This window comes from Equus asinus, chromosome 8, assembly GCF_041296235.1.
Source record: "Equus asinus isolate D_3611 breed Donkey chromosome 8, EquAss-T2T_v2, whole genome shotgun sequence".
Classification (NCBI taxonomy): domain Eukaryota; kingdom Metazoa; phylum Chordata; class Mammalia; order Perissodactyla; family Equidae; genus Equus; species Equus asinus.
The window spans coordinates 38,072,663-38,215,526 of NC_091797.1; the positions used below are offsets into that span (position 1 = coordinate 38,072,663).

At 40.6% G+C, this 142,864-nt stretch overlaps 6 protein-coding genes, 1 long non-coding RNA gene and 1 pseudogene across 21 annotated transcripts in view; 1 reads left to right on the forward strand and 7 right to left on the reverse strand.

The window, feature by feature from the left end:
- Positions 1-9,057: 9,057 nt before the first annotated feature.
- LOC106823136 (zinc finger protein 397-like) lies at positions 9,058-15,760 on the reverse strand (annotated as a pseudogene).
- A 2,396-nt stretch (positions 15,761-18,156) lies between these two features.
- On the reverse strand, positions 18,157-26,589 carry LOC106823154 (zinc finger and SCAN domain-containing protein 23-like). 7 transcript variants are annotated; one of them, XR_011505138.1, is made up of 5 exons: positions 26,223-26,589; positions 24,776-25,256; positions 24,364-24,507; positions 21,235-21,404; positions 18,413-19,488 (listed from the first exon to the last, which is right to left on the reverse strand). XR_011505138.1 is itself a non-coding variant. In XM_070515443.1 (4 exons), the coding sequence occupies exons 2-3, from the start codon at positions 25,175-25,177 to the stop codon at positions 24,367-24,369; spliced, it is 543 nt and encodes a 180-aa protein (XP_070371544.1). In that variant the 5' UTR covers positions 25,178-25,256; positions 26,223-26,433; the 3' UTR covers positions 18,157-19,488; positions 24,364-24,366. The 7 variants fall into 7 exon arrangements, 6 of the variants coding, with proteins under 6 accessions (XP_070371544.1, XP_070371545.1, XP_044632130.1 ...); XM_070515443.1 differs by lacking the exon at positions 21,235-21,404 and having other exon boundaries at positions 18,157-19,488; positions 26,223-26,433; XM_070515444.1 differs by lacking the exon at positions 21,235-21,404 and having other exon boundaries at positions 19,090-19,488; positions 24,776-25,253; positions 26,223-26,350.
- A 9,605-nt stretch (positions 26,590-36,194) lies between these two features.
- Positions 36,195-53,721, reverse strand: LOC139045870 (zinc finger protein with KRAB and SCAN domains 8-like). Of its 3 annotated transcripts, none has more exons than XR_011505137.1 (6): positions 53,104-53,595; positions 52,739-52,899; positions 51,739-51,883; positions 50,419-50,567; positions 44,823-44,936; positions 36,195-36,635 (listed from the first exon to the last, which is right to left on the reverse strand). XR_011505137.1 is itself a non-coding variant. In XM_070515440.1 (6 exons), exon 4 carries the CDS (start codon positions 47,565-47,567, stop codon positions 46,743-46,745), a length of 825 nt encoding a protein of 274 aa, XP_070371541.1. In that variant the 5' UTR covers positions 47,568-47,625; positions 50,419-50,567; positions 51,739-51,883; positions 52,704-53,721; the 3' UTR covers positions 36,195-36,635; positions 44,823-44,936; positions 46,531-46,742. The 3 variants fall into 3 exon arrangements, 2 of the variants coding, with proteins under 2 accessions (XP_070371541.1, XP_070371542.1); XM_070515440.1 differs by adding an exon at positions 46,531-47,625 and having other exon boundaries at positions 52,704-53,721; XM_070515441.1 differs by lacking the exons at positions 36,195-36,635; positions 51,739-51,883; positions 52,739-52,899; positions 53,104-53,595 and adding exons at positions 43,332-43,735; positions 46,531-47,625 and having other exon boundaries at positions 50,419-50,557.
- Positions 53,722-56,245: 2,524 nt separating this feature from the next.
- Positions 56,246-73,250, reverse strand: ZKSCAN8 (zinc finger with KRAB and SCAN domains 8). Its single transcript, XM_044776197.2, has 6 exons — positions 73,065-73,250; positions 66,341-66,853; positions 65,266-65,407; positions 63,376-63,464; positions 62,940-63,063; positions 56,246-62,268 (listed from the first exon to the last, which is right to left on the reverse strand). Exons 2-6 carry the CDS (start codon positions 66,755-66,757, stop codon positions 61,307-61,309), a joined length of 1,734 nt encoding a protein of 577 aa, XP_044632132.2. The 5' UTR covers positions 66,758-66,853; positions 73,065-73,250; the 3' UTR covers positions 56,246-61,306.
- Positions 73,251-73,355: 105 nt separating this feature from the next.
- On the forward strand, positions 73,356-103,155 carry LOC106823155 (uncharacterized). 3 transcript variants are annotated; one of them, XR_011505139.1, is made up of 5 exons: positions 82,143-82,268; positions 98,428-98,627; positions 99,310-99,514; positions 100,625-100,743; positions 102,533-103,155. It is a non-coding gene; the product is annotated as an uncharacterized lncRNA (long non-coding RNA). The 3 variants fall into 3 exon arrangements; XR_001396071.3 differs by lacking the exons at positions 98,428-98,627; positions 99,310-99,514 and adding an exon at positions 73,356-73,619 and having other exon boundaries at positions 80,863-82,268; XR_011505140.1 differs by lacking the exons at positions 98,428-98,627; positions 99,310-99,514 and adding an exon at positions 96,715-96,774 and having other exon boundaries at positions 82,136-82,268.
- LOC106823152 (zinc finger and SCAN domain-containing protein 16) lies at positions 86,014-97,171 on the reverse strand. Of its 4 annotated transcripts, none has more exons than XM_014828665.3 (4): positions 97,067-97,171; positions 96,021-96,439; positions 94,909-95,047; positions 86,014-88,683 (listed from the first exon to the last, which is right to left on the reverse strand). In XM_014828665.3, the coding sequence occupies exons 2-4, from the start codon at positions 96,405-96,407 to the stop codon at positions 88,163-88,165; spliced, it is 1,047 nt and encodes a 348-aa protein (XP_014684151.1). In that variant the 5' UTR covers positions 96,408-96,439; positions 97,067-97,171; the 3' UTR covers positions 86,014-88,162. The 4 variants fall into 4 exon arrangements, with proteins under 4 accessions (XP_014684151.1, XP_070371540.1, XP_070371537.1 ...); XM_070515437.1 differs by lacking the exon at positions 86,014-88,683 and adding an exon at positions 94,302-94,491; XM_070515439.1 differs by lacking the exon at positions 97,067-97,171 and having other exon boundaries at positions 87,939-88,741; positions 96,021-96,552.
- LOC106823146 (zinc finger and SCAN domain-containing protein 31-like) lies at positions 102,572-114,243 on the reverse strand. 2 transcript variants are annotated; one of them, XM_070515432.1, is made up of 4 exons: positions 113,930-114,243; positions 111,057-111,516; positions 110,778-110,925; positions 102,572-103,500 (listed from the first exon to the last, which is right to left on the reverse strand). In XM_070515432.1, exons 2-4 carry the CDS (start codon positions 111,453-111,455, stop codon positions 102,572-102,574), a joined length of 1,476 nt encoding a protein of 491 aa, XP_070371533.1. In that variant the 5' UTR covers positions 111,456-111,516; positions 113,930-114,243. The 2 variants fall into 2 exon arrangements, with proteins under 2 accessions (XP_070371533.1, XP_044632116.1); XM_044776181.2 differs by lacking the exon at positions 113,930-114,243 and adding an exon at positions 113,490-113,628.
- A 20,480-nt stretch (positions 114,244-134,723) lies between these two features.
- Positions 134,724-142,864, reverse strand: part of ZNF165 (zinc finger protein 165) — an 8,523-nt gene continuing 382 nt past the window's right edge. The window contains exons 2-4 of the mRNA XM_014828656.3: positions 138,588-139,071; positions 138,159-138,297; positions 134,724-136,488 (exon numbers count right to left, since the gene is read on the reverse strand). Coding sequence (XP_014684142.1) covers positions 135,578-136,488; positions 138,159-138,297; positions 138,588-138,998 — 1,461 coding nt within the window. The 5' untranslated portion in view covers positions 138,999-139,071 and the 3' untranslated portion in view covers positions 134,724-135,577. The remainder of the gene's footprint in view (positions 136,489-138,158; positions 138,298-138,587; positions 139,072-142,864) is intronic.

A 142,864-nucleotide genomic window follows, 5' to 3' on the forward strand; every position in this document is an offset into this window, starting at 1 on the left:
AACTCTATTCTTTTCTTTTGTCCACTTATTTAAATACTGCAGGGGTAAGGTGTACATAATTTATTCAAAGGAATAGAGAAAACTTTTAAGAAAACTTCCAATCTTGCAAAACTTTTGACAGCCAATTTGTTTGAATCTACATTAACCAGAATAAAAATAATTTATTAGTAGATGTGTTCCTAGCAAAGGTGGCAGAGCAGTCTTGAAAACTGAATATCGTAATTGCAAGCTTCTGAAAAGTGTGTTTTGACTGAAACAACGTGCCGGGTTAAATATAAAGAGCACTATGAAATTTGCGGAAAGGAGGCTTTTAGGAGACGATTGCAAGGCATTAAAGCAGAGCAGAGAAATGAGGGAAGATATCATACATCGCCATGAACATGAAGATTTAGGTGACTATTTTCTTGAAGGATGTTACTGATTAAGTTCAAATTAAATAAGGATAAAAGGGCCAGCCCGGTGGCGCAGCGGTTAAGTGCGCACGTTCTGCTTCTGGGCGGCCCGGAGTCAGCTAGTTCGGATCCCGGGTGCGGACATTGGCACTGCTTGGCACACCATGCTGTGGGAGGCGTCCCACAGACGGACTAGAGGAGAGGAGGATGGGCCGTGAGGATGGGCACGGGTGTTAGCTCAGGGTCAGTCTTCCTCAGCCAAAAAAGGAGGATTGCCAGCAGTTAGTTCAGGGCTAATCTTCCTCAAAAATAAATAAATAAATAGGGATAAAATTCGTATTTAACATTGATCCTTAGAAGGAAAATTATCTTGCTCACCGTGTAAGCAAAACTCTGCCCTACCAACATTGTGCAATGGAATTATGTACCTGATTCTTTATTTTAAGACCACTGTAAGAAAATTAACACACTGATGAAAATAAAATAGGATAAATCAAAGAAATCTGAAGAAGCTATTTTTTCCCCTACTAGACATCCCCAGTAAATAAGCAGTGAATGTATTTTAAAATTCTCTCTCTCTTACATATTGAAGTCTTTATGGATAAAATGGTATAATGCCTGGATTTTGCTTTAAAATACAGGACGAAAAAGGTTGGGATACATATAAAATGAGATTGGTAAAAATATTGCTAATTCTTGCAGTTGGGTGATGGATACATGAGGCTACATCATATCAATTTCTTTACTTTTTGTACGTTTAAAGATTTCCATAATAAAAAGTTACAAAATGTCTAACTTATCTTCATTGCATAAATATGCCAGAGGTTATGGTCAAGGATAGTATAAGGAGGTAAGCAAAGACATATGTAATAATCCTGCTGACAAGAAAAGCTGAGGGAGGGGTTTAATACCCTATTTGCAGGAAATTTCTTATCGATAACCTAAAGGCATGAGATAGAACTACGAAACTGGGAAACATCGCGGTCCATGGGTTCACAGCTGCGTGGGAAGTGCCCACCCGCCCAATGGCCCCAAGCCTTTACCACTTGACCGAGAACTTGAACACTCCTCGTCAGCGACGTCCGCACACTCGAAGCTTTAACTTTATTCCCCGGAAAGCGCAGACGGTGGAGCACAGGTTGGAGACGGGGGCGGAGGTGGAGGGGGGGCCGCGGGGCGGAGGGTAGCTCTCTGTAGGTTTACATAATTCCTGGTTTCTGTTTTCTAAAATCTTTCACAGCCGGGTAGTAATAATAACGGCAGACACCTACATAGCGCGGACTCTGCCGAGCTCTCTCCAAAGCGCTTTACACGCACGATTCGTGGCACCTCAGACCGGCGCTTGTAAGGTGGGCGCTCTCACCTTTCCTCCAGCCCAGGCGCACACCTCAAAGAGCGGCCGAGCTGTGGTTTAAAAGGGATAATCTGCGTCCACGGTCCATGCTCTTAACTACCACGCAGCATTTCAAACGCGGAAATTTCCGAGTATTTTTCCCTAAAGTTCAATGGAGACGCAATCGAGTTTGATTGAGTGGTTTGTTTTAGGCTTGAGGGGGAAGGTGGAGGGCGAAACCTGTGGTGTCGAAAGACTTAAAACGAAAGAGAGCTCCGCGAAGACCAGAAGCCACTCTTAGGACCCAATTTTCCAAACACCAACCCAAAAGCCATGAAACAAAATCTGCTCGGTGCGCAGGTGAAGGCCTCTCTCGATTTTTCTGGTGGCTGTCAAAGGACATTACTCTGGGCTTCGGTTCTCTGGATGGGGAAGCGGTGGTTGTACCCAGCTCTATAAAGCGCTAGCCGGTGTCGCTCTTCTTCCCCTGGTCACAATCTCTGCGTCCATTCAAATGAGCTGCCTAGAGCTGAACCTTTCTCACCTGAAGGAGAATCTTAGCGAATGTTTCAAAACTGCCCCTGTTTGCAGCCGCTAGGGAGCTGGGGACCAGGTCCGCTCCACCCTTTCCTAGAGAATTATGTGTCCCCAGACGCACGGAAAAGAAAGTCCAGGAGGATAACTGGTGAAATGTTGGGGATTTCGGCGGTGCAGACATGACTGACGCCTTTCTCGACCCCGCTGAGATGCGCACTTGGGTTTCTGAGACGGTCAGTCTATGGTGTGAGATCCCAGGAAAGCTGCCCAATCCTCCCTTTTGCTGCATACGCTTCCTATTCTTTCTGTAGGTAAACTGTTAATAGAGGAACTTAGAATTTCGAAACATTCAAATCCAGGTTTTGGGAGGTGAGGGTGTGGGGTGGGAGACATTAGGGTGGACAGTGACCAGGCAGAGGTTCCAACATTTTCCCATGTTAAGATCTGGATCCTAGGAGGGCCATAATTTTCACCCACCCAAGTACCTTTCTGACATTCTCAAGACCACACTAGACAATTGGCTCTCCTCTTCTGTTTCTGGGAGACCAGATATAGGAAAAATCTGGTGGAGAGCTAGTGGCTGCCATGTTGTCTTACCCTGGAATGCAAACTAGCCAGATGCAGGAGGAGCTTCCTAGAAATTGGTCCAGTGTTGGAACATTCCCTGGGTGTTGATTGGACCTTGAGATTAAGACCCCCATCTCTCTGCCAAGGGAGGCCAGCTTGGTAGTTGCAGGAATTGCTTTTCCAGACTTGCTAATGAATCAAAGCTCACTTGCTGTTTTGCCTTTTGTTCTTTATTTTTGAAAAAGTTGTTTTCTATTTTAAAAGAAATTACATTCCTAAAATTCTACCTTTAACATTACTTTTTCTTTGCTGAGGAAGATTTGCCCTGTGCTAACATTGTGCCAATCCTCCTCCATTTTTTTGCATGTGGGACATGTCCACAGTGCAGCTGGTGAGTGGAGTACGTCCGCACCCCGATTCAAATTGCTGCCAAAGGGGAGCGCGTGGAACTTTAACCACTCAGCCCCAGGGCCAGACCCTAACATTACTTTTAAGAGAGTACAAACCCTCATATCTCTAAAGTTAAAGAATAGAATCCCAAGATATCCTCTTTCCATTTTCTGGAAGTGATAGTTGTCCTTGTTGAGGGACTTCGGATTATAAGATTTTACTGACTTGTGGGTCAGGCTGTGCCTTATCAAGGGCTTGTGTAGGTTTATAACCCAGTGCTGAAGGCTAGAGACCAGCATTTCTAATGAGATAAAAATACCTTATATGAAATTACATTAGGGGCTGTCTGAGTGGCTGAGTGGTTAGGTTCACGCTCTGCTTTGGTGGCCCAGGGTTTTGCTGGTTCAAATCCTGGGCATGGACATGGCGCTGCTCATCAGGCCATGCTGGGGCAGTGTCCCACATGCCTCAGCTGGAGGGATCCACAACTAAAGATACAGAACTATGTACCGGGGAGCTTTAGGAGAAACAGGAAAAATCTTGGCAAAAAAAAAAAAGAAATTACATTAAACTGACGCTGCTCCATTCATTTTATTTAGTGTTTGAAGACAATTCTCAGAGAAATGTCTGCTTCCCAATGAATTATGGGAAAAACAGGCCAAACACTCTCTTTCTCCTTCCCCAGAGGATGCTTCAGTGACTGATCTTCAGACATTTTACACTATTTTTGTCTTTCCCAATTTTATTCAAAATGTTCTTCTTCCTTTGGGGCTTGCATTCAGGTCTTTCAGACTGTGGATGGCAATTCCTCTTTAAAGGCAGAAACTAACTTACCTTTTCCTCACTTCCAGAGTTCTGACAAAGCAATTGCTCAGTTGTAGATATTCTTAAGTGTTAATTTCTCCTAACTGGCTTGAAATAAGCAGGTGATTAAACAAGAACACAAGCTGGTCCATCAAAGAAAAGTGACCTGACCATCCAAGTTGCATTAGAGGTTAATGATTCTCTCAATTAACATTACCCACTCTTAACATCATATTCAACAGTGAAAAGCTGAAAACTTTTACTTTAAGATCAGGAATAAGACAAGGATGTCTACTCTTGCCACTTTTATTCAACATGGTATTAAAACTCCTAGCCAGAGCAACTAGGCAAGAAAAAGAAATAATAGGCATCCAAATTGGAAAAGAAGAAGTAAAACTGTCACTATAGGCAGATGACATGATATTGTATATAGACAACCCTAAAGACTCCACCAAAAAACTGTCAGAACTAATAAACAAATTTTGTAAAGTTGCAGGATACAAAATCAATATACAAACCAGTTGCATTTCTCTGCACTAATGACCGATTATCACAAAGAGAAATTAACAATCCCGTTTACAATTGAATCAAAAAGATCAAAATACCTAGGAATAAATCTGCCCAAGGAGGTGAAGGACCTATACACTGAAAATGAAAAGACACTGATGAAACTGAAAAGACACAAATAAATGGAAAGATATTCTGTGCTTGTGGATTGTAAGAATTAATATTGTTAAAATGTCCATACTACCCAGAGCAATCTACAGATTGAATGCAATTCCTATCAAATTCCAATAGCATTTTTCAAAGAAATAGAACAAACAACCCCAAAATTTGTATGGACCACAAAAGACCTCAAATAGCCAAAGCAATCTTGACAAAGAAGAATGAAGCTGGAGGCATCATGCTTCCTGATTTCAATCTGTATTACAAAGCTATAGTAATCAAAACAGTATGGCATAAAAACAGACATATATTAATAGACAGAAGTTCCCAAATAAACCCATGCATATATGGTCAATTAATTTACGACAAAGGAGCCAAGAATATACATTGGGGAAAAGACAGTCTCTTCAGTAAATGGTGTTGGGAAAACTGGACAGCCACATGCAAAAGAATGATACTGGACCACTATCTTACACCATATACAAAAATTAACTCAAAATGGATTAAAGACTTGAATGTAAGACCTGAAACCATAAAACTCCTAGAAGAAAACATGGGGGTAAGCTCCGTAACATTGGTCTTGGCAATGATTTTTCGGATTTGATACCAAAAGCAAAGGCAACAAAAGCAAAAAATAAACAAGTGGGACTACATCAAACTACAAAGCTTCTGCACAGTAAAGGAAACTCAACAAAATGAAAAGGCAACCTACCAAATGAGAGAAAATATTTTCAAATCACATATCTGATTACAAGTTAATATTCAAAATACATAAAGCACTCATACAACTCAATAGCAAATAAAACCCAATCTGATTAAAAACTAGGCAGAGGATCTGAATACACATTTTTCCAAAGACAACATACAGATGGCCAATAGGTACATAAAAAGTTGCTCAACATCACTAATCATTGGGGAAATGAAATTAAAACCACAATGAGATATCACCTCACACCTGTTTGAATGGCTATTATTAAAAAGACAAGAAATAACAAGTGTTGACTAGGATGTGGAAAAAAGGGAATCCTTGTGCCCTGTTGGCGGGAATGTAAATTGGTGCAGCCACTATGGAAAACAGTATGGAGGTTTCTTAAAAAAGTAAAAACAGAACTACCATATGATCCAGCAATTCCACTTCTGGGTATTTATCCAAAGAGAATGAAAACATTAACTTGAAAAGATGTCTTCACCCCCATGGTCATTGCAGCATTATTTACAACAGCCAAGACCTGGAAGCAACCTAAATGTCCATTGATGGCTGAATGGATAAAGAAAATTTATATATATATACACACACACAATGAAATATCATTCTGCCATAAAAAAGAAGGAAATCTTGCCATTTGCAACAACACTGATGGACCTTGAGGGCATTATGCTGTGAAATAGGTCAACCAGAGAAAGACAAATACTGTATGATCTCACTTAAATGTGGACTCTAAAACAACAACAAACTGAACTCAGATACAGAGAACAGATTGGCAGTTGCGAGATAGGGGGATATATAGATATATTGAGATATATTGACATATTATATTAGCTTCAGGTGTACAACATGATATGGTATTTGTATATACTGCAAAATGATCACAATAAATCCAGTTAGTACCATCACCACATACAGTTATAAATTTTTTTCTTTTGATGAGAACATTTAAGATCTACTCTCTTAGCAACTCTCAAATATACCATACAGTATTATTAACTGTAGTCACCATGCTGTACATTACATCCTCATGACTTATTTTACAACTGGAAGTTTGTACTTTTTGACCACTTCACCCACTTGGCTCTCTCTTGGAAAGAAGAAATCTGAAGAGAAAAATCTTTCTTAAATGTGAACCACTCTCTGGGTTTGTTTTTGTTGGAGGTATTGCTTTTATTTTCAACCTTCACTTAGAAAAATTTGTAAGAAAAGTATTATGAACACATATACCTTTCACCCAGATTCACCTATTATTAATGCTTGCCAGTTTTGTTTTCTCCTCCACATATATTTTACTACTGCTACTATTATTTGCAAAACCGCTAAACCACTTGAAAGTGTGTTGCAGTACCATGATCCTTCACCCCTAAATATTTCAGCACATATCTTCCAAACACAAGGACATCCTTTTTGTGACCACAGTACAGTTATTGACTCAGGAAATTGAGCACTGATGCAATACTATTAATTGAATGTATAGACCATGCTTAAATTATGCCAATTGTCCCAATAATGTCCTTTATATAAATCTTACTCCAATCTAGGATCCAACCTAGGCTCACACATTGAATTTAGTTGTATTTCTTTGATCTCCTTTAATCTAAAATAATTCCTCACTCTTTGTTTGCTTTTCATAATGTTGCTATTTTTGAGGAGCATAGGCCAGTTGTTCTATTGAACTACTCCCCACCCCCCTCCCCAAATCTGGGTTTGTCTGAGGTTTCCTCATGATTAGATTCAGGTTCTGTATTTTTGCCAGGAATACCACAGAAGTGATGGTGTGTCCTTCTCAGTGAAGCAATCCTATCAGGAGCCATATGATATCAATGTTCGTTCCACAACTAGTTATGTTGTTTGATTACCTGGTTAGGGTGTTGTCTACCAGATTTCTCCACAGCAAAGGTATCATTTACCCTGGGTTATGTTTTGAAGTTAGACCTATAGTTCTTAGGCAGGATGGTCAGGAAGTACTTAATCACCAGCAGCTCCAGGATCAGCTCCTTGATGCGTGTCTCTGGCCTCAGCCACTGATAATTCAGAGCTGCTCAAGGCCCAGGAATCTCCTCTCCTTCATGCAATATTTATAGAGCAACTAACACATGTCAGGTACTGACTGAAGAGCTGAGATATATCAGTACATAAAATCAAGATTCCTGCTCTTGACCATTCTTAGCTAAAGTAGCAGGGCTCCCTCTGCTGGGTCTCATCAGTGACTCTCCTGGGGCATAAGACTAACAGGTAACATAGAGAAAACTAACAAAGACAGACTTTGTAAAGGATCAAACCCAGTTTACCTTCCCACATAGTTTTATAATGTTTGTATTACTGTCCAGGATTATTCTCAAATCATGGTTAACAAAAAATGATGTATTTCTTGGAGAGAAATGTGTAGAGTGTAGGTGGGTTGAAATCCAATTCAAAATAACAGCTTTTATCAAGCAAGGACAATGATACTAAGTAAAGAGATACATTCAAAATCATTATACGCAAATCAAAATGGATCCCTAAAAACATGTACAAGTAACCCACAGGAAGGCAGGAAAAAGAAATCAGAGAAGCAAAACACAGAGAACAAACAAATAAAAGATAGACTTAAGCCTTAAAATACCAATAATTACTTTAAATGGAAATTGTCTAACTGCACCAATTAAAAGACAAAGATTGGCAGTGTGAACTAAAAAACATCACTCAAGTATATGCTGTCTACAAGAAACTTCAAATTTAACGATATAAGTAGATTGAAAGTATAAGGATGGAAAAAGATACATCATGCAAACATCAGTCACAGGAAAGGAGGAGCAGGGTCTATTCTTTCGCTGGCTGTCTAGATTTAAGAAAGTGCTGAAGAAAATGTTAATAAGGAAGATTAAACTTAAAAGTGTGTCACATCTATAGCTGTTACATCGTGGATAGGACAAAAAAGTGAGGAAATATTCTTCTAGTATTTGAAAACTATTATCAGCTTTAGCAAAGATGTCCCTCACGTCATTGACCGAGGACACAGGTAGTGCTGAAGCTGAAAGAGCTTTCAGTTGTGTAAATATAATTTGTAGGTGAAAATGCTAGAATGAAAGGATTGGTTTTCCCTCCTCCCTTTCGTTCTTCTTCGTCAGCTCAAGGAGCTGTGTTCACAATGAGAAACGTAAGCCCTGGGCTTTAGCTATGATGGCCCCACTAGATTCTGAGCTACTGGAGGCCAAAACCTCTATGCCCTCCTCATTACTTAGAATATAACCCACCCTTTATTTTATCAGGAAATGCTAATTATGGGGTGGGGATCAGAAAGCTTCTGCAGGCCACCCACTTGTGGTTAGAGGCTTGGTTAAGCAGGGAGGGAAACAGAGACAACTCACCTCACACATTCTAAGCTCTTAGATATTCCACTGTCCTCGACTGGTTCTCAGAGAAGTAATTTCAACATCAGGCCATGCTAAAGCTAGTTAGAAATCAAAACATTCTGCAAAAAACAAAACACAAAAACTTGAATTCAGTAGAAAAATATATTTTTTTACAGCTGCCCTTGTGTACTTTGTCATTGCATTAACCGACACTTCATTGCCTTTAATAAAGCTAATTACAGGCAAATTCCTTGTTGATGTTTATTTTTCTAAATCTGAAACTTTTCCAGCATTTATGACCTTTATAAAAACTTTTCAATGTGGCATCTCTGATGTCCTTTAAATAATGAAGTTCAAGAAACATTTTATCCAGTAAAAACAAAATCTTGGGTTTTACTTGAAGTTATCACCAAACACCTGGGCAAGGTGTCCAGTTGTAGTAGATTCTCTGGTGCTTAATCAGGGCTGAGCTTCCATTGCACGCTCCACCCCATCCACCCTACTGCCAGGGCTTAGCACAATGTGGCCTTTCTGATGTTGGATCAGTGTGGCTCTCTGCCTATAGGCCCTCCCACACTCTTCAGAGTGATGGGGTTTTTCCTCAGAGTGGTCTCTCTTATGCTTTTTGAGATCTGACTTCCGGCTGAAGGCTCATCCACATTCAGAACGCTGAAAAGCTTTTTCTCCTGTGTGGATTCTGAGATGGTGACTAAGACCTGTCCTTTGACTGAAGGCTTCACAGCACTTGTCACATTTATAGGGCTTCTCCCCGGTGTGACTTCTCTGATGTATGATAAGGGTTGAGCTCATGCTAAAGGTTTTTCCACACTCGGCACATTCATAGGGCTTTTCCCCGAGTGGATTCTGTGATGTATTATGAGTTCTGAGCTCCGGATAAAGGCTCGTCCACATACAGGACATTCAGAAGTTTTCTCTCCAGTGTGGATTCTCTGGTGTTGGTTAAGTCCTGCATACTGACTGAATGCTTTTCCACACACTTTACATTCATATGGTTTTTCTTCACTGTGAATTCGCTGATGCTCAAGAAGATGTGAACGCTGCCTAAAGGCCTTCCCACATTCATTGCACTCATAAGGTTTCTCTTTGTTGTGGAATCACTGATGTTCAACGAGGTCTGAGTTGTGGTGGAAGGCTTTCCCACAGTCCAGACATTCAAAAGGTTTCCCTCCAGTGTGGAGACTTTGATGCTTTGTAAGAACTGACCTCGGACTAAAACATCGGCCAGATTTACTACATTGATGGGGCTTTTCTCCAGTGTGGATTTTCAGATGTTGGAAGAGGCCTGCCTTCTTTTTTTTTTTTTTTAAAGATTTTATTTTTTCCTTTTTCTCCCCAAAGCCCCCCAGTACATAGTTGTATATTCTTCATTGTGGGTCCTTCTAGTTGTGGCATGTGGGACGCTGCCTCAGCGTGGTTTGATGAACAGTGCCATGTCTGCGCCCAGGATTCGAACCAACGAAACATGGGGCCGCCTGGACGCCTGCCTTCTGACTGAAGCATTTGCTACACTCTTTACATTGATAGGGCTTTTCCTTGCTGTGAAGCCCCTGATGCTGGGTAAGTTCTGCATGTCTGATAAAGGCCTTTCCACATTCTGTGTGTGAGTACAGTTTCTCCCCAGTGTGGATCCTCCTATGCATCTGAAGGCCTCTGACACACATGAAGGTCTTCCTACATTCATCACATTTCTATCTTTTCTCACCTGTGGCATCCCCATCTTGCATTTCTAAACTTCCAGTAGGCCCACCATCTCCTCTGTATTTGGTGGGCTGAGACATAGTTTCATGATGTCCATCAGACCCCTCCCTACGTGGTTCTGTTTCTTCACAAAGTTCCTGCTTTGTGTCTAATGTCATGTTCTCAGTCCTCACACCACCATCTGAAAGAACAGACCATACAATTTGAGCGGAAAATACAACTCAAAAATAATTTAAAAGACAGCTGGAAAGGCTAATTTTTATTTTAGGGTAATTTTAAGAGAGGATAGTATATCTTCTCTTTATTTAGTGTTAGGGGTTCAGAGAAATGTCAGTTAAGGTAGAAGGAATGGTAGTAACAGAGGTGTGGAACTGAGAAAGAATAAAGCATGGCGAGTTATCAATAGAGTACTAAAGTTGACAGGATGTCACTTCTGCGATTACATAATATTCTAAGTTCCATCTCACTAGTGGACTCTCTACGGACACCTTCCTTGCTGGCTTGCTGACTGTGATGAAGAAAGCCACAGAATGAAGCCTATGTGGCAAGGAACCAAAGGTGGCCTCTGGCTAGCATCCAGCAAAGAACTGAGGCCCTCTGTCTAACACCTTGTAAAGAACTGAGTCCTGCTAACATCCATATGAGCCTGGAAGTGAATCCTTCCCCAGTTACAACTCAGATGAGACCCCAGCCCTGGAGCTTTGATTGCAACCTTGTGAGAGACCCTGAAGTAGAGGGCTCCGCTAAGCCAACCCAGACTCCTGATCCACAGAAACTATGAGATAATAAATGTGTGTGGTTTTCAGCCACTAATTTTGTGATAATTTGTTAAGCAGCAATTGATAACGCATATACCACTAGTACAACAATACAAAGCTTCTTAACTGTATAAACTACTACAATTAAAAAGAGAAGATGAGGGAAAGCAAACCACACATTGAAAAGCTTCAATATGAACTCATGTTTTTTAGGAAAAAAATGTACATCTAGCTCTGCCAATGAAATGTCCTAGAAGCAGTGTTACCCTAGTGATAAAAAACACCCCTAGCACCCAGACTTTATTCTTCATTAAAAGGAACCAAGGTTCAGAAATGCTTGATACCAGATCTGGGGTATAAGGAAGGTACAAGGGGAGCCCAGAACAATTTATTTTGTTCAAAAAGAAAGCATTGCCTAAAACAAATATAATGTTATGTTGATTATACCTCGCTAAAAATAATTAATTTTTAAAAAAGAGAAAACATTCAAAATTAAAAGGGTCATGGCAATCAAGAGATATGAGTAACACTGAAGACATCCACACAAGCCAAAGATGTGCCAATCTGAGCATTCAAAAGAGTAATAACGGTGGTGGTTTGAGACACATCGATTCAACGAAAATTCCTAAAAAGTTAATGATACTACACAAAGTCCTAAAATCTCATGACGCCATTTGAGGTGCCTATTAAATCACTGTTTGAATTTGAAAATTGCTAAATAAAGGGGAAAAAGTGAGCATCACTCATGACTGCCTAGTAGGAAGTGACCAAATAGACATATCTGATGAGGGAAAGCTTCATGATAAAGAATACCAGTTAATAACATACAAGGAATGACAATTATAAAATCATTCTGCAGCCCTTAATAAAATGGTTGACCCATATAAGGATTATCAAATATTTTGTATTTTATTGATAGGAAACTGGCCATTCACAAAGTACCAAAGTGATACCATATAGTTAGTTACAAGGAGAAAAAACAGCCGTTCAATTGAGGGATCCCACTGTTACCATTCTAAGCCGGTGATTTCATAGTGGGTCAGCCAGTATTAACGTCTCCTATTACCTAATATTAATTCTAGCCAAAAATGTTTAACTTGAATCCTTCAAGCCTTTAGATCTAAATTCCAGTTTATAGGAAATACAGGGTATATGGGCAGCAAAGTAAATGATACAATGAGGAAGCAACCAGAAAACTCCAGAGGATGGGAAACTGGCCTGGGCTGGTCAAAACGTCTGGGCTATGGGGAAAAATGGGTGAGGAGGACTGTTCTAAAGTAAAAAAGAATTAAGAGGCATAACAACCAGACGTAGAATGTGGGCCTAGAGTCTATCCTGGTTTGGACAAATCAGCTTTAAAGACATATTGGGAAAAATGGGCCAATTTGAATTTGGATTGAGTTTAGATAACATTAAAATGTATTGATGGGGAATAGGAAAGATTATCAACAGAACAAAACAGGTTATAAAACAGCATATAGAGCATGAACTCTTTTTGGTAAAAGGTGTGTATACACGTACATATACGTATATAAATACATATGCACATAAAAAAGATATACATAAATAAAATAAAAAGTCATCAGTCGTAATCTCTGGGTGATAGAATATCATGCTTTATCTTCTTATTTTGTGACTGTATCTTCTAACTTCCTACAATGCATATATAATTCTTTGGTAATAATAAAAGGTAACTTTAAAAAAAAATCAATACAATTTTACAGTATTAATATTCTACAGGGTCTACTGAAGAATGTATGCATCAAAATACTTAAGAATAGGGACCGGCCCTGTGTCCGAGTGGTTAAGTTCACGTGCTCCGCTTCGGCGGCCCAGGGTTTCCCTGGTTCGGATCCTGCGTGCGGACATGGCACCACTCATTAGGCCATCCTGAGGCGGCGTCCCACATGCCACAACTACAAGGACCCACAACTAAAATATGTAACTATGTACTGGAGGAATTGGGGAGAAAAAAAAACACTTGAAAATAATATTTGCTACTAAACTATATGCAGAAAATTCAGCTATGGATATTTAAAACTGACCATACTACTGATGCTATGCTGAGATGACTTATCACCTTTTAATCATTATTAGCTAGAATGTTACCTTTGTCATGACCTTTAATAACCCTCATCACAAGAAATTAACATGTCAAACTCCACAAAAAAACCAACTCAAAGTTCATTTCAGTCCAAATTCCCTAGAGAAATTCTTGCCTCACCTCTTTCCTCTCATGGTTGGGGCTCAGGTCCTTTGCTCTTGAGCTGGATCACTCAGAGTTAAACCCAGGTGTATGAAGATTCTTCATCTAGTGTCTGAAGGGTCATTGTTTGCAAAAGGCTTTTCTGTTCCAGAGCACAAGCTGAAACCTGGAGACAAGCAGAACTCAATAAGCCTGTAAGGATATCATGAATTTAACAGGGACTAAACCTCAGGGAGAAGTCCACAAGAAATATCCCCCAAGACTAGGAAGAAGTAGAGAGAAACCAGAGCCTCATTTACTTGCTGGGGCACTTAGAAGCAGCAAGAAAGGTAAGCAAAACAAAGTTTGATCAGATCTTGTTTCTGTCACTTCACTTACTAGCCATGTTTCCTTGACCAAGTTACACAACCTGTCTGAACTTAGTTTCCATGTGTGATAATGACCTACTTCTTAGTTGCTGTAAATGTTGAGTGACCTGTAAAACAAGGAGCACAATGCTCATGGAATGCCTTCAGTAACTTTTTTTTTTTAAAGATTGGCACCTGAGCTAACATCTGTTGCCAATCCTTTTTTTCTTCTTCTTCTCCCCAAAGCCCCGCTATATACATAGTTGTATATTACAGTTGTAGGTTCTTCCAGACCTGCCATGTGGGATGCCACCTCAGCATGGCCTGATGAGCGGTGCATAGGTCCGTGCCCAAGATCCGAAACAGTGGAACTCTGGGCCACCAGAGTGGAGAGTGAGAACTTAACCAAGTGGCCACGGGCCCGGCCCCTGCCTTCAGTATCTTTACTCACCATCCCTGAATCTACTGGTTCCCACCCCTCCCCTCCTTAGAGCGCTAGCTTAGCAAGAAGCTCTGTTCCCTGCTGAATGCTGGGCTTTCCCATTGTTCTCTGAGCCTCCACACTTCAGAAAGCTTTACTTTCAGCTTTCCCACAACCATATCAGACTACTCTCCTACATGTACATTTCTCTTTCTTTCCAGATCCTCCAGCATGGTCACTGCCTCCTCCCCACTCTCTGGATGATGCTCCTGCACCCAGGCCTGGAGCTCCTCAGGCAAGATGGACAGGAACTGCTCCAGCACCAGCAACTCCAGGATCTGCTCCTTGGTCTGTGTCTCTGGCCTAAGCCATTGATGGCAGAGGTCCCGGAGCCTGCTCAGGGCCAGACGGGGTCCAGGGGAATCCTGGTAGCAGAACTGTCTGAACTGCTTCCTGAAGATCTCCCAGCCAGGGAGCTGGTTCTCTGGAAAGCTGAGACCCTGATTCCTGGGGTGGTCATCCTCCAACTTCACCTTCCCCATCACAGGCCCCTGCTGACCCCATGGGGCTTTGAACAGCAGGCTGGCAGGCTTTCTTGTGTCCACAGCCATCCGACCTGGCTTCTGCTAGAGTTTCAACTGGAGGCTTCTGAGGGCACCCTGGGGAATAAGAATTAAGGGATAAGAGGATAAATGGGAAATACCGTGCAGAACCCACACAAGAAAGAAGACCTGTAACTAGTGTAACCAATTTTATTCATTCATTTAATCCACGGATACTTACTAGAGACCTACCTTGTAGAAACTGTTCTAAGTGTTTGAAATACATTAGTCAACAAAGCAAAGATCCCTGCCATCATGGAGCGTCCATTCCAGATGGGGTAATCAATAAACACAATAAATATAAAAAGTATCTAGTATGTTAGATGGTGGTAAGTAAAAATACCTTATGGAGTTGGGGAGGGGGAATACAAGCTTAATGGAAGGGTTTAAGCTTCCCTGACTTGGGTTTAATGGAAGACTCCGCCAAATGCGACATTAAGTACGGGTATGTGGTAGCTAGCCTAAAGCAAAGCTTTCAAGACTTATCTGTTGGCACAGAGTTTTCCCATACTTGAATACATACGACCCAATTTGGGGGAGATAAAAAAGTCACGAATCACAGTCCGTAGAGCATTCACCTGTTTTCATGTTAATTTGGCAAAACTGAGAGAGAAATCCCATTCAGAGTCACACAGCGCCAGCGGCCCGGGTTCCGTCCGAGCTTCGGAAGGAGGGCTCCCAACCCGGGTAAACGGTCCCGTCTGGTGGCCTTGCAGCCGGCCCTTCCCAAGCATCCGAGAGAGACGCCTGCCCCCAGGCACGCAGACCCGTGCCACTCAGGATGCCGAGCGTCCCCCAGCCTGACCCGGGGCCGGTGCTGGCTCCCCGACGCGGCTCAGCACGTCACGAGCTTCGCAGGACCCCGACTCCCGGACTGCGAAAGTCGAAGCCGAGACCTGGGCGAGAAAGACCCACGGGGGCGCAGACCAGCGGCCGCAGGAACCAGCCGCTCAGGCGCACGCCCAGCTTCCGGCGCCTCCCGGAGACCACGCCCCCGAGCGCGCGGCCGCGCCCCGCCTCCGCCCACATGCCCGGCGCCTGCGGGTAACCCTGCCGGCAGTTACGCTGCGATTTAAATTCGAGCAGTTTGGAACGAAAGGCCATGGAAGCAGCAACCGAGCTGATGGATAAGCTAAAGTCGGTTCCTGGATCTCTGCAGTTAACAAAAAGGTCTCGGACTCTCGCGTCTTGCAAACTCGGCAGGATCTCTTAACTGAAAATCTAGTGGAAGAATTCTTGATAACAAAGACAAAAACGGATTGCTCTTTTCCATAAGGGGCGCTCCCGTGAGGCAGGCCGTTCGCGGTCAGCATCACTAACCTGTTTGTCTCTTCTCTGCCCTTTTCCTGGGCGCTGTCGTCTCCTCTGCCCTGCGTCCGGAACCCTCTCCCTTTAAGGAAGGAACACTATAGCTAGACTTTGGGATGTCGTCAGTGTAACTTCTCTCAGATTGTTTGCTTGTAATGTTTCAAATAGTGCAAGAAAGGCTTGTTTTCCCCTCCCCTCTTTAACCCTTTCCACCATAAGTTTAGAGGGCTTTAACGAGAGAAGGTAGGTCTTCAGGTTTCTATTTCCTTTGTTTATTGAGCCCAATGCTTCCACTATATTCTAAGCTTTAAGTGTCAGAAGCAAGGATCTTGTATACTCTCTGGTAAATTATTGTAAAATTTTTTTTCTTTTTACAATTGGAAGTGTGTTTTCATATGTTTGTTTAACCTCTCAGACCTCTCTTTTCTCTAGGTCCCACCTAATGAAATTCCATTATTTAGCCTGGAGAATGCTAACCAGCTAATTAACAAATGGCAGAGATAAAGGCATTTCCTGTATTAGATATTGCCGCAATAACGCTGTGTAACAAACCACAGTAAATTTCATGGGCTTCCAAGTATTTTTTCTCTTGCTCACAGATCTGCTGCTGATCTAGGATGGATCAGGATAGGCTGGGTAGTCTGTGGTAAGGCTTCAGGTAGACAGGGCTTGACTCTGGGCTACAAGGTAGGCTCTTTTCTGCCCTGCTTGTGTTCTGAGCACCAAGATAAAGCCACAGCATCAACTTAGGGCAAACTTCTCTTGGTGGAGCACAAGATCCAAGGTGTATCAGTCAAGGTTTGATCAGAGAAGCAGAACCACTAGGCGATAAATATGGTAAAGGGTTTATTACAGGGATTTGGCCTTACACTACTCCGGGAGTTGGTTAAACAGTCTGTGAGGCTCTTTTCATGTGTGTGGTCCTGGAGTCTGAAGTCAACAGAGTAGGCAGTCAGGAGGGGAAGATGGATGTGAAGTGGGAGAAACAAGGACAAGCTGCAAGCTAGAAGACATATCAGTCTCTCATCACCTCCAGTTCTCCAACTTTGATAGTGGGGGTGTCTGCCAGGAAAATTTTGGGCTCTTCATGGAACTAAACAAGTGCCTGGCCCAGGAATCAGAGAAACTGAAGCTGGAAGATGCGGCAGATGAAGCAGTAGATCGACAGTGTGAGCTGTAACGATGCTTCATGTCGTGCACTGACCTCCTGAGCCTAAAGGAATACGGCAACTGCTTCGTTTCTGCCTTCCAAATCTCCAATGTCTCTTGTGACCCACACTAATAGAGAGCTATGCAAGGAAAAGAATTCGTGGGAATATAGTTCTGGCTTAGCTAAGATGACACAATATAAATCTAAGCACATTTAAGGCCTTTGCTTATTTCACTAACATTCCATTGGCCAAAGCAAGGTCCATGCCCACTCCCACATCAACCAACCGGGAACTATACTCTTCCCACAGTGGAAGCAAGGAAATGAATATTTGCTGCCCAGTAATCCAAACTATCATTTCCTTTCCTCTTTAGCTAATGAAAAGCAGATATTATTCTGAAGCACAAGGCTAGTTTTAGGAGGATTCATAGGTGTGTCAGCCAAATTCTCTTGTCCAGCATTGAGACCTGTAGGAAGCTATGAGGGGAGGAAGCAGTTCCTGGAACCCGGAGATAAGATATGGCTACTTGACAGCCTTAGGCGAGGAATACAGCCAACCTAAAGCAACCTCGGAGGGAGGCAGCTAGAGGAAGACCTGCCTTGACCTCACTCTCTTCCCACTCTCCAATTTCCTGGACCTCCTGTTGGCTGTGGGTCTGTTTCTATGGGGGCTGGTAGTGGTGGAAGGGAAGCGGATAAAAACTTTTAGACACTGGGTCTGAGGTGCCAGCAGGACATCCTAGTGGACATTTCCACCAGAGATGATACAATAACTGATACAATACCAAAATCCTATTTATCCTTAAAGTCCCACAAATGCCCACCTTCTTTATATACTTTCCCAATTCTCCCAGGCAGAATTGTTTCTTGATTTGTGTTCATCTGTCTTTCTTAATAGATTATAAATTCATCAAGTTTGAATCCATGTTTTATTTACATTTTGTATATACCCTTAAAATGCATGACATATGAATGCAATAACCATTCTTTAAACACATAATATCTTCAGAAATGTGTACTAGCCAAGTCACTATGGAGAGAGCTCTAAGGTTAGGAAAGCCCACAAAGGTCAAATTATCGACATTTATAATATGTTTTTACTATTTTTAAACCAAATCAAGAAATATCCGATTTTTTAAATTTCCTTTTTTTTTTTTACATTTTTTTTACAAACAGCCTATCAAAAAGGTCAAGGATGACTTCCCCTTGTTTCTATTTAGTTTTCTCTGCCATTAAATAAAACGCTCTTCTAAAGTAGTCATTCTTGAGATAAGCAAATTCAAATGTCTCTAGGGCGCAGATAGATAATGAAGCTGGAGGGTGGAGACTGGAATGAACTGGAGAGCGCATCTACAGAGGTCTGGCCCAGTGACACCAGATCTTAATTTTTCAAAATAATATGGAAATCCAGATTTTTACATAAAGTGTCTACATTTTTTAAGTTGGCAACTAATTCAATTCTTAAAAACAATGAATGAGCTACACAAAAGTCTGCCAAATGTATCTGATCCTTAGGATGCCAGTTTTCATCTCTGGCATAGTTCCCACTTTCAGAAAAGCTCAGCGTATCAACACACCTCTTGGGAGAATTCATCCAGTTGGTTGAAAATTCCTCAAATGTACAAGTATTCTGTGAAAGTCTATATTTTAAATTTCAAGCTACCTAACTTCAGGGAGATTTAATGTTCTATCCACTTTTCTCTTATTTTTGTCATAGATGTTTCTTGACTGTTCCCTCTGGCCTATAGACTTCAACCGCACCAGTACTTCTTACCTGAGCCTTGAAACAAGGCAAAACAAAATAAGTGCTTTGACGGCAGTAGAGGTGAACAATTAGCACCTCCAGAGTTTTCATGGTTGATATTTATTTGTACTATTCCCATAAAAATATGAATATAGTGAAATACCCAACTTTTATAAACTTTCTAATTTCTCAAGTCCTCCTAATAGTGAAAAGCATATTTTATTCAAAGTCAAAAGAGAAGACAACAGTAAAGTTTCTTAGACTGTCTAGTCCAAAGACTGAAAAGATAAACGAAAACATAATGAGGACACAAGCATCCAGATGACTACTGTGGTCAGTGAGGGAGCTGAGCTTGAAGTCTCTAGGGGTTTTTAGCATGAGAAAGGCAGAAGGGTGAAGCATTACAGATGTACCTGATGTCTCTTTAGTCTCACTATCAATATGTGATCAAGTCCACCTGGAGCGCTGGATGGTCAAAGGTATTTCTGGGTTTTTTTTCCCTAGAGGTAAACAGGAGGAGAGATGTTTATCACTGAGATTTCAAAAGAAAAAGAGGACATATGAATAAAGAGTAGCGTTGAGGATAACAATATACATGATAACTTTCCTAAAAACTATGCTTCTTCCATAAGTTGACAGCGTGAGCAGCAAGGCCTAAAATTTCATGTTCTGCCCTGACATCTTTGAGCCTCACAGGGACCCAAAGGCTCAACCATGAGTTCCTCTGCTCTTGTCAGATATGCCTCCCACCCAGCGGGAAACGACCCTCACCTGGCTAGCTCCCCATCAGCTGGACTAGCTGCACTCCTGGCCCTCAACCTTACAGGTCTGACCTCCTTGCCTGCCCAGGAAATTATTCAAACAAACCAATTACATCCTCCTGAGGAAACTAGGGATCACCTCATCCTCTCATTACTAAAAAGCCTGAATCTCAAAACCCCTATTTATTCACTGTGCTCCTGAGTGGCCCTATGTGGTGTGCTGTCCTCCTCCCCTGGCTGTGAGTATAAGTGACTAATAAACTGTTGTCAATCCCATGTGTCCAGTGTTGAGTGTCATGTGTTCGGCCATCCTCAGAATCCTAGGGTAGGACTCCCTCCCTCACCAATAGGGTGAAAGGGAGGTGAACAAACAGCAAGCTGCGTCACTGAGCAGTCATTATTAAACTTAACTTACCAGCTTACCCCTCATATAATTTTTAAAATAGCATCACTTTTCCCACTCATTCTGATAAGTTCTCCTTTGCGTAGTATGCACAGTAATAGTCTCAGTGGGCCTCTGTTCAAAATCTGAGAGAAACTGTATCATCTGGATATTCAGGGTTTTTGACGACAGTCATTTCAAAAAGCAAAAGTGTGAAGGACCACAAAGGAGAAGGATCAAAAGAAAGGAGAAGAAATAGCAGCATCTACAGCTGAGTCAGGCCAATACGTGAGCAGTTTGCTCCACTGACAATGGACTGGAAGCTCCAGTTCCCAGCTCCTTTCAATCTGATGTTTGAGATCACTCTCCTAGTTTGACAACCTAGAATAACAATGGGAACGGAGATGCCACATCCCTGATTTCTTGAATTTGCTACACAGTGATAGGGTCTGTATTCAGCATAGCTTTCTAAAGAGTTCAGTAGGGCCTGATTTATGATTAACGGCCTTACAATTAGAATAGAGACACAGACTCCTGCCCTCTGTGGATTATCTGATGACGAACAAGGCTTGACCACTGAATGAAGGCTCGTCCACATTCCTCACACTGATGGGGCTTCTCCCCAGTGTGGATCCTCAGGTGCTGAGTAAGCCTGGTGCTCCCTCAGAAAGCTTTCCCTCATTCCTTACATGTATAGGGTTTCTCTCTAGTGTGACTTCTCTGATGTTCCATGAGTCCTGACCTCTGACTGAAGGCCCTCTCACACTGATTACATTTGAAGGGTTTCTCTCCAGTGTGGATTCTCAGATGTCCAATAAGGTGAGAACTTTGACTAAAGGATTTACCACACTCTTTACACCCATAGGGCCTCTTACCAGTATGGATCCTCTGATGAAGAACCAGGCCTGTGTTTTGACTGAAGGCTTTCCCACATTCATTATACTGATAATGTTTATTTTATTATGAATTTCTTGGTGTGAAAGAAGGGCTGCTTTATAACTGACAGCTTTTCCACACTGATTACATTTATAAGGTTTCTCCCCAGTGTGAATTGTCCAGTGCCCGATAAGCCCTGAGCTCTGAGCAAAGGCCTTCCCACACACCTTACATTTGTGTTGTTTTCCTCTTGTAGGGTTGACCTTTTGCTGTTCTGATTTACTCTCATATTGAAAAGTTTCTCCACACCTTGTATACTGGGACACATCCAAGGAATTCCTTTCTGCAGAAATCTGCTTTGGAGCCAACCCACCAGCCATGTTCCTGGTCTCACCTCCTGTGAGAGAGCATGACATTATTTAAATGTCACATGTCCCACATGAGGTCTTGATGACAGATTAGTAATAATAATTAATAACATTACTGAATGCTTTACTAATATCAGGGGTTGTGCTAAATAATTAAGAACTATCACCCTAATGGTTTTTGCCTATGAGTCATAGAGAACAAAAATAAATAAATAAAAGGATTTTGGGCCCCCGCCCAGATCTAAAAACTCAGAATGGCAGGAAAGAAATGAAAACTTCCCAGGAGTCTTCAAGGGTTCCCAATTAACATATCTTCCAGTATTCATCCCTTGTGTAGTCCATTCCCCTCCCACAGAGTATCTAGGCTGGCCTATGACTTTCTTTATCGAACAGAATGTGTTGGAAGTGATGCTGTGTCAGTTCAAGGACTAAGACTTTTAAAAGGTGCTTTTGTGCTTTTAAGATCCCTGAGTTATCCTGTAAGACGTCTGGTTACCCTGCTAGAAAGATTATAGAGAGAGTGAGAGAATGAGAACCGGATGCCCATCCATCTCAGAGTCTCACTAAGCCTAGTTTTCCAGCCCTCTCTTGCTAAGGTATGAAACATGTGAGTAAAGCATCTTGAGCATCATAGGCCAGGCAAGCCCCCAGATAGCTACAGCTCAAACTGATATCATGTGCAGCAGCAGAACCACCCTGCTTATTCTAGTCAACCCACAGAACTGTGAGAGATAATATAATGGTTGTTCCTTTCAGCCACTAAGTTTTGGGGTAGTTTGTTACAATAGAAATAGAGAGATAAAACACCAAGTGATCAGCCAGATTTTGGTGATGCTCATAGCAACACTATGAGCTGGGTAACAGATATGGAACCTGGAAGTTAGAAATTAAATAACTGGCCTGTGATCACATGGCTAGTAGGTGGTAAAGCCTGGCCTGGAACCCATCTATTTGAATCCAAAGCCTGTCCTCTTTATTTTTACTACAAAAGATATAGATACTCATGGTAAGAATTTCAACAGTACAAAAGGTATAAAAGCAAAAAAGTCCAAATTCATCTTTCTCCATCACCCTGTATCCTCCTTTTCCTTTCCCAGAGGTAATCGCTGTAGCTTTGTTGCCCATGTAATGAATCTCCTGCTTCAATCCAGTGGCTGTCAACCTCTGACTGTATTTATTAGGAATTTTTTTCTCCCAATATTTTCACACAAGTGATAAAAGATTTTTAACATAAAGACACCCACTGAAGCATTGTTTATAATAAAAAACATACTGGAAACAGCCTAAATGTACATCAGTAGGAGACTAGTTAATTAATTACAATATACGGATACAACAGAAAACTAAACACCTATCAAAAAGAATGAAGTAACTCTATTGATAAGAATAATATTATTTAGGGGCCAGCCCGGTGGCGCAGCGGTTAAGTTCGCACGTTCCGATTCTCGGTGGCCCGGGGTTTGTTCGTTCAGATCTCAGGTGTGGACATGGCGCCACTTGACAAGCCATGCTGAGGTAGGCATCCCATGTATAAACTAGAGGAAGATGGGCATGAATGTTAGCTCAGGGCCAGTCTTCCTCTGGAAAAAGAGGAGGGTTGGCAGTGGTTAGCTCAGGGCTAATCTCCCTCAAAGAAAAAAAGAAGAATATTATTTCTTCATTTTGTATGTAGGCCACAAACACCCACTGCAACTGAACGAAGGAACTAAGACTGTGGTACCCAGTGATTTAACTAGAATTTAAGTTGCATGAGGGTAGAGACTTTGACTATCTTGTTCACCACTGTATTCCCAGTGCTTAGATTACTACTGGACACATAGTTGATGCTCAATAAATATTTGTTGCATGAATGAATAATGTCCTGAATATTATCATTAAGTAAGAAAAGCAAAATGCAAAGTGTATGTATAGTATGTGTGGTAAAATGTACCAAGGATTTGTTTTAATCACATATAGTAAGACAGGCAGACATGGAAATGACTATCAAGAAGAAGTTTTTTATATTCACAGATACCTAAGAACAGGAGGCATGACATGCCATGAAGGGCCATGTGAGAAAGCATCAAGGCCCATCAGGAGGCAGAAGGGCAAGAGGGGAGAGCATAGTCTAGAGCCTTTATTGGAGTTTTCCCAGGAAGGGAAGAGCAAGACAAGGTAGGTATGCTGAGTAAGCTTAGGATTGGATAGTTTGAATAATTCTGTCAGGCTCTGGGCTATAGAGATGGTCCCTAGCTGTCCAGTACCTGGCCCTAGGGTGATTGAGGGCAGGGGGAATACTGGCATGGTGTGTGAGAGTTTGATAAAGGAGATGGTTAGGGGAGTGGGCTCTGGACTGGTTGGTTTGTATATGAAAGGTGTACTCCCAGGGGAGCCCTTTGCTATCTCTAGGAGTTAGCTAGCCCTGGGAAGCGCAGTCTCTCCAGGATCAAGGTTCCAAATGCCAGAGCATCAAGAATATAGAAAACAAGAAAATATGGTCAATACAGTATGATACCATTTGCCCTAAAAAGGGAAGAGGGACTTGAGTATGCACAGAAAAGTTCTAGAAATATATATTAGAGAATGTTTACAGTGGTTAACTCAGGAATGGCACTTTTATTTTCATTTTAAAACTTTCTATACTACTTGAATTTTTAAATGTAAGCTACCATTATTGTCCCATAATAATAGTACTTTTAATAACTAGTTAAAAAAATATAATACCAGGGCCCATTGCAGTAAATCCATGGTAGATCTGGGCACCCGTATTTTTAAAACAGCTCCCTGTGACTTTTCAGTCAGAGTTGTTAAACCACTATCATAACAGAATTTAAAAAAATATCAGAAATCCCAATTCAAAATTAAGTCAACTCTGGATATGCTCACTTTGTAAATAACCTTTTGGTGTTAAATTTAGTCTGCTATCCCCAGATAGCACTTTTCTCGCCAGAAATACTGCTTTCTAGCAGACACTGCAGACTCTGTTTCCGAAAGACCACAAGGACTCACGTGTTAAGGCCCATCATTCTCTTGCAGAGGACTATGCTTCCAAGGATCACACTTTAGTTGGACAGTCAGTGACTGATCGGCAAGGCTTACAGGTCCTATTGCCTTCCACAGCACTTCTTGTTTGTAGTGTGCATTGGCTTGTACCTAAGGACATACAAGTAGAGCTGGGTTTATGAAAGGATCAGAAATATGGCACGAGCTAAAACGTCAAAAGAAAATTTCCTATGGGCACAGGAAGCAGAATGACAAAATCAACTCACAAAAGAAATAAGCAGCATAGCTTCAAAGAGAAAACAGAAAGACAATACTTCAGCTTAACAAATAATGGTCATAAAATCCTCCTGCTTACACTTTCTTTGCTGGCAGACCCTTGGTGCTCTCATAAATGAACAATGGATTACCCTTTTCCCACCTGTTGTCCTTTATCTCCATGTACTGTCTCCAGATTCTCCAGCACAGTCACCACATCCTCTCCGCTCCGGTGATGATATCCCCACACCCTGGCCTGGAGCTCCGTGGGCAGGATGATCAGGAGCTGCTCCTCGGTGTGCATCTCAGGCTGTAGCCACTTTTGGCAGAGCTTCTGAAGCTGGTTCAGAGCCTCTCGAGGTCCAGGGGCCTCCTGGTAACAGAACTTTCTGAAGCGCTGGTGGACAAGTTCCTGATAAGGGTCCACATTCCCTGGAAGTCCAGTCTTATGTTCCCAAGCATGGTCGTCCTCTTCCTCCACTCTCACTATACTCAGACCCTCCTCCTCCTCTGGAGTGTGGACTACAGGAGTCAAGGTTGCATCGTCTCTCAACTTGGTGGACATCTTGCATTCACTGGCTGAGGATAGGATTCACTTGTCTTATATCCCAGGAGTCTTGAAGAATCTTAGGATCAGAGCACTCCTGTGGGAGGAGAACCCACTATTGAAACAGCAAAATAACGGGAGCAGTCAAGAACCTGTATTACCGGTAATGAAGACTCACCACCATGGTGATAATATTCCTAAGTAGTGTAGTAGCAATGTGGTAACATCCACAGCAAGTAAGGATCATTGAGAAAGTGGACTTGGCTGCCAATATATAGAAAATGCCACATAAATAGCAGCATTAGAACTTCCGTTGCTGTGGAAAATAAGGCCACACCCTCAGGATTTAAAAACTTTTGAGTTTTTAATAACTGCATTACAGGAAGAAAGAAGAGAAAAGCACATGAGCCAGAGGCTGGGGGCCACCATAGCCCACTTTCCAAGGCTTTCTTTTACGTATATGCATAACCTAGCACCCCTTCATAGAACTCCTTCAGCAGGACAGGATGGGTTTTGGGGCACGCCAGTAGAGAAAAAGAAGGCTTCATGATCCTTAGCAAGGTAAGGGAAGGCAGATCTTGTCACCTTAGTAAACTTACTATGATAACATACACATCAGCAGTCATAGAATTCTCCAGTGAAACCTTTATGACTTTTAAAGGAATCATACTATTTATCCAGGGGGTAATACGCTAAAGATCCATAAAGTGGTCATTGTGTTCATTCAGGGAGTAAAGTATTAAGCACCTGTCATTTGAGACATTTCCCGCCCCCCCCCCAATTGTTGTGTAGTGCTGTCGTGACAGGAAAGAACTAGAATTGTGAAGCAAAATCCGAGTCTAGTTTATTTTATACTATGACAAAATAACAGTGATAAATCCAAAACGAAGAGAGGGCCAAATCATCACTGCAGCTCGTTATCAATCATTGCGTGCACGTGTTGGGGGGAGGATAGGATACCCAAGCCGCAGAGACCCTTCCCTCCCCACCCCAACTCTGCCGGGACAGACAACACAGATGGCGCGTTACGCAGCCTGCCTGGGAAGAAGCCCGAACCGCTCACCCGGAGCTCTGGGGATGGCTGGTGTTCCCTGAAGACGACCTCTGGTGGTAATAACAAAGTGAAAAGCTGAAGCCACCATGGCCTGGAGTCAAGCACGAGCCCACGACGCGCAGAGCCAAAGACCCCTGGACCCTGAGTTACTTCCTGTGTCCGCCTAGGAATCCGGAGGCTCGGTCCTCTCTATGATCCTCGGTACTACGGCCCCGGCTCTGCTTTCCCCTCTAGGTGCATCCAGGGCGGGCAGAGCACCTCGCGCTGTGGCGTTTGGTTCTTTATTCCTCTCTCTGCCTCTACGTTCCCTTGAGGAACTCTGAGCCTCTCCGTAAAGTTGAATTCACCCCCCAGCTTGCTAAGACTCACTGTGCTCTAGGCATTAGTTCTGAGCCCTTTGTGTAGTGTATTTATTGTTGATGAGTGGAACCTCTTTTTACATTCTAGATATGAGCTCTTTGTTATATGAACACCGAATATGATGGGTGTTCCCTTTTCACTCTCTTAATGATGTCTTTTGCTGTAGTAGCTTTTTTTTTTTTTTTACTAGTAGACCTAATTTTTTAAGAGCAGTTTTAGGCTTACCAAAAAAAGTGGAAAAAACTCCCACAGGTTGTAATTGGAATCAGAATCACAGTGTCTTTCAACAAACTGGTACAATTCATCTAAATTATCAAATTTGTGGGCATAGAGTTGTTTGTAATATTCCTTTATTATCCTTTTAATGTCTATGGAGTCCATAGTGATGGCCCTCTTTGATTTCTGATACTAGTGAAATAGGTAAAGAGTTAGCCATTGATGATTAGGTAGCTAGGAACTAAAGGTTTTTTTCCTTTTTGCAATTACTGATTACAGCTTTTAGCTGTTTAACCCATCCATTGTTAACTGTGCTGTTTAGGCACTATACTGTCTGACTCCCGCTGGGTTCCTATAGATAAGATCTCTGGCACCTGGGTCATCATGGTAATAGGTGTTTGAGCTGTTTCTCAGGAATCACAACCCCTTTATCCACTCCAGGCTGGTTGAAACCGCCAACTCATCAAGTGGGTCCATGCAAATGTCCCACAGGCAACCTTTTGACCTCAAGAAGTTAAAAACTCTACCCACAGATCATGCTTACATGCCATTTTGGGAGCCTTTGTCCTTTGAAGTGGCATGGCGTCTGACTATGCTTGGGCACTTCATCAATTACCTCACCTCTCCTCACCTCCAATCACCTATCTCCACGTTTCAGACCACCTTGCCTCCCAATCCCATAAATATCCCTGAGTCCCTATTTTTGGGGAAGGAGATTTGAGACTCACACTCCCGCTTCCCCATATGGCTGCCTTGTGATTAAACTCTCTGTCTCTCTGCAATCCTGTCATCTCAGTGTTTGGCTTTCTGGGGGTGAGGCAAAAACAACCTGGCACTGTAACTCTAGTAATTTGTGTCTTCTCTTTTTTTTCCTAGTTAACCTGGCTCGAGGTTTATGAATTTTACTGATCTTTTCAAAGAACCAGCTTTTGGTGTCATTGAGTTTATTGGATTCTTGTTTTCAATTTTATTGCCTTCTGCTCTAATTTTTATTAGTTCTGTTCTTTTGCTTACTTTGGATTTCATTTGCTTTTCGTTTGCTAGTTTCCTAAGGTGGAAGCTTACATTATTGATTTGAGATCTTTTTCTTTTCTTACGTATTCATTCAATGCTATGAATTTCCCTCTAAGCAATGTTTTTGCTGCATCGTACAAATTTTGATGTTTTCATTTAATTCAAATCATTTAAAAATTTCTTGAGATTTCCTTGATCCTTGTGTTATTTAGAAGTATGTTGTTTAATCTCTAAGTATTTTGGGAGTTTCCAGCTATCTTTCTGTTACTAATTTCTGGTTTAAATCCATTGTGGTCTGGAAGCATATTTAGTATGATTTCTATTTTAAATTTGTTAAGGCCTGTTAATTTGTTATGGCCTAGAATGTGGTTTATCTTGGTGAATGTTCCATAGGAGCTTTAGAGATATGTGTATTCTGCTGTTGTTGGATGAAATATTCAATAGATATCAACTACAACCAGCGGATTGATGGTGTTATTGAGTTCAACTATGTCTTTACTGGTTTTCTGCCAGCTGGACTGTCAATTACTGATACAGGGATGTTAAGGTCTCCAACTCCAGTAGTGGGTTATCTATTTCTCCTTGCAGTTCTATCAGTTTTTGCCTCATGTTTTTTGACACTCTCGTTAGGTGCATACGCATCAAAGATTGTTATGTGTTCTTGGAGATCTGACTTCCTTATCATTATGTAAAGCCCCTCTTTATACCTGACAGTTTTTCTTGCTCTGAAGCTGACTTTGCCTGAAATTCATTAGTTACTCCAGCTTTCTTTTGATGAATGTTAGCATGAAACATCTTTCTATATCTCCTTCCTTTTAATCTATGTCTTTAAAGAGGGCTTCTTGCAGAGAACATACAGTTCAGTCTTGTTTTTGTTTGTTTGTTTTAATTCATTCTAACAGTCTCTGTCTTTTAATTGGTATATTTAGACCACTGATGTTTAAAGTGATTATTGATACAACTGGATTAATGCCTACCATATTTTCGTTACTATTTTCTATTCATGGCTCTTGTTGTTTGTTTGTATTTTTATCTTCCACTCTTTTTCTTTCTTTTGTGGTTTTAATTGAGCATTTTATATGATTACATTCCTCCTCTCTTAGCATATTAATTATGTTTTTTCTTTTTTCAGGTTTCACAGTTCTTGGACATTCTGTTCTATCCTTTTCATTCTTTTTTTCACCTTGCATTTCAGTTTTGGAAGTTTCTGTTGACATTTCTTGAAGCTCATTGGTTCTATCTTTGGCCTTGTCCAGTCTACCGATGAGCCCATGAAAAGCATTCTTCATTTCTGTCAAAGTGTTTTTGATTTCTATCATTTCCTTTTCATTATTTCTTAGAGTTTCCATCTCTCTGCTTACATTACCAGTCTGTTCTCGCATGTTGTCCACTTTTCCCATTAGAGCCCTTAGCATATTAACTATAGTTGTTTTAAAGTCCCAGTCTGCTAACTCCAACATCTCTGCCATATCTGAGTCTGGTTTTGATTATTGCTCTGCCTCTTCTAACTGTGGCTTTTGTCTTTTAATATGCCTTGTAATTTTCTTTTTTGAAAGCCAGATATACTATACTGGGTACGAGGAACTGAGGTAAATAAGCCTTTAGTGTGGGGTTTTATGTTTTTGTAGGTTAGAATTAGGCTGTGTTTATTATTTGCTGTAGCTGTAGGTGTCAGAGGCTAAAATTTGCTCTGGTGTCCTTGTTTCTGTCTTACCCTTTTGTTTTTGAGTTTCCTTATAGACTTCTTAAATAGCCCTAAGATGTGTAATTCTTCCAGTTATGTTCCCCTCTTGTTATAGAGGATCCCTGTTGATGTGGTGGTAAGGTATGGGGAGAGAAGTGTTCTACAGTCCTATGTCTTGGTTTCAGTCTTTCAGTGAGCCCGTAGCCTTGGACTGTGACCTTCACAAGTTCTTAGTTTTTATTCTTCTTTCCCTCCTTAGGTGAGAGAGGAAGTCTAGAGAAGGCTGGACTTGGTATTTCCATTCCCCCACATGAAAGGATAAGAGGGGACTAGAATTGAGTGTTCCCTTCCCCTTTGTGAAATGAATAGATTTTAATCTTTCTTATTGAGATATAATTCATTTGCCATAAAATTCACCCTTTTAAAGTGTAATAGTCAGTGTTTTTTTTGTATCTTTAGAAATTTGTACTATCATCACCATTGTCTAATTCTAGAACATTTTATCAGCCCCAAATAAAGAATAAAACACCATTAGCAGTCACTTCCCATTCCCCTAGTCCTTGCAAACCACTAATCCATTTTCTGTCTCAATGGATTTGCCTATTTTGGACATTTCATAAAAATGGAATCATACACTGTATGGCCTTTTTTGTCTGGCTTCTTTCACTTAAAATGTTTTCAAGGTCCATCCATGTTATAGCAAATATAAATACTCCATTCCTTTTTATGGCTGAATAATATTCCATTGTAAGATTATATCACATTTTATTTATTCTTTCATCCATTGATGGAAATTTGGATTGTTTCCACATTTTGGCTATTGTGAATAGTAGTGCTATGACTGTTTATGTACAAGTTTTTATTTGAATGCCTGTTTTCAACTTTTTTTATATACACAGGAGCGGAATTGCTGGATTTTATGGCAACTCTATGTTTACCTTTTTGAGGAACTGCCAAACTGTTTTCCAAAGTGGCTATGCCATTTTGTATTCCCACCAGCAAAGTAGGAGGGCTCCAAATTCTCCATATCCTTGTTAACGCTTGTTACTTTCTGATTTTTTGATTATAGCCATCTTAGTGTCTTTGACATGGTATCTCATGGTTTTGATTTGCATTTTCCTAATGTAAAATGATGCTGAACATCTTTTCTTGCACTTATTGTCCATTTGTTTATCTTCTTGGAAGAAATGTCTACTCAAATCCTTTGCCCATTTTTTAAAAATTTTATCTTTTTCTCCCCAAAGCCCCCTGGTACATAGTTGTGTATTTCTAGTTGTGGGTCCTTCCAGTTGTGGCATGTGGAATGCCACCTCAGCATGGCTTGATGAACGGTGCCATGTCCGCGCCCAGGATTCGAACCGGTGAAACCCTAGGCTGCAGGAGCGGAGCACACAAACAACCACTTGGCCACGGGGACGGCCCCTGCCCATTTTTAAATTGGGTTGTTTGTCTTTTTGTTGTTGAGTTGCTATTCTGGATGCTAGACTGTTATCAGATATATGATTTGCACTATTTTCTCCCATTCCATGGGAGAAAATTTCACTTTGTTGATGGTGTTCTTTGAAGCACAAAAGTTTTTAATTTGGATGAAGTTCAATTTCTCTATGTTTAATTTGGTTTCTTGAGCTTCTAATATTATCTAAGAAATCATTGCCCACTCCAAGGTCACAAATATTTACACCCGTTTTCTCCCAAATGTTTTAAAATTCAACTCTTACCCTTAGGTCTTTGATCCACTTTGAGTTAGTTTTTTCCTATGGTGTTAGGTAGGGGTCCAAATTCATTCTTTTGCATATAGCTACCCAGTTGTCCCAGGACCATTTCTTTAAAAGACTACCTTCCCCCATTGAATTATCTTGACACCTTGTCAAAAAACGATTGACTGTCGGGGCTGGCCTTGTGGCGCAGCGGTTAAGTTAGCACATTCTGCTTCGGTGGCTTGGGGTTTGCCAGTTTGGATCCTGAGTGCAGACCTACGGCCACCTGTCAAGCCATGCTGTGGCAGGTGTCCCACATATAAAGTAGAGGAAGATAGGCACGGATGTCAGCTCAGGGCCAGTCTTCCTCAGCAAAAAGAGGAGGACTGGCGGCAGATGTTAGCTCAGGGCTAATCTTCCTAAAAAATAAATAAGTAAAAAACAATTGACTATAAATGCATAAGTTAATTTCTAGACATTCATTTCTATTTCACTGAGCCACGTGTTTATCTTTATGCCAGCACTACAGTTGTGATTACTGAAGCCTTGTAGTGTTAAAAAAGCATATTCAATGATGCTTGTTAAAGGTGGTAAGGCAGACTGTATTCCGGACCACTGCAATGGGATTTTACAGTGGTGGAGGAAGATTGGGCTCAACTCGGAATAGCAAGGGCAAGTGAGAATTTATAGCCAGGAAGCAGGGTGGGGGCCAGTGGAGGGAAAATTACTAAGAGGAAACAGAGAGAAGGAGGGTTCTGGCTAAACTGACCTATCAGGATTCTTGCTGAAGACAGGCCAGGGTGATCACACATCACTTGGGAGATGATGAAGGATGAGAAACGTGATCAGGTGTTGAGAGTGATCAGACATTGAGGGTGGGAGGTTCTGGTTACACTGACTTTGCAGAGTTCTTGCTAAAGCTAGATTTGTCAAGCAAGTGCACAGATGTGCCTACGAGAATGTTCAGGAGGCTGACTAAAATTTGCCCAAGCAAAGAATCTTTTTCAGTAGTAAGTTTTGAAATCAAGAAGTGTGATTCCTCTGACTTTTTTCTTATTTTTCAAGATTGCTATGGCTAATCTTGGTCTCTTACATTTCCATATGAAATTTTAGGATCAGTTTTTCAATTTTTGGGGAAGAAAAAGGCAGCTGGAATTTTGAAGGAGATTGAACTGAACCTTTACATCAATTTGGGAATATTGCAATCTTAACAATATTAAATCTTGCAATCCATTCACATGAGATGTGTTACCATTTATTTAGGCATTCCCCAATGTCTCTTAGCAATGTTTTGTCCTTTCTAGTTGTAAGGGTAAATATGAACCTAAAAATAAAATATTTAATATTCCCCACTGCAAAAAAGAGATCCACCCCCCCTTAGAGCATTTTATTTAGAAAACTTGTACAATTGTAAAATCTTTCTCTATCTCTTAGAGGGATGTAAATCATTTTTTTAAAGCTAAATAAGACTCTCCTACTTTAACACCCAGGAATGTTTTTCTTAATGGCCTGGGCTCCACCTCTTTGAAATGTAAACATTAGGAAGACAGCACCCCTATCTCATTTCCCTTTCCAAACCCTCACCCTTCCCCACTTGGTGGTAGTTAACTAGATGCCTGGCTCCACATTATAAGTACTTGCTTGTTATAAACATGAGAAGTTTTCTTTTTCATTTGGATAAAGGCAATTAGCTAACACAGATGACCACTCAATTGTCGAATAAAGGCTTGTCAAATAAAGACAAGCCTGGAGCGTGGAATCTTCCAGGGAACCATCAGACAGGTCAAATAATGACAATTTGGGAATGGTGCTTTGAAGGCACTCCAACACTGTTGTGTCCCTCCAGTGGCTGCAGGGTTGCTGGTTTTCATCATGATTGCAGGCTGTAGGTTTTCAGGCTACTGTGGAGCTGAGTGCGGAGAGCGAGGAATGGAAATAGCACAAGTTAAAACACCACACAGCTCACTATTCTTACTGAGATTTAGTCATTTTTTTCTTGAATAAACATGCGCTGGATTACTGTAAGCTTTTTCTTAATTTCCACAGTTCACAAAAAGTTGATTCTGACATTTTGCCAGTATTCTTGTTGGTTTTATGAAGATTTTCAGAGGTACTAACTCCACCATTTCCACTGATATCACTCACATGATTTGGAAAAATGAAGACTCAAATTATGCATGTCAGGAATGAAGAAGAGGAATCAGTACTAATTCTACACATATTGAAAAGATAATACATGGATATTATGAAAACTAGCATGGCAATAAATTTGACAACTTAGGTTAAATGGAAAAATTCTTTGAAAGACAAAAACTACCAAGGCTCCTTCAAGAAGAAATAAATTACTTTTGTAAAAAATTAAAGTAATAAAGAGTAAAAATCAAGGAAATAGGAAACAAAAAATAGACAACACAAAAAAGTGAACACTAGTTCTTTAAGAAGATCTATAAAGTGGATAAAGTTGCAAATAGAATTAAGGTTGCTAATCAGCTGACCTTAATAGAGGTAGATTATCTTGTATTATTTGTATGAGCCCAGTATAATCACAAGGGTCCTTAACAGTGGAAGAGGGAGGCCAAAGATGTTGGATATGATGTGAGGACTCAACCTGATGCTGGCTTGAAGATGGAGACATGGGGCAAGAGCCAAGGAATATATGTGACCCCTAGAAGCTGTAAAAGGCCAGGAAATAAATTCTCCCCGTGAGCTCCACAAAAGGCATGCAACCACGCTGACAGCTCGATTTCAGCCCTGTGAGACTCATTTTGGATTTTTGACTCCCAGAACTGTAAGACAACAAATTTGTGTTCTTTTAAGCTTCTAAGTTCATGATAATCCGTTACCGCAGCAAAAGGAAACTAACATAGCTAAGTATTCCTCAATACTGAGGTAGACTCCTTCTGAGTACTTTACCCAATGCTTTGTGAATTAGAGCATTTTTCAGTCTTGTTGGCAGGATCAGGTACTATTCTCAGTCTTGTGTAATGCTGTGTACTGTTTCCTTTAATTCTTTTGGGTGGTTCTTTCTCTGAGCCAGGGTAGTTTCTTCATGTGATGCCCTGATACTTACTCCTGAAGACTGGAGAGGGACTCTAGTCTCTGGGGTTCTCCGTACAGCACTTTCTATCATTCTGCCCTGTGAACTATAGCCACCTTGGTCTTTTCAGACTCTCAACTGTATCCTCATCTCAGACAATCTGCCAGTTCCACCTAGGTTCCCTCTCCCTGTGTAACAGTCAAAATCCCCTCATGGCAGTAAGCTGGGGCAATTACAGTATTCATTTCACTTGTTTCCTGCTTTCAGGGATTGCTATCCTACATCGCTTGATTTCTAATGTCTTAAAAATGGTTATTCATTAATTTTGTCCAGGTTTTTAGCTTTTTTATGGTGGGAGAGAAAATTCAGTCTTTGTTACTCCATCTTTATCAGAAGTACAATTCAATATATTTTCTAGTTTCCATTGTGATTTCTTTGAGCCTGGATTATTTAGAAGGTCATTCATTGACCAGGTCTAGGAAGGGGGCAGATCTTATGGTAAACTATTACAGGTCCCTTTTCAGCCTGAACTGATACCAACCCATGAACAGAACTCCTCAAACAGTCATTCAACAAGCATGTTGGAGGGTCTTCTCTGTGTCAGTCACTATTCTATATGTTAGAGACACAAAGGTAAACAAAGTAAATATGGTCTGTTGTTCAATATACCACAAGTTCACTAGGCCTACTCACATTTCTCTCTTTTCTTTTTTTTACAAACGGACAGAAAATTCTGTGAAATGGCTTACCAAACGTAGATATTTATTTGCAGCCTTTCCCAGATCTACTAACACTATAAAAAGTAAAAGCAAGTAAATCTCACAGAAGTGGTATACTTGTTGGGTCCCAGGAATCAATGTGAAAATTATTCTTAGAAAAAACTACTTTAATTAGCATCATGAATTCCAAACAAAAACCAATAAATGTAATAAATAATGTTTGGATTATCCAAGGTTTGATTAGTTATAAAGGCTTCCCCCTACTCTCTACCTTCACTACAGAAAATGAAAAACCGTGCCAAAGAGAGTTAAACGTCCATAGAGATCTGGATCTGTTTTAATTCAACTTTGCCCAGGAAGTGACAAGACAAAGTCTCTTTCTAATAAAATGTGTCCTTAGTTCCATAAAATAATACCAGTTAAAGGGATTATATGCAATTGGGTTTTTTCTTAATGGTGATGCTTGATATTGAAAAAGTCCTATACTACCTCTACCACATATCTGACTATTGAGGTTCATTTTGTTGTGTATCCTCTGATGTTTGGTAAGAGAGTTGTTCATCAAAAGGTTTTCCCACACGTGTCCCAGTCATAAGACTTCTCTCATAAGACTCTCTGATGTTTGATAAGATCTGAACTTTGACTGAAAGCTTCCCCACAGTGGTCACACATACACAGTTTTGTTCCAGTGTGGATTTTCTGATGTATAAGATTGAGCATTTAGAGAAGGCCTTCCTATGTTTTTACATTTGTGGGGTTTCTTTCCAGTGTGGGTTTTTTGGTAATTACTAAGTGCTGGCTTCCAAATGAAGGTCTTCCCCGAATCACCACATTCACAATGGTACTTTTCAGCATGGGTTCTTTGGTTGGTGACCAGAGTTGAAACACAACGAACCCTTTACTATACTCTTCACATCCTTGGGTCTTCTTCAGTGCAGATTCTCTAATGTTTAACAAAGCTATCACAGAACTTCAATGCTTTGCCACATTCATGATAAGGCTCCTGTCCAAAATGAATTTGCTTATGTTTAATGAGACTTGAGCTCACATACAGTCTTCTGATACTGAAGATATCCACAAGGATTCTCTGATGTCTGACAAGATCATTCCAGTACCTGAAGATTTTGCCACATTCTTTACTCTCACGGGAGTCTTCTCCAGGATGGCTCCTCTGTTGTTTAATGGGACTTAGGTATACACTGAAGGTCTTTCCAGGCTCGATACTCATTGGGCTTTCTTCCAGGTTAGATATGCTGGTGTTTATTTAGGGCTGCTGGTGGGTCAGGGTTTGTTTTATAAGGGAGGGATATTTTTGGAACAATGACTTTTCCACTCACTTTACATTGGGGGGCTGCTGCTTTTATTACAGTTGAAATTGAAAATCATGTGCAAGCTGAATGAAGTATTTCCCACTCCCAGAGCATTGACAGGACTGAACTTCAGGGCGAATTTTCCCAGGTGTCTTAGGTCTCTCCCTCAGAGTGATACTCTCCTTGGCTTGAGGCAATATAGGTTGTGCTTCATCAAAGCAGCTCCTCCCTCACTCGGGCAAACTATTCAGAAGCCCGTGGACTTGTCCAGTGTGGAGCCCCTGAGGAATGTTCCCATTTAGTCCTTAAGGCATCATCCTCTGTGCTGGACTTCTGGAAAACTCTGCTTTGACATGGACTCCTTGTTTAAGGTCTGAATCACCATCTGAAAGAACAAGTTGATTATGCAATTAGCATCTTCTCCCCAGGGGCAGAAAGAGGGAGTCCAAGTATGAGAATAGCCTACAGAAACTACCTAAAACACAGTTTTTTATATATAAAAGTTCTAAGAAAGAATATATACTTGCTTTTCATTAATTTCTGCTCTTATCTTTAGCATTTTCTTCCTTCTGCTTTTTTGGGTTTATTTTCCTGTTCTTAGTTTTATGTTCTTAAAATTAACATTTAGAGCATCATTTTTTTCCAGCTTTGCTTCTTTTCTAAACATAGTCTATACTTTTAAATGAAATAACTTACCTACGGAGCCTGAAAAAGTACCTGGAACAGAATAGGTCTCAAAAAATAGAAGCTACTACTATTATTAGTATTATCACTAATGTGCAGCAGGAGAAGTAAAAGAGGAGGAAGGCACTGAGGAGGAGACTTGATATTTCTTTAAGATCTCCTGTGAGTGTAACAACACATAAAACAGCAGATTAAATAAGAGGGTCATCACATCAACAAGGCATTTTACTATCTATTTGGAGAAATTATAAAAATCTCAAAGCTAGAAGGGATATCAGAGAATATCTGGCCTGTTTCTCTTGTTTTTAAGGATGTAGAAACAGGCCCAGCTAGGTGGCATTGACCTAGGTAACATGGATACTTAGAGGTAAAGACAGGTTGAGACCAAGGACTCTTGAATCATACCTTTAAAGTTTCTATCAGCATAATACACTGGCTCTTAAAGCCTACTGTGGTGCATAAACAACCTTCGGATTACAACTTTCATAATACAGCACAGTGGTTAAGAGAACAGGTTGTTGTGTTAGACTTCTGGTTTCAATTCCTGATTCTAACATTTCCTAGCTGTGTGATCTTGGGCAAGTTATTTAATGTCTCTGCTCCTCAATTTCTTCAGCTGTAAAATGGGAGTATAGTAGTATGTATCTCATATCATTATTTTTTATTGAGAAAAAAATATATATATAAGGCACTCATAAAAAGCCCTGGCATAGAAAGCATTCCATAAATATTGGCTATCATGGTAGATACACTATATCAATGGTAGATTATACTAATTTTTTTAGTCATTCACTGTATTTTTTGGTAAGAATTATTTTTCCCCACCCTATAGATGATAGTAAGCTTGGTCATTTGACTTGTGTTGGCTAATGAAATGTAAGTGGAAATGCCATATGCTCCTCTCCAGTAGATGCTTTAAAAGTCATCATGTGTTACTACCATTGTTTTTCTTTTACCATAACAGGAGCATATTCAAGGTAGGCATACTCCTCTAGCCTGTATCCTAGAATGGAAAGAATGTGCTGTTGAGCTGAAACTGATCCATAACTGACATGCAACATAAACAAGAATAAATCTCGTACTGTAAGCCACTGAGAGTTTGGGTGGGGGGAGGGGGCTGTTGTTTACATAATAAAAAGCTAGTTGATCGTAATTAGCCTAAAATGACTTCTACAATCTCACACCATTTCAGTGCACTAGGGGCTGCAGAGAATCCATAAGGAATCATACATAATCCCTGCAATCAAAGAACTTGTAATCAAATAAGCAGGATGAGAGGCAAACAAATACAAAGCAAAATGTCAGGTAAGTGTCCTAAGAAAGAAACAACGTGCTATGGGAGGTGGAAGAAGGGAAAAATTGGAAGTGGTAATGGGGAACAGAAGTATATTTGTACATTTGTTTAGCAGATATCAAATGGAGCTCAACCTAAGACTTTTTAATAAATTAGGGAGTCACCAAGTGAGACTTGTTCTAAACATCTTTCAGTCTAATGTGGTCTCTTTTAAGCTTTTTGATAAAGAATTTTGGAATCCCAAGTCAGCACCCAAACTGATTGAGAAGATCCAATGTTTCTCTCCTGAGGAATAATTGCTTTACTTACATTCCTCTACTATTCGTGCCCATGCTAGAGTGGGTTGGCCTTATGTCTGGACAAGAATAAAGTTCAGCTACCTATTCATCCATCCACCTCCTAAATCATTACAAAAAGGACCAAAGGTGGCTACATAGAATAGGTGATCATAGGTTCCTGTCAGAGAATTCAGTCAAGAATCTCAACCCAATACTTACCTAATGCTTGCTTAAGGCATTTGAAATTTGAGAGAAGCTACTTGATAATCATTTAACTTTCTATACATTTAGATTCTCTAAGTCTAACCCTTTTATAATTAAGCATGATTATCATATAAAGCAAAACCCTGAATACTGTCTTAGCCACATGCAGAAATGCTTCACTGAGTTAGAAACTTCATGGGAGAGTGAACTAAAACTACACTCAACAGCATGGAATGATCTCACAAACATAATGTTGAAAGAAATAAGCCAGGTACCAAAGAGTACAATGTGTATGAAGTTCAAAAACAGGCAAAACTCATCCATGGTATTTAGGAGTCATAACAATGGTGGCCTTTGGAGAAGTAAGAATGGGACGGAGCATAGGGATAAAAGGAGTGTTCTAGAATGCTGGGAATATTCTTTCTTGAGCTGGGTATGGGTTACTCAGGCATGTTCACTTAGTTTAAACTCAAAACTGCTTATAATTTCTGCACTCACAAATACTTATGATTTGTGCACTTTTTATAATTTAATAATAAACTACACAAAAAAGATTTTATGAAATTGTTTCAAGGGTTCACTATGATCCATTTTAAGTGTTTCTCTATTTAAAACTATAGTTGAAGATAATGTACTATTATTCAATATCCTTTACACAGGCACTCAAGCAACATATTTACTTGCATTTAGTTCCAGGAAAAAGGTCATCTTTGCAGTCAAATATAACTGCTTTCTTTTGTTAGGCAAATGAAAAACAGTATAAACCAACATATTTTCCATTCTGTCTTAATGGCCAGAAAACTTCAACTTCAGTACTCAACTATTAATTAATTTATCTCAGAGAAGAGAGAAATTTACCATCTGTAGTAGGTTGAATAGTGACCCCTCAAAAAGGAATGTCTACGTCCTAATCCTCAGAACATGTGAATGTGACCTTATTTGAGAAAAGGGTCCCTGCAGATGTAATTAATGATCTCAAGATGAGATCATCTTGGATTATCCAGGTGGGCCTTAAATCCAACAACAAGTGTCCTTTTAAGTGATAGAAGAGAAGACAGAAAGAGGAAAGTGAAGGCCCACATGAAGACAGTTTTAAGTGATATAACTACAAGATAAGGAATTTCTGGAAGCTCAAAGAAGTCAGAAAGGGTTCTCCCCTGCAGTCTTTGGAGGGAATGTGGCCCTCCTAACACCTTGATTTTGGATTTCTGGCCTTCATAACTGTGCAAGAATAAATTTCTCTTATTTCATGCCAGCAAGTTTGTAGTAATTTGTTATGGCAGCCCCAAGAACCTAATAGATATAATCTATTATATACTAAAAGATAATATAATCTATTAGATTATATCTATCTAAGTAGATATAATTTGGATCTGTTTTTATTCCCAAGTGTCCCATTTTCATTGTGAAAGTATGTGTTCCCTAAATCCTTTTTGGAACTGAATATAGTATAAATCTTAAATAAACAAAAATAAATGTTATGCTTAAGATATACTCAAAAATGAATAATCTATTTAGAAAATCACATAAGTACACAGTAACAAGAGTACCAATTGAGTCCCTGAATTCTGAAAAGAGCTTACACAGAATTAAAGCTGTATGGAAAAATACCACAAGATTGCTTGAAAGAATCTAGTATCATAGGCTGAAAGAACAGCAGACACAAAGACACACTGAGAAAACTATTATGTACTGGAGATAGAAGCAAAGGAACTAAACTGTGAGAAGCTTGAAAAACTCCATTAATACACATCACAAAACCCATTGGTTAAATGAGTTAATCCTGTTTATTCATGGATTCCATATTTGTGAACTCATGTACTTGCTAACATTACTTGTTACCCCTAATTGACACTTGTGGCACTTTTGCAGTCATTCCTGGGTATGCACAGAGTGGCAAAAATTTGAGTTGCTGCTGTTTCTAGCTGAGATCAAACAAGATGACACTCTACCTTTGTTTCAATTCTCATACTGCAAACAAGTGTCCTTTTTGTGGCCTAATTAGTGCTGCATTTTTTGTAGGTGATTTTGCTGTTTAAAATCCCCCCAAGCATAGTGCTGAAGTGCTGTCTAGTTTTCCTAAGCATAAGAAGGCTGTGATGTGCCTTCCAGAGAAAATACATGTGCTAGATAAGCTTCATTCATACATGAATTATACTGCTGTTGCCTGAGTTCAATAGTAATAAATCAATAATACAGTAAATCCAGAAAAAGGAAGAGGAAATTTAATGATCTGTACAGGAGGCTGCTCCAGAAAGTGCTACAGTAACATCTATAGTGTTTGATGAAGAGATGGAAAATAGGGAAAAGCAGCTAAACTTGTGTATTTATGAGATGACAACCGATACAAAAAAAAAAAGCATAGCAGAGAGCACTGCTGTGAGCCTGAAAGCTAAAGAAATTTACCATCTTGTTAACCAGGGTCAGGAAATGATAAACCCTTCTCAGCTAGTGCTGGCTAGCTAGCTCACACACTGATAGAGTTTGGAAAATGTTAAATTTGCAGGCAAGGCAGGTTCTACCACCAGGAGGCTGTGGTAGAATTTTTAAAATACCTGTTCAGTGTTATACAAGAAATGGGTTATACTGAAGAGCTGGTTTTCAATGTTGATAAGATTGGCTTGTTTTATAAAGACCTTGGCAAATGAACCTACGCAATGCAATACCATTTCAATTGACAAAAATGTGACCAGACGCTCATAGGAATCTAACCCTGTATTTCCTCAAGGAGTTCAGTATTCATTAATTCAGTGTTTGTGGCAACTTTATAGAACACAACTACTGTGAAAAATGAAAATCAACTGTATATTACCAAAACCAGATCCAGGAGAAGGGTGAAGTAACAAATGGGAAAATGATTTCTTTTGAGCCAATGGGACTGGCAGCCCTCAGAACCTACTTCTCCTCCACTGAAAGTACACACCGAGAAGTAAATGGTCAGCATAGAGTTGGAATCTCTAAGTCTGAAAAACATTGGAGATATGGGAGAATGCTCATCTCAAGATGGGTCAGTGGAGAGGGGAACCTACAGCTGAGGTAACAGCATTTCTTCCAGACAAATATTCCAGCTACCATCACTTCTTTTTATTATGACACTGGAGGTCATCTAGTAAAATAAGGCAAGAAAAAAAAAAGACGTAAGGATTGGAAAGTAAGAAATAAAACATTATTTGCAAATGTTATGTATAAAAACCAAAAGAATCCACATATAAAATTATTAGAATGCTGGATAAAAACTCAATATATAAAAATCAATTGAAAGTCTCTGTTAACAGAAAGAGGAATTGAAAAAAAAAAGGTGCCACTAACAATTGCATGGAAAAAGTATCAGATGTCTAGGAATAAATCTAACAAAGGTCTTCAAGGCCTCTGCAAAAAAAAAACAATAAAATATTATTGGGAAAAACTAAGACCCTAAAGAAATGTTCATGGATTGGAAGACTCATGTATATATATTGAGTCTCCCGAGATTAGTCTATAGATTCAATACAGTCCCAATCAAAATCCCAACAGATTTTTTGGGGAGGGAGTGGATAGCTGATTCTAAAATTTATACGTAAATGCAAAGGGTCAAGAACATCCAAGACACTTGTGAAGTAGGATAAGATGGTATCAAGAGCTAAGCTGAGCTGGAGAGAGTTGAGCTGCCAGGTGTTGCAGTGGTCAGTTAACATAGGCAAAAATGAGAGTAACAGCCAAGTCTTTTTAAAAAATTTTTATTTTTCTGAGAGGAAGATTGGCCCTGAGCTAACATCTGTTGCCAATCTTTCTCTTTTTGCTTGAGGAAGACTGCCACTGAGCTACCATCTGTGCCAATCTTCCTCTATTTTATGTGGAATTCCGCCACAGTGTGGCTTGACGAGAAGTCTTTAAACATTTACTGCAATAGCCTTATCAAGAAGCTCAACAGGAGAAAGTGCTGGCTCCTGCTGTGTTCCATTCTTATCCATGGAACATGCCAGGCGAGGGTCAAGTGAATCAGCACAAATGTGGGGACTGTTGCATTGCCAAGCGAGCAGCACACAAAAGGCTGCAGTCATTTAATGGACCCAGGAGGCAGGGGGAGGAAGAGGGGAAAAGGCTAAGAGTGGAAAAGTACTGAGTACTAAGTTAGAGTAGAGAAAACTGTCTTCAAGGTTCTCCCACCCCAATAAGGGGGTCTTGGCAGAGTTGCTTGGGCAAGGCCCCTAATAAACAGGCCTCCAAATGGAGGTGCCTGGGCTAGGAATGCAGATATGCCTGAGAGTATAACTGGCCAGGCAGTCTGAGTCCTTGACTGCAACTCCCTTCAGAGACTGCATGCTTTGGCTGTGCCTCAGGTCTAGTGCGGGAGGCTAGCTTTCCCCCATGAGGGATAAAGCCTCTGCAATTACCTGTGGTCAGGTCTGAAAAATCACACACAGAAATTTAGAGCTGGACTCCTCAGGTAGGATGATTTGTTCCACTGGCTATCTAAACATAATGTAAAGGTACAATAATTAGGAAAATGTGGTACTGATGCAGGGATAGCCAAATAAACCAATGGAACATAATAGAGAAACTAGAAACAAATCTATGCACATGTGGACAATTAATATACGACAAATTAGCATTGCAGAACAGTGGCGAAAGAGAGTCTTACCTACAAATGATGTAGGATAAACTGGATATCCACATGGGAAAAGGCACAAAAACCAATTTCAAATGCATTATAGATATAAATGGAAAAGCAAAATTACAGAACTTTTTAAGACCAAACAGAAAGTATTTGGGGGCTGGCCTGGTGGTGCAGCGGTTAAGTGCGCATGTTTTGCTTTGGGAGCCTGGGGTTCGCCAGTTCAGATCCCGGGTGCGGACACGGCATCACTTGGCAAGCCATGCTGTGGCAGGCGTCCCACATATAAAGTAGAGGAAGATGGGCACGGATGTTAGCTCAGGGTCAGTCTTCCCCAGCAAAAAGAGGAGGATTGGCAGCAGATGTTAGCTCAGGGCTAATCTTCCTCAAAGAAAAAAGTATCTTCATGATCTTAAGGCAGAGAAAGAAATCTTCAAAGACAAACAAAACAAAAACACACACGAAAGAAAAAGATTAACAAACTGGACTATATTAAACTTAAAAATTAATGCTCATTAAAAGACACCATTAAGAGAATAAAAAGGCAAGCCATAGAGTTGGAGAGGATATTTGCATTCTCTGTGTAAAGAGCTCATATTGAGAACATGTACATAATTCCTGCAACATGTATAAGAATCAAATAGGAACTTTCCATAAAGAGCACCAAACCACCAGTAAGCACACAGGAAGCTAGCCTACTCTTTGTTCAAGAGATGTTACCTCATCTCTCAAGGACACCAGGTGCATAAACAACACTAAGAAGTGGCCTGGGTAAGAAAGTGGCCAGGGCCTTGCAGTGCTGGCACACCCAGCAAGATGTGTAGGAGTGCAACTGGTCCAAGGAGGACTGTCTCTCCCAACAATGGTATACTGAGTTACAATGTGAAATGCATTTCCTAGTGCATAAAGTGGTTGAAAAACATTAGCCTAGAGAAGATGTTTCATACTTCCTAGAATAGAAATCCAGGCATTTCATGGTCTGGCCCCTGGCTCTCTCTGTTTCATCTGTCACTACTTCCATAATGCATTCAATAAACAGTCAGTGAAAACTTCCTTCTTTTCCCCCCAGATGCACTGTGCTTTTTAACATACTATTCCCACTGTACCTTCCTTCATTCTTTTTCATATGGCAGCAGAACTCATTCTTTCTCCAGGATTTCATCCTTCTCCAAAGGCTTTCCAACACTCTTGTGAGTAGTTATTACACCTTGAGTGCAAAGCACTTTGTGCAAACCCAGTGGCTTTATCACTGTAATTGTTGTTTTCTTTCTACTCCCTTCTCCCTGTCGCCAAATAGACTGTAAGCCCCTGTAGAGCAGAGTGCTTTTTTCCTTTATCTTTGTATTCCTAACATCAGGCACAAGATCCAGCCTAAAACAGATAATCATTAACACCTTAATTTGAGCTCACAAGGAATAACATGTTACATGTATCCTGATCTTATAACACTAAATTCTTCAGTAAAAGGGATTTCTTTTGCCAGACCATCTGCTCCTTCAAAGTCTTCAGAATACTCACCAGTTACTGCTTAAGATTCAACTGTGCTGGTTTGGGGTGGCATATGGCATCTCTTCAGTGCTGATCCCAGAAGGGTGTTCTCCACCCAGAAGACTCTGTTTGCAAACCTCCATCCTAAGAAAAAACCAAGACAGCTGAGGCCAAAGAAGTAAAAACTGAAAACACTGGTGATAACAACAAAGACACAGGATGACAGGGAACTCTCTCCAGGGCAGAGTAAGGAGAAACCACAGTGTCCTTCAATTGCCAAACGCAGGAAGAAGCAGGGCAAAGAAATTCACACTTTCAACCCAGTATAGTAAAGACAACTTCCTGGTGCTTTGCTGAGGCCCTTCACTTCTGCCTCTAAGTATGTGCCTTAGTTTCTCCAATATGCCCCATGCCCTAAGTGAGGTTCTATCCACACAGTTTGAGCTCCAGAACCATGTCCTTCTCTGCCTTCAGCCCCCATGTCCAGGCCTAGAGTTACTCGCGCAGGGTGGTAAGCACTACTTCAGTACCAGAGACTTCATAATGTGCTCTTTCACATGCATCTGTGACCTCAGTGCTTGATGGCACAAGTGGGCTCAGAGCTTCATGGAATCCCGTGTGTCTTGCAGCTGACTTGCCTGATTTGCTGATGAGAATCCATGGAAACTGTGCATCTCTTTGCAATAGAGTCCTACTCTGAGGAGTGAACACTATTTTACCTTCTCAGAGACTATTCCCTTCTACCTGTCCACAGCATGGACCAAAGCAATCTGCAATTTCTATCAATTTGGTGTTCGTCTTGACCCTCACAAGATTAAGTTTCAAGGATCAAAAGAATTTCAGACCTGTTACCCAGGAGTGAGAAATCCCTATTAATATAGTAAAATAATAAAAAAGTAATTTTAAAGTCTAAATCTTTTTCCTGAGTTTCATATGTACATATACAGGGTTTGTGTTTTAGGCCTAGGGATTCGGGCTAGGAAGTTAGGGTATAGTCTGGTGAATAGTTCTCCTGGGATTTCCACCAACGTAGGAAAGACATTTTCCAAATTGAATCAACTTTCTACCACCTCCCGAATCTGAGCTCTCCTGATTGATATCAGTTATCAAGTTTCACACAGTCACTCAGGTCCTTGAAAGTCATCCTAAAACCAATGCCAACTGCAACTCAACAGTAGTTCCCTAAGCTTGTCCTATTCTCATACGTCTCAGTCTTTCTTTGCATATGCCACATTACACTCTGAGAAACACTAAATGCAAAGGGTAGGAGGACCTGACTCTAAGAGGTTTTTCGTTATTTTGTTTTGGTTCAGGAAGCTCAGTTAAGGTCAGGGTTTATTGGATCAGTAAGTCAAAAGGCTAGGGCTTTGTTAACTAAGCAAGAATAATCTTGAAGAACAACCTACTGGGATTGCTACCTAAAAAGAGATAGTCTACCTTCTGCCAGGAGGTCACTAACCCAGCTAGACAACCCTGAGAGCATAATGGGATATCAAAGGCAAAGAAAGGAAAACCAATAGGTTAGTATGTCCAGATTCAATGAGGATATGTTGTCCCTGTCTCACCAACATTACTTCCAATTTCAAAATTTAATGTCTCACTTGTAATACTGGTAGCAACAACAATAACAATAACAGGTTCATACATAAAAATAAAAACCATGCTTGAAATACTGAAGTTTGCTCTTACTAAACCAAAACAAACTACATTATGGCATATGGTTTTTAAATGGCTTTACCTTATGAGTTGTAAACTGCATTCTCAGAAGTAGATGTGATTTTAGAGCTTTAGTTGGTCATTATTATGATGGAGTCATTTTTCACTGACTTCTCACTTCTTTAATATTTCAAGGGACCAAGCGTCAATTAAAACATTAACTTTAACCATACCCTTCTTTTGGTGGTAACTTCTGATACAAAAAAAGTCCTTTGAATATCTTCACCACATAAATCACTTTTGACACTTCCCTTTGGTATGTATTTTCTGGTGTTTGGCAAGATTAGAGCTCCCACGGAAAGCTTTCCCACACTCGTCACACTCGTAGGGTTTCTCTCCAGTATGGATTCTCTGGTGATGAATAAGGGTTGAGATCTGGCTGAATGCCTTCCTGCATTGTCCACACTCATAGGGCCTTTCTCCAGAGTGAATCCTCTGATGATTTATAAGGGCTGAGTTCACATAGAAGGCCTTTCCACACTCCTTACACTCATACGGCTTCTCTCCTGTGTGGATTCTTTGATGTTTGATGAGTGCTGAGCTCACACTGAAAGCTTTTCCACACTCATTACACTCATAAGGTCTCTCACCAGAGTGGATTCTCTGATGTTTGATAAGGTCTGAGCTCACACTAAATGCTTTGCCACATTCAATACATTCGTAGGGTTTCTCTCCATTGTGGATTCTCTGATGTATAATCAGGTGTGCCCTCACACTGAAGGCTTTCCTACACTCGTTACAAGTATAGGGTTTCTCACCAGTGTGGATTCTTTCATGCACTGTGAGGGTTGAGCGCACACTGAAGGCTTTTCCACAGTGATCACACTCATAGGGTTTCTCTCCAGTGTGGATTCTCCGATGACGAACAAGGCCTGAGCTCTGGGCAAACTTCTTTCCACAATCACTGCATTTATACCGTCTTTCCTCTGTGGGCCCGTCCTCGTGCCTTTCTAATTGGTCTTCATACAGAGGGACTTTTTCATACTCAGGAATCTCTCCATTAATCTCCCCTAAAGTATCCCCATTATATATGCTGGGGACCTTCTGGTGTGGGTCCATTCTTACAAAAATCTTCCCTTCAGAATCAATACCTTGTTCATACCTCTGGCCTTGATGCCTGAAATAATAAACAGACCTTTCAAATCTAAATCTTTCCTGCTGCTAAAGCAATATATTTTGAAAACAGACTTAAGTAGGACTCTTGAATATGTTTGACAACCCCAGGGCACACCAATCATATGGCAGCCAGATCAAATGTTTTTATTCAGTCTGTACCACAACATAGTAACATCACAGAACTACTGGAATGAACACCTGACTCAAATGACTATTTAAATCTACTCTTTATAAAGCACAGAGTCTGGGATATAAGTGAATTTAAAATAATATATAGTTCCTACTTAAAAATACTTTTTATCATATTTAATTAAATTAGGAAACAAGACAGGAATTGAAGAGATTTGCAGACAGCAGAGCAGATGAAGGAGTAAAGGAATAGAGAAGGCAGAAAGAATCAGAAATTCAACTGATAACGAGTAAGTTTGGAAAAATGACAATAACATCTTTGACAGGTGTGTTTTACCACTTACAAGAGTCCACAATATGCGGGTTGGAAGAGAGACATGGGAATAACAGAAGCTCTGCCTATTGCTACCATTACTATTACTGCAGCAGCTGTTGCTATGATAGACAGTATCTTAGCAACAGCGATGCTTTGTCTTCTCTGGAACTGTGATAGAACAGACCCTTTAACTCCAAAGAAAGGGGCTCCACCAGCCCCTTTCATCTTTATAGTTCAAACCAACATGTGGAGAACTTGGTTGATTGCTGCCACTCTCATATTCCTTGGGAACAAATCCAATTTTATCCAGACTTGATAAAACTTTTGCTCTAAACTCAAATTACACAAATTATCCCCTCTGCTTTTTTCCATCTTATAAATTGTTTTAGGTCTCAATAGTGATAAGTCAAGTTGACAATATGCACCCTTGATACGAGGAAATGAGAATGGCACTTCACCTCTGTGGTCTTCCTCCACTTAACCTATAACCTCAGTATCATAATGAGAAAAAGATCAGTCAAACTGCAAATGAGTGACATTCTACAAAACACCTGACAAGTACTCCTAAAAACTGTAAAGGTCATCAAAAACCAGGAAAGCCTGAGAAACTGTCACAGCCAAGAGGAACCTATGGAGACATGACAATTTAATATGGTATCTTGGATGGGATCCTGAAATAGAAAAAGGACATTAGATAAAAACTAAGAAAATGTAAATGAAGTAGACTTTAATAATAATAGTCAAAAGTAATTCCAGAGTTGTGATAAATGTACTATACTAATGTAAGATACTAATAATACGGGAAATTGGGTGTGGGGTATATAGGAACTCTTCGTACTATCTTCACATTTTTTTCTGTGAATCTAAAATGCCCAGAGTCCAGAAACTATTCCAAACATTTTATTTAAAAATTTGTCTCTATTTTTGAATAGGTAAAATACAATTCAAAAGTCAAAATCATCTAAAAAGATACATGTAGAGAAGTCTTGTTTCCACCCTGATCCCCCTCAGTTTGCCACCTCCATAGGTAATCACTTTTATTAGTTTCTTGTGTCTTTCCAATATTTCTTTATATGAACATGTATTTCTTAAGCCTCTGATTTGTGAGGGGAGGAAGGGATTCCCCAGAAATCGGTCACAGGTTTGTTGTCACAGACACTATATCCTCCACGGCTTAGGAGCTGTACTATTTCTAAGCCATGCTCTTCTGTCAAGTTTCTCTGAAGAGTAGCTCCTTAGCAACACTGAAAAAGGCTCACTCAGTGCACAGGTCACATGTACATGAACCTTTGCCCAGAGTCCAGAAACACGGTTACCATGGAAGCACGTGGTGTAAGCTGCTCTGCCCTTAGCAAAACATGGGGAACCCCTAGTCCTACCCAAATCCTTCTTGATCTGCAGCTTGCTCACACTAGAATTAGCCTTTCCCACTCCTGCTTCAATGTTCCTTCTTTTCCCATAATACATTCCCCTCAGAGCCCCAAACTGCTGATATTGACTTCAGGCAACTACAAAGGATAAATATTTATTTTTTTCTGAATAAATTATTTTAAGGCTACAGGTACATATAAAGTACTTTTGTGAGCTGTCATCAGAAACCTTTAACTTTTTAACTTCAAAGAAAAGCTATCAAGAAGAAAGAAACGATTGCTCTTATCTTTTAAACAGAAGAAAAAAGCTGGGTGGGGGTGGAAAAATGCAATACAGATATCAAAAGAAAGGAGCTTTCCCGAGCATAGTATTCAGCTAAGCTGATCTTTTCTTTGAGGCACAATGAAACTATTTCAAGAACATCTAGATAAAATTGCGTGTCCCTCAGCTACCAAGGTCATAATAGAGCACAAAGGAGAGTTGAGGACACAGGGCCAAGAGAAAAGAGGGTCTCCTCCTTTCCCCTACTCTCCTTCCCCGCCTCTGGAAATCGGCCCTGTCAGAACAGGCAGGCAGGTCACTGTGATTATGTCTCCTCCGAGCCCCGAAGACGCTGCTGGGGACTGCGGGCCTCAGCCCAAGATCCGGGCTTGGTAGGGCTCTGGCCGCAGAGCCCCTGCGCCCCCGCCATCCTCGCTCCCAGGGCCTCTGGGGAGTCGGCCTTGGCAGTGCGGCAAGGGAGGGGAGGGAAGAGGGGAAGGGCAGAAGAGGCAGGGGTAGAAGGCAAGGAAAAGACAGTAAAAGAAGAAAGTGAGGAGCGTGAAAAGAGGGGCGGGGTGAGGGGAGGCACAGGGGTCAGAGGGCAGGGTCGGGGGACAGGCTTGAGGCGACATGGCGCAGCAGGTAGTTCCCCCTCCTCTGCGGTGCTCGCCCCAGAGGTCACTCAAAACCAGAGAGGTAGGATAACAGAAGACTCACCTGGAGATGTGCAGTTACACAACCTGACGACCGACTCAGGCCACCACTGGCCTGGAGAGGTCGCCTTCCGCGGAACCCCGCCCCTGGGCACCTGGGGGCCGCTCTAGGATCGCGGAGGCTTCCTTCTCGGTGGTTCGAGAGTTGATGCCCTGAAAGGAGCAGGAGAGGAAAGGATTCTATTCACTCCGAAGAAGACATTGTATACTTTTTATCTCCTTTAATCCTGCAAAGTAGACATTATAGTCCTCCTCTCATATATAAGAAAACTGAGAAGCAGATAAATTTTACAAGGTCAGAGAACTAATAAAACAGCACAGATGAAATTTGAACCTACATCTGTCACAGTCCCAACTCCTTCCACTTGCCTCCTAGATGAACCACCATATGGCTCCTTGGGGCTTAGCACTCAGAAACTAATCCCTAAATTAATTTGTAAATTTAACACTATTCCGATAAAAATACTAACTTTTTTATAAGTAGATTTTAAACTTCACATAGAAAAATAAACAAGCAAGACTTCCTGGGAAAACTCTGAAAAAGAAGGGCAATGAAGGGGCAATTGTCCTAAAGGATTTTAGACATATTATAAAGCCTCAATAATTAAACAGTGTAGTACTGATGAGTGAGATAGACAAATGTACAGAATAGAAAGTCCAGAAATAGATGCAATCAGAGGCAGAAATTTAGCATATAACAAAGGTGGCAAATCAGTAAGAAAAAGATGAGTAGACTTTTCAATAAATGTAGGAAGAGAACTGGGTAATCATCTGGAAAATCTTAAATTGGATTCCTACCTCACTCTATGCATGGGTAAATATTCCAAATAAATCAAAATTATAAATGTTACAAATGAAACTATAAAAGTACCATAGGAAAACCTGGGAGAAGTGTTTTATAACCTCAGAAGGTTATAACCTCAGGAAGGCCTTTCTAATTATGAGCCAAAATCCAGAGGCCATAAATGAAAAGACTGATAAATCTAACCTCTATGCAAAGAATCAAATTTCCTGCACAGTAAACAAACAAAACCACCTTAAGCAAAGTCAAAGACAAATAAAAAATGGAAAACATATTTACAACTTATATCTGAGACAATAGGCAGCAAAGATGGAACTCCTAAACAATAACATTGTGGAAACGGCAGAGCTGAGCTGGCTTCCCTCTTGTTCCATCCTCACTTTGAATCAGATTCTGCTAAGCATTCACAACAATACACTTATTCTGATTCCGTTAAATAGAAGATTTAAAAAAAAGGGTCTCCTCAGGCCTCTTACTTCTAGAACCTTCAGAAGACCACAGAATGTCAATTTTAACACTTACAACTCTTCTTTAGGGGGAAGGATCCCTATAATTGATATTTCAGTGGTGTATTACGGAGTAGGAGCTAGAGAGACAGTGATTCTCCTGCTCCCAGAGCTGGCATTTCTTGCTAGATTACTTCTTGACTGCATGCAAGAGCTGGAATCTGGAAAATTAAATACATGAAATTGTGAATAAATCACCATATAAACAAATAAATCAGCAGAGCAGGCCAGTCCCAGGGAAATAAGGAGAGGAAGAATTAATTACAACAAATAATCTAGGTAGGACTTCTTATGTATCAAGTACTGTTCATGTAATCTTGATAACATCTCTACGCAGGTGCTTTTATCATCCTCACAGATGAGGAAATGGAGGGACAGAGAAATTAAATTTTTTAACCTAAAAATAAAGAGCTAAAAATGAGAGGCAGAGAGGCGTTTATTTTGGGATCAAAGAATTGCAATTCAGGGTACACAGATCCGGGTAACAACTCAAATAATGTCCCGCTAGGGAGTAAGAAGCAGAGGCTTTTAAAGGCAAAAGAGGGAGGTTTGCATTACAAAAAATATTAATTGGGGTTGGCGGCAGAAAGCTAATCTTGGCAAAACATAATTGATTGCTAAGGCTAGCTAGAGGGAGGCAAAAGTTCGTCACTGTGACCAGCCGCAGGTTTCTTGCAGTGTTAACTCTGTTAAAAAGTTCATGTTCTGCTCCGTGAGGACGTCTATAAGACCCATTTCCTTAATAGCTTCCTGGCTCCATTTTAAAGCCCTTAGACAAAACCCCGTTAGACTTAAATGCCTAAACAAGAGAACAGAAGAGAAGAATCCCTAAAAGACTAAAAGCTTTAAGATGACTTGAAAAATACCTCTCTCTTCCCTTCCTGCTATCTGGGTTCATCCAACTCACTCTTCGGGTCGTCCAGGTAGCCACTTTCCCAACAACTCCCTACCCCCAACCGCACGCTGCTCCCACTCCCAGACCTAGCGCTCCTCAGGAAGAATGATGGGGAATTGACCTCAGCCATTGTCAACCGAGCTGCTGGAGCCAGCTCAGAGCGAGTTTTCTGCTAACGGAATCCTTGGAACCAGCAAAACCAGATCCTCTAAAATGCAGCCGTGCAGCTTTCCAAATGCAGTAAGATTCCTCTTGAGGGCCTCTTCTTCGAGAACATTTCTTCTGTAAAAGAAATTATTTTACTCAAAGAAAAAGCAAAGACTGCCATAGTTGTTACGCTAATTACTGAGGGTTACGGCAGAAAAAAGAGCAATATCAAATAAAGGGCTAATTTGCTAAGAAGGGCTGTCAGATCACAGACTGGGATGGCAGGTGTGGTCCTGCGCCACGGGAATCTCCCCGCCAGTGCTTCTGTGCATTACTGACCAAGGGCCTGGACACGGTCGTCAGTAGAGAACGGCATTACCGTTGCTGGAAAGTGGTTCTGCCCTGGCGTGGATGGAAAAGTGACTGCTAAAGGGGAAGAGCAATAAATTATTGCCAAGCTGAAATAAAGAGGTGTATTCTGCAATCAAAAGGTAATGTAATGGGCACAAGAAGAATTGGAAGAGGAAGTCTCTCTTAAACTTAGAGCCCCTAACAATTTCCAGTCATTTGCAGTTTCTTCTTTTTGTTTGGAAAGGAGAACTGAGGGTCTGATGCGCAGTGATACCAAATATATCAGGGGTCCACGTTGTTGTCAGGCCTCAAAACTCTGAAGACCGTAAAGACCAAAGTTATAATCCCGAGAGGGAAGCAGTCCCAAATGTGGACTCCAGCAGCACTGAATGGCGTGAAATACCCTTCCTAGGAATGTTGCATTTAGCCGTAATCCTCACGGTCCCAAGATGGGCAGCCTCACTAGCTTCCCCTCAGCACTCCACCCGGGCCTGCCTCGCGAGAGAGGATCTGAGAGGTTGCAGCTGAACAACGCCCACCGCGCCACCGCCCAAACGCAGAGCAGTCGGCCCTAGACCGAGAACAGCAATCAGCTCCTTCCGCTCCCTACGGGGCGGAAGTCCCTCTCAGCACTTCCGGGGCGGGCCCAGGAGCCCGGAAATCTCCAGGCGGGGCCTGGTTTCGCTCCCGGCTGGCTGTCTCGAGCTCAGGCCCAGGTCCTGGTCGATCTTTCTGGGACCGCCTCTACCCCAGGCCCATCCGCAAGACTTGGCTTTCCTACCTCACCCTTCACCGAAAGTGATTTTTGCTTCCTGATTTTACCCAGGGTAGGACCACCCTTGAATCTTGGAATTTAAAGACACTGCTTATGGGAAAAGGCAACATCTCCAGTGTGGGCCCTACAGGACCCCTAAAACCAGCAGGCGGGACCGCAAGAGCCCTGGTCTTCACTATTAGTGATCTGAAAGCCAATGCTGCATATTCTCTGCTTTCGTGAGGATTAGGGACCAGGCCCATGAAAGCAGGGCTTTCAAAACATTACTGTGATACTGCAAAAATCCCTCAAACTACTCATTTATGAAAGAATTTAACTCAAGATACCAGTCAGTATTGTCAAAATTGATTTCAGTGGAGCTATTTGAAAATGGAGCTGGCCTCTCTGGAGAAACTGCTTTGCTGTCTTGAACCTTGGACTGGGCCAAAACTACAATTGTTTTACAAGCAATTGTTTGAGAGGTCAGCAGGAGAACAGACATCCTGATCACAAAGACTGATTGTGAACTTTTTGAAGATACAATCAAAATTCAATTTTTACCCAAGATTAGCTGTCTGCCTCCAGCTCCAATTAAAATGCTTTACCACCCCGGACTTTGAGTGTCCTCCCTAGCAGGACTGGACTCTATTTGGGTTTCTACCTGAATCTGTGCTCCTGAAATCTCAATTCTTTGTTCCTTGATAAACACTTTGCTTCTTAAACTGGTTTCTGTTTTTGCAGGCTGACAGTATACTGGTTCGGACATACAAGCTGATAAAAGGAGTAATTCTTAAAATGAAACATTACAGGTGGAGGCACTAAGTATGAATCCATCCCATGGCAGAGTATAAATTAAGAACATACAATAACAAGGTTCAGACTTGAGGGCATACCCAGCCAAAAAAGAAATGGGCAGAGTCTCAGAAAACCTGGATTCTCTTTCCACCTGTACCACTAACTTAATGGGTGACCCAGTGCAATGGGTGGACTCTCTGGACCTCTATTTAGAGAACAGGTTGGAAAATGATCTCAAAAGTCACTTCCCAACCTAGCATTCTACAGACTATGAATACTTAAACACAACAGAGCAATGTAGTTACTTCTTTGGTGTGTTACACATTGAACTGATTTTCTAACTCTGGGATTGATCCTTTTTAAACTTGTTGAAGGAAGTACCATAGAGCTACAAAAGGAGACATATTTTTGAAAGGTCTTCTTTTAAGCCATTTAATTTAGGAAATCACATCTCCCCCTACATATCTGCCTTCCTAAGTAGGATTAACAGTCTGTTAAAAACTTGCTAAGTGGGAATGTGTTTTACTTGACAAACTCTGACAACATTCTGGCTTGTGGTTTCCTTGGAGAGTTGGTAATTAATCCTGTTCAGTGGCTGATTTTCCAGACATTGCCAGATTTCTCCAGTTGAGAACCACTGGTCTAACTTCAGATACAAAAGCCAAGGGACTGTTGAGGGTTATGTCTTGTCCCCAAAGGTAAATCTTTGATGATTTACAGGCCCCCTGCTAAAGAGATAGCCCCCAGTGTTTTATCTTTGATTTTATATAATGCACCAAGATGTGGAAGACTAAAACTAGACTTTACTCCTCTGATACCTTCCACTTGGTATAAGGATTGAGGCAGATCTGATACTGAAAGCAACCTTAGAACATCATCATCAGCAATTTTATTGTTTACCATCACCCCAACATGTATGTTGCTGTGAACTCCAAACATTAAAGCTTTTTTAAAATAATCTTATAAACTACAAAATATATACACACTTAAGATTCTCTTAAAGCTTGGCATAGCTAATTTTTGTAATTGTAATGTTAATATTTGATCTCTATTCTTTTTCTTAGATATCCAGACCAGGGTTCCTCAACCTCAGCACTATTAAACATATGGAGCCAGACAATTTTTTTGTTGTGGGGGCTGTCCTGTGTGTGCAGTTTTTAGCAGCATCCTTAGCCTCTATCCACTAAATGACAGTAGCATCCCAGCCATCCACTGATGGTACAACCAAAAATGTCTCCAGACATTGCCAGATTTCTCCAGTTGAGAACCACTGGTCTAACTTCAGATACAAAACCCTATCCTCAAGCACTTTTGCAATGATAACTTTAACACAGTAATCTTTAGAGTTTCCTATTTTCTTTCTTTTTTAACCAATAAATAAGTCTGGGCAAACAAATGGAGAGCTTCGTATTTCAGCTTTCACACTAATCTCCGAAAGTTGGATTTTTTGGTCTTAGTCTTAGGTATAGGCAGTTACCGATGTACTACGGAAATACATCTGCACACAAAGTGGTAAGAAAAGTACATCCTTGAAAACGGCTTAAAAATTTCTTTAGGTAACACCATAAATAATCCACACAATAATTCGACAAGCATTTATTAAACGCCTACTGTGTGCTCAGCACTGTTCTAGGCACTAGGGGGTGCAGAGATACAAATGTAAAAGTTATTATTCCTGCCCTCAAGGAGCTTACAATTTAATTTGGAAATAAATACAAAGGTGAAACCACAATACAGAGTGCTAGAAAATAATTACAAAGCAACATATTAGTAAGTGCATGGACCACAATATAAACTCAAAGGATAAGTGCTGAGGCAGCACGGAATAAGGGAGGTCTCAGTATGAGGTGAAGTCAGTCAGGGAGAGCTCACTCAGAAGATATAAAGGAAGCAAGGCTTTGAAGGGAGTAATCAACTGAGCTGGGGCCAAAGAGCAATCTAAGCAAAAGGAATAGCATGAGAAAGGCACAGAGGCAGGGTTTATAAGACAAGAGTGGAAGGCCACAGGAAGTTTGAACGTGACAAATCAAGGTGAATATGCTGGAGAATAATGGGGCTGAGGCAGATTAAGCATGGAGGGCAAGGTAATGAAGAACACTGAACACCACTGCTCTCATAGGAAATTATGTGCTAGGTGTTCTTGAGTGAAAAAGACCTAATGAAAATGGATCTTGAGGAGGACCATCTTGGAAGCATACAAAATGAGGATCTTGAGAGCAAGGAAACTGGTAAGAAAGAATTACAATAACCTGGGCCTCAGATGATACAGAGCTGCAGAGGGCTACGAGAGGATGGCAGTAATGTAAAAGATCCAACCTCAAAGAGAAAACTGACTAAAAATTTGAATGACTTAGCAAGATTTTGGATTTGGAGAGTGGAGAGCAAAAAAAGACTTACCCAAGACTAGGATAAGAAATATGAAGAGTAGTGAGTCTATTCAGGGTAAAGAAGTTAAGTAACGATGCTTATTTAAAAGGAAAATGGGAGCTTGGGGACAAGAGAGATGAGTTCTGTTTTCAAATACCAAATTGTGTAGGGACCTGTGGAAAAGTCCACAAGTTAAGAGATGACCCACAAGGTAGGAAATATTAAGTTACTGAAATATAGGAGGTAAGTGCAAACAATCAAAATAGATAACTAAGAATGAGTATAGAAGTAGTGAATAAAATTAAGACATGGGGATTATTTTCAGTAGAGAGAAGGAGAAAAAAGACCAATAAATAAAAGCTAGAAATTGGAGAAATATGACCAAAAAGGATCCCACAAGCCAGAGAAGAGAATTCCTGAGATGCAGGGGAACTTCAACAGTATGAAATATAGACCAAGAAGGATAAGAGCTCCAGAAAAGGTATTAATATTTATCCACTAGTGATTATGAAAACATTTCAGTGGAATACTGAGTACAAAAACTAGTAAAGAGAAGTTTTAAAAACAGATGAATGAGGAAATGGGGTTGAACAATGGATGACATGTTTGAAAAATCATGACTGATAGAAGAAAAATAAAATGGTTGTTGGAAATGGGCAGTGAAGTTGAAGGATTTCTACATTTTATGTTGTAGATGAAGATATTATTGTCATCCTAACTGTCCATCTGCCTGGCCTTGTACATGGATATCTCATTTCCCTCCATCATTCTACTTTCCCTGGGGCAGTTTAGAGAGAAATGTATTTGAAACTGTAAGTTATTATTGCTTCATCCTCCCAGTTACCCTTTTAAACATGTTTTACTTGCACAATTTAGCTTTCTAGTACTACAAAGCATCAAAAGTATCAACACTTAAAGATGATATAATTACAAACCAAAATGGCATTTTTCAACCAATTTTCCAGTAATTGTAATGGACTTACAACTATACTGCACATTCCCTTCCCCTATACCTCCTATGACCAGGGATACATAATTTTTAAATGGCTGACCAGCGTTAGGGTGTCCATTAGAGATATGGTAGCACGGTGGTCAGGAGCACAGGCTCGAGAATCAGACTGTACAGGTTAGAATCCCAGCTCTATCACTTACCAGCTATGTGATGTTGGGCAACTCATTCAACTGTTTAAGCCTCATCTCATCTATAAAACAGGGAATATAATAATTATATCTATCATAAGCATGAGAAATGCTTAACATGGTTTGGCACATAGTAAGTGCTCAATAAATGTCAGCTATTATTGTCTAGAGACTTAGAACCAAGTGCAAAGCGAAGTGTTCCATACGGGAATCAACCAATACATTCTAGCATTGTCACCTTGCTCAACCGAGAAAATCTTTGAAACCTAAGATGCCTCTCTCCTAGGACTATGTTGGATGGCAGCAGAGTTACAGAAGAACCACTTCATCATATCAGGTCCTATAATGAGAAGCTGAGGATGCAAGAAGAAAGTATTGGTGAACAGTGCATTTCAGATTAATAGCATAAAAAGAGAATCTGCAGGATAAAGGAACTTAGTGCATGTCCCTCACAGTTAGGAGCTCAAAATAAGGTCCTATAGACTGACCAACAATATTCTAATGCTATGAGTAAGAAGTGGAGAACAAGAATGGACTTCTACGTATGCCCCAAAGAAACAACAGCCTTTTTCTACTGTCTCATACTACTTGGTTATTTCTACAGGTGTGATGAATCAACCTTGATAGTTCTTTCAAGTCGTGTCTTTTCTCACATTCATCCCAATATAACATTAATCTTTCTGGTTATATTTTCTTTTCTCTGAATTTCTGCCAGATGCATAGTAATTCTGAGATTTAAGTAAGCTGGCTACACATTACTCTGAGTAAAGAGATGTTAACTGGTACATCTATAGTTATTTCAGTATGTTGCTCTGCTAAGAGCTTTCAATGAAATAGAAGGCAAACATTCTTCTACGCTATATGAGAGGGGTGTGTGTGTGTGTACAAGCACATGCATACACACATTTTCTCCCCCTGACAATGTACTCATCCTATGTAATATCTGTACATAGGCAGCACTGGCCTCAGGCAGAATTAGTATCTTGCACAGAGTTATGGTAAGGCACAACTTAAACAGAGAGCATGGATCTAGAGACAACCAGGTATATTAGTTTCTGGTTTCTTGAAATTTCAACTACAAGGGAATTAGGAATGGTAATCTATAGGCAAAAACCCCCCGCAAAACACAAAGAAAAGAGAGAAGGGACGATAAAATAAAGCATAATGGAAAGCACTGTTTTGAAAAAGTTAACCAAGGAAACCAGGACGACAAATGACAAGTAGGTACCAATGGCTCAATGAAATAGGTGTAATAACCTTGATGTTGTTAGTGGTGAAGGTGGACCATGAGGGGGTGGGTAGACAAAGGATGTTACAGGGAAGGAATTTATGATCCAAAAGGTGGACCTCTATGATGTACGATTTTATGACTGATTTTTAAAAATAGCAATCATAAAATAACGTGATTAATGAGTGTGGTCCCTGTTGAGGATAGCCACAGGGTGAAATTGAGTAACTTCTCTTGGAGTTTTCATCAGAATGTAGGTCATATTCTTCTGAATAGTATTAATGGAATCAATTCCAATTTTGAAAGCCAATTTTGGAAATAGCCATAAGTTACTCAATTCCAAATCTGGTGAGTAAGTGGGTAATCAAATGGTCGAAAATGAGATGTGACTCAAGAGTAATAGAGAGTTTCCTTGTATGGTTTATTAAATGGGAATTTGGGGAGTGTTCCAAATATGCGGAGGAGTGGTAGCACTATTGGAATAACAGCACTACTGGAATAACTAGAATGCTCAATTTAAAGGACAACCCACGTTTGGATGCCTAAGTTCTGGTGTGTTACTTTAAACTAGCCTCATTACTTAACATAATATCCCTTGGTATAGTGAAAGCCTCAAAGATGAAATACAGTGCTTGATGATGATGAGTTTAATATTGTGCCTTTGCTGGATTACAGATGGAGTACACCAGAATTCAGAAGAATGAGGAATTTTAAGGTGAAGTATTTGACAGATTGTCACTGTGGATATATAAAACAAATGGCAAGAAACAGATGGAGAATGATGAGTGAGGTGCTGAGGCCATCTAAGGAGGTGGATCCAGGGTAATGACAAGAGTGACAGACCATCTGGTCAGGGGGTTTGTGCAGACTGATAGGAACCTGAGAAAGCAGTACTGTAATGGGCCTAAAGGGACAAGTGTACATTCTTTGTAAGGATTTTACTATCTTCCTCAAGCACCTCTGTCTCCTCTTTCTCCCAGGTGATGCCCTAACTAGGATAGTGTAAACACCTACTTGTACCACAGTGTACAGTGGGAAGGTAGGAAGGAGAGCCAGAAGCCACCAAAAGGTACAACCATCGAAGCTCAAGAGCCACTGGGCTGAGTCTCCACTCACCTCTTTCTCTGCAACATCCCACAACCATCACTAATGCGTCCACTTCCTTTGCTGACACAGGTACTGGGACTGGGGGTTGTGAAGGATACGTATGGATGCTCAATGACTCAGTGGAGTCAGTGAAGGTGATATATGAAGAAAAATGCTGGAGTGCTGTTAAAAATATAGCATTCTGAGTTTGCATGGGAACATGGATTTCCACTGACTAGCAGGAACATTGGAATAAAATAGAATGCGCACTTAAGCATAAATACACTAAGTGTCTGTAAAAATTTCCCTAGAACTAGCATCTTAGAAAGCTAAATACAAATATAAGTCTTATACAGAGGCTGCTCTGCACTCTAAAGCAGCTTCTTAGATCAGATTAGGAGCACAAGTGCACCTTCAGGGGAATAAATGGGAGATCACAGAGATGGGAGAAAGCAGAGGAACTAGGAGCAGCCTCTCTCAAACCTACAGCTACTCACCCAAAAAACAAAATTAAGTGCCTCGAGCCACGACAAGCAACTTGCTCTAATGCTATTTTAAGTTTCTAAAGGATGCACTAGGCCATCGGGAGCTCCACTCCATCAGATACTTTGCAAGAATGTCAAGCTAATCAACCTGCATCAAGGCACTGGGCCCAAACTACTGAAGAGCTATTCTAACTTTGCCACCACTATTGATTCTGACCCTAGGTAAGGTTACAATGATGACAAACTTTCTGCCTTTTTACCACACTGAAAGACCTCTTACTGGCATGTGGTTTCTCTAATGCTGAATAATGCCCAAACTATGACTGAAGTTTCTTCCTAAACTCCTATGGATTCAGGTTTTTCTCCACTGTGGATTCTCTGATGTCGAATGAGACTCGACCTCTGAATAAAGGCTTTCCCACACTCATTACATTGATAGGGCTTCTCCCCTGTGTGAATTCTCAGATGCTGAATGAGGCCAGTGTTCCCATTGAAAGCTTTCCCACATTCTTTACATTTATAGGGTCTTTCTCCAGTGTGGATTCTCTGATGTTCAATAAGGCCTGACTTCTGACTGAAGGCCCTCCCACACTCATTGCATTTGTATGGTTTCTCCCCAGTGTGGCTTCTCTGATGGCCAATAAGATGTGAGCTTCGCCTGAAGGTTTTCCCACACTCATCACACTCATAGGGCTTCTCCCCAGTGTGGATTCTCTGATGTCCAATGAGGTGTGAGCTATGACTGAAAGCTTTCCCACACTCATTACATTCATAGGGTCTCTCCCCACTGTGGATTCTCTGGTGCAGAATAAGGCCCGCACTCTGACTGAAAGCCTTCCCACACTGATTGCACTGATACGGCTTCTCCCCAGTATGGATTCTCTGGTGCAGGATCAGGCCTGTGTTTTGACTGAAGGCTTTACCACACTCCTTACAGTGGTAGCGTTTTACTTTGTTGTGGATATCCTGATGGGAAAGAAGGGCTGACCTGTAACTGAAGGCTTTACCACACACATTACACTGATAGGGTTTCTCCCCAGTGTGGATTCTCCAGTGGCGAACAAGGCCTGAACTCTGAGCAAAGCTCTTCCCACATTCATCACATTTATGTCGTCTCTCTTGGGTGGGATTTCCCCGCTGCCTCTCTAATCTGCCCAGAAGGTCTCGAGCTTCTCCATGCTCAAGACCCCCGATAACATCCCCGTTGCATTTGGCAGCTGTTTCTCCATGTGGTTGGATTCCAGTAGATATTACCTGTTTCGAAGCTAATTCCCTGTTCTCATTCCTGGTCTCACCACCTGAAATAAAAATGTAATAAATAAACATCAAGTCAATGTCACTTGCTATTCTCTATGTTAGGAGAAAGGAATCCAAGATAGGGGAAAAGGAAAACACACATGGATAGCTATAAGTAAATGTGAAGCTTCCATCTGTCTTCAAAATGCCTTCATAATATAGGGAGATGTGAGCAGGGTCAAACAGAAGTACGACAGGCCACCTGGGGAAGAAGTGCTATGAAAAAAGAGGGTTGTTGGAAGGAGTATTAAAGTAGGGAAGGTACCAACTGAGGAGAAGTGGAAGTTGGGGAGTGGGAAGGAATATAGAACTACTAAAAGATCTAAGGAGTGGGATAGAAATGGAAGAAAGCCTCAGGCCGAAGTGAGAGAAATCTATGTAAAGATCCTATGGGAACTGGGAGCAGAAGAAATGAGTGAACTCAGAGAGCACTAAAAGATTTCAATTTTCAACTGGCAAAGAGACCAATACCCAGTTACAAACTGTAAGGTAAATCTTGTATGGGAGAATAAAAGTTTCATTTTAGACCTCAAGAAGTCTCAACATTGTATCTCTCTATTAGATGCTGAGTTTAAACTCAAATATGTCTTTCAGAAAGCTCAGAGCTACCATACACATAAAATACAAATGAACAAAAAACTTAAATGATAATAATAACCAGAGCTCTCCTTACCCAGGGAGAACATGTTTCTGTAATTCTCTGGCCTGTTATCTCTACTCAGATCCTTCTGTGATGGATCAAGAAGCCACTCCTCTCGAATTAGGGACACAGCCATGTCTTCAATCTTCTCCAAAGTCTGAAACAAAACAAGATCCCCATTTGGGGACTGGGACTGTTCCACAGCTCAAACCCAGAGTGTCAGAGAGATCCACCACGGTTGGACAATTGGAGAGAATCAAGAGGTGGGAATGTATTGTGTAAAGGGATCTGAATAGCTGGGAAGAAAAGATTTATTGGGGGAAAATCAAGTATCGATCTGTCTCTATTCAAAAGAATCTGGGGCAAGTTCTTGCGTCAGTACTGCTACAGACAGTCCAAACATGGGGTAGATGCCACAAACACTGCCAAATAGAGCTATGGGACTTCCGTGAGAAGGAGCACGACTCACCTGGAATCCTGCTGTAAGAAGTGTAGCTGTCATCTCCTGGTCTCCAGGACTTCCTTTCTGGGGAGGGGCAGGACTCTGAGTAGATATGGCTGAGAGAGGAGAAAAGGAGCTATGAATGATACCAGCCTTGTCCTGCGATTGGGGGAGCTAGGAGTAACCCATTCCACAATTATTTGTATTTCAGAAGATATGCATACCAGAGATTTTGCATATGAAATGCTGATATCGTGGGTTCTGGATCCATACCTATGGTTGCCCACAAAACACAAGCATTTTGACGCCCCACTCAGCCTCAAGCTACATGTCAAAAACAGAAAGTGTGCTGGTCTCCTAACAGGGATCGCCTTACAATTTCTTCTCCACCACCAAAGCTATATTCTATCCTTGTGCCTGTATACAGTATTTCTTTAGGTCTTGATCTCTTGGCAAACTGAATATGAGAACCAGTCTCTCTCTATTAATTCTATTACCTTTCTGAAATGTCTACCACGACTGCCAGTATCTTCTTCCCATAAATACCAGAGTGTGCAACAACAGAATCAACATAGACCACTGTGTCTTGGGCAACACGCTTTAGAACTTTAATAATTATACTATTACTTGAAAATGTTTCTATGCTTCTTTAGAAATATTAAAAATCCATTTATATAGAACTACTAAAAAAACAAGAAATGCAAGGCAAGTACAAGATGAGAGTAGAACATCTTGTTCTGTAAGAAAGTAAGGAAGCTCTCAAAAAATGACAGGGAAATGTCAAAAGGGCACAGGAGCCAGACTGAAGGGGCCTCCTCTGGCCAAATCTGAGACAATTTAAGCATAAAAATAAAGACAGTAATAGAATATTTATGGAGTAAGAATTATGAGACCATACTGATAAATTAGAAAAATAATAAAATGAGAAGGGAACACTCTCCATTACAATAAGGAAATAAACGTAGAAAGAGAAAATGATCACTTTGTAACAGTCTTAGTAATCACTGATTCAGTCAAGAAGCATCAGTGAATACTAAAACTAGTGTTTTAGCAACAAAAGTCTGATGAGGACCAGGATATTTACATAGACCCAAGAGTGTCTTCCCCACAAATTAGTTATTAATTACAAAGGGGAAAATAGTAACTTTACAACGATTAACCTAGCAAGAATAACTTTAAACAAATTATCAAAGATAACAATGCCAATAATAGGACAAATTCCTGTTGTATCCCTGAGAATACATCATCACTTGTGGGGCATTCTTGTCAAATACACACAACTTGAATCAAATATGAGGAACCATCACACAAACCCAACTTGCAGCCACTTCACAAAATAACTGACCTGTACTCTTCAAAAATGTCAAGATCATGAAAGGCAAAGAAAAGCTGAGGAACTATTCTAAATTAAACGAGACTAAAGAAATATGACAACCAATTGCAAAGTGTGATCTTGGAATGGACTCTGAAAGAACAATATTGGGACAACTGGGAAAATGTGAATATGAACTTTGGACTAGATTAGTAGTGTTGTATTTCCTAATTGTGATGAATTTATTGCAGTTATGTAAGAAAATGCCCTTGTTTGAGGAAATACAAACTGAAATATTTACAAATAAAGTGGCTTGATGATACCAGCAAAACCTCAAAAATGCCTACATTGTAAATACATTGGGGTAACAGAAATGTGTGAATACCTAAAAATCCCCAAATTCTTTAATTTGTACGTTAGTTTACCACTGGAACTGAGAGTCTGTATTTGAAGCCTAGATAAATATTTAAACCAGATCATATGACTGGTCTGTAAATAGAACTGATTCTAGTTCTTGGTTCTCCAGGAACTAGACAGGTGTTCCAAATGTACTTTCTTTCCTTTCTACTTCCCCCTACCCTCATCAATAAAATCTGGCCCCTCACCTCTCTCTTGTGGCCCTTGGAGCACTGGAGATTTCTGCTGGGTTGCCACAGGTTGGAGCTGAGTATCTGGAGACTTTGGTGCAGATTCTGAATGCACCAACTCCTCCCACATTACCCTATGTCCATGTGCACGCGCCGGGACCTGGAAACAATGGGACAGTTGCATTACAAGGCACCCCTTTGAGAAATGAAGTGAACAATGTAAGATGACCAAGAGCACATCTACAGGGATACATGCTTGGGGAAGGGAGAAGCAGAGTCTCATTTACTTCCTAGGGGCAGTAAGGAACACAAATATGTTGATTACCATAGAAAGGCATCATTTTTGCTCAGTACTGACGGGAAAGATTTCTGCTACTGCCCTCCCTGATGCACACAACATCAATATTTTGCACTCTCAGGGCTGGCCCGGTGGCACAGCGGTTAAGTTCGCACGTTCCGCTTCTCAGTGGCCCGGGGTTCGCAGGTTCGGATCCTGGGTGCAGACATGGCACCGCTTGGCACGCCATGCTGTGGTAGGAGTCCCAGATATAAAGTAGAGGAAGATGGGCACAGATGTTAGCTCAGGGCCAGGCTTCCTCAGCAAAAAGAGAACTGGCAGTCGTTAGCTCAGGGCTAATCTTCCTCAAAAAAAAAAATAAGTAAAAGTAAAGAAAAAAATATTTTGCACTCTCAAGGCAGGAGGAGGAGAATGATACACAGAAACTTAAAGCAGTGCTATTCAGTGGAAAAAATTTTTGATAAAGAACTAGGAAACCTGAGTTCTGGTCTCAGATCTACCTTTAGCTATTTGGGTGCCCCTGAAAAAGTAACTTAAGCTCTCTGTGCATCAGTTTCCCTTCTGGCAAACAGGGACAATAAGTTGTAGAGATGTTCTGAGGATAACATACGGATTTACATCCTTTACAAAACTAAAAAGAACTCTACAAATACAAGCCATACTATACTACAACTGTTTTCATTCTCCTATAACAGAAACTCGTGCTCAGCATTTACTTCCATGGTGGTGCCAATGTCCCCCCACCCAGCTTCCAGGACTCCCACAGTCACAGCATGCACACCTCCTTCTACTTACTGGCCGTCCTAGTATATCAATCTGCCTTTCCAAATCCTCCAATAGCGTGACCACCTCCTCTCCGTTCTCGAGCTGATGTTCCTTAACCAGAGTCTGGAGATCCTCAGGCAGGATGGTCAAGAACTGCTCCAGCACTAGCAGCTCCAAGATCTGCTCCTTGGTATTCAAATCTGGCCTCAGCCACTGATGGCAAAGTGCCCGGAGTTGAATAAGAGCTTCTCGGGGTCCTAGTGTCTCTTGGTAGCATAACTTTCTGAAGCGCAGGCGGAACAGCTCTTGGCCAGGAGGGTTATTTTCATGTAGACTTGATTCCTGGTCCCAACCATGATCTTCCTCCACCTTAACAATTACAAGGTCCTCTTCAGGAGCCTGGTCTGGAGGGGATGGGGCTAAAGACTTTCTTGATTCTGCAGCCATTTAGGGCCGGAAAAGCTCAGGAGGCTTGTTTCCACTACCTTCTTATAATCTTCTTAAGAGAAGACCCTTCCGAGGGTCTCTTCTTTAAAGATACTCCTTGGGGAAAATAACAAATAGTGTTAAGGCAAGTCAAAGGTCATAATAATTTACTAAGATATCTTATCAGGCTCCCTACCATGATGTGGACTTCATGGCTCAGGCATTTAAGTGATCCTCTTCACTGTTTCAGAAGTAACTCCTTACCTTCTAAGCCTTCTGCCACACCAAACCTTTCTGAGGAATAACCCCTTCCTTCTGCTTTCTCTCTTTAAGGACGTGTAATAGGGCTAAACAAAGTCAGGAAACCATGTAGATTGGGTCTAATTAAGAAAGCATGCATTTAACCTCAGCTGACCCTCAGTGCTGCTTATTTAACTCTTTTCAGCGTTTGCTACACCAGCTGTACTGTTTCTTCACACTTCAGCTCTCAACTTGACCCTCACTTTCAACAGAAGAGACCAATTTCCATATAATTTAGCTCAAGGTATCATCAAGAACTGTCCTAACACATTCCTCTTCTCCACCTAACATTCATTCCTATCTGTGCTCCTCATCTTCCCTCCTGTCTCAAGGTGAACTTCTATGGACCCTCTTATCTTAAAGCTCTACAACTCTCTTTGCAGCATTGGTTTTCCATCTCCAAGGAACCTGGATGCCCTATCAACACCTATAACACAAAAGTCTAGTCTAACACACTAATGACCTTCCAGAATGTTTTATAAATAAAATCATACAGTATGTAGCCTTTTGAATCTGGCATCTTTCACTTAGCTAAGTACATTTTGAGATCATCAATGTTGTCGCATGTATCAGTAGTTTATTCCTTATATGGATGTACGTTTCCTTATCCATTCCTCAGGTGAAAAGATTTCTTAGTTGTTTCATTTTTGATGATTACAAATAAAGCCACTACGAACATCTGCATATGACTTTCTTGTGAACAGTTTTTGTTTCACATGGGTAAATATCCAGAAGTGAAATTACTGGGTCATATGGTAAGTGCATGTATAACTTTGTAAGAAACTGCTGAACTGTTTTCCAAAGTGGCTATAAAACTTTCTATTCCACTAGCAAATATGTGAGAATTGCTGTTGTTCCATATCCTCATCAACATTTTTTTTTCTAAATTTTAGATATTCTAATAGGTGTGTAGCGGTATCTCACTATGGTTTTAATTTGCATTTCCCTACTAATAATGTTGAACATCCTTTCATGTGCTTATCTGCCATCCATATCTTCTTTGGTGAAGTATCCATTCAAAATTTTTGCCTATTTTTTTAATCAGGGTTTTTTTTTTAATTATTATTGAGTTTTAAGAGTTCCTTACATACTTTGGATACAAGTCCTTTACGAGATATGTGATTTGCAAATATTTCCTCCTTTTCATTCTTTTAACAGTGCCTTTCAAAGAACAGAAATCCCTAATTATTTTGAAGTTTGTGATTTTTTTCTTTAAGGGATTGTGCTTTTGGTGCCATATCTAAGAAATCTTTGCTTAATCCAAGACCACGAAGATTTTCTCCTGTTTTCTTCTCAAAGTTTTATGGTTTTAGGTTTTACCTTTAGTTTTATGATCCATTTTGAACTAATTTTTGTATAGAGCTTGAGGTACGGAGGGAGGTTCATTTTGTTACATACAGATACAAAGTTGTTCCAGCACCATTTGCAGAAATGATTATCCTTTACCCATTGAACTGTCTTTGTATCTTTTGTCAATCAATTGACCATATGTGTGTGGGTCTATTTCTGGAATCTCCATTCTGTTCCATTGACCTATATGTTTACCCTTTTATTAATATAAAACCGCCTTGATTATTGTGGCTTTTAAAATCTTGAAATCTGGTACTAAGAGTCCTGCAACTTTGTTGTTCATTTTCAAAATTGTTTTGGCTTTTCCACTTCCATTGCATTTTGATATAAATTTTAGAATTGGCTTCTTCATTCCTACAAAAAAATCCTGGAATTGGATTTATGTGGAATCTACAGCTCAGTTAAGGGACAACTGATATCTTAACAATATTGAGTTTTCCATCCCATAAACACGATACATCTCTCCATTTATTCGTCTTCTCCGACTTCTTTCATTAGTGCCCAAACTACCTATTCTAAAAGGACAAGATAAAATGCTTTCTCCTTTAAAATCCTTTTTTGATGACTCCAATCGGAAGTGACTTCCCTCTTACACTATAGTTCTTAAATGTGTACTACTTTAATGTTACTTTTCCCATAATTGTGTATTATTAGTTGGAAAAGAGTTCTGACTTCCTAACTTAACTGTACGTTCCCCTTGAGTAGAGGTCTATATCTTCTATCTTATTGACAGAATTGAAGAACATCAGAGGGCCATTATTTACAATACTTAACAGAGAATGTATCTATGTTTGTTGAAGAGTGAGGTTTAGATACAAGACCTGAGGTCCACAGAGTTCGATTACAGAGTTCCATTTCTTTATGGGATTTCCGTCCATGGCTTTTGTCTTTGGTATCGGACCTCTCTCTCACTGCAGCTGCAGTGTTAAGCGGTCTTCCAGCTTTTGGTTATGCTTTTCTCCCATTCGTGTTCTGCAAAGCTGCCTGTTGTGGGTTGAAATATGTCCCCAAAAATGACATGTTGAGGTCCTAACCTCTTGTACCCGTTAATGTGACCTTATTTAGAAATAGGGTCTTTGCAGATATAATCAAGTTAAGATGCTGTTATACTGGACTAGGGTGGGCCCTTAATCCAGTATGACTGGCGTACTTTTAAGAAGAGGAGAAGATACATAGAGATTGACACACAGAAAGAGAAGGCCACGTAAAGACACAGACACAGAAGACAGCTATGTGACTACAGAGACAGAGAGGGAGTTAGGCAGCTATAAGCCAAGGAATGCCAAGGATTACCAGTAACAACCAAGAAGCTAGGAGAGTGTGGCCCTGCCAACACCTTAATTTGGACTTTTGGCCTCCATAGTTGTGAGAGAATAAATTTGTTGTGTTAAGCCATCCAATTTGTGGTACTTTGTTACAGTAGTCCTATGAGACTAATATACTGCCAGAGACTGTTTTAACAAATATGTAATATCACTCACCTCCTAAAAATCTTTCAACAGGAAACCCAACTCTTCAACATGGTATGCAAGGCCCTTTATGATATGTAAACCTGCCTAACTTTATCTGCTATAAACTCACCTTCATAAAGCATATAGCATTCAAACTCATTTCCAAATGTGGCTTCCTCACACCTACATTCTGCTGCAGAGCTCTTTACTGTAGCTCAGTGGTTCTCAATAGGGAGTAATTTTGCCCCCCTCTCTCAGAGACATTTGGCAATGTCTGGAAACATCTGCCACAACTGAGGAGAGGGGGTGCCACTAGTATCTAGAGTAGAGGCCAGAGATGCTACTAAACCTTTTACAATGCATAACATAGCCCCCCGAAAACAAAGAGTGATTTGGCCCAAAGTGTCAATGCCAAGGAATCCTGGTCTAGCTGAAACCATTCAACTCTAACTTAAAAGTCTCAGCTTACCTATTACCTTTTTCATGAGGTCTTCTCTGTCATCCCCACCCAACACCTGCCCCTCCCCAAGCAGATTAAAGTGCTCATTCTTGCCAAGGTATTTTCTACACCATCCAAATACAGGATTTATCACATTGTGTAGAGTACTGCAAATGTCTGCTGTGGCCATGGTTTTCTTGCAAATGTTTGTGGCAGTGACCTTTTCCTTTCTATCTCTTTTTAGGCAGGGAAGCTATATATTTGTATGCCAAAAAGATCACAATGGCAGCTTTGTAGACCATGGGTTGAAGAAAAATGTAATTGAAGGCAGCACTGTAGAGAACGAAGAAGAGCATAACAAAAGGTAGCATGTCCAAAAGTAGTTGGCAAGAGATGCTAACACCAAGGTAAAACTATAGACCTATAGTCCACAAAGGAAAAGAAAAGATAGGCAATCAGAAGGAAAATCAGATTACACATAGTGCCTGACATGCATCTGCAAAGCAGTGCCTCTATCTTTCAGAGTTTTTTGGGGCGAAGGCAGGGTGGAGTTGGTTCACAGTCTCTTCCATCTAATGAAAACACAGAACTTCTCCCCAGAAAAAAGCCCACAGGCACGAAAGTTTACATTCAATTTCAGTAGAGTTTATAGACCTGACACCCATCCAAGAATTCCAGGAAGGTTAAGAACCCCTACTTAGAGAGTGTGGACAGAAAAGGAAGGGAATTTGAAAACTGTCTTTAAAATTAGACAAGGCTGGGAACAGTATGGGGAGTAAAATACAGACAGGAAAAACCAAGAAGCATGAGCTAAGATTAAATATGGTGATTCACATCACAGGGTTTAATTCATGGGTGATGACTTTATAGAGAAGTGGGGGGATTTCCTGGAATAGTGAAATTTTGAGGGGAGAATGAATTTGGGCAAGAGGTTGAGATTTTGTGGAGGGTATGAGACAAGGGGTAATCAATTTTGTTTTGAACAGACAAGATTAACATTCATAGTTTTAAAATAATTTATTTTGAAAATCAATTAAAATTTAATAAATTCCTAAATTTTCTTACAATAGCTATTTATGGTTTAAAAGCTTAAAAGGTCATTACTATGGGACAAATTCTAAGCTCTAATTGTCTAGAATGTGATGCTGCACAGTCATTGTTTTACCCTGTTTTCTTATGAATTTCCTCAAAGCCAAGGTTCGTCTTTATCTGCTGAACAACTGGCCATCTTCTGTCTTATAATCAATCCTCGTCAATACGAGCTATAAAATACTTCAATGCTAAGTGTGCACCATTCAAGAACTTTATATTGTTGACATATTAAAACATTAAATCAATATATTAATATCATCATAATAAATGATATTAAATAACGTCTCAACAGTGAAACTGATGGAAGTCATCTAATTATCAGGTTCATATTTTATACCAAATCAGCCAACAGATCTCCTCCATTCCCCATCTTGATTATTCTTTTTAGTAGCTAATTTTCCATGTTTTATTTTCTTCCCTGGCCAATCACACAGTTTTGGACAACTGCAATCTATAACAAACCAAGTACAAAGATATATACTACAAATTAGTCCACTATGTATCTTCCTCTCAAATAGTTTTGTGTATACACTTGTGTATTAAGTAGGTAAGCACCTTCTGGATAAAAACTGTTTTTTACATCCTCTTTTAATACCTAGTCAAGTTTACTGATTTAGTAAGCTCAAGCAGTCAATCTTTAAAGCTTCTTGCCATCTCAAATGCGATAATCCTGTGGACTACTAAAGGCACAACTCAGCTTTTAACAACATTATTTTTTCAACAGATGAAGAAGGAATGTTTTTTCTTCCTTCAGACTAAGTTTAATTTGGGATGTTTGGGAACTGAAAACAAAACAAACAAAACAAGAAAGATATTTTCCAGGCTTTAAAGATCAAGAAAAGGTAGGTGAAGCAAATACTGTGCTTTATCGTTATCTCAAACCTCTAAGCTGAACGTTTTAACATCTACCACATTTTACACTTAACCACAAGAAAAATTCAAAATATGTGTGTATTTGCTAAAACAATGATTACTGCATAAATATACTTAACTGAACTAATCAAACAACAGAAATATCCATTGTTTTTAGAGGTGGTGGTGGCCGTCTTCATGTTGCCTGACAAAAATTACTCATGAGTGACCTGAGTTTTGGAAATGGGGCCCCTCCTAAAGAGTTCCCAGGCATCTATTTCAGTTAGCTTTAATAAACGAAGTAAGCTGAATAAGGTTGAATTCCGTATTACCTTGAGGTGGTCAAAAATGTTTCTTTTGTACAATTATCCAGTCAACACACCACCATTTTCTGTATACCCTACAAAGCGTAGAATAACTTAAGAGCAAAGATACGTTTCCGTGGATAAGTGGGGCTTCCAAAAGCAAAACAGATCTTTCTTTTTTTAAAAAAGTGACAATTTTACTGTGAAAAATGCAAAATTGCTAAGTAAAAACAACTGAGATGGTGGAAATAGTTGGGTAAAAGATAACGTGGGGGCGTTTTACTATCTTAACATAAATAAGTTCAACTGCAAATAACACTATAAAACGATTAGCCACGAAGAAAGAGAACGACAATAAAAGGTTCCCTAGCAAAAAGTTTGCGGGCGCGGACTCGGCCTGCGCCGGCAGCTAAAGCGGCCAGGGACTCCGACCTCGGCTCGGGCCCCTCTCCAGACCCCTCAGGCCTGTCCTCGGCTGCGGCCTGGTCTGGCCACAAAGCGCTCCCCTTCCCCCGGCCCAGAGCCCCAAGCGTACTCACCGTGAGTTCCAGGGGCTGCCCAGGGTGGGGAAGGGAGACTGCCAAGGGTGGGCGCACCTGAGGAAGGGCGGGGAGAAAACGGGTCGAAAGCTGTAATCGGGCCAGGCCCCTCCAGCCCCTAACTTCCAAACCTGCGGCGGCACAACACCGGCCAACACGCATCTTGCCCCACAGGCACTTCCGGAAGCTCTCTAGGAATCCTGGAGGTCTGAAAGCTCTATGGTCGGCCGACAGCGGGGACGGAGGGGCTACGCCCCTCTTAGGCGGTAGGCGGTGCGCCGGATTCCTCCCGTGTGTGCGCGACGCAGGGTTGCACGACTACAGGGCACCATGAACGTCCTGAGGAATAACGGACCTTTGTGTCATCTCTGCCCCGCGCAGGGGGCCCGCTCTGCGCGCTCGCTGGCGCTGGCGAGGGTAACGGTCCCCACGGGCCGGTCGGCAGGCGTGCGGAGCCCAGGACTGGGAACAGGAGGAAGCTGGGAAGGCGGTGGAGAAGGGTGCACTTTTAAGGATTCTTGTGATGCTAATTAACTGGACCTCGCGTTTGGCCAGGTTAGATACCCCTGTACTTTTCTGTTCTCTCTTCATAAATATCTCCAATCCTCCAACATAGACTGCAAATTTCTTGAGGAATTCCTGTTAATCGTAGTTCATGGTTTTTAAAAGCTTCTATGGCACCTAGTAATAGTACACTTTATACTGTTAAGTATTCAAAAAAAATTGTAATTGAATATAAATTCTTTTCGAATCCTTACATATTTTCCACCGTTTCCTATCTTAATGAATGCAATCTCATAAAAACCTGCGTTTTCAGCTTAGCTTTCTTTTTGCTTGAGGAAGATTAGCCCTGAGCTAACATCTGTGCCAATCTTCCTATGTTTTGTGTGTGGGTCATTGCTGCGGCGTGACTGACAAGTGTAGTAAGTCCGCACCCGGGAACCGAACCCGCGAACCGGGACTCTGAAGCCGAGCGCGCAGAACTTAACCACTAGGCAACCGCTGCCTCTCGACTCTAGTTTTAATACCACAAAATTTGGGAAACAAATCTATGTTCATTCTTTATACCCGTTGTATTAAAGTTTTAACTTTCAGACTAAATAGGATTTCAGGGGTGGTGGTTGTGGGAAATGTCTTTTATTTTTGTTGTTTTGATCCCACGTTTTTATTCCTTCAGCACTTTTACTAACCACCCATTTATTCTGAGTACTCAGGTGTCCCTCCAATCTTCACCGTAATTTCCCCTCTTTATCTGTTCCTTCTAATAGCCACCAACAATATTTTATCCAGTCCCCAACCGTAACCCAAAAATATTTTGCCCACCCACCAAGATCAAATCTTAGTGGTTTTGATTTGTTTTTAAGTGTTTTGTCATCTAATCATCACAACAAAATAAGTAAATAACAACACCAAGAAGTTACAGATTCTTTCAAGATTCTTTCAAAGCGCTTATTTTTGCTCTTTATTTCATAGCTCCTGCCTCTTTGCTGGGATGGTTACTGGAGGTAACTGGGAACAGACTAGAACTCTGCTCTTGGTTTCTTTTTTTACTTAAGAAAATAATTTTTTAAAACCAAAGTTGTACGTATAGGTAGTTTAGAAGTAAAATAGTGTTATGAGCTAGGCAAAGATTTCTCAAAAGGCACTAATAATACAAAATTGATAAATTTGACTTCATCAAAATTTAAATCTTCTGCTCAACAAAAAGGACCATTAAGAAAGTGAGAGGAGATGCTACAGACTGGAAAACATTTGCAATATATATTTCTAACAACTGGTATCCAGAATATATAAAGAACTTTCACACCTTGATCATAAGAAGACAAACCAACATAAATAGGCAAGCGATTTGAACACATACTTTACAAAAGAAGATAAATGAATGGCCAGCAAGTACATGAAAAGGTAGTCAATATCATTATACATCAGGAAAATATAAAATTAAAATGATAATGAGTTACCACTACACATCCATTAGAATGGCTAAAATTAAGGTGACTGACAATACCAAGTGCTAATGAGGATATGAAGCAACTAGAACTCTTATACACCACTAGTGGGAATGTAAAATGGCATAATTTGAAAAACATGACCCAGCAGTCTCACTCCTAGGTATTTACCTAAGAGATGTGAAAACATAAGTCTACAAAAAGAATGTTCACGTCAGCTTTATTCATAATAGGCCAAAACTGGAAAATGTTCATCCACAGAAGAATAGAGAATCAAATAGTGTTGTGTTCATACAGTGGAATACTAATCAGAAGTAAAAAGGAGCTACTGACAAATGAACAATGTGGACGAATCTCCAAAATATTATGCTGAATAAAAGTAGCCTTATGATAACATGTTCAAGAGCAAGTAAAATTAATCTGTGGTGACAGAAGACAAGAAGTATTTACCCTTGATTGAGGTTGTGGTTACGTGGTTGCATACATATGTAAAAATTCATTGAGCTGCACATCTGATTTGTGCATTTTATTAATAAAAATAAAATTTAAAAATGATTAAAATTAAATAGTACTCTCAGATTTATGGTGTGAAAGACAGCACGCCTCACTCCTCTCATCCCCATCAAAATCTATTTCCCAGAGACAACTACATTAACTCTTTCCTTTTTTGTTATTAACCTCTATATTTATAAATAACATGCTAACACTGCCATTTCTTGATTTTTCATGTATAGGTAATATGCATTTTCTGTTGACTTCTTACTATGGAAAATAAGCACTTAACCCTTTTAAACCACTACTTGGATTAGCCACACCAGGTATTAGAGGACACATTTTAAACTTCCTAGAGTTGCTAGGTCCCACAACAATAGCAGCCCCATCAAAGTACAAAAAGAAGTTAGACTCTGGTTACGTGTACTTTCCCTATTTGTATAAGCAGGGGACACATTTCTAATAAGACTCCAAATATTTTCCACACCTAGGGCCTCAAAGGTGTTCCCAGATTCTCCTAAGTTGCTCTGCATTTTAGCTTCAGAAGGACTGCTTCATATATATTATATGACTATCACAGTAATTCTCCAATATTTTGGTCATGACTCCTTTTATGCTCTTAAAAAGTAGTAAGGACTTCAGAGAGCTTATGTTTATGTGGGTCATATCTATTGAGATTTTCTGTGTTTCACATTAAAACGGAGGAATTAAAAAATATTTATTCCTTAAAATAACAATAACAACCTATTACATGTTAACTTAAGTAACATATTTTATGAAATTTAACTATATTTTCCAAAACACAGTAAGTTAGTGAAAGGGGTGGAATTATTTCACCTTTTTGCAAATCTTTAATGTCTGTCTTAATAGAAGGTGGCTGGATTCTCATATCTGGTTCTTTCTTCAGTATCACACTTTTGCTCACACTTTCCCCTCTTCTAGAAGTGTAGTTCCTCCTACTCTCTCCATTTACCTAAACCCTGTACATCTTCAAGGTCTTGCTCAAATTTTGCTTTAATCAGAAAGCCTTCTCTAAGAATCTAAAAGTGGGGTGTGTAAAAATGAGAAAATGGGAGAAAGGGTGGTAGAGAGGCAAGAACATGGCTTGTTTCAAGTTCAAGTTGGAAGAGTAATATATATATATCTACTTCCTCTCCCTCCCAAGAACCTGCTTAAATGACTGAAAAACTAAAAACTAAAAAAACAAGTACATACATAAATAACAGTGCTAGAAAACAAAGAGGGGACCAGAAATTTCAAGGAATTTCTGGAAAAGAATAAATAATTGGGATAGGATTGTTGGAGAAGCAGAGATAATTGCCATGCAAGACACCAAGGCCAAGTGTCCATCTCCAGAGGAAGCCTGGAGAAGTTCTAACCTCGGAATCAGCAGTTGCACAGGGTAAGGGTGGGTCATTCATTTAAGAACTGCATTTGGGACAGTTGGATATCTTCCCTTTCTCACTGGTATCTCTGGGGCCCTCGTCCTCTAGCTATGGCTTGATACCTGCTTTCTAAAACAAATGGGAGGGCTCTTATTAAGAAAACTGAGGCCTAAGAAAGAAGCATAGCAAAATTTGAGATGACTCTAGACCTCTACAATAGAACAAGGAGGAGGAAAAATACAGACAGCACTGCCTAGGAGTGAAGTGCATTGAAGCTCTCCACCCCAGAGAAGGTGGTTCTCATTTTTGGTAATTGTGTAGGTCCCCAAGCCTGTCTGCTTGCTCCCTGTTCACTCCCTCTAAAGGAAGGCCTGTCTGCAGAAGCAGCCTCCTACGTCTTCAGTGGAAACTCACACTACCTAAGTTAACCAGCACAGGACTCCATTTCTAAATATAAACAGGCACCAAACATCAGAAAACATTTAATGAAAATCAAGAGCAGAGCATGAAAGAAAAGGGTTAAGAGTAACAAAGAGATCTGACCCTCAGAAGAAACAGACAATTCAGGGAACAGAAGAAAACTTTAAATAGATGAGCTGGGGAATGAATGCTGAAGACTTGCTTGGCAGATTGCTTCTAGGCAAATGAGTATATAAGTATTTAATCCATGCTGCCCTAAACAGAAATGATGGATTAATATACACAAGGAAATAAAAGACACACATAGGCTAAAATATTCTATGGATCTCTATTGATCAGAAACAGAATAAAAATGCAAAACAGTGAGCAGGGCCAAAGTTGCAGACTTGATGGATAGGCCTACTGGGCTAAGGATGCCAAAGGCACAGGCCCAGCTTTGCAGCTAGGAGCTGACTCCAGTCATCTACTTGATTTGAGATTGGTGTTGCCGTATCCCTGATATTACTGCAGAGTGGTGACTCTAAACTGCTATTATGAGATCTGGCTTTGATCTAGGGAGTCCCATGGTCCAGATGGAAGCAGCTTTAAATCAAATCCAGGGTGGGAGGTGGTAGTGAGTAGAGAGAGGAAGGGAAGGTACATAGGTGTATACATTGACGCAAAGTCATAAAAGTTTGAGATAGGGATTGACCAAAAGGAGAGAGAAGCTGGAAACAGAGAATAGCCTATTCCATTGATAACAGCTTCAAGTGGAAGGTGGGGGAAGACTGGATCCAAGGATGTTGTTTGGGGAAGTATTATATAGGGTCGATGAGCCAGAGAGTTAGGCAAACACGAGTGACAAAAGGCATGGGAAAGAATCTCAGGAAAGTAATGCAAAGAACCAAAAGAAAAGACAGAAGAAAGATAGGGTGACAGCAGGTGGGATGGCGGGGCACCTGTTGGGATTCATTGTGGAGTGAGTAGGGAGTGGTTAAAGGCCAGGAAGGAATGAGAAGAAATGCGAAGATTCTTATAAGTCCAACTAAACTATACAACAAGAAGCAGAAGCTCTGAGGATGATGCTTCCCAAACACGGCAATGGCACCTTGGCTGACTCAGGGGAACTGGAATTCTGATGAGAGCTGTGTAATCCCATGCCAATTTGGTCCAAGTGGATATAACAGAATATTCTGTTGGATTTCAGCATTAAAAATATACACTAAGGACTATAAGAAGAGGGCCTATGTTAGCAGGGAAAATGAGAGGATTTCTCTTATAACCACTTTCAAGTGGGATTTTTTGGATAGGATGGTTCTGAGAAGAGCTCTGAAATAAGGAATAAAATAATCAAATTAATTATAATTGACAAACAGAAAAGCACATGGGGAGGTACAGTTAAGTAACATCATTATTTCTTCTGTAGGTTTTGTAGATACCCCTTATCAGACTAAGAAATCTCCTTCAATTACCTAATTTGCTAATTTAAAAAATTATGAATGGATATTAAATTTTATCAAACACTTTTTCTAAAGTTATTGAATGATTGTACCGTTTTTCTCCTTTAACATGTTAGTGTGAATTACACTGATTTGCTAATGTTAATCCATGCTTGCAATCCAACTTGGTCATCATGAATGTCACCCTTCCAATATTTTGGAAGGATTCAATTTAATATTTGGTTTAGGACTTTCGTAACCGTGTTCATGAATAAGACTGTCAGAGTCAGGTTTTGAATCGAAGATAAGCAAGCCTCATAAAATGAGTGGAGTGTAACCTTATCTTTGTTGTCTGGAAAGGATTATATAAGATAGGAATTATTTATTCCTTGAATGTTTGGTAGAACTCTAGTGAAACCATCTGGACCTGAGATTTTCCTTTTCCTTCTTAAATTCAACTCTCTATGCAATTGCCATTGGATGTTATTAACAATATCACCAATTTCCAAGTTACACAGTCTTGAGAGGCCTCCTTGATTTACCCTGATGAAATTTGGAGATAAAGGAGAAATCATCAGAGCCAGCAGATTTCTCCTTTAAAATGTTGCTCTTTTCCATTAATATAACCAGCATCCTTGGTTTTAATTACCTCATACCTACATGATTGCAGCCTTGAGACAGTCTTCCTAACTCTAGTCCATCCCAGATATGGTTAATAGATTCATGTTCTTTAAATATCGTTACCCTTCCCCCAGTCACTGACCCTGAGTAGCTCATTATTGCTTACTAAAACAAATGTAAACTTCTCTGTTTGCCTTTTATTTTTTAACAATTAAAACATGATAAACATTAGAATCTAGATGTATATAAAGTCAAATCTGACATCTCCTCTACCCTCAAATGTTATTACCTAGAGTGTTGGGAAACAATTCTCCAAGAATCTCTCACATTTCTCCAAGTCTTCTGTCAGATTTTCTTTCAGATTATCTTTTCAAATATGTTTGTATCTCCTTTTGGAGCAGATTTGTTTCCCTACCAGGATAATTAAGATAATGTCTCACTCTGGAGAAAGGTTGGGCAAAGATTTAGTTTTCCTAAGCTTGGGGTTCCTCTGCTAGGATGCAAATCCATTGTATGAGCAGCATCCACCTGGGGCCAACCACATCACCCCTGTGGGCTTGAGGACAAGGGGAACATGAAGCTCATGATGCCTCTGTCATTAAATAAAGTGCTTTGTCTCTAACACAGGAATCTAGTGACTTCTGCCAGTATCCATGAAACTGTGGCAAGTTAAATTTTTAGCTTGTAAATAGAATAAAATCTTCACAATTCTTAATATGGGGCAATCATTGTTAAGTTTGGAGTGTATCTTTTTCCTTTACATGCACAAGTGACACACATAATTACTCGCATCTTTATATACAACAATTTTCTTCCAAGAAAAATGGAATATATGTTGTCCTGACAGTGCTTTTTTCAATGATAATTTATCATTTTAATGGCTGAATAGTATTCCATAATGGGATATGGCATATGTAATTATTCCCCTATTGTTAGACATTTGTTTTTTTTTCTTTCCACTATTAGCAATCCTGTCTGCCTTTTATTGTCTAGAATGAACCTCTCTTTCCCATAATCACTGTCACATTTCTCCAGTACTTGCAAGTCAAAGGACTTGTCTCATTGCTCCCTACTCAATATAAACACTGGTCTATTACTCTACTAAAGGTCTCTCTCTTCTCAGGATTTTATCATTCTGTTTGGCACTCATCACATTCTGTCATTACTTGCTATTGTTACATTTGCTCTTCAAACAGACTATAAGCTTCCTTAGCTTAGGTGTCTAATATTTATTCTGAGATCTCCCTCCCACTTCCAGTACTTAGTGGCCCTTGAAATATGCAGATGTGCCATATATTTCTGACAGGAAAAGTGGTTTGACTTGTTTTGCCAACTAGCTAAATTTAGTCAGTTTGGTTCACCTTCCCACTCCCGTTCTTTTTTTTTTTTTTTTTTTTTTGAGGAAGACTAGCCCTGAGCTAACTACTGCCAGTCCTCTTCTTTTTTTGCTGAGGAAGCTTGGCCCTGAGCTTGAGCTCACATCCATGCCCATCTTCCTCTACTTTCTATGTAGGACGCCTACCACAGCATAGCTTGCCAAGCGGTGCCATGTCTGCCCCGGGATCCAGACCAGTGAACCCCTGGCGGCTGAGAAGCAGAATGTGCGAACTAAACTGCTGCGCCACCAGGCCTGCTCCTCTGTTCTATTTTTAATTCCTTCCCCTAGATCTGTCTGCATTCATCCAAGTAAGTACTTATCAAGAGCCTACCCCTTTTAGGTGCCAAGTGAGGAGAAACTGCTGCGATGAGTACCTCTCTGAAACTCACAGTGATCGTCAATCTTTAGCATTCTTCTTGGTTTCTCCCCCACTCAAGTCCTGCACTTTTCTTCACACGAGCTCCAGAAAAGTGACAGTAAATGAGTCCCATCTGACATGAAGGAGAGAGACAGCAGATTCTGGGGAGCGGAGGGAAAAGTCTAAAGACTGCTTTTCTACATGCACTCTCACTTAACCGTCACAACCACTCCATGAAATAGGCACTATGTTATTATCCTGATTTAACGCAAACGAGGAAACCGAGGCTTATAGAGGTTAAAAAAATTGCCCTTGGTCCTAACTGGAGAGCGGTGGAGCCAGAATTTGAATCCCGGTTTAAAGGATTCTAGCGCCAGTACTCTTCGCCCATTTCATTTTCCCCAAGGATCAGAGAAGTTTAAACAGAGGCCAATTTTCGTCTTTCTTAGGCCACAAAGTCCTGGCAGATCGAAGCGAGCAGGTACAGTCGGTGAACCTGAGACGTGAGCGGAGGGACGCTCCTCGCGCCCTTCCCCAGCCCGCCCCTGCCCGGAGCCTGAGGCGCCACCCGGCCGGCCGGACTGCAGCGGCAGAAGCCTTCTTTGCCCGCCCGCGGCCGCTCGGGTCTCTGCTGAGGCGGCGGCTCCGTACAGCCCCTCCTCCACCCGGAGGCCCCTAAGGTCTCGGCCCACTCCGTGCCTGGGCCCGCCGGACCCGCGCTCTGGGAAGCCGCAGACTGCGGTTGACAGCTGTGCGGAGGGCCCGGATAGGAAGCTGCAGGCCGCGGCAGAAGCCTGTTCCCAAAGTCACTGTCGGGCCTCTCGTGGAATCCTGGAGGTTTCCGCAGCTCCTCGGTTGATGCGCTTTGCGAGAATGCCGCTGTAGCGGTCCACCGCGTCCGAACCGCTCCGGGACAGTGCGTTCCCGGACGCCCCCAAACAGGTCTCCTCTTCCTCCACGTGGGGGCGCTGCGCCTCTTTCCAGGCGGGAACCCAGTGTTTCTGGACCAGGGAAAGACCGGCGCCCTTTTTCAGAGCTCTCGCGGCTCCTAATCACTTCCGGTTGCTAACGGTTCCAGAGCGCCCCGGGCTGGGGAAGGGGTTTGCGGCCCGGTGCTAGAGCGGCGGTGTGCGCTGGGCCCGGAGTCAGGAGCCGGAGGCGGTCGGGAGAGAAGGGCTGGCGGGTGAGTGTCGGAGTGAGGGCGCCAGGTGTGGTGGTCTCCACCGGTGTGACAGGCGGGACCGTCCTGGGTGGGATTGGGGTTAGCTATTTAGGGAGCAGTTCAGAATTGTAGTAATTGTTAACATTACGGGTCTTATTTTGAAACACAACAGCCACAACGCAGTGAATTCATGAAGATCAAATACCAGTTAACTGATTTAAACAGCTTTGAGGGAAAGAAAATGCTGAACATGATGCTAACGAAAAGACCTGACACCGCTAATGGTCGCGGCTGATACTTAGTGTGTGCCAAGCACCTCCCGGACCTTATGTTATGCCAGGTTCCCCTTAATCCAGATCTTGAGACACAGTGACCTACTTTCAGTTCCCGTAACACATCAGATTCATTCCTCCTTTAAAGACTGCACTAGCTATTGCCTTTGCATGCCCTTCTGCAGAACTTCCCAAAGCTGAACATTTATATTTCAGTTAGAACGTCAGCTCCCCAGAAAAGACTTTTCTGACTACTTGTGGTAGTCATTCGGTCACTGTTTCATTTCAACTCATTGTTTGTATTCTACATACCACTTACTCCTATTTGCTATTCGTCTTGTTTGTTTGTCTTCCTTTATAATGTAGGCTTATAAGAGCAGGGATCTTATCTTGTTCCCTGCGGTATTCCCGGTACCTAGAGGAAGGGCTTGGCACATAGCAGCACTCAATAAATACTTGTTGAATGAATGAATGAGAACTAGGTAAAAAGTCGTTGGAATCATAGAACTTAGCCTCACAGAACTGAGCTGGTTTGGAACATAGAGAATGGCTTGGAAGAGAATGGCACAGAGAAAGGATGAGAAGATCTTCATCAGTGCTGTCCAATAAATAGGAACATAATGTGATCAACTTAAGTAATTTTAAGTTTTCTAGTAGCCACATTAAAAAGATGAAATTAATTTTAATAATATATTTTACTTAAATCAGCATATGCAAAATATTATTTTAACATCTAATCAATATAAAATTAATGAAATATTTTGCATTCCTTTTTTCATACTAAGTCTTTGAAAGCCAGTGTTTATACTTATTGCATGTCTCAATTCAGATACTAAATTTTCATTGAAAATACTTTAGATTGAGATTACATAAAATATGAAATGGAAAAAGTAGATTTATATATCCACATTACTCTGAACATACTTAAAGGTTTCCCAATAATTGAATTGAGTATCAGTTTTTTAATTTAATTAAAATTAAATAAAATTAAAAATATAGTTCTTCAACTGCATAGCCACATTTCAGGTGCTCAACAGCCACATGTAACTGGTGGCTACTGTATTGGACAGTGCAGATCTAGATCAAGGATAGTGTCTATTCATGGTTGGGTCTAAGGGCAAAGGAGAGGGTAGCACCAGAAGTATGGCATGGTGGGGCTGGCCCTGTGGCCGAGTGGTTAGGTCCGCGCGCTCTGCTTCGGTGGCCCAGGGTTCGGATCCTGGGCGCCAACATGGCACTGCTCGGTAGGCCATGTTGAGGTGGCATCCCACATGCTACAACTAGAGGGACCCACAACTAAAATATACAACTATGTGCTGGGGGCATTTGGGGAGAAAAAAGCAGAAAAAAAAAAAAGAAGATTGGCAACAGTTGTTAGCTCAGGTGCCAATCTTTAAAAAAAAAAAGTACAGCATGGAGGGAAGAGGAAGGTCTAAAGGCAGCGTGAGCTCTTTATGCAAGTCGTTTCTGAGGACAGATTTCTCGGGGCCTCAAAGTAAACGAGGTGTGGCTTCCTACAGTAGACTGCCTTCTCTAGCGTGATTGCTGCATAGACTTCAGGTACTCTGGAGATCATTTTGTGGGCTAGGAAAAGGGACTAGCAGTGCTGGTCATACGTGCCATTTCTCAGTAGAATCTTATTGTATATATTGTGGAACAGTCATGGAAATCAGAATCAGATAATTTTCCTATAGAGCAGTGGTTCTTAACTGGGAGTGATTTTGCTCCTCAGGGGACATTTTCCTCCCCCCCCCAACACACACACTTGTGACAAGTTTTTGCTTGTCACAATGGAGGATGGTAGTGGCATCTAGAGGGTAGAGGCCAGGGTTACTGCTAAACATCCTGCAACAGAAGACAGCCCCTCACAACAAGGAATTGTCTGGCTAAAAATGTCATTAGAACTAAGGTTGAGAAACCGTGCTCTAGAGGATTTAAGAAAGACTGAGATAGCTATTAGAACCTCAGTTTAACTTCTTGTGATATTACTAAGAGGAGAACAAGTTGTTTTGAAGCATTTCAAAGTTTCTAGTTGTGTTTTCACTGTTGATGGAGTTTTTGATTAGACTATAAAGAAATAATTTCAGGCACAGGATGAGAATGTAGGCCCATTCATTAAAGATAAGAAAAATAATATGTGCTGTGCACATAAGACTCAATACATCTGGGGATAAGGAGCTGATCTGTTCACCTTTGTATGGCTTGTATCATATGACCCAACTGTCTCAAATATGATGGATGTAATATAATATCAGAATTACTTGTCACTTTCTTCTCTTTCCCTATCACCATCTCTTATTTTATCTTTGTTCCTTTCCCTATATCCTTGTTCCTTTCTATTATTCTCTTTTCTTTCCATCCTTTTCTCTTCTGTTTTCTCCCTCTTCACCAATACGCACACATAACTCCTACAACCCCTCCTCCCCAACACTCATCTGTTTCCTCCCTTTATAGCTGTTGGCTCCTCATTCCAAATTACCAGGTCATCACCATTGCCTGTGTCTGAGAGCTGCCCCTTTCAATCACTATTGTCCCCTGAGGAGCAAAATCACTCCCAGTTAAGAACCACTGCTCTATAGGAAAATTGTCTGATTCTGATTTCCATGACTGTTCCACAATATATACATATATATTTGTTCCTGAAAAGTACAAACTACAAGTTCTTGCCTTCCTCCAAAAAGAGGGAGGAGCAACACATATGTTTCTGACATAACTGTTTGTGAAACTGCCTTCCATTTTCAGGGTTCTTTTAGAGCGGGTGCTGTCAATCCCAGGATGTCTCTCTGCTAGGACCCCGTCGTTCTGATTACAATGTCTAACATAGTACATCTTCTCTTCCAATAACTGGCTGTGATGGAACTCGGAGCTCTTCTTTCTAACTGATTGCATCTTCACCATTTTTTTTCTACGGGTTTCTACGGACTTCCTGGTACATTGCCTGCTTCTTCATAGTACTAGCAACTACTTAGATCTTCTTTAATCTCATGCTTCCTTTGCCTTATGCCTGCAGTTATCCCGGGTCCCTCTGGACTTTCTTGTCTATACCACTCCAGGCTATCTCTGGCCCCATATCTTTCTGTACCTCCCTGACTCTTATCATTGCCCCTCTGGTCAACATCAGATGGTGGACACTATGACGGAAATTTGGAATCAACACTAAACCTAAAAAGTGTAGCATCGTCTCTATGCTCCAAACTACTCTTCACTCAGCATTGGAGGGTATACAGCTAAGACTAGAACAATTCTTTGTATAAAACAGGTATTCAAAACTACTACCTGAATAGAATATTCTGTCATACAGAGGATGATAGAAGAAAATCAGTCTGTCATGTCTTTACCAATTTTAGGAAACCTAATATTGTGCTAGCCTCTCTAAATTCAAGGAAGGATAAGAGCAGAAACATGAGTTTCCCGTTTAAAGATTGTGAACAGCTTCTATGCATGACAGTGTTTCTCAGCAAGACTAAAGATAAAGGGGGAAAAACTATCATTCAGTAAGCACCTAACTTTATTTTTTTAAATAAGGATGTTTCTAATACTGAAGATTTAATACTTTACTTTTCTCTTCATGACCATTAAAAAATCTTTTGGGGGGCCGGCCCTGTGGCGTAGTGGTTAAGTTTGGTGTGCTTTGCTTCAGTGGCCTGGGTGCGGACCTACAGTACTTGTCAGCCATGGTGTGGTGGCAACCCACATATAAAGTGGAAGAAGACTGGCACAGACATTAGCTCAGGGCTAAACTTCCTCAGCAAAAAGAGACAAAAAAAAAAAAATCTTTGGCTTCAAATGCTGTGAAATATTGTTCAGATAATTATAAATCATAAAAACAAGTATGTGTGAAACTTATTTTAAAAATTTGTATCAGTTGATGTACACGTTAAAAGTAAACACATTTTATTTTTTAAGGAGCATTATGTTCAAAAGACATCAAAGCTCAGTTTATGGTGTTATGAGAAATGATTTAAGATTCATCTTCCAATAGTAGTAGACACAAAAATGATTCTGCTGGTTTTCCTAATCTCAAACAATGTGAAAGCAAGTATGTGCAATTAATGTCTTCAATAAGAGATTAGATCACTTCCTGATTGTTTTGGTGATGGCTATTCCTAGAACCAGTGGTTCATGGCAGTCTGATGGTGGCATAAATTTGAATGTGTTGGGCCTTTGGCCACAATTCCTGTCATGCTATAAAATTCTCTAACTAGGGATGTAAAATCGTTGCAAATACAGGAAATGCTACGGGATATAAAACTGTTGCAAATACATGAAACGCTGGTACATTCCGAAGCCAAAAAGAAAAAAATTGGATTGTTCACTATCTTAAAGTATTGGTGCCCTGAGAGTTCCAGTGTCTCATTAGTATAGGGTATCTGACAGGGGATGCTCCCTTGTAAAGGTAATTCCACTCTTTTTATACAGATGAGCTAGTAATTTAAGCTTTCAATTTAGATTATTAGGTTATTGTATTTACTTCATAATCATCTTCCTCCAATTATAATATGCTTCTTTTTTAAGGCTGAAAAAGTACCATAAAGTTATTATTACTAAATTATTTTCTTTTAGGGTGTTTGTATTTTATCTCCTCTTGTTATTGCACCCTCCTCAGGTGTCTCTTGTTACCTTCCTGAACTCAGAATCACACAGTATCAAAGGTGGAAGGTACTGTGCCAGTGATCAATTTGGACAGCAATGTCCTTTATAACTTAATGCAATGGTAAAAATGGTCTATAATCTGTGCTGTCCAATACAGTAGCTACTAGCTACATGTGGCTATGGAGCACTTGAAACATGACTTATGTCACTAAGGAAGTGAATTTTCCATTTTATTTGAGTTAATTTAAGTTTATATAGCCACATGTGGGGACTGGCTACCATATTGGACAGTGCAGTTCTAGACCGACCTCTCCCCGTCTCCCTCAGTTTACAATGACCTGAAATTCAGAAGAGATTTATCCACAGTTACAAATCCATAACACACTCTATTACCCCCCTTCCCAGCAGCTCCTACTTATCATTTACTGCTTTCCTTTCCACTTTAGTGTTTTCCTTAGCCTCGTGCCTTTTCTGATGGTTTCTTCTTTTTTATCATTGGCAAACAAAAAATTCCACAAAATGATATACCCCCTACTTTAAATAAAAAAAGGATAAATATTTAGGCCATTATATCAGTAATGATGGAAAACAAAGTGTTGTTCTAGCTCTTAATTTTCATCCACTTTAACTTAAAACAACACACCTGGTGGGCCTCTATTATATCATCTGCACTTTACAGAAGGGGAAAATGAAGGCAGAAAAAAATTTCAATGTCTTGCCTCAAGTCATACACTGAATGGTCAAGTAAAAAGGAGCCAGAGCTGAGAGGTAGAATTCATTATCTTTCAATGAGGAAACATGGTTATCTTGGGCTGCAAGGGAGCAGTGTTGTCAATGGACAAGGCTTTCTGAAATAACTCAATTATTCCCAGGAAACTGAACTAATTTAGAAATAAAATGAAATTTTACTCAGGAAGATTCTCTGGTGCCAGAGAAATTTTTAATGTTGATTGAAGCTTTGCATACATTCAGGATACTCATAAGGTCTCTAAGGTAGATTCTCTTATAACTAATTAGGCCTGAGCATCTAAAGAACTTATTTCCACCATATTAGTAGAGCTTATTTGCTGTATGAATTCTTTGATGTCTAATAAGGGCTGAACTTACTCGGAAGGGCCTCCCACACTCATTACATTCATAGGGTTTTTCACCTGTGTGGATTCTCTGATGCTGAATAAGACCTGTGCGCCCACTAAAATCTTTCCCACATTCTTTACATTTAAAAGGTTTCACTCCAGTGTGTACTCTATGATGTCCAATGAGATGTGAGCGTTGAATGAAGGCTTTTCCACATTCATCACATTTATAAGGCTTCTCTCCAGTGTGAGTTCTCCTGTGTTTACTAAGGTCTGAGCTATGACTGAAACTTTTCCCACAGTCATCACATTTATAGCGTCTTCTTTCCCTCTGTTGCCACTCTAATCTGCCCTCACTTTCAACAGCATCTTTGGATTCAGGATACTGAGAAATGTCTTTGTTGAGTCTGTCATTTATCTTCCCAAGGAATTCCATGTCTTTGAGCATATCTTCCTTTTGGGACAACTCTTCATTCTTAGTCTTGGTTTCATCACCTGTAACAAACAAACAGTATACAAACAGGTCCTATTCTAGGTTTGAGAAGCAAAAAGCCTCTGGAAGAAAGAACATGTAAATGTTATAAAGGTTATAAAAAAAATGAAAAGTCACATACAATGCAGAAATCAGATATTTGGCACCATGGAAATATATATTGATAATACAGGGAAGAAATTAAGAAGAGGCTGATAAGGAAGATAGCAGCAGGATATATTATTTGGGAATATAATAAGAGAGAAAAAGGCAAAAAATGTGGATCCAGTGTTACCTGGCAATCCTGTGCAAAAGGCAGAGTGGTAAATGGTAAATGGGCACTATAGATATGCCAAGGATAATTAAGAGGGATAAACAGGGAGATTAGAGAACAGAGATGAGGAGGAAGGAAAAAGTTTGGAGGGAACATGCAGGGGCCTGAAACAGGTGGTAAGTGGGAGTAAAATTGAGTAAAAGTGACTGGAGAAGATAATGGGATCAGGGAACCTGAGAGGAATGCAATGAGTAGGAACCATCAAAGGAGGGAAGCATGTATGAAGAATAATAATTAGTTAAAAGAAGAGTGAGAACATGCAGGGCAGGATAAATAGAGGAAGGAAGATAAGCCGGAAGTGTCAGTGGATGGTCTGGTGTATGTGCTGAGTTGAATCCTTTTTTCTGGAACTGATGCCTCGCTATCTCTCCTGTCTAAATCCTACAAACTTTATCGTGCATCAGAATCACCTGAATGGCTTATTAAAACACAAATAGCTGGGGTGCTCACCCCCAGAGACTCTGAATTGGTAAGGCTGGAGTAGAGCCCAAGAATTCGCATTTATAACAAGTTTCCTGGTGTGATAGATACTGCTGGTCCAGGGACGACACTTTGAGAACCACTGGCCTAGCTGTTATTCAAGATTGATCTCAAATGCTGTCTCCTCTAGAAAGTCTTCCCTCATCTCCCAAACTGGATGTGCGCTCTCCCTCTTCTTGATCCCCATGTCCTCAACCCCATGCATAGCATACAACTTGGCACATAGCAAGTACTCATAGATTTGTTGAATTGAATTCTATAAGAAAATAGCTGTTTTGGTGATTTGGAGGGATAAAAGGTGTCACCTATTTGGCATGCTGAAACCACCATCTCCACAGACCTAGGAATGCCAACTGTGCAATAATCATTTAATTACAGATAGTTTTCAGTGGTTCACTTGGCATGATGGAAGAAGCAACAAGAGCCACCAGAACATTTCAGTGCCTGGTCTAGGTATGGAAAACACTGGCTCTGGCCTATCTGAGTGCTATGAATTTCACTCTTCATTGTCATCACCATATCCCCTTCCTACCAAATCTTCCTGAATTACCTTCCTCCTTACAAACATTTTTTAACGGGCAACAGACTTTCTCAAAGTTTGGCTATTTGCTCTAAGATGATATTGTTTTGGAATCTACATGCCACATTATCTCTGGCTAGAAATTATAAGGTCTAGAGCCAGAACATCCAGATTCTAGTCCTGGCTCTGCTGATAGTTTTTAAATTTTGGCAGATGATAACCATTTTGGTTTCCTTATCACCACAGTGCCCTTCTCCGTGCCTGTTGTTTGATCAGATGAGGGAATCTATGATAAAGCATTTGTAAAAGTATAGTGTGACCCAAGTATTGCTAAGTTAGTAGGGTAGTAATCATCAAGCAAATTATGGAAATCAGAGGCACCCCATACCATTACGAAGTGTTCTCAAACATCAACCTAATTGGCTCAACAGCTTCTTTTACATACTGGAGTCACTGCTGGTTGGCTTTCCTGTGGCTTATTGATGAAAGTGAATATTAAAAAAAACACAAAACACAAAGAGTTGTCACCAATGGTCACTTCACTGCCTTCACAGTCCTTAAGATGAGTCTCTCTCCCACAACTTCAGGAGAAAGCTGGAGAAAAATCTCTCACCAGGACATTAAAAGACTTTTTTTTTTTTTTAAATACAGAGTCAGTTTTCCTTGGTCAGCAATTCAAATTATAACCCTCTCCCTTAGATCTGTGATTGAACAATGTAAAGAGTATTATATGGAAACTGTCAAATGTGACCTTTTCTCATCTCAGGGACTGCAGTCTACTTCTTGGCCAACTTGGGTTTCAGGGCCTTGTTGATGTGTCTCTTCCAAGTGCCAGCTAGTGCCAGGCTAATAGGATTGCAAGAGACCTTGTTTCAGAACCAACAAAATTAGGAATATTTGGTTCTAGCATCTTCTGCCAGAGCTGTTCTTCCAATGTTATTTTGGCACATGTAATACCAAGAGTCCTTATCAGTTACAATTCCAGATAAGTCCAGTCCTGCTGGTCACTGAGATGAGGATAAGTCCACAAAGACCATTTGATTACTGTGTGTATGACTTGCTTGACAGTCTAAGGGGAGAAAGGACAAAGTTAAATAACGAGTGAAGTGAAATTGGAACAGAGTTAAGGAGACTATCACTCATTGCTAGTGGAGAGAGTCAGTGTTGTGGGTTAGTAGATTAGCATGTCCAAAAAGTTCCCTTTGAAATACTTCAGAATGTTACACAGAATTGCAAGATACTCAGCTCTCCAAGTTCTTCTGTCATATGTAAAGATAATTCTGTATTAAGTGACTACTATTACAATTCCCAGTTATATTTATAGAGACGAGTCCCGTTACCCTAGCCAACAGCTAATACTATACAATCTTGCTGGTATGGATACAATGAATTTTTTTAAACAAATACTGCATAAAAAAGAGACTAACAATAAATTTATTTTTAAAAGATACTGGCTTTTTGGTACATTATCCTGATGGCTATTGAGAACTGTTTTGGACTAGCAGGCAGGAGCGCCAGGTTTTGATTGTAATCTCACCTCTGCCTCTAACTTCTATGGAAACTTGGACAAGGCACAACCACTGTGGGTATGCTTCCTCAACTGTAAAATGAGGATTTAGACCAGATATTACATGCTTTTAATAAAGTTGAGAGGCACTTTTTGAAATGTATGTATTGTGATTTATGCAGGGGTTTTTTTTGGGGGGTGGGTATTGTTTTGGTGGGTTTTGTTTGTGTTTTGCTTGTCTATTTCTTGTGGTGGTGGGGACACAGATAAAAATTATGTAAAGTTGCTGGTGGTGTACCTTAGAAAAAAAGTCCTATTTATACTGTTCAATGTAGACAAAATGGACTTCCCTAAGAATTCTCAGGCCTCACAGGATAGCTAGATTTCATTAAGCATCTTTCAGTAGATTAGGTTAAGAAAAGACTATTTATATTTTAACTGTATGGTATTCCCTTGAAAAGTTAGCAGCACATGTGTAAGCCTGTACAATTTTAGGTATAGGAGGAGTGCATTTTTCTGGACTTAGGCTAACAGGAAACAGAGTGAAAATAGTCCAGAAGTGTTTATAAAAAAACAAGGAAAGACCATCTAGAATTTAAAGTTTTGCCCAAACCATTAGTCATAATCAGTACTTTTCTGTGTTCTACATGGTAAAATTAATTTAGCATGTTGACATGTTAAATTATTATTGTGACCTATTTTACGAGCCTATGTCCTGTCTCCTCCCAAAGGTGGAGAGAGAAGTTTCTTATTTTATGCCTCCTCACAGAAAAGAGGTGAAGACTGTACATAGTTAAGCTTACTAAAGCTTATTAAAATGGTCTGCATCTTTTAGCTTCTGCCTCAAAATATTCTTGCTAAGACTACCATTAACTTCTAAATGCCAAATTCAGTGGACTCTTATCCGTCTTTATCTTGTGTCCTATTAGCATTGGCTACAGCTGACTTCTCCCTTGTCTTCAGTGACACCACCTTCTTTGGCCTCACTTAGCTGTATGATAGTCCCTGCTCTATATCCTTCCAGAATCCTCTTCCTCCACCCAAACTTCAAATGGTAGCATGCCTCAAATTTTGCATGTGACTCCCTTCTCAGTTTACTTTATACATTCTTTTTGGTCAACTCATCTACACCCATGTCTTCTACCATCTACCCAGCGATGACTCCCAAATTTTAGAACCATATTTTAAACTGCATCGCCTGCTGGATTTTATTTACTTAGATGTTTCACAGGCACTGCAAATCCACATGTATAAAAATTGAATTCACTCTAACTCTTCTTCACACAGATACATCCTTCTTCTCATATTCCTCTCAATTACTGACACTATTATCTACCAAGTTGCCCAAGCCATAAACTCAGATTATATTAAAAATACAGCCCCCCGCCCCGCAATATCCCATCAGATCTGTTCACTGTACTTACTAAATATCTCTTGAATTTTCCCCTTCCTTTCTCTCCAGTCTTATTCTCACTCTGGTTCACCAACCTCTATATTTGAGAGTGGTCTCCTCCCCAAGTCCCTTGTGTTTATCTTTTCTCCCTACTATAGTTGTGTGCTCATTCACTTACAAACTTTGGAAAATAGAGAAGAAGAAAATAAGTCATCTGTGATTTCATTATTTTGAAATAACCTTTGTCTACATTTGGAGATAACCCTTCCAGTCTTTTCTTTTAAAAAAATGGAATCATGGACAGTGATTTTTAAAAACACAAATCTGTGTCACCCAGTCCTCTATGTAAAATAATGTGGCACCTCCATCTGATAGCATGAAGTTCTGGTATTTAAGAATCTTCACACTAGCCTTTGACTTTCCCTCCCACAAAATTTCTCCATGTCAAAATTAAACTCAGAGCACTTGCTGTTCTTAGAATATGTTATGCTTTTCTTTTACTGTTCTCTCTGCCTGGAATGTTCCCCCTTCCTACCCTTACCATCTCAGCTCAAGCAAACCTACTCTGTGATACCTTTTCAGGCCAGACACAGGGATAGCTATCTTTTTCTCTGTGGCTCACAGTATATTGTAACTGCCCACTTCTCTGCTTCTTGAAGAACTTAAGTGTCTTATCTTTGTGTTTCTTACCTCTAGCATGGTGCCTGGCGTATAGCTACTACTCCACAGATGTGTAGTGAAAGAGGAATGAATGAACAGAACAGGGGGTCTCAATCTCACCTCTAAAGCCGACCAATAACCAACCCTTCACTTTAAAGCACTAAAAGACTTCTTTAAATTACACATAATTGAATGCTAGGCTTTTCAGATGTAAGCTAGGAATCTCTTAGCTTAAAATAATTTTTCAGATTAGACAAATCATCTGGCAGGGATCTTAGAGAATGAGAGAACCATAATGGTAAAATTTATAGTAGTGAGAATGGAATCCAGAATAGGCCAGAGTATAACATACTGCTCAGGGGAGGCATTATGGACATGAGAGCCTCTAGAGAAAGGACAGGGAGCACTGAAAAGAGTAGAGTTTGGGTAAATTAGGATTTAAAGTTTGTCTGCTTTTTAGTGTAGCCTGGGGATACACTAGACACCCTGGTTTTTAATTAGAGAGCTGATTAGTGGGATGGGGGAGCAAACCACAACCAAAACCCAGTTAACCTGACATGCAGAGAAACCAAAAAAAAAAAACACCTGCTATACTTAGTGATTCCTGCTCTCTCTTCCTTACTTCTTTCACCATGGGGGATATTATGCACTGAATTATGGACCCCAAAATTCATATGTTATAGCTGTAACCTCCCAATATGTGACGATATTTGGAAAACGGGCCTTTAAATAGGCAATTAAGGATAAAAGAGGTCATAAGGTTGGGGCCCTAATCCAATAGGACTGGCGTTCATATAAGAGGAAGAGATACCAGGACTTCACGTACATAGAGAAAAGGCCATGTGAAGACACAGTGAGTCTGCAAGCCAAGGAGAGAGGCCTCACCAGAAACCAACCCTATTGGCACCTTTGATCTTGTACTTTCCAGGCTCCAGAACTGTGAGAAAATAAATTTCTGTTGTTTAAGGCACTCTGTGGTATTCTGTTCTGGCAGCCCTAACAGACTAATACAGGGTATCATACAAATTCTCCTGCTCAAAATGGAAATTTAAGGGAATTTGACACTAGAATCATCAGATAGCAACAGACAGAGGTATAAGGTATTATTAACTTGAATGACTATTTAAATCCTACCCCCACCTGTTGGGCCAAATAGCAGCTTTTAAGTCTAATGAAAAACTAAAATATAATTCTTTCCATGATGGGCCAAGGGTAGGAAGGGGAATAAAATCTTCCACAGTGAAGTGGAGGACAAGCAGGAAAACTTGAGAAGGAGAAGATAAAAGTGAGAAAGCTCCTCTCTAACCTGAGGAATCACCTCTTCCCTCATACACACAGAACTCTTGCTCCTTACCATTCCTTTGGGGCGCCCCAGATTCTTGCTCCTGCTGGGTCTTCTTGGGATGGAGCTGGACAGTCAGTGACTCATGTGGCCTTCCCAAGGGGGCCAACTTGTCCAAAAGTGTGTCCTGTCTTTCTGAATTGGCTGGGACCTGGGAACAATGAAGTATGATTGGGCTTGCAAGGTAGATTTTATGAAAGAACTTCAGAGGAAAGATCAAAAGAAGCATCTGCCAGAGACCAGGGACATAGAAAAAGGGTCAAAATTTCATTCGATTGCAAATGGCTATAATGACTTAAAAAGAAGAGACAGAGGCTAATCTCTACAGTTCAGGACACTGGAGAGTGAAATTCAGTGTCTCTTCTCACAGTGATCTGCAGAGGTCCAAGATCATAGTCTTGGGACTTAAAAGGTATCTTAAAAATCATCTAGCCCAACTTCCTCCAAATGGGGGCATTTCTTCTCTAACTGTGTTGTCCGATATGATAGTCACTAGCAAAATGTGGTTATTGAGCACTTGAAATATGGCTAGCACAAACTGAGATACATGAAGTGTAAAATACACACCAAATTTTGAAAACTGAATACAAAGAAAAGAATGTAAAATACTTCATTTTTTATATTGATTAAATATTTTGGGTTAAATAAAATATGTTTAATTTCACTTTTTAAAAAAATGTGGCTACTGGAAAGTTTTAATTACATATACATGACTCACATTAGATTTCTATTGGACAGTGTTGTTCTGTAATATCCTTGACATCTACTTGAACCCCAACTTGAATACTCCTATGGAAAGGGAGTTTTTTAAAATAAAGTAGCCTATTTTATTTATAGGTAGCTATGAATGTTAGAAAATTCTTTGTTTTCCTCTGATACCTATTTGCATTCCTGTAACTTCTCACTGATTCTAGTCTTCCAAACTGACATAGAATCAGTCTAGTGTCTCTCTTTACTCAGCCACACTTTAATTATTTGACACTGGCAGTCAGGTGCCTCCCTAAGCCTTGTTCCTCTCCAGGGTAACATATTAAACACCTTCTGGTGTTCTTTCATACGTCTTTTGCTTTGGCCTGGTTCAGATACCCTGATCTCTCACAACCAAATGACTCCCCTCTTCCCACCTGCTTTCGAGGTTCATCAAGCTCTCTCTCCAGATCCTCCAGCACAGTCACCGCCTCCTCTCCAGTCTCTGGATGGTGCGCCTGCACCCATGCTTGCAGTTCCCTAGGAAGAATGCTCAGGAATTGTTCCAGCACCAGCAGGTCTAAAATCTGCTCCTTGGTGTGGTATTCTGGCCTCAGCCACTGGCGGCAAAGCTCCTGGAGCCGAGTGAGAGCTTCACGGGGGCCAGGTGCATCCTGATAGCAGAGCTTCCTGAAGTGCTGCCTGAAGAGCTCCCTTCTGTGAGGACTGTACTTTTGTGAGATGGAGTGCTGTCCCCAGTAAGGGTCTTCTGCCTTGACTATTAGAAGTCCTTTTTGTTCCTCAGGTTCCAGGGCTGTGGCCATTCTGGGCAGTTTTTCAGGCGATTAATCTCTATCTGGGATTGATTCAAGGAGAATTTCTTAGAATCTTGTCTCAGAGAAAAAGTTGTTACCATAGAGAAATAAAAGCTGCTGTGAACATAAACACACACTAATGAAGGCAAGCAATCAGAGTTGAACAGAAAAAATAGTCTCATAGGAGGCTGTCAAGAAGAACACTGAAGCAGGGACACGGGTGTGAATCTGTGTTCTACTGTGTAATTTGGAGCAAGTTACTTATCTAGACTAGAGCTACCGATCCTCATCAGTAAAATTATCATGTTTCTCATAGGATTGATGTGTGGATTAAATGAGAACGTATGCAAAGTCCCTGGCGTGGCAGCTGGCACTAGTAAGCACTATATAAACGCTAAGTATTAACAGCTTTGTTAAAGGGCTCTTTCATTCCGCAATCTGAGACGCGGGGGTCCGTCCGATTCAGTGGTTGTGGGGTACGTGCGCCAACCCAGGAAGGGGGTTAGATGGATATCTCCGCAGAGCAAATCGCTTTCACTCCATCCTCTCCCGGAAGGTCGGCCCCAGACCTCTCTTGTAAATCTGTCGGAGGAGGCGGGGAGGGGTTGCTGCTGACAACTATGCCCTGCCCCCTCCTCTGCTCCACCCAGCATGGGGGAGAGACTCACCTCACAAGCGGAGAGGAACCGGTGCGAAAGCTAGAGTCCTTTGGGCAGCACCAAACAAAAGGCTCGACTCAAACCGACCAATCGGCGCCCGGCCCCTGTCAGCCGGGCACTTCCGGGCCACTCTAGAAAGCCTCGCCTCGGTGGCGGCGGCCGGGCTTCCCTCAGCCCTAGCGGGTGGAGGATCTGGTTCCTGTGCGTTTAACTGATGGGGCTGCGGGGCCCGCAAGCACCGCTTCTTTGCTCTTTTTAGAAAACTTTTTCCATCTCAAGACTTTTTTTCGGTTTAATTATTAAGTAATATGAATAATGTATTCACATGGTTCAGTATTTAAAAAGAAGAAATGTCCCCATCTGGTTTTGATAACCAACGTTTTTCGTGACATATCTAAGTATATATGGTTCTGTAAATATATCACGCAGATATTTATTACCCTCGCTTTTCTCTCCCCTACACAAATGGTAACATTTCTGCACCTTGCTTTTTTCCCTCCTACCAATTGATTTTGGAGATTGTACATAAAGGGCTTCCTCGATCTTGCTCTTTTTTCTTTTTTTAAACAATTGCTTAGTATCCACTTGTTTATATGTGCCATCATTTATTAATAATTACCCCATTGATGGTCATGTAGGTTGTTTCCAGTCTTTCCTTTTTCAAAAGCTGCTGAAATAAATTACTGTGAACATACATCATTTCTCATGTGTAAGGATATATCCATAGGATGTATTCCTAGAAATAATATTACTAGACAGAGTAGGGGCATTTGTACTTTTGTTAGTGCCAAATTACCAGTCATAGAACTTACTAGCGATATTGCTTACCTATACTTGTCAACACAATGTTATAAAATATTTTGATCTTTGCCAATCTGATGGGTGGGAAATGCTTATTTTTTTTCTCCTGCTTTCCCTTTCTGACGCAAATATTGATTATTCTCTTACTACGCCAGCCACTGTTCTGGAAGCTGGAACTATAGTTTAAAGCAAAAGAATGCCCTTGCCTTCGTGGAATTTATAATTTAGCATGTGTGTGTGTGTGTGTGTGTGTGAGGTGGGGAGGCAGGCAATAAACAAGAAAAATATAAGGTGTATTAAAATTAATGTGTCCATACCCCTTAAGCTAGCAACTTAATTTCTTGGAATTATCCATGTAGAAATACTTATACAAATGTTTGAACATATATACAAACAACACTGTTTATTTAAATTGGGAAATCTAAATGTCGAACATTTCGGAATTTAAATTTCTATATGTCCAATCATTTTATTTTATTTTATTTTTTACAATTGTTGCCAATCTTTTTTTTTTTATGCTTTATCTCCCCAAATACCCCCTGGTACATAGTTGTATATCTTTGTTGCAGGTCCTTCTAGTTGTGGCATGTGGGACGCTGCCTCAACATGGCCTGAGGAGTGGTGCCATGTCCGCGCCCAGGATCCAAACCAGGGAAACCCTGGGCCTCCGCAGCGGAGTGCGAGAACTTAACCACTCGGCCACGGGGCTGCCCCAATCATTTTAAAAACTAGAAACTAAAAGATGCCAAAGGCATATTGAGTAAAAAAAGTAAATTACAAAACAGTATGATATGATGGTTTTTGTAAAACAATTATCTTAAATATGTTCTCAATGATTATCACTTGGGGTAAACTTACAGAGAACTTGTAATTTATACATCATATATTTCCGTAAAATTTTAATTTTTTACAAAAATTTGCTACTGGTGTAAACAGGAAAAGATAATTGTTTTAAAACCCCATTTATTCTTCACAACCTACAAACAGTTTTCGTTTGGTGGATGTCATCAATATCCCTTTTCCCTGTCTGAAATTCTTTGCCTGACAAATCATCTTGTCAAAGGGTATAACTCCTTTAGGATGAAAATCAGATTCAACTTCTCTGTGCTTCTGAAGGGCAATTATAAATGATCAAGTAAACCTGGTGGAACATTTAGGTAGTGTAGAAATGAATAACTTCCAAGTAAGCTTTAGAAAACTCTCCTCTCTGGGGAGAAAAATTTAGAAAAAGGATAAGCTCTGTGTGCTCTTCTTTCCAACAGAAGTAAATGATCAAAAGCCAGAGCCCCTTCCTTTCACTGTGACATAACGTGTCCCTCATAGCCAACTGAGCAAATTAAAAATCCAGATAATGCTTAACTATTTCCTGCTGCTCGTTTAGTGCATCGTTCACGGTCAGCATGTTTCTCCCTCCTTATCTAAAGTCTTGTTACATCAAATTCTCTTATCAGGTTTTCAGACACAAACCCTGCTACAGCCCAGAAAATTCTTCAGGTATGCCCCTGGCTTCAGTTGCTCATCAACTTCAGAGAATCAACTCACCAGAGCCTTGGAGCACCTGGTGGTGGTAACTTGAGTGGTTGCACACCAGACAAAATGAGGCTTCCAGCCACTGTCACAGATCCTGTTATAATCCTAGCCCTGCTCTGGGCTTAGGTATGTCCTTCCTCTACTTGGGTAGAGCCTCTCTGACCTCTTCACTAAGGCATAAGAAGTCTGGTGTATGACAAGCAGGGCCCTCTTCTTCTCCCCTGCTGTCTATATTTTCCAAAACTACCCAAAAAAACCCCCCAAAAACCACTAGTGGACTATTTTAAAAATAACAGTACTTGGTAGGTGTATATTCTCACTTCCTCTCATTATTTAAAAAGAAAGAAAATAAATGAACTAAGCATTCAACTCAAGAAATTCGAAAAAGAATGAGAAAAAACCCCAAAGGGAAAGATTAGAAAACAAATAAAGATAAAAGCAGAAGTAAGTGAATTAGAAAATAGAAAAATAATCACATTAATAAATAAATCCAAGAATGAAATCTTTGTATGCAAGCCCATAAAAACAACAAATAAAACAACAAACCTATGGTAAACCTAGTTGAGAGAAATATTAAAAATTATAAATGACAATAGCAGATGAAAATATGCTATCAAAATTTTTTTAAATCTCAATGAAATTGGTGATTTTCTGGGGAAAAAACCATTAGTTCCAAAATTCATTCAAGAGGTAGAAAAATCTATATAAACCAATCCTAAAGGAAACAATTGAAAAAGTTATCAAAGAATCATCTCCAGAAAGACTTGGATAATTCTGTAGCATTTTCATTTTTTATAAGTACTTACTACATGTGTACGATGGATTCTTTCTAACTTTTCCATCTCAAATGTACAGAGATGTAGAAAGGGGAGAATCACTCCACTTTCATCATCTAAATTAACAGTCACTGTTGACATTTTGTTGTCATTTACTTCCAATGTTTAATATTTTTAATCTATTTTACACAGTTGTGATTGTATTCTAAAAGCACTTTAATAGGCTGTTTAACATTTTAATAAACTTTTCATTTTGTTATAAGCTTTTTATAAGAATAATTATATCTACACACTGAGATAATAGTACGTTATCTTACAGAAGAGTTGGAAAGTTTACGTGAGCTAAATAAGGTGCTTGCTACTACTGTTATAGTTTGCAAACAGCTTTTCCTTTTGCATATATCATTCATTTAATTTATAACGGGTATTACTATCTCACAACATACTGTTTCCTCTTTAGGGGGAATAGACAAGCCAGATGCCTCCCATACGAAGGCCAAGAATATATTATTGCTCCTCCAGAGAATGCTGCTTGGTTGGTTTTGCTAAGAAGGTGGAGTCCAGGCTGATCAGAGTTCAGTAAGTTGGGGCCTAGAGTGGTAAAGAGAGGTGTCCTGTGTCTCAAAATTCAGAGACCCATGCAGGGCCAGGATCCTCAGTGGTACAAAGCAATAGTAGTGAACTCAGATTTGGATTAGGATCTTTTATATTAGGCATTTGGCCTACATGGCATAGAAATAAAGAGTTGATTATTACTCTGAAGTCACTGAGAGGTCAATGATCAAAAGAACAAGTGCTCCAGCCTCCATAAACCTTCAACCTCCCCCTCAAGTTTCTTTAAAGGTTGCTTTTTCACTTAATGTTTTCACTAACTTTGCTTCCATTTCCTTTGCAGTTTGTTTTTCTGGCATCTCCAACCTTTCCTCTTTTCCCCTAACTCCTCTTTGCCTTTCTTCCCTTTTTCTTAACTGCTTTTTCTTTTCCCCTCTCCTCCCGCTCCCATTCTGGCCTCATCTCGCTGCTTTCCCACAACTCTCCTATTACTAACTGCTTCAAATTTCAGTGGTTCTCTTGCCCCGTTGAACCTCTGCTTTTAGCCCTAGGTTTTTTCACTGTAACACTGAATGTTGACTCACTTCAAGTGTGTTTTGTTTTTCATCTCACTTGAAGAACTAGTCTCTAAGGATTTGGCTAGAAGCTATTACAGTAGATTTTCAAGAGATTACTTATAAATTCTGTTTAAGGAGAATTTTAAAGTGGCTTTCTTCTACCTTCAGCTGCTCAAAGAATACATTTTTAAATTTATTTTTTAATATAAATCTTCAAACTTTTGTTAGCAGAAAACCATTTGGTCATAAAAAATCTTATTTGGGAGGTCATATATAAAACTAACTAAAGTGAAGTTGTTTTGGTGGTGAGGGACCTAGAGCCCTGAAGCCCCTCTAAGAAACCCTTAAGGCAGGGGCAGGGTTCACACAGGTGAAATGAATGGGGGGGGGGGGTGATATAAGACAATAGGGAGCTGTGTGGCAGTGGGGACCATGTCCAACTGGCGAGTACTGATAATCAGCTCATGTCAACTGTTGCCATGTGGGGAATGTGGTGCCTAATATTGCCACATCATGCACTTTTGTAAAAGAATCTGGAAAGTCAGATTTCATGTGAAATCTCCAGATTCTTAAACAGTTGTGATAATTTTATATTACCAAAAAAACCCATGTGGAAAAAATGCATGTGCAGGCCAAACACAGCCCATCCAGCCTGTTTGCCATCTCTGGTTTAAGTTGTGAAAGGTCACTGGGAACTTGCATGATAAATCTTGCTCCACTCCCACTGAAGCATCCTACCCACACAAATCATAATTCATTCCAATACTACAAAATGGCTTTTGTATTTCACAATGTTTTTAGTGTAGATTGATAGGTTAATGCATTTCATCAAGTTAACCAAAAATTCAGGTTTTTCTTTTCCCGTGCAGGTCAGATATTAACTCTAAATTCCCACTCTAGACAAGACTATTATCCCAACTCCAAAGAACATAGAGGAGGAGAAAAAGGGAAGGGGAAGAGGAACAATAGTAATCTCTAAAATCTCCAGTAATATATCTAATAGAACATTTAGATTTCCTGAGCCACTTGCTTCAGAGAAGAAAAGGTTGAGAATAAGGAATGAGCCTTTCCAAAGTCCCAGTTCAGCAGATGGTGTGCCTAGTGGCAGAACATCACAAAGTACTGTTTGGCAAGCCATATATCTCAGCTCCATATGTATTTTCAAATGACTGCTGAAATTACAATAGTGAATGCAGAGTTCCCTAGATCATTGTAATGGCAGCATCCTTTTCTAGTTTTGCTTTTCTGATGTTCCACAGGAATGAGCATAGATAAAAAATTCTGCACCACTCTTGACATCACCAGGGCTTCCCTCCAGTGTGGATTCGCTGATGTACAATGAGGTGTGAGCTCCGCCGGAAAGTCTTTCCACACACACTGCATTTATAGGGCTTCTCTCCAGTGTGGATTCTTCGGTGTCCCAGAAGATGTGAGCTGTTACTGAAAGCTTTTCCACACTCATTACACTCATAGGGCTTTTCTCCACTGTGGATTCGCTGGTGTCCAACAAGAGCTGAACTATGACTGAAGGACTTTCCACACTCATCACATTCATATGGTTTCTCCCCACTATGGATTCTTTGGTGATGGAAGAGGCCTGAGCTCTGGCTGAAGCTTTTCCCACACTCACTACACTGGTATGGCTTCTCTCCAGTATGGACTCTCTGATGTTGTATCAGATATGAGCTCAGACAGAAAGCTTTCCCACAGAATTTACACTGGTATGGTTTCTCTCCTGTGTGGGTCCTCTGGTGTCGAATAAGGCCTGAGCTGTAATGAAAAGCTTTCCCACACTCATTACATTGGAAAGGTTTTTCTCCAGTGTGGGTCCTTTGATGCTGAACAAGGTGTGAACTGTAATAAAAGGCTTTCTCACACTTATCACACTGATATGGTTTTAATCGGCTATGTATTTTCTGATGGTCAATAAGTTGTGAGCTCTGAGTGAAAGTTTTGCTGCATACATTACACGAATAGGGTCTCTTTGCAGTGTGGATTCTTTTATGTCTTATGAGGCTTGAGTTTTGAGTGAATCTTTTCCCACATTCATCACACTTATATCTTCTCTCCCTTGAAGTGTTTCTCTGATATCTTTCATGTTTTGGGGTTTTTCCACGTTTAGGAACCTCTTCATTGATTTGGCCAGATACCTTTTCTTGGGATTCCACAGATACAGTAAGTTCCTGCTTTTGAATCGATTCTCCTTCCTCAATTCTGATCACATCATCTGACATAAAAAGTATAGAATTCAAATGTCATTGAAACATATAGGGAAAAAAATTAAACAAATATACTAGACGTACACAGCTTAAATATACCACCAAATTGGTTTTACAACATTTAAGGAGGAAATTGGGAGATGGCAAATGAAGAGAGGACTAGCAGTGGCTGGACTTGGAGGATGTGAATCAAGAAAGGAGTGGAGAAAAGTCAGGGAGGAGTAACAGTGATCATAGTAAACAGAAGAAGGAAAGCTCTCAAATAAGAATGAGTTCACCAGGGAAGGCTAAAAGTTGAGTAGAGAGGGATGAAAGAACAGAAATTGTGGGAGGAACAAAAAGAGAAAGGAAGCTGACAGTGGCAGGAACCAAGCTGGAGCCATGAAATAACTCTGTACAGGTTGCTCTGAAGGCCTCTGGGAATATCGAAAAATGGGAGATCAGAGCACAAAGAAATATCCCATTTCCAAATATGGAGAACAAAGAGATTAGAGTTTAGACATATGGAGCAAAAGAGAATGTTATCCTGTGGGGACAGACAAAAACCGCTTTGGCCCCCAAAGACTTTCATTACTCTTTTTGCAAAGGAGAACACTGGGAATCTCTCAAGACTAAAGCTATACTCTGTGGGTTATTCGAGACTTCTCAAGCAGTCATTGACACAGAGAAGATTAATAGACCCTAGACTCCTTTCTGTCCTTACCCAAGGAAACGATGTTCCTATAATTCCTCTGCCTGTCTTTCCTACAGAGGTTCCTCTGAGCAGAAGCCCAACACCCCCATTCCTCCAGAGTGGGAAATGGGACTATTTCCTCAATGGTCAATAATTTCTGAAAAAAATTTCAGGAATTTTTTGAGTGGGAGCGAGGTTGTCCCACTCAAGGGATATTCTCCCTGAAGTAATCCCATTTTAGGACCCAGAAAGAAGGGCAGAATTTGTAAACATGTAGAATAATGATAGGGAAAAGTGATATGCTTTGTGTGGATAAGAGACATTAAATGGAAAAAAAAAAAAAAGGAAAAGATAACTATGGAGACAATTGAAGAACCAGGATGCCGAATGAGTCAGACTAACTCTAGGCAGAGGCACTGGATTGACTGTGCCAAAATGAGTTGGCTAAAGAGACCCTGGAATGAGGCAAGAGAAGCCATGGTCAAAGAGCCGATTCGCGATCTCTGAGAGTGTGGATGAGGGACAAAGCTCACTGGCAACTTGTCTGAGAAAAGTCACAGCCACCTCTGAGTCTTGGGGTTCCTATTCTGTGAAGGGCAGAAACCCAGAGATAAACCAGAGCTGAGAAAGAATGTCGCCAAGAGTAAGATGAGCCTCTCCTCAGGGGCTCCTTTTAGGACAGGGGCCTGCAGTGATTTCCAGCTTGCCACACTGGTTTAAAAGCTCTCATTGTGAGTGGTTATATAAGGTTATCTTAAAGTTTTTGGGCAGTTTAAAACTTTATGTTATAGCTACCCCAGATATATCTGTGTGCAGAATTTAAAGGAAAATTACACAAAGATACACATTTATGCAAGAACATAGTTTTTTAGAGCCATTAACAAATAAAAAGTGCCTAATAAGGATGGAATCCAAAACAGCATTATACCTATAATAGAACTAAAATCCGTATCAGCCTGAGAAGGAAATTTATGGATTATTATAAAAAAAGAAGCACAGTATAGAAACTCCATTTCTAGCTGACTAAAAAAGTTGGGGAAAATGATGTACTTCTACTTAGGATGGCATACTGAGTTCATAGTTCATCTCCAAATACGTAGAGTGATAGATAAAAAATAAAAATTAATTGAAAAACACATCTGTGCTAAAAAATAAGATAAACATCCCTGTGGAACAGAAAGGAAACAAAAATAGAGAATGTGGCTACAGTTGAAGATGTGGGCGTGCTGGGCTCCAGGGAGTGATTGAGATCTTAGCCCCAGAGGGAAATGGGAGACTAAAAGTGCTCTATGAGAGGGGGGGCTGATTGATGCCAGAGGCTGGACGGGACATGCAGGCACACACATACACAAGCACCCAGACATATGCAGAGAAAGATACAACCCTGTGAGCGAGAATTATGTCAAGCCTCCTAGAAGCCTGTGACTACATTGGTGACATCTGCTATCACATGAAACAAGAGACCTAAGACTTGGTTCTGGGGAGCCAGGTGAGAGTAACAACAGCATTCCTAAACAAGGAAGGAGAGAATATAAAACAGATCAGAAAGAACTCAAAATGAGTCTAGAAATGAAAATTTCAAAACTTATGAATGTATTGCTATGAAAGATGGTTAACAAAATCACCAATTTAAACATAAATTCAATCCAGATAAAATTACTTTCATCAAAAAACCTGGGGCTGGCCCTGTGGCCAAATGGTTGAGTTCCCATGATCCACTTCGGCATCCCGGGGTTTTACCGGTTCAGATCCTGGGCGCGGACATGGCACTGCTCGTCGGGCCATGCTGAGGTGGCATCCCACATAGCACAACTAGAAGGACCCACAACTAAAATACACAACTATGTACCGGGAGCTTTGGGGAGAAAAAGGAAAAATAAAACCCTAAAAAAAAAAAAAAACCTGAAAAAATTAGCAGATTAAAGATACCTAAAAGAGATAAACAATGACATACCATCCATGGCAAATAAACAAAGAATTGTGAAATAAAATAAGGAAAAGTGAAATAAGCATAGGTGATATAAAAACTGTAGAGAAATTTTAGAAATCGATAAACTGGAGACAGAAGGATAATAACCTGAAAGATAATTGAAGAGGAATCCACTAGGATGTACCACAGAGACAGAAAGACATAAGATATATGAAAAAGCAGTTAAGTGAAATGAATAAATTAATAAGTAGGTTCTAATAGTGTCTTCTGGGAGTTCCAGAAGAAAATAACATAAGGAATAAAAAAGAAGCACTATTTAAAGAACTGATGGCTGAGAATTTCCTAGAATTGAAGAAAAACATGGGTTCTTGGAGCAAACGTGAACTTATAGACTAAACAAGATGAACAAAAATAAAACCATATCAGAATACTTCTTTCTTTTTGGTAGGGAAGATTGGCTCTGAGCTAACATCTGTTGCCAATCTTCCTCTCTTTGCTTGAGAAGACTTTTGCTGAGCTAACATCTATGCCAATCTTTCTCTGTTTTATGTGGGATGCTACCACAGCATGGCTTGGTAAGTGGTGGTAGGTCCTTGCCCAGGATTGGAACCTACGAACCCTGGGCCACCTAAGTGGAGCGTGGGAACTTAACCACTATGCTACCAGGCTGGCCCCCAGAATACACTTTTTAGTGAAACCTCATAAAGGTTAAGAGTAAATCTAAAAGTTACTAAAGAGTAAAGATGGAATTCCTAAAAAAAAGGTATTTAGATTGACAGTCTTTTTTTTTTATTATTCTCCCCAAAGCCCCCCAGTACATAGTTGTAGATTCTAGTTGTGAGTGCCTCTGGTTGTGCTATGTGGGACGCTGCCTCAGTGTGGCCGGATGAGCAGTACCATGTCCGTGCCCAGGATCTAAACCGGCGAAACCCTGGGCCGCCAAAGTGGAGCGAGTGAACTTGGCCACGGGGCTGGCCCCAAGACTGATAGTAGTCTTTTAATAGCAAACAAGAGAAGCTAGAAGACAGTGAAGTAGTATCTTCAAAATGCTGAGGAAAAAAAACAATTGTCAATTAGAATTTTATCCCAGCTAAACCATGATTAAAAAGGGAGGATAAAATAAGGGTAGACATGCAAAGACTAAGTCTACCGCCCAAAGAACCTCACTAAAGTATGAATTTCATCAGAGTGAAAACCCAGAGGAAAGGTGTTGGCATACAAAAATGGTGGCTCAGAAATGGGCAAAATTTGTCAGAAAATTTAATTAACAATTTATGATTAAAGAAAAAGAATCTATTTCATATTTTAAAAAGAAACTGGTTCCTATGAGTGACCAATTATAATCTAGGGGGCCTGGGTTTGATCAAAAGTCTAGTTCCCCAGTTATAGGGGAAGAATTTCAAAAAGACCATGAAAATAATGGAATTTAAATTCTTCTGATATTGCCTTCTTTAGCAAAATAAAGGTTCAAGTCACTGTGCTCTCAGGGTGTAATTAATCCCAAGGGAGGTTTTTAAGGGTAGTTTAATAGATGTAGACCAATATTTGACTTTGCTGCTACTAGACCTCTTTACAGGGACTTAAAAGAGGGGGTTTATTCAAGAAATCAAGCTCCTTAGTGGAACTTAGAATCAAGGTCATTGCAACCATGTATTATCTAGTGGCTAGATGATCAGATGCCCACCCTATACTCAATTTCTACAGTAGCTCTATTGAAGCATACAATTCTGTATTGTTTGTCCTAAAAATAATTATTGTGACTTCACATGCCATTTGTAGACTGTACCTACCATACCTATAGCTTAAATTACCAAATTTTAAATCTGCCCAAGGACTTAAAGCTCTGAATACCTATCTCTATCTTTAATTTCCCCATGGAATAAAATCTAAACTCATTTGGTGAGTATACAAGCCCTTCATGATCCACTGGATTCTTGACTCTAGTTACACGTTAGAATCACCTGGAGAGTTTAAAAAGCAAACAAACAAAAAAAGCCCATGCCTGGGCCCTGCCCCAGTCCAACTGAAACCAAGGTTCTGAAAGTTGGGCCCAGGCACTGATATATCTTATAAGTCATCCAGATGCAAAATGAGGGTTAAAAACTCTGATGGGAGAATATCCTTGCCTATCTTTCCAGTTTCATTTCCCATAACCTTCCACCTTCCTCACATTTTTATCCTTCATCAGTACTAAGGACTTAAGAACACGGGCTCTGGAGACTGACTATTTAAATCCCACATGTATCATTTACTAGCATGGCAATCTGGTGCTATTGTAGGGTACAAGCCGATAGTTCTACCTACCTAAAAGCCTCCAAGGGCAGCAGTGATTTGCATGTCAGAGGGAGTACTAATGTTCAAAATGACTTAAGTCTTCATGAAAAGGATAGACTGTGTTGAATTTACCCTAAGAATGTTATACATATCAGTAAGATGTCCATTAATTGGCTAATGGAAATAATAAAGTTTTAACTATCAAACGACAATCTCCAGTTGTTTAGGGAAACCTTAGCATGCGAAGCACCTTATTTCCTGACAATGTTGTTTCTAGATAATTTGGAAAACATGAATTTCCAAATGATAGCAGGATGCACAAACATACTCTTATAGGTAAGAAGTATCCTAGTCATTAAAAATCCTCCCTAAGTAAAACGAAGACCACAACAAAGAAAGTATAACTATTTGCTTTAGATGACACTATTTCTAACTGACATTCTTCATTCTCCCTTGGGAAAAGTGGGCATCACTTCCACTCATCAGGCATAGTAAGATTCCAACCCTGAACCCTAGATCTCTTGTGCAAGACAGGAGAGGAGTCAGAAAGAGCAACTCTGTCATCTTTGAAGTAACTTCTAGAGCCTTAAAATAAGCGATCTAGCTCTCTTGCAAGCCTCCCTTCCTCTCTGTCATCATTCAAAACTGCCCTACTTTTGGCCATCATAATGTTGGGCTGGAGCTATAGCAATGGTCTTCAAAGTGGTCCTCTTTCTCCTGTCTCTCCAATCCAGATTACATCTGGTTTACGATGCACATGTTAGTTACTACTCAAAAACCAAAAAAAAAAAAAAAAAAAAGGAAAAAGAAAAAGAAAAACGTTCTTAGGCTCTCTGCAATTTTGTTCCAGACCACCTTGTTAGCATTATTCCTCTACCAGACACTCAGTCGGGTAGACCCACCCACATCCTCCTATCATGATCTGTACTTTTCCACATTATTCCTGTTTGGACTTCATCGTTCACCTTTATTGAGCATTTCCTACATATAAGTTGCTGAGGATACACAGAAGGAGCTTCAGACAAGTGGTAATATAGTATGCCAAATGTTATGATAGATATGCACAAGGTGCATCACCTAACTCAAACATGTGGGAGGGTATCAAGAAAGGCTTCCTGAAGGAGGAGACAGCTTGAGTCTTGAAGAATAGCTATAAGTTGGTTTGGTAGAAGAGTGGAGAAGGTGTGGTGACAGGTGGTGTGTTATGAGTACAACAGGGTCACAATGTGTGTGTGTGTCTATACAGCAGTGGGGTAGGGGTGGTTGGGAGAATGTTGAGCATTATTAGCAAAGAACAAATATATCATGGGTTGATAGGACAGGGAAGGAAAGAAGCATTGGGGAAAAAAAATGGGTTGAATGACTAGAAATTCCAATGTAAGCAAAGTATAGAATAGTGGGAGAGAGCTAGAAGAGAGGGGAGTGTGAGGAACATACTTCCTGATGCTCTCTGCCCGGTGAAATGCAACCTATTCTTTACCACCCAGTTCAAATTCCAGCCACTCTGCTACCACCAGGGCCTGAAGAGACAGATTTCTCCCTCCTCAGACCATGATCTCTGATATGGTACACGATCATTCACTGTTTCAAACCAACAGCTAACTTTTTATGAGTACTCAACTGTAAGGGATCTCAGGGATCCTCATAGAATCCAGAGCCAGGCCTTACACAGTGAAACTTAAAAATTTACTGGCTTCTTAACAGGACCCACAAAGCTCGCATGTTCTGGCCTCTGACCACCTTCTTTCTCCTACCCTGCCTATCTCTCCATGCTCCAGCCATCTTGGTCTTCTTTCAAACCCATGAATTTCTTTCCCACTTATTTATTTTTTTTTGAGGAAGATGAGCCCTGAGCTAACATCCACCACCAGTCTTCCTCTTTTTGCTGAGGAAGATTGGTCCTGAGCTAACATCTGTGGCCGTCTTCCTCTATTTTATATGGGGGATGCCTGCCACAGCATGGCTTGCTAAGCAGTGCCTAGGTCTGTGTCCAGGATCTGAATCAGCAAACCCCAGGCTGCCAGAGTGGAGCGTGCGAACTTAACCACTATGCCACCAGGCCAGCCCCTTTGCCACTTGTTTTTGCTCTTTTGGCCTGTAATGCTTTTCCCTCTAGTATTCACTTGGCTAATTTCTACTCCACTTTTAGGATTCAGTTCCCACGTTACTTCCTCAAAAAGCCCTTCTCTGACTATCCTCTCACCCCATATACAATCTGTCATGGTATATTTATTTGTTTAATGCCTCTGCCACCAGACAGCTCCACGAAAGCAAGGATCATGTCTGCTGTATTCACTATACTTAGTGCTTTGCAGTGCCTGGCACATAAGTACTCAATATATATGTACTGAATGATTAATGATTCTCAGGTCTCCAGGGAAGCCATATGACCAAGTGTCAACACTAACCACAATCCTGTTGGTGTTGAGGGTCCTGACATTCACCCTTACGCTGGATTTCCATGGGTTGAGGCTGGAGATATGTTGCTTCCTTAGCTGGATCCAGAGGCACCGATGTCTCAGAAAGTACTTCATGTGCACAGGCCTGGGTTGAAACCTGAGGACAAGCAGGCTCATTTGGGCATCTGAAGGGACCACAGTGTACATGATTCCCAGAGAGCCCACAAAGGATCAGCCTACATGCCCACTCCCAACCATCCTCCCATTGAGCATAGGGACCTTTCTTACCTTCTGGCCTGGTTCATCCAGCTCCCTCTCCAGATCTTCTAGCATAGCCACTGCCTCCTCCCCGCTCTCTGGTTGATGCTCTTGCATCCAGGCCTGGAGCTCCTCAGGCAGGATGGTCAAGAACTGCTCCAGCACCAGCAAGTCCAACATCTGCTCCTTGGTGTGTATCTCAGGCCTCAACCACTCACAGCAGAACACCCAAAGTTGGCTAAAGGCCTCACGGGGCCCGGGAGTCCCCTTGTAGCAGAACTGTCGGAAGCGCTGGCGGGATAACTCCTGGTTGTTTGGGCTGCTCCCTTGTGGGCCAGATCCCTGACCCCTGACAGGGCTTTTTTTGTTGCTTACTTCTAAGAGCCTTTTTGGCTCTTCAGGAGCCCGTGGAAGGAAGACAGCAGCCATTCCAGCTCCAATCAGCAGAGAAGAGGATGTCTGCTACAAGTGTTATCTTTAGGGCACCCTCCTAAGGTTACAGAAACCATAGTTAAAAAGATATATATACGAAGGCTGATTAAATACTCGAGCTCACTCACTAAGTCTAATGTTTCTGTTTTAGAAGAGGAAGCTCAAGCCAAAATTAAAAAGAATTCAATAAAGAGAATTTAAAAAGTAAAAGTTTAAGGCAATTCAAACCTTTTTCCAAGTAGGAGAAGGAATGTTTGTCAAGAAACATCATTTTTGACAAGACTGAGAATATTGTTGGATGCTTGCTTCCCCCAAATAACACCAGAACAATCAGTTGCTGAGCCCAAGCTGAGTTTATTCTTATGAGCCACAGAGTGCACTACCTTGACAGAGTTCTTAGTAGTATCTCCCAGGGAAGGCAAAGTCAGAATATTTATGAGGTTTGGGGGCTTTAAGGCAGTTCTTTCAAAGCAGAATAAGGATTGGACAAGGATCATGATCAATAGTTCAGGATTGATGGACTCAGCAAGGTAAGGTTTTGAGTTGAGGGTTTCAAAAATCTGGATCCTATCCATAGATAGTCGAAGAGTTTGATGTGCACCTAAATGCACTGAGGGGTAAGATCTTGAAACAAATATAATTATTTGCAACTTTTATCTTCCAGGGCAAGAATTTCCTGGAATAGTAAAGTCATGCTGATAAAGACAGTGGAATACTAGTGCCACATTTAGGGAGGACAAGTGAATAGTAAAAACATCTTAATGAAGGTAGTAGGCTATGTGGGTATTGATGGATTCAGTTTTCCATGTAACAGCAGACTGAAGCAGGGCCCATCAGTTTAAGGAAAGACCAACTGATTAGCATGGTGGGCAGTGATTTAAGGGCTTAGCTGTGGATTTCAGAAGACCTGGGCTTGTATCCTGTTATGTTCTCTTACGTGTGGTGGCTTAATCTCTCTAAACTTCTATTTCCTCCTCTGTAAAATATCTTATAGTTTTTTTTTAACGTTTTATTTTGAAATAATCTTAAACTCACAGAAAATTTCCAAGAAAGGTACAGAACAGTCTCTATACCCTTCACCCAGCTTCCCCTCACATTAACATCTTACATAACCACAGCACGATTACAAACCAGAAAAACAATATTGTTATAATGCAATTAAACTACTGGCATTTATTATGGAGGGCTGTTTTGGGAATAACTACAGAAAGCATTAAATTCAGTGCCTAGTACTTAGTAAGACCGCAGTAAAAGGCTGCAGTTACCGCTGTGACCTGGTCATCTAGGCGCCGGCTCGAGAGCCAACGCCCAGCGCTCAGGCACACTGGCTCGTTTTCTGGGCACAGAATTTAGAACCACGCAGAGAGGCCCTCTAGTGCCTTCTCTGCGCCTAGCATGTTACTCACTGGGCATCTCTCAAAAACACCTTCACTTCCCCAGCCCTAAATATTCATTCAGGGGATTCTACAGGGGGCTTGGAGAAAGACTATTTTAGGAATCACTCAAGATAAAGGACATGGGGCCGCTTCTACATGTTGTCTTCCACTAGTTTGGATCTTCGAAGGAATAAGACAACATAGTGAGTTAACCTGCTGGACTTCCAACACCTTTCCCTTTTACCCTGTAACATAAACCGAACTGGCACATCATCCAGGACCCACCACAACGAGCCCAAGACTCGGGAAGGTTTGGCTGTGTGTGTCCCTTAAGCCACAAGGACCTGACAGATCACAAAGGTTTCTGGGAGCTGCCGGCCGCGTTGGACAAACGGGTGGTCCGCAGAGACCCACCCGGGTCAGCACCCGTGGCCCAAGAGTCCGGGTCTTCGAAACGTCCTGGCGCGCCAGTCGGAGCTGGGGCGGCGAGGGGGCCCCGCGGAGCCCGGCACGGTCGCCGCCCAGTCCCGCTCCTGAGGGCTCCCCGCCGGCGCTTCCAGCACGGGCCGAACAAGGAGGTGGCGCCTCCCACCCGCGTCTAGCCCACTACGGGGTCCCAGGCAGCGGCGCCCCGCTCTCTTCCCGCCGGTCTTACCCAGGCCCGGGGGAGGCGGCCGCCCGACCCCGACCAGCCCCTTGGCGCCCCAGCCCGGCCGCCGGCGGAAGTGCGTCCGCGGACCCGCCCGGGCCCCGCGCCGGAGCTTCCGGCGGCTTCGGACAGATCCGCGCGGTTTAGCGTGTCCAGGAGAGCTGCGCCTGCCGCCGACTCTGCAAGCCGGGACGCCCAGACCTATGCGGTTTTGATTTATAGCTCGTCTCCTCTTAAAAAGAGAAGCCGAGTGCCGGCTCCGCCGCGTTGAGTCCCTCCGCCCTCCTCGGCGGAGATGCGCCTTCCCAGATGCGCCTCCCCTCCAAGCGTCCCTTCCCCCGGCCTGTTCACCGACCCCAAGTCATCTCTCCCTCCCTGCCAACACGCCTCCTTGGCCAGCATCCTCGCCCTGCCATCGCAGCCTTCCGCAACGTGAATATATTTACCAGGCAGGCACATCGCTCAACCGGAGTATGTCCGCAGGATTCCCATCAGTATAGTCGTGCAGTCCTGATCATAAATGACCCACAAGGAGAGGAAGGGAAAGGAGGATTAAGGCACGCTCTGATGAACGCTGGGCTGTGTATTCCACTTACAACCCGGAAACACGCAAAAAGCTTAAGTGACCTGCCCAAGTCCGCACAGCCCAGGGACAGGATGCACCCCACGCAGGTGTGATCAACCCCTACCCCGGGATCCCTACAGCATAGCCACGCTCAGCGCCACACAGCCGGAGACCACCAGTGCTCAAGTTAAAATGGCAGTTTCCGGGCTTATTGTGTTGTATTGACATTTTAAAATGAAACTGCTACATGCCTCTTTTAAATGTATTCCATTGATTTTAAATACCGCCCAGCAGGTGTGTTGCTAGGAGCTGCTCACAACTAGCGTGTGTGCTAGGAATAGAGGGAAAGTATTGAGATGGTTCTTGGCCTAAGGAGCCTACAGTCCAGTTGAGGAAACGGGAGCGAGTGTTTAGAAGCTTGTGGTATGCAGTTGGGCAAACTTGTATTGGAATCCTGAGTTCTTCGATTGTTAGCTAAACTTTTCTAAAGAAATTTCCTTTACAAATTGGAGATAATATCAGCACTTTATAGCAGTATCGTGATGAATTAGGAAATATCACATAGCTGTTAGAACACAACACTTAGTAATTTGATATTTTCTAGTTATACAATAAAAATTACGATAGAAATTGATGAGGACTTTTAGGCTGGTTAATTTTAAAGCTACAAATGAGAAGCAGGCTCAGAGGAGTGGAATTTGCTTGTCCTTTTGTTGGGAAACATTTACATTTCTAAGGGAAACCTCTACCTGTGAAGATGCCTCCCTCTCTGTGCCAGGAAGAAGAGGGATGGCCTTATCTCTAGAAACTATTAATCAATGCCAGAGGCAAGAATTTAAGTTGTTTACTGTCTGGCAACCTCATGTAAGTGAGCCCCCCCCCCCCCCCAAATCCTCCTTTGTCTTTAGCTGAGGATAATATTTAAGCGGTGACTTCTGCTATTTACTCAATCCGGTTTGATTCTTATCTAAAAGTTGTGGGACCGCCAAATGGCCGGACCCTACAGGCACTGATACCATTTTAACTTTTTTACATATTCTTTCCTTTGTCTTGTAAAGAGATAACTCACATACCTATGCCTTAAATTTAGCCTTACTCTCCACCCAACTTCGCAGAAGAAGCGGCAGCAGCAACATGTCGGCAGCAGCTCTGCCTGTCCACGGGTTCTGTCCCCATGCCAGCGGCAGCAGCAGCAGCTCCCCATGCCAGCAGCATCTCTGACTGCCCATGGGGTCCTGTCCCCATGGCAGCAGCAGAAGCTCTGACTGCCCATGGGTCCTGTCCCCATGCTATTCTATTCTCTAAATAAAAGAGCTCTACTGCCAGATCTTAAGTCTAAGAAATCTTTCTTTTGACTCATCGGCTCACCGACCCCGCATCAGAAATCACTTGGTAACTTGATTTCTTACCTCTAGGCAAGAATGCTTATTGCATTGTTCCAGGCATTGAATGAGCTCAGTGTGGCTACAGACTCTACATTTTTGTATTCCTCCTCTATTGGATCTTACACAGAGGGGCACTTCATTTATTGCTGTACTAACTGCTGAGCGAGAGGTATAGAGAACGAGTGTTTCAAAAGTTTCATGGCAAACAGCACAAAGGTTTTGTTTGTTTTCTTTAAGAAAACTGGAATCCCATGTAGAGAACAAAAGTCTTCTGGAAAAATTTATAAGCTGCAGCTTATAAAGGAAGCTTCCGTTCTGGGGACTTTTTAAGTTGGCAGGTGGAGTGGGAAACGGGGAACCACCGATATGCTTTGCTGACTTATGGAATGTAGGGCAGCAGAATCTACCACCCCAAAATGTGTCTCTTTGCTATGAGGATTATTTTAGGCTGGTTACTTTTTAAGAAACAGCAGGCATGAGAGAAGCTCTGAAAACCAAGGGCTGCTTACCTTTTGTGAGAAATATTTACATGTATAAGGGAAATCTCCATCTGTAAGGATGTCTCCAAGGCTGTACCAGAAAGAGCGGCAGGACTCAATCTCTGGAAACTCATTATTGGAGAAGGCAACACTTAAATCTGCATAACAATTTTATCTTTGTTTACCGTGCTTTTCCTGGTAACCTCCCATAGCTGACTCCCCACCCCCAACATCTTCTTTTGTCTTTCGCTGTAGGTGGTATTGAAGGTGATGGTTTCTGAAATCTCAGAGTTACTCAGTTTTCCTGGATTTCTTCCATGTATATAGGACGTATACACATTATTAAACTTTTGTTTTTCTCCTGTTAATCTTTCTTATGTCAATTTAATTATTAGGCCAGCCAAAGAACCTAGAAGGGAAGAAGGGAAAATTTTTCTGCCTCAGCAAGGACTTGCAGAGAACTTAAAAAGGGGAATAAATAAATATGACTTAGAAGTTGAAGAGGCAAACATAGATGGACTGTGACAAAGCAGATTACCTTTGTAGGAGCAGAGATACTATATGGAAAAGGTGGTTGTGACCAGACTGAAATTAGACTGAGGGGAGACCGGTGAGGCTGGTGCTGAGGCTCTTGCAGAGTTGAAGTGTGTGAGCATGAGCACCTGCCCTGATGAGGCAGGAGCCCAGGTTAGAGAAGGAAAGATGGTACCTCTCCTTCCCTGGCTTTCTCTCTTCCAGCTCCTCTTAATCATCTGTGCCTTACTGAGCCCCTTGCTCCAAAACAGATGCCCCCTTTAGCTGGCGTTTGACTGGTTTTTCTTTGTTCTTTTTAAAATGTGTTTTCTTTCTTACCTGGTAAACAGGCTTTCTTTCCCTGGGGCAGATGTATTTATTATTTCTGGAATATTATCAGCATCTAGATGGCAGGGCTCTGCCTTATCTTTCTTTGTATTATCTGCTGAATCTGTATGTAAATGTTTAATGAATATATTTTTAGTTGGTTGATTGATATTGTCAGGGAGGAGGAAATCTCTCCTTCTACCCTTCTTGTGTTCTAATGGCCAGACTAATAATAAAATTGAAGCAAGACCGGATTAACAGGAGAAAACCCCAATTTAATATGTACATATTCGAGATTATAGAGAAATGATGCTCTGAGAGTGAACAAAACAGGCAGTATATATATCTTTTACATAAAGAAACAATATATTTGTGAGGAATGACAGGACAAAGAAGCTTAAGTTTGAGGCACATAATTAGTGAGGAATTTGAACAGAGTTTAGGCGTGAGGTAGTGCGTTAACCTGGTTTGTTTCTACAAGCTTTTTGGCCCTGAATTCCCTAGCTCTGGTGATAAGGATGCAGGGAGAGCGTCTTTCACATGGGAGATTTATTTCCTGCTTTCAGGGGGAACAGAGGAGAGTCAGGATGCCCTTTTTGCTTCTCAAGTAACTTTAGTTCAAAATCATCAATCTGCCATTGTGGGATAATTTGGGGTAGCCTGCCCTGGGCCCCAACAATAGTAAAGCCTGAGAACTTTAAGGAACTTGTGGCAGAAAAAGGGATCATCTGCATAGCTTGGACAAAAGCATTACCTAAGCCTTATTGAGAACAAGACTTTATTTTGTGGTGTTATAATGAAGTCTTCGATAAAACAAGGATTTGTGTTGGGGCTGCCTTGTGGTTAAACTCTCTCTCTGCTGCCATCTCATGGTCTCAGAGTTTGGCTTTCCAGGTGACAGGCAAAAACGAAGCTGGTTTGGTAACATTCTGCTTCATGACAATTGTATCAGGGAAATGTCATGTTTTTCCTGCTTTAGGAATTCTCCCAAAAGATTCAGAGGAATCTGTCTGAACCATAGCACTGTTCAAGATCAGGATGGCTAAGGAAATAAAGGATTTAGTCAACTTGATTCCTTAGGCACAGTCTCCAAAAGACAAATAACCTCTCTTAGTAAAAGAAGAAGACCAAACTAGGGTGCAAGAATCCTGGCAGCAATGGAATAAGGCTGTGGACCAGCAGTTTTGCCAGTGCTTTAGGTAGTTCCATTATCAGGAAACAAATGCCTAGGCCCCACAAATCTCTGAGCCATCTCCAGGTGCTTTGATGTTAGTGTCTGAGGTCCAAGATAGACATCAGGCACCAGATTCTAGAACTGCTGGTGCTGAAGCAGTTCTTGACCATCTTACCCAAAGAGCTCTAGGCCTGTGTGTGGGAGAAGCCTCCATAATGTGGAGAGAAAGTGACCACACTAGGAAGTTTTAGAGAAAGAATTTGATGATCTAGGACAGCAGGTGAGAAGGAGAGTTATAATCTGGGTAGCACAGTTGAGAATGGCAAGGAGGAGACATGGATGTACAATTACACTAAGTAGATTGTTGCTGAACTAAAGTCTTCCTGTAGTTCCATGTTTGTCCCTCTCTTACTCCTTGCTACATTCTTTCCTAGACTTGAGGAATAGATGAATTTCTAGTTCCTAAGTCTCCTGTTATATGCCCATTAGTCATACTGCTTGTGATGTATTTTCTGAAGTTTTAGTTCTAATTCCCAGTGTGTTTCCCTCACTGGCTCAACCGTATCTAATTTTCTCCAGGTTCTAGCTTGTTGCTGGAATGTTCTGGTTTAGGGTGTCTCAAGAGGTAGCAGTCAAGATGTTGGCTAGGCTGCAGTCATCTGAAGAAAGATGAAGATCTGCTTTCAAGTTGGCTCGCTCCTGTGGCTATGGACAGGACACCTCAGTTCCTTGACACATGGACCTCTCCACAGGGCTGCCTGAGTGTCCTCATGCTACCAAACCAAAATGAATTCACTCCCTGGTGAGTTAAAATTAGACTCTCCACCAGAAGTACTGTCACACATAACAAAGTATTCTTACAGCAAATAGGAGACCACGCAGAATCATTTCCAAAGTTGTGGCACTCCCCAAACAAAAGGAGGCAGGTCCTTTTATTTTGGGTGGGGAATGAATATTTAAAAAGGAAGTTTTATCATCACGGGTAGAGGCAGGTATTATTGGGCACAGGCACAGTCTGAAACCATGCTGTCACATACATCACACGCTATTCTAATAAGCCCTAGGCTCCTCCTAGGGCAGAGCTCATAGTCTTTAGATGTAGAAAAAGGGCATTTTCTGGTCATCTTCAGGTCAACTGTACAGCCACTTCCATTACAGTGGGGCTTGATCTGGTTCAGGCCAGTTGACGCTGGTACCTCTTCCCGACATAGCTCTGAAAAACAACCTTGAGGGAGTGTTAGACACCTTTAAATTTCCTTCAGGCTGCTTAGGAAATGCACTGGTGACACTCGCAGCACAGTTGCTGGTTTCTTCCAAAATGAGTGATCCAGGAAAGAGACCAAGTTGGCTGTAATGCTTTTTATGACCTAGTTTCATACCATCACTCCCGCCATATTCTATTTTTTAGAAGGGTGTCACTAGGTCCAGCCAACACTCAAGGGGAGGGAAATTAGGCCCCACCTGTGGATGGAGTTGTGTCAAAGAATTTGTGCTTATATTTTAAACCACCACAGGCAAGTTGCTTATCTTCTATGTGCTTCAGTCTCTTCACCTGTGAAAAGGGGGATGAAAATAGCATCTTACAGGAATGAGTTGTGAGGTTAAGTGAGGATGATATCTTTGAAAAGTGTTTTATACTGTGGGGACCTGAAATTGGCCACCCCAAGATATGTCTCTTTGGCATCAGGATTATTTGAGGCTGATTGCTTTTGATAAACTGGGACAGGGAAGGAGGCTCTGAGGAATGGAACTTGCCCTTCCTTAGGACACATTTACATTTGTAAGGTAAATCTCTATCTGTAAAAGCTGCCTCCCTCTCTGTACCAGGAAGAAGAAAGGAGATGACCTTCTCTCTAAAAACTTAATCAATACCAAAGGCAAGGACTTAAAATCTGCATTTTATTGTGCTAGTCTGGTAACCTCCTGTAACTAACTTCCCTCCCCCTCCCAACGCTGGCATTTCTTTAAGGATTAAGCATCTTTCTTTAGGCTAGGAACTGATTGCTGAGCTCACCTGTGACCGCCCAGCTTCACCTGTGACCACCCAGCTCCAGACAATCGACTTGCCTCCGGCTACGCCCTCCGAGACAGCAGACCGCTACCTGCTGTGTCCATCAAGCGCTGTGCTGACGGGGCAATCTTGTGACTATTGTGGGAGGGACATTTCAGTCACATGTGAAACACCCCGTTTGGGGGTATATAACCACTATGTGCACCCCACTTCTTCGGTGCCCTTTCTTCCTTTGGGAAGAAAGGCCCCGGGCCATGGTTCCTCATAAAGCTTTGTTTAATTTTCTCTTGCTATTCTGTCTCATGTGAATTTAATTCGTTCTCCGGCCAGACGAACCCCCATTTGGGGAGAGGAAATGTCCTCCTCCCCTACAATACCCATTATAACTCTCTAGTGTTCTGTTGTAATTTTCCCTGTAATTACTGCTGAAGCTCTACTGTTCTTATCTGTCTCCTGGACCTCTCTGTTTTAGTGTTCTCTCCCTTGAACTGACCCTGGTATCTGTGCTTGATTTAGGTTAACTCATTGTATGTAATCCTGGGACATACTTAAGTTATCCTTTGCCCTTTCTATTAGGTGCCTCTCTCAGAAAATAAGTCATATCTGTGCAGTCTGTTTATTTCAAGTGACAAAAGTAATACTGAGAATACGAAGTTTGCACCAAATAAACATTTAAAGAAATACATCCACATAGGCAGTGCCAGCTACATAATTTTCAGGGCTAGTGCAAAATGAAAATGTAGGGCCTCTTGTTCAAAAAGCAAGGAAAACATATTATTAAAGATATTAAAATAGAACACCTTTTTATTCCCCCCCAAGGTCTTTCTCTTGACTTGTCTTTGTGTTTTTGTTATTTAATGTCATTTAAGTAAAGAAAAATTAAAATGTTAAATTATTAGTATGAAATTTACTGTTCACTTTTATATTACGCGGTCAGTTTTTAATGAAAATATAAAAGTGTTTAACTTGTATGTAGAATCACTAAAATTATACACAATTCATATTTTGTAGCTCCTATGTGCATATGTATTTTAGATCAGTGGAAACACTATACAAAACTGACTCATCATTTCTTGACAGGTACACATTCTGCCAAAACTCTCTACCTTTAGCTTACTGATGAGTAAGGAAGGACTGAAAGGAAGAGAACAGTGTGTTGCTCTCTTTCCCGTTCCTTCTGTGTCGTAAGTTTCAGTAAGTGGTTGCCTACAGGGAAGTAACACGATTAAGAAAGAATATGGTAGGGTTCCTCAGTCATTGCTATTTCTTAGACCCTGCCATTTGTCAGCTTTCTGAGTTATAAACAAGTTCTGATTCCAGCAGAAATTGTGGTCTCACCTGGCTGTCAGCCCCAGCTTACTCAGATGCAGAAGTAACATGCTTACCTTATACTTGCAGGGGAGGACAATTTTTCTCTTCTTTGCTTCTAGGTTCTTTGGCTGTCTAATAATTAGGTTGACATAATACAGATTAATAGGAGAAAAACAAAATTAATTTCATACTTACAGGAGTCCCAAGATTTGAGACTCAAGGCCAAGGCAGGCAATTGAAGCTTATATGCCATCCTGAGCTAAGGAATGAGATAGGAGCTGGGGGCTTCAAAGGGGAGGAGGGTAATTCACAGGAAGATAAGAAGAGCAGATATTTGGTAATTGGAAGTTTGTCTTGCCATGCAGATAGTTCTTTCAGATAAAAAATGTTATTTCTGGCAATAGCTCTCTACCTGGTACAGGCCACTAATCTAAATCCTTTCAGGTAGGTAAGGGAGAGGTAAAAGTTTTTTCTGAGTCTGCTGGGTCTTGATTGCCAAAGTAGCACATTTTGGGGCAGCCTATTCTGCTCCCCTTTATACTCACTTTGAGTCTTGCTGAGCTCCCATGAATCGTGGGTCCACTGGAATTTTGTGCTCCTGGGATATTACAAATGCAATATGTGAATGGGAGTACAAGAAACCACAGACATGTCCACAGATATATACTATGCCCATAACATCAAGCACATACTCTATTGTCCTATTTTACTTCACTTGCAAAACAAGTTCAAAGAAATTAAGAATTTCAAGACTGTGACACAGAGCATTAAACCAAGCTCAGGACCTTCTGAACCCAGGCCCCTTCTGAGTGCTAGGGCATAGGTCACACACCTTAGAAGCTAGTCCTGCACATCTAGCAGAGCAGTGGGGAAACTTAACAAGGAAGACAATTATGAAGTCTTCAAACAAACAGGTGATAAATATGGGAAAAAATTTCATCTGGACTTCAAATCTTTTCATACACAGGAGAAACCTTATAATTATGCTGAGTGTGAGAAAGCCTTTATTCAGCATTCCCACCTTTCTGGACACTCTGGGGAGAAATTATATCATTGTGATAAATGTGAGAAAACCTTTATTCAATGCTCTCACCTTGTTGGTCACCTGAAAATTCATGATAGAGTGAGGCCCTGTAAATGTAAAGAATGTGAGAAAGCTTCCAGTGGAAGCACTGGCCTTTCTCAGTATTAGAGAATCCATACAGGGGAGAAACCCAAAGAATGTAAGGAATGTGGGAGAAGTTTCCAGCTGAGTTTAGCTCGGATTAAAGCATCAGACTGTCCATGTGGATAAGAAGTTCTAATAATGGGCTACATACTGAGACAATTTCATTAAGAATTCAGGCCTCTCTCAACAGATAACGTGTTCTGAAGAAGGATGCTACAGGAAGGAGCATGAGAAAAATTTCAAGGTCTTTTCCTCCTGCCATGGCAAATTTTTCCAGTGTCAGACCCTTGTATGGAGAGGATCTTTTAAAATAGCCTTTTCTAGCCAAACACTCATAAATCTTCTCTGCAGTGTGCTAGATACCTATAGTTTAAAGGTTTAAACATTGTCTCTGGATGAACAGCTGTAGATTTGAAGAATCTTGCTTCTTCACCTCATAATCTTGTAACTGCTGAAAAGTTATTTAACTCCTTTATACCTTTTTATTGAAATTTTTTTTCAATAAAATGATCATAATAACTACTCTATTGTTTACCACGAATATTATGAGGATAGAAGAAGGTAACATATGGAAGGCATTTTGAATATATGCATTTCTGTGCTGGTATTGATGTGGGCACGGAGAGCCGAAGAGTCGAAAGAAAGATGTCTTGGACTCTCAAGGTCTGGCATTGGTGCTCTTTTATTTAGAGAATGGTACGGAATAGCATGGGGACAGGACCCATGGGCAGTAAAGAGCTGCTGCCCTGAGTTGAGGGTTAGGGCTAAATTTATAAGGCATGGGTACGTGACTTATTTTTACTGGAAAAAGAAAAGATGTAAAAAGTCATTAAATGATTTCAGTGCAGATGGGGTCTGGTTATTGTGCGGTTGAATAACTTTATATATGAATCTGGTCATATAGATCGGCATGTAGGTGAGGATGCCTTGGGCTTCTCTCCCTGGGGCAGCCCTAATTCATACCTGCCGGGGTCCAGCCTCGGCAGAGTCCAGGTTCCCGCGGGAGAGAGGGCGTTGGCGAAAAACTGAAGGAGGGGGAAATAAAGAGGACGTGAGACTTGGGTTGGTGTTAGCAAGTCCGACTTTACTGTGCACAAGTGTCGTTTATATATTTTTCAGGATTAGTACAGAAATGGTTCTACAAATATTCTCAGAGAGATAAGGAAGTAAAAAAAATCGAGCACAAGAATATTTATTAGCATTCCATTCTATATAGCATAAAGTTAATGATCGTCTTCTCCGCAACTAACTAGTGTTTGTTGTCTCTAAGCTAAAAGAGATAGGTACCTAGACACCTGTTGTAATTCATGGTAAAGTTAAATCAAAGAGAGAAGGTCCAGGCCTCCGGACAGGACAGCTGTTTACATCCTGGGGGAGCCATCTCTGCCTCCCTCAATCATTTACGCCGTTAGTGTACATGGTTAATGGGAACAAAAGGCGACTCCAGGGTGTCTTATCCCCAGGGCTATCTGCATTCTCAGTGGGCAGTTAAACATCTTTACATTTTTGCGCCCTTTAGCGGGTGAAAGCATTCCTTTGTCTTTTAGATTGTGGAGCTATCAGTCCCTTAAACACACTGCCGGAGAAAGTATCGTTTTATTAGTAAAGGGCTGAAAAGCTAAGCTAAACTATATATCTTCAAGAATGAAAAACAGAAATAAGTATAGGCATAACCTTGCTAGAAAGCGTGCATATAATTCTGAAAATATCAGGGGTGTCGGCCGGCCATTCTTCACCGAGGGGCATCCCTGCACCCCTCGGCCCTTCTACTCATCAATTGTTTATTATTTATTGCTTTTAGGAGAAAACCTCTATAACATTTTAACAGAAAGCAGAAGGTCAAGAATAATATATAGATACTTCTTGATCATCCAATTAACCAGCAAACTTAGAAGGATGATGCATATATATATTTAGACAAAGAACTGGAGGGAGAAGGAAACATTAACCAGACAGAGGCCATAAACCTAATTCGACATCTTATCTGGGCAGGATTCCTTTCTGATTGTCTCAAATGGGACTGTGTGCTCCTCCAATAATTAACTGAAAAATATCTTGAAAGTTACCTGCAGGTGGTCACATTCTCTTACTATATCTAATTTTCCCAGGACGTAGTGCCTCCCAAGCAGCCACCCAAAGGAGTGAAAACTGGAGGTTAAGAAAGGAAAAGGAATGAAGGGCAATTAGAAGCAGCACAGGTTTCAGAACTATGTGAGGGGCTGGCCGGTTATTCTTCACCAAGGGGCGACCCTGCACCCCTGGGCGTTAATCGGCTGGACCCTGTCAAACAGCCGATCAAATGATGTAGCCACGGCTCCCGGCACATACCATAAAAATCCACCGGGTCATATAGATTGGCACGTAGGCCAGGTTACTTTGGGCTTCTCTACCTGGGGCAGCCTTAATCCACATCAGTATGAGAAAGCTGTAATAGAGGTGAGTATGGGCTCTGCCAAATCAAAATGGAAGACCAAAAAAAGTATGAGATTTAAATAAAGAAAAGAAATAAATGAGAATAAAAAATGCATATTAAAACCTCACAAATATCACTTAAGAAAAATGTTACAATTGTGTTTCCAGAATATGAATCAAAACCTTTCCCCAAGGTATATATTACAGTGTTCATTATTATGCTTTCATAAAATTTGCAGGTTCAAGAGACATAAACTTCACTGTCTTTCCAACAAAGTATTCTTTCTTTTAAAAATGCACAATATCAGTCCCTCAGGTGGGAGAGATGGGCTATAATATTTTTGGACTTTTTTTTTAATTTCAGGAAAGAAAACAAAACTTGGGTCTTATAAGAAGTTATGTTTGAGACTGAGAAACTTGGGTTGAAATGAAAGAACAAAGGAGGAATCATTTCTAAATCCAAATCCAGCATGAATTTAAAATTCTATTTCATCATCATCATCATCATCATTATTAATCTAAAAGTTAGTCATTATGAGTATATGAATAATGAGACTTGGAAAAATATGTTTCCTGTCAGGGTGAATCCGTGTCAAGATATTGACATTTTGAAAATAGTTCTGTGTTTGTGTTTTTTTAAAATTCAGACATAATTGATATAATTTAATAACAGAAATATAACATTGTATGCAATTAAAGTGTATGAACATGTTGGTTTGATACTTATATATTGCAATATGATTACTACCATAGCATTAGCTAACACCTGCATCATGTCACATGATTATCTCATCTTTTATGTGGTGAGCACATTTAAGATCTAGTCTCAGTAACTTTCAAGTTTATAATATAATATTGTCAACTATAATCATAATACTGTGTATTAGATCCCCAGAACTTATTCATCTTTTAACTGCAAGTTTGTACCCTTGACTTGACCAATATACTCTCAGTTCCCCTACCCTGCAGCCCCTGGTAACCACCATTCTATTCTCTGTTTCTTTGAGTTCGGCTTTTTTAGATTCTACATATAAGTGATATCATACAGTGTTTGTCTTTCTCTGGCTGACATCTCACTTAGCATAATGCCCTCAAGGTCCATCCATGTTGTTGCAAACAGGAAGATTTCCTTGTTTCTCATGCCTGAATAATATTCTATTATATACGTATCTATTCCACATTTTCTTTATCTGTTCATCCATTGATGGACACAATGTTTGCTATCTTGTCTTCATTTCCTATGGTTGTATACACAGACATGGGACTGCTGACTCATGTTCTATTTTTAATTTTTTGAGGAACCTCTATACTCTTTTCCATAGTACCATTTTACATTCCCACTAACAGTGCACAAGGGTTCCCTTTTCTCCATATCCTCACCAACACTTGTTATCACTTGTCTTTTTGATCATAGCCATTCTAACAGGTGTGAGGTAATATCTCATTGTGGTTTTGATTTGCATTTCCCTGAGATTAGTGATGTTGAGTATGTTTTCATGCACTTGTTAGCCATCTGTATGTCTTCTTTGGAAAAATGTCTCTTTAGGTCCTTTTTCTATTTTTTAATCTGATGTTTGTTTTGCTATTGAGTTGCGTGTGTTCTTTATATATTTTGGATATTAACCCCTTGTCCAACAGATGGTTTGCAAATATTTTCTCCTATTCTATGGGGTGCCTTCTCATTTTTTGGATTGCTTCTTTTGCTGTGCAGAAACTTTTTAGTTTGATGTAGCCCCACTTATTTATTTTAGCTTTTGTTGCTTGTGCTGTTAGTGTCATATCCAAAAATTCATTGCAATGACCAATGTCAAGGAAATTTTACCCTATGTTTTCTACTAGGAGTTTTACAGTTTCAGGTCTTATGTTTAAGTCTTTAATCCGTTTTCAGTTGATTTTTGTTAGTGGTGTAAGATAGGGATCCAATATCGTTCTTCTGCATGAGGTTATCCAGTTTTCTCAACACTGTTTATTGAATAGACTCTCTTATCTCCACTGAGTATTCTTGGCTCACTTCTCAAATATTAGTTGACTGTTTATGCAGGGGTTTATTTCTGAACTCTCTACTCTGTTCCATTGGTTATATGTCTATTTTTATGCCAGTATAATAATGTTTTGATACTATAACTTTTTAGTATAGTTTCAAATCAGGAAGTGTAATGCCTCCAGCTTTGTTCTTCTTTCTCAGGATTGCTTTGGCTATTCAGGATCTTTTGTGGTTCCATACAAATTTTAGGGTTGGCTTTTCTATTTCTGTGAAAAATACCATTGAAATTTGATATGGATTGCATTGAGTCCATAGATGGCTTTGAGTAGTGTGTACATTTTAATAATGTTAATTCTTCAGATCTATGAACATAGGATATATTTCCATTTATTTGAGTCTTCTTCAATTTCTTTCATCAAAATCTTGTAGTTTTCAGTGAACAGATCTTTTGCCTCCTTGGTTAAATTTATTCTGAAGTGTTTTGTTGTTTTTGATGCTATTGTGAATGAGATTGTTTTCTTTATCTCTTTTTCAGATATTTTGTTGTAGGTATATAGAAATGCAACTGATTTCTGTATGTTGATTTTATATCTTACAACTTTACTGAATTCATTGATTAGTTTCAAGTTTCTTGGTTGAGTCTTTAGGATTTTCTGTATGTATAAGATATCATATCACTTGAAAATAAAGACAGTTTTACTTCTATTTTGATTTGGATGACTTTTATGTCTTTATTTTTCTTGATTGCTCTCTCTAGGACTTCTGGTACTATGTTGAATAAGAGTGGTGAGAATGGGCACACTTTTCTTGTTCCTGATCTTGTAGCAAAAGCTTTCAACCTTTTACCATTGAGTATGATGTTAGCTGTGGGCTTGTCACATACGGCCTTTATTATGTTCAGGTGTGTTCCTTCTATACCCAGTTTGTTGACATTTTTTATCATACGAGGATGTTGTATTTTGTCAAATGCTTTTTCTGCATTTATTGAGATGATCATATGATTTTTATCTTTTATTCTATTAATTTGGTTTATCATATTAACTGATTTGCATCTGTTCAACCATCTTTGCATCCCAGGATCATGGTGTATGATCCTTTCAATATGCTGTTGAATTCACTTCTGGGGGTGCACATATCTTTTCAAGTTAGTGTTTTCATTTCCTTTGGATATATACCCAGAATTGAAATTGCTAGATCGTATGGTAGTTCTATTTTTAATTTTTTGAGCAACCATCATACTGTTTTCTATAATGGCTATACCAATTTACATTCCCACCAACAGCAGATAAGGGTTTTGTTTTCTGCATATCCTCACCAACACTTGTTATTACTTGTCTGCTTGATAGCTACTCTAACAGATGTGAGGTGATATCTCATTGTGGTTTTGATTTGCAGTTCGTTGGTGATTAGTGATGTTGAGCACCTTTTCAAATACCTGTTGGCCATCTGTATGTCTTCTTTGGGAAAATGTCTATTCAGATCCTCTGCCTACTGTTCTTTTGTGAGTGTATATGAGGAAGATTGGCCCTGAGCTAACATCTGTTGCCAGTCTTCTTCTTTTTGTTTGAGGAAGATTGTTGCTCAGCTAACATCTGTGCCAATCTTCCTCCATTTTATGTGTGATGCAGCCACAGCATGGCTTGATGAGTGGTGCCAGGTCTGCACCCAGGATCCAAACATGTGAACCCCAGGCTGCAGAAGCGGAGTAGGCGAATTAACTACTATGTCACTAGGTGGGCCCCCTCTGCCTGCTTTTTTAATTGGATTTTTTTTTTTTGCTTTTTTTCCCCTCAGTGTATGCATCTATTGCTGCACAAGACCCTCTAAGAACTACTTTTGCAGCATCCCATAGGTCTTGGTATGTTGTGTTTCCATTTTCATTTGTTTTAAGATTTTTAAAATTTCCCTTTTGATTTCTTCTTTGACTCATTTGCTGTTCAGTAGTGATTTGTTTAGTTTCCATGTGTTTATGTGATTTCCAGTTTTCCTCTTTTAATTTCTACTTTCAGACCATTGTGATCAGAAAAAAATACTTGGTATGATTTCAATCGTCTAAATTTGCTAAGACATTTTTTGTGGCATATCATATATTCTATCCTAGTAAATGTCCCATGTGCTGAGAAGAATGTGTATGCTGCTGCATTTTGATGGAATGTTCTATATATGTCTGTTAGGTCTATTTAGTCTAAAGTATGGGTCAAGTCCAATGTTTCTTTGTTGATTTTCTGTCTCAATGATCTATTTCTGAAAGTGGGGTATTGAAGTCCTCTGCTATTTTGTGTTGTCTATTTCTCTCTTGAAATCTGTTAGTATTTGCTTAATATATTTAGGTACTCCAATGTTGGGTGCTTATGTATTTATGAAGTTATATCTTGATGAGTTAACGTCTTTATTATTATATAATGACCTCCTTTGTCTCTTACTATTTTTGACATAAAGACTATTTTGTCTGTTATAAGTATTGCTACCCTCTTCTCTCTTTTATTTTCTTGCATGGAATACTTTTTCTATCCCTTCACTTTGAGTCTACGTGTGTTCTTAAAACTGAAGTGAGTCTTTTTCAGGCAGCATATACTTGGGTCTGGTTTTTTTATTATCCATCCAACTACTCTGTGCCTTTTGATTAGAGAATTTAATCCATTTACATTCAGATTAATTACTGATATGTAAGGCCTTACTAATGCCATCTTCTTAATTGCTTTCTGGTTGTTCTGTAGTTTCACTGGCTTTTTTCTCTCTCTCTTGCTGCCTGCCTTTGTGGAGTGATGATTTTCCATGGTAGTATCTCTGATTCCCTTCTCTTTAACTTTTGTGAATCTGTGATAGGTTTTTGCTTTGTGGTTACCATGAGGCTTACATAAAACATTTTAGAGATACAACATACACACTGATGGGGTTCCACCTAGAGCACCTTCTCTTAGCTTTACTGCCTCAGGGATTTCTCCAACACCATAGGAGCTACATCAGTCCACATAGTCAAAGACATCTCAAAAATGCAGGGGAGTTAATGCCCCAGGGGCAACACTGAATTGAAGGCAGTGAACAAATGCTTCAGTTTCCTGTTCTTCAGAGGAACAATTCTGAGGTACATTCTACAGGGTTTCTCAGAGGATCTCTAGCAGGATCTCCAGCTGACATTGTGGTAATCAGTTCAGTGACATTCACTCTATTGATTTTCCCTCATTTCTTGTCTCATTCTCCATGCTCACCCATTGGGATCACCTTCTAAATAAATGATGTGTATCCTAGTCCTTTTCTCAGGCTCTGCTTTCAGAGGAACCCAAATTAAGACAATGTGTCTAGGGACGAGTTTTTCCATCTCTCTTTGTTTGGAGAAAGCCCTTCCAATTTGTGAATTTTAAATTTGAAGACTTTCATCTTTCCCCATTATTTCTTCAAAATGTTCCTCCTTTCCAGTTTATTTTTTTCCTTTTCTGGCACTTCAGTTTTCTTTTTTTTTTGGTTTTCTAATCTATCCTCCTTACCTCCTAGCTTTTTATATTTACTAGCTCCTTTCCTGCTGCCTTCTGGGAGAGTTCCTTAATGTTATCATCCAAACCACTAATTTGTTTCATTTTTAGCTATATTCATTTTACCATTTATCTCAGCTATTGTGTTTTTTTAATGTTAAATTTTCCATAACTAATATTATCACATGAGTCTTTTTTTGTGATTTCTTGTGGTTTCACATCCACATCACTAATTTATTTCCTAACAAATTATCTCAATCTTAGCAGCTTATAACAATGCACACTTATTATCTTACAGTTCTGTAGGTTAGAAGTCTGACACAGATCTTACTAGGTTACAATGAAAGTGTCAAAAGGGCTGTATTCCTTTCTGGAGGTACCAGGGGCAAATTTGTTTCTTTGTTTTTTTCTAGCTTCTAGATCTTGCCTATATTCCTTGGCTCATGGCCCCCTTTCTCCATCTTCAAAACCAGCAATAGTGGGTTGAAGTGAATTGCGTTCTCACATCACCTCACTTTGACTTTCCCTTCTGCCTCCCTCTTCCACTTTCATGGATCCTTGTGAATACATTCAGACCACCTGGATAATCCAGGATATTCTTCCTACCTCAAGGTTATCTGATTTGCAAACTTATTCCCCTTTTGCAGTGTAAGATAACACCTTTATAACAAAATAAGGAAGAAATACTCATAACTCTTACAGTCTTTGTTTCTGCAATTGGTCATATGATTGTAGCTGGTATTTATAATTACCTTCTTCCACTACCCATTCCATATTCCCTTTTCCCTCAGCAAACACCTCAGATGGTCTAGATGTCTTAGTTCCAAAGGCAGGAATGCTTCCATCGGGAGACCCGGCAATGATTCCATTGAATTGGAAGATGAGACTGCAACCTAGCCACTTTAGACATCTCATGCCTAAAAACACTGAACAAAAATAACAACAAAAAAGCCAACAACAACAACAACAACAAAACAGGCAAAGAAGGGGCTTGCTATCCTGGCTAAGTGGTTGATCCTGATTACCTAGGGTAAATTGGGTTGCTGCTACATAATGGAGGTAAGGAAGAATATGTGTGAATACATGAGGTATCTTAGAATTTCTCTTAGTACCACCATGTCTGTGATTAAAATTAATGGAAAACTACAATTCAAGGAAACTACTAATGGTCCAGACTCTTCAGGAATGAAAGTTTGGATCACCCCACCAGGCAAAGAATCACAATTAACTGAGATGTTTGCTGAGGGCAAAAGGAATAAAGAATGTGTAGAGGAAGAAGATAATTATAAATACTAGCTACAACCACATGATAGCTGTAGAGATGAAGTCTGTAACAGTAATGAGTATTTCTTCTTTATTTTGTTATGAATGTTACCTTACATTACAGAGGAGAATGAAGGTTGCAGATAGAATTAAGGTTGCTAATCAGTTGACCTTGAGATAGGGAGATTATCCTGGATTTACACAGGTGGGCCCAATGTAATCACAAGGATCCATAAATGTGGAACAGGGAGGTAGAAGGGGAGGTGAGAGTGATGTGATGGGAGAAAGATTAAATCCACTATTGCTGGCTTTGAAGATGAATGAAGGGGCCATGAGCCAGGGAATATGGGCATCCTCTAGGTGCTGAAAAAGGCAAGGTAATTAATTCACCTCTACAACCTCCAGAAAGGGACCTGCTCCTTTTGACACCTTCATTATAGCTCAGGGATAATAAATTTGTGCTGTTTTAAAACACTAAGTTTGAAGTAATTTGTTATGGCAGCGATAGGAAACTAATACAGAAAGAAAAGATGATAACTATTCCAAAGGATCCCAAAGGACAGGGAAAAGTAGAATTTATTTAAAAAACCAAGACAAACAAAAAATATTTATTCATTCTGACATTTTACTAACTCCTCTGCCCCAGACTATAGAGAAGCTCATCCCCCAACTGATTTAAGATAGACATTAGTCCTTCCAAGAAGTTCTTTCTCTCTCTGTTATTTCCTGGAATCCATATTATCCTTCAGCTTCTAAAGTTTCTCCAGGTTTGGTTTGGGTGGAAGGAGCCAATAGCCTATGCTAGTTTGTCATCTTTGCAGGAAGCAGAACCATCTGCCTTCTCTTTTGTTATATTTTGTATTTTGTTTGGCATTATAGAATTTGGGGAGAGTTGTTTATTAGTTTTCTAAGGGTGCTGTAACAAATTACTACAAACTGCGTGGCTTAAAACAACAGAAATATGTTCTCCCACAGTTCTGGAGGCCAAAAGGCCAAAATCAACACGCTGACAGAGTAGGTTCCTTCTGGAGGCTCTGAGGTAGGCTCTGTTCCATGTCCCTCCTAGCTTCTGGTGGCTCTGGCAATGCCTGGCATTCCCTGGCTTGTAGATGCATCACTCCAACCTCTCCATCTTCACATGGCTTTCCCCGTGTCTCTCTGTCTTCTCCTTTCGTCTCTTATAAGGACACTTTTTATTGGATTGAGGGCTCACCCTAATACAGGATACTCTTGTCTTGAAATCCTTACCTTAACCACATCTGCAAAATCCTTATTCCAAAGAGGTTCTGGGGGCCACAATTCAACCCACTATAAGTACTGGCATTTTTATATTATTAATTTCTCCCATCTAACAACTTTTACTGAGGTTAAAGAAGATTAGTTATTTTGAAATTCACTGAATGAACCACTAAAATATTAATTCAAAAGAAAAACAGTTCTGGTGAATTTTGTGATGTGTGACAGAAAGCACAAATTAGGCAAGACAGACAATAAAATTTATAATATAGAAACAATGTGAAGCTTGACCATAAATGGAGTGAAGTTAAAATACCAAACCAAGCATGCTGGTGTTTTCCACTACAAATAAATCTACAGATAAGACTTCCGATCATAATCAGAAAATGATCAAACTGTGTCCAGAGGTTCACTAACAACATATACAGGTCTGAGCGCTTGTGTGTGTTTATACACCTCAGCCCTCCAACAGGTCTCCTCTGCCACCGTCTGCCTTGGAGACAGAGCTTCCTAGAGCCAGCACCCGGAGGGGAGAAAACAGAGGGAAAGGAACAGGGTCAGCTCTCAGGCCCCTCCCCCGGCCTTGTGTTGGAGTCTGTGTGTGCGGCGGTGGGAGGAGGGGCGAATCTCGTGATTCAAAGTCGCAGCCCCCTCCTGCAGCTGTCGCCTACTTCCCCGGAATCCTGTTCTTAAACATAAACAGCAGTCGTGAGAGAAGTTAGAGACAGGAACTGCGCACAAGATCCTCGGCCGCCGTCTAGGGCCCTCCGGCCACACAAACCCGCGGCGAGGCGCCCGCCAAGCGAGGCTCAGCGGCTGCTTTCAGGCCTCTCTAGGAAGACGCTCTCGGTGGTGGTCTCGCGCGGCTCCCAGCTCCCCGCTGCCGCCTTTATTTTGAAATGTATGGCCAGTTAGCCTTCTAAAAGGGTGGTAAACGAACGCTCTCCCCCTCAACTTTAAAGTTATGGTGGAGCAGTACTGTCGTTTCCGATTTATGTCCTGTGGTAGTAATATCGTGGCATAATCAAGGTTAGGTGTTAAGAACTAAGGCCCTGGAATAATATGTTTAAATCCTGTTTCTACCGTTTGCTATCCATGTGCTCTTGTGCAGGAATACAGCTCAATTTTCTCAACTATAAAATGGGAAAAATAACACCACTTGTACAATCATGAGATAGGATGCATTAGCACAGTGCCTGTAAAAAAAAACAAAAAACCTATGAGTTCAATATTACCTTCCAAAAACCAAATATCGGCATATTTAGATCCTATCACGACATTTCTATTTCAAGGTCATCAAAAAATAAATGCAAAGTTTGTATAAAGTCTCTTACTGTAAGATTTTGTACCTTAGATGATCATACTTCTAGTATTGAGGTTGCTTTTAGCTAGAGAGTTTTCACATAAAAACATATACTGTGGAATATTTAAGCCTTGTATGGTTGTTTTTATTGCTCACATTAGCAGAAATGTGCCTCGACAAACAGGTAAAACAAGTAGAGCAGAATTCACCTTTCTGTCTTGAAATCATGGTAGAGCTCCAAGGTGTTGCAGATTCCTCTCTCCACTCTTCTCTCAGATACCAACCTCTCTACACTCTCCTGTCTTTTCTGGACGGAAGAGGAGCCAGCAGCAATGAAATAAGATTTTAGAATCTTTATTTGTAGTACTAATTCCCTCAGCTCTTTTCCATAACTCAGTAGCCAGAGCCCTGTATTTCTGTCAAGAGCTCCCCAGAACTATAGTCTATATTCTACCACCCCGGGAAGGTACCAAAAGCCACAGCATATGTGGCAGTACAATCCTGGTTATACTACTATATACTACTATCTCCTCCAAATTCTAAGGTTTAGATCAATTTGAACAACTTTCCTCATCTCTAACACCAACTCTTTCCTAATTTACTTCTACTCCCCTCCTGTCTTTTTTTTTTTTTAAAGATTTTATTTTTTCCTTTTCCTCCCCAAAGCCCCCCAGTACATAGTTGTATATTCTTCGTTGTGGGTCCTTCTAGTTGTGGCATGTGGGACGCTGCCTCAGCGTGGTCTGATGAGCAATGCCATGTCCGCGCCCAGGATTCGAACCAACGAAACACTGGGCCGCCTGCAGTGGAGCGCGAACTTAACCACTTGGCCACGGGGCCAGCCCCGTCCCCTCCTGTCTTATTTGAATCTCTGGATGTTGGCTTCTTGCCTTGTATGCTCTTCTGGTTGTTTACTTCCTGGCAGAAGTAAATCTGGACATAGATTTTGGCCTCCACATTGGAATGCCACCATTGTGTATGCCTTCTTGTTTGAGATGACTCTAATTTTGTTGTGTCTTGATTTTTTAAAGGAATGTTCCAAAAGCACTTTTCTGCAGTGCATTGCTCAAGCTATTCCATTCCTGGGCTTAGCTTACCTCCTCTTGTGGAGAATCATTAACTAGGGTTGATGATGTCTCTCTTTACCTGAATCTTCCTCTCCAACCCCCTCCCCCTGGCTCTGTAATTATGGTTATTTCCCAAGAGAGTCTTTTTTTCTATCTCCATTGTTCTAGACTAACCCATTTATCAGCCTCACCCAAATTCTGCTCTTTTGGGTTGACTTTGGCAGTCAATGGCAGACGTACATTCCCAGGCTCACAGAAAGCACACACACAGAGGTGAAGATCATATGCAGAACAGCAAGCCAGAGAATGAGAGAGAAAAAAAGAGACACTGGTCTTTCAGTCATTCATCTCACCAGTGTTTATTTTTCATTCAATGTTTTTCATGTTTTGCTATTTCCTTAGCATTTCCATATGAATTTGAGTTCTTTACATTAATAGGTTTTCCCTCTTGTGAATTCTCTGATGTTGACTAAGGTGTGAGCTCTGACTGAAGGCTCTTCCACACTCACTACATTCATAGGGTTTCTCTCCAGTGTGAATTCTCAGGTGTCGAATAAGGTGTGAGCTCACTCTGAAGGTTTTCCCACATTCACTACATTCATAGGGTTTCTCTCTGGTGTGAATTCTCTGATGTAGGATAAGATGTGAGTTCAGGCTGAATGCTCTCCCACATTCTTTGCATTCAAAGGGTCTTTCCCCAGTGTGAATTCTCTGGTGTCTAATAAGATCTGAGCTCCCCCCAAAGCCTTTCCCACACTCATTACATTCATAGGGTCTCTCTCCAGTGTGGATTCTCTGATGCCTAATAAGCTTTGAGCTGTGTCTGAAAGCTTTCCCACATTCATTACACTGATGCGTTTTCTCTCCACTGAAAATTGCTGCATGTTTAATAAGATTTGGGCTCTTCAGAGATTTTCTGTATTGATGGATTTTTTCTCCAGCATAAATTCTTTGATGCTTAATAAAATCTGAATTCCATTTGAAACTTTGGTCATAGGTACTGTGCTTATAAGATTTCTGGTGTGTAAATTCATTTGTGTTCAGATTTAAGCTTCTCTCAGAACATCCATCATGGCTTATTATTTCACCTGTAAGTGTATTTTTGTGGGTGAGGATTTTACTAAAACCTCCATCCTGAGCAGATGATGGTCTCCAAGACTCCTCTGGTTCTTTTTCCCAGTGCCTCTTTATCTTGCCTGCAGACTTACAGATGTTTTGAGACTCAGCAGATCCTTCTGACATGAATCCTGAAATTCTTCCTGATATAATTCTCTGCGATTCCATTTTTTCATAAATGTCCAACTTTGGCATGGATCCATTGTTTTCACTCTTATTATCTAAAATAATGAAAAAAGAAAGAGGTAAATACCTGTTTGATGAGCTGGAAGAACAGAAAATTTTGAGGAATGTACAATACAGTTACATATTGGCACCTCACTTGGCCACTCTAAAAATGTGCCCTTTCAAATGAAAGGAGTGATAGACAAGGACACAAAAGAAAGAAAAATTGTTAAAAGCAAGTATATATGCAGTGGTTTGCAGAAAGAGGAAACAGACATTCAAGGAGGAACAGACCAAATAGAAAAGACTGGGAATAGGAACATGACCCGCAAGAATGGAGGGGGAGACAAAGTACGGAGAAAGAACTATGCAATATGACGGAGAACTTTGAATCTATGATAGATTTCCAGTGGTAGGTTTAGAGGGAGAAAGAGAGGCACCATATCAAAGAAAGCAGAAGAGGATATAGATGCAAGGAAAAAGTAAAGCTACAAAGGACCCTGAGGTATGTGTATGTCAAGAAGAAAACCTCCATCCATCTATCCATCCAATCCAACCTTCCATTTTTTCTTCATCTTCCATGCTTAATCAAGTTCTAGCACCACTTTCTGCTAAATGTCCCCTATATACATTCCTTTCTCTACATTTCTCTTACTATCATCCTAGTCAAGAACCTCATCACTTCCTTTCTAGATGACTGTAACAGCCTCCTTGCTGTTACTTCTTAGCCATCATAAATACTCTTACCAGACTGTCATTAAACCCTGTCATCCTCTTACACTCTACTCTTTTCTTGCACAACACATCCGAATTCATCAGGCTGGTTTCCAGGACCCACTTATTTAGTCCTCACAATTCCTTCCTTTTAGCTCACGAATCTATAGTGTGCTCATGACTCTATATTGTGCTGGAGTCAAGCAGCCCCTCTTTTATATAGGGTTTCCTTTGCCTAGAATAAGTTAGGGCAGGACAGGGGGTTAGGCAGTGCTGGTCTTAGGGTGGGAAAAATTTACAATTTTAGATGGGGTGGATAGAAATGTTTCCAGAACAACCTTGAAAGCAGAATTTGGGTATTTTTTAAAAAAATTACTGTAATTTGTTCTTGGGTTTATTTTTGGGACCATTCACCCCTAAAGTGATACTGAATCTATGAACTTTTTAAACAGATCAGTTTTAGGACAGTGATAAGTATTCTATGGAGGTAGTCAGAAGTATGGCCAATTCTATAAAACCATAAGAGAGCTTTGGAAGACCAAAATTACATAAAAACAGCAACAATATGGATCTTATTCTATGTATCTGTGAATTATATTCTGTTTATGAGTATATCATAATGTATCTGCCTCTCTCTTCCTCTACCGTTACACGTATTTCTCTATTAACATGTTTCTGTCCATGTGCTGCTTCTTCTTTTGCTTCTTTTCTCATTCCCTGACATTTTCTTGACTCATTCATTTCTCTTTCTTTTAATTTGCTCATAAAATAAAAACAACCTGTGTTTTGGAAACATTCAAGATAAAGAAAAAATGGAAAAATGGAAATATTCTGGATAAGGAACAAAATTATTTTTTTTAATTGGTCAATAACACATAGAAAAAAAATGTTCTCTCCTTCTCACTGGGTAATAAAGGAAAGGACATCTACAGCGACTCAGACTAATCTGAGAAGGGAGATTTACTGTCACACTGCTTTAGTGACATGCACCGCATAGAAAACTGCCCCTTACCACAGTCCATTATGAGCTGGGTTTCTGAAGAACCAGGAAGGGCCTTGGTGTCCACTGGCTGGAACTGGACATTAAGTGCTGGTCCAGAAGGTGTCACCTTTCTCCTGAATATTTCTTGTCCATGTCCATGGACTGGAATCTGAGAAAAAGAAAGTATATTTGGGCTTATGAGAGAATCTCTGTTGGAATTAAATATCTTCCAAAAACAAAGAGAACTTCCTGTAGGAATACAAAACTAGGGAAGGAAGAATTAAGTCTGATTCAATTGTAAAATGTAGTATAGTACCAAACAGAGAGGAAAGGAGATATAAATGCACACTGAACTAAGAGCTCCTGTAAGTCTCACTAGATATTCAATCTCAGGCTCTTTTCTCCCATTGTGGGACTCCATCCATTCTGGAGGTCTTAGATCTCCCATCCCCTCTGTACCTGGAGTACTGCTTCATCAGTGCCTCTCTCCAGATCTTCCAGTATGGTCACTGCCTCTTCTCCACTCTCTGGGTAATGTTTACGCACCCAGGCCTGCAGATCCCCTGGCAGGATGGTCAGGAACTGCTCCAGCACCAGCAGCTCCAGGATCTGCTCCTTAGTGTGGGTTTCTGGCTTCAGCCACTGACAGCAGAGCTCCCGGAGCCGGCAGAGGGCCTCACGGGGTCCAGGGGAATCCTGGTAGCAGAACTGCCTGAAAAGCTGCCGGCAGAGCTCTTGCCTGAGGGGATCACTTCTCTGTAAGCAAGTGTCCTGCTGCCAGACAAAATCTTCCTCCTCTATCTTCACTATCAGAAGTCCTTCATCTTCCTGAAGGTTCTGAGCTGAAGCTTTCTTTGATTCTGTTGTCATCTTCGAATAGAATATATTATCAGAAAACACACTTCTGCTTTGTGAAGGGTCTTATTTAGTTTCAAGAACTCTCCTGAGGGGTAAAAAAATTATTATTACTCTCTATGAAGATGAAAGATCACACATAGAATTAGCCATTCTCCATTACACAAAAATTTCCTGGGCATTTCCTATGTGTAAAAGCACTGAAATACCTGCTTTGCGGAATACAACTGTTACATAATTTCTACCTCAAGGCAGCTTAAAATTTCAATTAAAAAATAAGGTTACTTAAATTAGAAATATTAAATATAAGGCAATACAAATATAAGGCAATACTAAATGTTAACATGCAACATGCAATTAAATTGTATCTAAGTCATAAAGACAATAAGGATCAAAAGAGATAAATGATAGAAGTACTTCATAACGTTGGAAGATGGAAAAGCGCACAGTTGCATGGTCAGGGAAGCTTAATTAAAAAACTAACTTCTGAAACAATTAAAAAATTAACTTCTGAAGAATGGAAAGGATTTGACTAGGGTGTGGGAAAGAGAGAAATAGGAAATTATAAGCAAGGAAACAGCCTGAACAATTGGTTAATGGCAGGAACACGGAAGTGGGGAACTGGGAAGTTCAGCAGGTTTGCATCAGGAAATTACAGAGGAAAGGCTGGGGCCTTACTGCAGAAAGCCTCAACTGTCAAGTTTATGAATTCAGAGTTCATCTTTTAGGCACTGGGGAGCCAATGAAAGTTTTTGAGCAGAATGACCTGAAAGATACTGTTTGTGGAGATTAACACATTGTTCATTTCTAGGATGGACTGCAACATGAAAAGACAGAAACAAAAAGAGGCCACTGTACTCATACAAGTGTGAGGAAAATAGACGCTGAGAATGTTATAATTATCTATTCAGAATTTATAACCAGGATTACTTATAAATCTCTTAAATAATAAAATAGGACAAATATTCTTGAGAGCCAGATGTTAATAATTTCAGTCAGTATAACTAGCTCCCTCCCCAAAAGTCCCCAGATAGGTTTCCTTTTTTTTTTTTAGGAAAGTTAGCCCTGAGCTAACATCCATCGTCAATCCTCCTTGCCTGGCATCCGAGATCTGGACCAGGGAACCTCGGGACACTGAAGTGCAACACGCGTGGTAACCGCTACGCCACCGGGCCGGCAACCAGATAGATTTCCTTTTGTCCCAACAGTTTCTTCTCTGCCTTCCTAGTTTCATGGCTTAGTCCATGGTTTGGACATTGAGGCCTGTCATCTCACCAATAAAATATAATAAACCAGCCTTCTGTGAGTCTTGTTATTGAGTATCAGTTCCTCAAGTGTTAGCAGCAGTGGGAATGGTCAGTCTGGTTTCTGAACTGAAAAACTGAATAACAAGAATTTAGAGATGAAGTCCTAGAGGACAATAGCAAAAGGCAAATATCAATTCTTCCGGTCCTTCTATTAGACCTATCACCAAGTTGACTACTGACTGTTCACTCACATGTGCTTTTAGAATCTTAGCACAAGCAAAGCACTGGGCTAGAGGTCGTATGGCAGTGGTTTCCAAGAAAGTCTGAGTTCAGAGCTGGGCTCGCTGCCTGATCATTACGTGGGAACTTCGTTACAAACAGATGCCTGGGATGTTGACTGGGTTAGTATGGGGGACGCCTGGAGAATCTCTCTTCTGAGGTACGGCTATAAGGAATTAAACAAAGAGTGTTTGAGTTTGCAAAGAGTTTGCAAAACATTCGGGAAGAAATGACATAAAACAAACATGGATATAACATTTAAATAACGAAACGTTTCACATGGCACATTGAAAACGCTTCATAACTGTTGAACGCTGAAGTACTAAAGTTGTAGAGAGACAACAGCCAAACAGTTCAGAGGTAGGGAGAGAATGTGTGTGTATGTGTGCAAATGGTAGCAAATATTCCCTAGAGGTGGTGGGGCTTAAACGGGTCAATAAAGGATGAGAAAGATCCAGAAAGGCAAAAAGGAAGGGATAGAAGAAAAGCTTAGAAAGCAGGAACGAACAGCAGATTGATAGTGAGACCACCCTGCAGGCTGTAATAATTCGAACGACTAAGAATTCTACTGCCTCAGTTACGGAATTCATCAACTCTACCCTGAGTTGCCAATACATAATATCTGTGAATACAATAAATATCACCTTGTTTTATTTATTTTTTTTTTAAAGATTTAATTTTTTCCTTTTCCTCCCCAAAGCCCCCCAGTACATAGTTGTGTATTCTTCGTTGTGGGTTCTTCTAGTTGTGGCATGTGGGACGCTGCCTCAGCGTGGTCTGATGAGCAGTGCCATGTCCGCGCCCAGGATTCGAACTAACGAAACACTGGGCCGCCTGCAGCGGAGCGCGCGAATTTAACCACTCGGCCACGGGGCCAACCCCCACCTTGTTTTATTTTTAGTTGTTTGGCTGCTTTTCTTCATTAGTTGACTAGAGCTCCATGAGGTTAAGGACCATGCATTATTACTATTATTTTTAAGTTCTCACATTTGTCGATTTGAATAAAATCAATAAAAGTGGAAATTAGGAAAGTTTGAGATGCTTTGTGTTTTGGATATTCTGTCTTAAGGAGACATCAACTTGGAAAAACATTTCCAACAGTTATTAAGAGATTTTAAGGGAAAGGAGCTAGGAATGGAAATATAGATTTAGACAAGATCCATGGAAAAGGCAGTTGAAGACAAATATCGGGATCAACTCTCCAAGATTATGAAATGAGGATCACAGGATCAGATTGAACCTTGGAAAAGAGAGTTCGGGTATAAGTAAGAACAAAATTTAGCAATGATAGAGGGTGAAATAAGGGGGCTAGTACTATGATATATCAGAGAGTCTCAATCCTTCATAGTTTACGGAGACTTTCTTTTGATATAGAAATCTAATTTCACTTCTTATTATGTTTGCTGGATGTGTGAAGTGCTTACCTAGTAGTGTCCTAATACTTTATGGACATTACCTCATTCAGCATAGGAAGATGGACCTACATAATCCACAATTCACTTACATTTCCATTATCATGCTAAGTGGCTGGGTCTACAACATATGTTATCACCTCAGATAGCTTAAAGTTCTGTCTCCAGGTGTTTCATCACTTCTGATCCACTTAAAACAGTCCACAACCGTGGAGAGAATTATCTAGTCCTCAAGGATGTGACATATTTCCCCTAAAGATGGTTTTTAAATGTCTTACTAACTTCAAGCTAATAAACACTTATTGAGCATCTAGTGCTTTACAATCATTATGTTGGGGAGAGTTACAAAAAAGCTAAGCAGATATGTAAACAAACGCCATTAGAACTGAAAGGAAGGCGTAATTATGTTCGGAAAGGTGCAGGTTCGACGAAGAGCAGGGTTCCTGATGGCTTAGCGGGTCTCTGGTGTGTATGCTTGGGTTGAAGGAGGACGGGGGAACAGTTTTGTCGGTGGAGGGAGGGAAGTTGGGGGAAATCTAGTAGAGACCACAGAGCAGAGCAGGGGATTCAAAGTGCGTGTCGGGGAAGGCTCCCACGGCACCTTGTGTTTCTCACATGGATGCACTTTCCACCGTCTTGTAATTGCCTACTTTGCGGTCTCTCTCTCGTTCGAGAACGATGGCAGGGGCTCAGCGTTGGTTTCACTACATCCCCAGCACACAGGAAATACTAAATATTTACTGTGTGATAAATTTCACGAGGAGGCGGGGGCTATCCCCACTTTTTCTATGAAAAGGCAGTTACTCCTCCCATGAGTAGCAGGCATCGGGGCCGGACTCCGGCACAGCGTATTCCGGCAGAAAGCGGCCGAACCGGAAAAGATACCACCCTTCCCCGTCTCGCCCGACGGGGTCAGGCCACTCCTCACAACCAGGACCCCAGA

Excerpts from the sequence above, each read along its gene's own strand:
- LOC106823154 (XM_070515443.1), bottom strand. The coding sequence starts at position 25,177 with ATGTCCACCAAGTTGAGAGACGATGCAACCTTGACTCCTGTAGTCCAC. Across the intron at positions 24,508-24,775 it reads ATGGAGATAAAGGACAACAG|GTACAAGCCAATGCACACTA; the intron begins GTGGGAAAAGGG and ends GTATGTCCTTAG.
- LOC139045870 (XM_070515440.1), bottom strand. The coding sequence starts at position 47,567 with ATGGACCCACACCAGAAGGTCCCCAGCATATATAATGGGGATACTTTA.
- LOC106823152 (XM_014828665.3), bottom strand. The coding sequence starts at position 96,407 with ATGGCCACAGCCCTGGAACCTGAGGAACAAAAAGGACTTCTAATAGTC. Across the intron at positions 95,048-96,020 it reads TTGATGAACCTCGAAAGCAG|GTCCCAGCCAATTCAGAAAG; the intron begins GTGGGAAGAGGG and ends CATTGTTCCCAG. Across the intron at positions 88,684-94,908 it reads TGGGGCGCCCCAAAGGAATG|GTGATGAAACCAAGACTAAG; the intron begins GTAAGGAGCAAG and ends TGTTTGTTACAG.
- LOC106823146 (XM_070515432.1), bottom strand. The coding sequence starts at position 111,455 with ATGGCTGCTGTCTTCCTTCCACGGGCTCCTGAAGAGCCAAAAAGGCTC. Across the intron at positions 110,926-111,056 it reads TGGATGAACCAGGCCAGAAG|GTTTCAACCCAGGCCTGTGC; the intron begins GTAAGAAAGGTC and ends GCTTGTCCTCAG. Across the intron at positions 103,501-110,777 it reads TCAACACCAACAGGATTGTG|ATGATGTGATCAGAATTGAG; the intron begins GTTAGTGTTGAC and ends TTTTTATGTCAG.
- ZKSCAN8 (XM_044776197.2), bottom strand. The coding sequence starts at position 66,757 with ATGGCTGCAGAATCAAGAAAGTCTTTAGCCCCATCCCCTCCAGACCAG. Across the intron at positions 65,408-66,340 it reads TTGATATACTAGGACGGCCA|GTCCCGGCGCGTGCACATGG; the intron begins GTAAGTAGAAGG and ends CATTGTTTCCAG. Across the intron at positions 62,269-62,939 it reads CAGAAACATGTTCTCCCTGG|GTGGTGAGACCAGGAATGAG; the intron begins GTAAGGAGAGCT and ends TTTTTATTTCAG.